Consider the following 144,179-nt stretch of genomic DNA (forward strand, 5'->3'; position numbering starts at 1 on the left):
CTATATACACCAGCCACGCCCCTTACCGTGAAATAACACTATATACACCAGCCACGCCCCTTACCGTGAAATAACACTATATACACCAGCCACGCCCCCTTACCGTAAAATAACACTATATACACCAGCCACGCCCCTTACCGTGAAATAACACTATATACACCAGCCACGCCCCCTTACCGTAAAATAACACTATATACACCAGCCACGCCCCCTTACCGTGAAATAACACGGGTCCTCGCTTAGCGATCAATTTGTTTAATGACCTGGTTGTAGGAACGGAGCTCGGTCGTTAAGTGAGGAGTACCTGTATATAGTGGTGGTGACGTTGAAGTTATGCGACCGTGGTGTGGTTTATTTATTGCCTAATGTTAACTTTTTACTTCTGGCGATGGCATTTACGCTTCAAAAATAATATAAATTGGTGTTCATTTGTGAAGATTATCCTGCTGGACAAAACGTTTAACTATTATAAACGTTTGTTTGCCACACACTTTCTGCAGTCATCCAAAATCCATTGGGAAAAATCTCATCGGCTTTTTCTCGAGGGAACGAGGACGACGCCAACCTCCGCGTTGCTATAACAACATTACAACGCGTGGTCCCCGCCGCGCTCTGAGCCCGCGAGGTGCCGTGACGTGGAAAACCCCCCACGTCCCCACGAACCGCTTTTCCCGCCAAATGAACCGTTCTCTCCGTGATTGGTTCTCGCTGCGCCGGGGAAATAAGACGCCAAACACGATTGGCTCCGTGCCTTTCACGGCGTACCCGGATGGAGAGGTGTTCTATATAGTCTCTGGCAAGTCGCGGCGGGTGTTGCGGTCCAAACAAATATCCCGGACGCGGAGCCCGCGGGGGGGTTGTGTAGCGGCAATAGACGCTTCCCATAAAAAAAAAATGGTGAGATTTTGCTGCTGTGTTGTTCTCCGTTGGGTACATGCACATGACACCTAGAGTATACACCCATATTTATACGAGTGAGCGTCGGCGAATGTTCGACGCTACCCTCTCGGAGCGAGCTAACGTATCGCATTCGCGTTCTAGCGACAATTCAGAACGTTGACCGTAAATGGTCGTGAGGCCGGTGCCGTTTGTGCTTGTACCAACGCGTCCTGCGTTCGCCTCCTGGGCTTTAACTGCGAGCAGATATGGCTGTTTGACTCGCTAGCCTGCTTTGGGAGCTAAGCTAGCATTTTGTGTGTCCAGGCTGGTGGAAAGGCTGGTAAAGACTCCGGGAAAACCAAGACCAAGGCTATTTCACGCTCCCAGAGAGCAGGACTGCAGGTTTGTCTTCGGAAACCGCGTTCAAAGGTTCAGGTCTGGACAAGAGGTTGAATCAAATGTAAATATTACAGGCTAAGTACATGCTTTTAATAACACATGCCGCACAAGGCAAGCAGATGGACAAAATATTCCTGAATAGTTGGAATTCCTTGGATTTAAATGGTAGCATTCTATTGGTTTATTCCTTAATGAAATTGGGATTCATTTTATATTTTAGTGAACTCTTCAAGATTTATTCAGTTTAAGTGAGACAAGAATTAAATGAAGAAAGACCTGCCAAATCAAACCCTGTCGTGTCTCCCTGGTTATGTTTAACTTTTATTCTTTTTTTCACCCTTTCAGTTCCCTGTGGGCCGCATCCACCGACACCTCAAGTCCAGAACTACGAGTCATGGCAGAGTCGGGGCCACTGCCGCAGTCTACAGTGCCGCCATCCTCGAATATCTCACTGCCGAGGTAACGAGTCGGGAGTCGTGCTGGGTAGCCTGAACTCAAAATGTTATACAGCTCACCTGTGGCTCGAACCCTATCCTCTCTGGAGCGCAGGTCCTGGAGCTGGCAGGCAATGCGTCTAAGGATCTCAAGGTGAAGCGCATCACCCCACGCCACTTGCAGCTCGCCATCAGAGGAGACGAGGAGCTGGATTCGCTCATCAAGGCGACAATCGCCGGTGGCGGTAAGTAGGACGGCGGAAGCCGGGCTATAAGCGCAACTTTCTCCAAACGACGTGTGCTCGCATGCTGATTTATTTTAATTTGCAGGCGTCATCCCCCACATCCACAAATCTCTGATTGGAAAGAAAGGACAACAGAAGACCGTATAACAGGTGCCATTGAAGTTCTGCCATCTCGGGACAACGTCTGCATCACATGTTTTAGCTTAGTACACGTCATTTGTATTGTTGGGCTTGCGTTTACTCACCAGGGTTATTTAAGTGGCTTCAGAGAAGCTTTGCTTTTTGCTTTTTTTTGGTACTTATGTTTTTGTGGCATCCCAGTGTTTAATGTGGTGTTTTAATAAACTTCAAAAGGGTATTTGCCTTGGGTCAGTCATTTAATTATTTTTGAAAGTCATCCTTTTCACACAAGCCTGCTCTAAACATTATCTGTACAATCAAGGCTTCAGTGAGTCAATGTGTTGGGTTTCCACACTTTATTTATTGTGGCACTGAAGTGTGAAAGCAAGGGCTACCAGATTCCTACTTAGTTTAATTTGAAGGATAAAGTACACACACGTTGCATGTTAGTGGGGAGTGCCAAAGTATCTGAAAGGGTAGTAGCACTATTGAGCTATGTTGCCAACACAGCATGTTTAAATACTTTAAACATGGCTTCAGCAACATAAGCCTGAGAAGTAGTAAGGTTCATTTAGGAGGATTTTAATGTAGATTTCATACAACACAGCCAATTAATTCTATTATAGAATTGTGATTGTGGCCACCTGCGCAAGCAACTCATGTCTATTACGCGCATGTTAATATTTTTAGAGTGTGTAATCACCGGGTGTCGTGACATTTCGCGGCATATACAGGTATGTATGTGACATAACCCCTTGAACGTGGTTTATGATAGTGACTGCATAGCATTTTCATGACATGGCGTCATCCACTAGGTTGCGCTATAACATCAGTGACGACACACCACATGTATTTCACCTCATGTTGGTCAGACCAGTTGCAGCTCGTTCACTATATCATATAAAGATGTAACTGCTAATTAAATCAAGTCAATGACTTTGGAATAAACAGAACATTTATCTAGAGCAGTTAGAGACGAGTCTTGCTGTCGCAGTTGCCCCGAAAGCTGGAGTAGAGGCTTCTAGTAATGACAATATCACATCCAAACGTCACATTTTAGAACTTGTAACTGTCTTATGTACCCCCCTTTTATTATGACGTTTGCCTTGCTGTGACTCTTATATATTTTTTTTTAATCTTGAATTTCCCTCTCGGGATTAAAGTGTCATTTTATTTCAGATTATTCTATATGCTATACATCAACACATGTTTATAAATAGCGATAATGGTTGATGGAACTATCACAAGTAAAAAAACAACTTAATGGTCACTGAATAAAAACTATCAAAGTATCCAGGTTATCACATTGTTGATATATGCACAATAATCATTATCAGGCGACCAATAATTCGTATTAATAAGCAAATAATCCCTATTTCTGCTTTGTTGTGATGTCTTATCACTCTCACTTTATTGTTCCTTATAATTCATGTATGTTTCATGATTGTGCCTTATGCCAAATAGAATACATATTTATATATTTATTGGGCAGTGTGTGCATTCATTTTTTCCTAACCCTATTAAAAATAAAAGGTTTATGACATCACCTGTTGGTTTTGAACAGACATTAAGAAGCCTCAAGTTAGGATTTATACTTGCACCAATCTCAAACCCATGCATGCTCCAACTTGAAAGAGAGACCTGTCAATTCAAGCAACCCTGCCCTCAAATATATCCCTCCTACATAATTAATATATACTGCGCCCCTATGTCGATCTGGTCGCGCTTCGCCTATCTCTCCTAGTGCCAAAACTCATACTCAGTACATACACCACACAATAGGCCTAGGGCTTGCGGGATGGGCAGGGTGCGAGCTATGTGGGTGGGGATGCGGCGGGCGGCTGCCATCTTGCCTGTCACGCCCCTGCCGCAGCGTGTTTCTAGTCAGTCCCTAAATTTTAATCCCACTCATATTCGCTTCGAACACGTACGCTCGCACACCAATCCTACTCCGAACAACACTCCACCAGACCAGGGTCTGCGGTACAGGAGGGGTGCGAGTGATTCGGGTTCGACTGGCCTGATGGACTCGCACTCACACACCCCGCAATTTTAACTGCAATTGCCAACAGCACACATTGAGCACTGGGGTTTTCTGGGTGGTGGGTGGCTCGGTGTGGGGGTGTTGTTGGAGTGCACCCCAGCACCCTCCTGGTTGCATTCCTCTCCTTTCCTCCCTCATTTACAATTACCAACAGCACACATTGAGCACTGGGGTTTTCTGGGTGGTGGGTGGCTCGGTGTGGGGGTGTTGTTGGAGTGCACCCCAGCACCCTCCTGGTTGCATTCCTCTCCTTTCCTCCCTCATTTACAATTGCCAACAGCACACATTGAGCACTGGGGTTTTCTGGGTGGTGGGTGGCTCGGTGTGGGGGTGTTGTTGGAGTGCACCCCAGCACCCTCCTGGTTGCATTCCTCTCCTTTCCTCCCTCATTTACAATTGCCAACAGCACACATTGAGCACTGGGGTTTTCTGGGTGGTGGGTGGCTCGGTGTGGGGGTGTTGTTGGAGTGCACCCCAGCACCCTCCTGGTTGCATTCCTCTCCTTTCCTCCCTCATTTACTGCCATAATTATGACAGGAAGAGGCCACGTGACCAGTTGTAGTTCCAGTTTTCCTGGACCTAATTCAGTTTTTCAATACATGTTGTCGTTCAATGTTTGTTTTTGTGTAAATGTTGTTTGGTTCTATGTTTATTTGTCTCACCATGGTGATTCTCCCCCTCTTGGAGTAGTGATCAGTTGTTTATAGACCCAAACATGATAAATAGTTCTCCAAAGATGGGGGTTGGTGGTGGCTCTCCATAACCAAAACTGTGCTCTTGTCATTCTACAGGGCGTCCACAGGACAGAGTTATTGTAGCAGTTCTTGATGATTTAAGAATTAATAAAGAGTTGCATTGCAGGTTGAAAACTTGAACTCCACTTGCAGACTAACTCTGTCCTGGATGCAAATGGCATTCAAATACTCTGTGTCGTATGCCCAGCATGCTGACAGCACAGGTTATATAAAAAAAAAAAAAAAAAAGAGAGACCTGTCAATCCAAGCAACCACGCCCTCAAATATATCCCTCTTACATAATTAATATAAACCAAAATCAAACCCAAGACACCCATTAGTCTTCACTAGAGTCTGGATTTTCTGGAGCTGAACTGCAGTTCCACATTGGCCCTCCACATCAAGTCGTAATGGCTCCCGCTTGGTTGAGAACCCTGGAAAAGCACAAGACGCAAACCAGGAGGGCTCTCTCTCTCTCTCTCTCTCTCTCTCTCTCTCTCTCTCTCTCTCTCTCTCTCTCTCTCTCTCTCTCTCTCTCTCTCTCTCTCTCTCTCTCTCTCTCTCTCTCTCTCTCTCTCTCTCTCTCTCTCTCTCTCTCTCTCTCTCTCTCTCTCTGGTCAAAATCAAACTTGGGCCCCTCTCAGTGGCTTTAGAGTAGCTGAATAGCCAGCAGGCCAGACTTCTCATACGGCCCCCTCATCACACATGGCTAACTTATCAGAACGGACACAATAAAAACCAAAGACAAGACTGACCGCGATTATAATCTGTGGAATGGGGACGAGGCTCTTCGATTCAGTCTGTTTCAAACACATTTGTCTACAACCCCCCCCACCCGCCTTTTTTCCACCCCGTCCCTTTTTGTCTCACCCTCCTTTCCCTGGCTCACACACAGGCAGGGTGGCCAGGCAGAGGTCACGCTTGGAAAAGCCGCCTAGATCCGTCAGTTGGAACAAAGCAGGGGGAGTACAGTGCCAAGCCCCCCACCCCCACCCCCCAAAAAAATCCAAGACCAGGTTTGGGATTGGGAAGTGCTTGAGGGTCTTGGTGAGACCCTGTGTATATATGTATGTGTATATACATATACACACACACACACACACACACACAACTGGTACAGACTCAGGATTTCTCATTAGTTATTACATCGCGAACAATTTAAGATTTTAACCATTCTAATTTATTTCACAAAATGCACAGTAATGTTACGTACAATGGTTTTGCACTGTTGAAAATAGTGCACAGTTAGCTTTGGAAAGCTTTAATGAACAATGTGGGACAATCTGATAAGATTTACTTTGATTCAATTGAACTTCATTTGTTCTGTTTGTATGTATTCATTCATTTGACTTAACAACAGCTGTATGATGGTGTGACCTGTCACAGAGATCCATACACCATAGTTGGAAACTGTGTTTACGTTAATAAATTGTATATATATATATATATATATATATACAGTGGGGCAAAAAAGTATTTAGTCAGCCACCAATTGTGCAAGTTCTCCCACTTAAAAAGATGAGAGAGGCCTGTAATTTTCATCATAGGTTCACTTCGACTATGAGAGACAGAATGGAGGGAAAGAATCCAGGAAATCACATTGTAGGATTTTTAATGAATTAATTGGAAATTCCTCAGTAAAATAAGTATTTGGTCACCTACAAACAAGCAAGATTTCTGGCTTTCACAGACCTGTAACTTTTTCTTTAAGAGGCTCCTCTGTCCTCCACTCGTTACCTGTATTAATGGCACCTGTTTGAACTCGTTGTCAGTATAAAAGACACCTGTCCACAACCTCAAACAGTCACACTCCAAACTCCACTATGGCCAAGACCAAAGAGCTGTCAAAGGACACCAGAAACAAAACTGTAGACCTGCACCAGGCTGGGAAGACTGAATCTGCAATAGGTAAGCAGCTTGTTGTGAAGAAATCAACTGTGGGAGCAATGATTAGAAAATGGAAGACATACAAGACCACTGATAATCTCCCTCGATCTGGGGCTCCACGCAAGATCTCACCCTGTGGGGTCAAAATGATCACAAGAATGGTGAGCAAACATCCCAGAAGCACACGGGGGGACCTAGTGAATGACCTGCAGAGAGCTGGGACCAAAGTAACAAAGGCTACCATCAGTAACACACTACGCCGCCAGGGACTCAAATCCTGCAGTGCCAGACGTGTCCCCCTGCTTAAGCCAGTGCATGTCCAGGCCCGTCTGAAGTTTGCTAGAGAGCATTTGGATGATCCAGAAGAGGATTGGGAGAATGTCATATGGTCCGATGCAACCAAAATAGAACTTTTTGGTCAAAACTCAACTTGAAGTGTTTGGAGGAAAAACGAAGCTGAGGTGCATCCAAAGAACACCATACCTACTGTGAAGCATGGGGATGGAAGCATCATGCTTTGGGGCTGTTTTTCTGCAAAGGGACCAGGACGACTGATCCGTGTAAAGGAAAGAATGAATGGGGCCATGTACCGTGAGATTTTGAGTGAAAACCTCCTTCCATCAGCAAGGGCATTGAAGATGAAACGTTGCTGGGTCTTTCAGCATGACAATGATCCCAAACACACCGCCCGGGCAACGAAGGAGCGGCTTCGTAAGAAGCATTTCAAGGTCCTGGAGTGGCCTAGCCAGTCTCCAGATCTCAACCCCATAGAAAATCTTTGGAGGGAGTTGAAAGTCTGTGTTGCCCAGCGACAGCCCCAAAACATCACCGCTCTAGAGGAGATCTGCATGGAGGAATGGGCCAAAATACCAGCAACAGTGTGTGAAAACCTTGTGAAGACTTACAGAAAACATTTGACCTCTGTCATTGCAAACAAAGAGTATATAACAAAGTATTGAGATGAACTTTTGTTATTGAGCAAATACTTATTTTACACCATAATTTGCAAATAAATTCTTTAAAAATCAGACAATGTGATTTTCTGGATTTTTTTTTTCTCATTCTGTCTCTCATAGTCGAAGTGTACCTATGATGAAAATAACAGGCCTCTCTCATCTTTTTAAGTGGGAGAACTTGCACAATTGGTGGCTGACTAAATACTTTTTTGCCCCACTGTATATATATATATATTTTTTTTTACATTTGGTATAGCGTATAGGTTTTTGCTTGCCTTTGTCCTTTGAATAACCCAATCTGATTTTCTATATAGTTGCGAGATACATCCTGCGGATGCGCTGGGACACATCCTCATTGATGTTACCTGGGGTCACTGGGTGTTTCAAGTATCACACACCCTCGCCCAGGCGACCCAACCAGGGTTGATCAGACCCCAGCCTGTGTCCCAGCAGCATTGGCACGGTTCTGCCTTCTTGATCCAAAGCCACCTGGTGGCTTTCTCCGCGGCTTCGGTTACAGATCTGATGGTCTTCCCCTTTGCCTTCCCCGTGATGCCCAGCAGCGTCAACACTTTGCGGAGTGAGCGCCCTGCGAATCCTCTGCAGCCCACCTCGCAGCGAGTTCGCCAGCCATGCCTTCTGAATTCTTCCACAAGCTCCTGGTACTTAGCCTGCTTCTTTTCATTGGCCTCTTCCATGCGTTCTTCCCAGGACACTGTGAGCTCCAGCATATGAGAGAGAGAGAGAGAGAGAGAGAGAGAGAGAGAGAGAGAGAGAGAGAGAGAGAGAGAGAGAGAGAGAGAGAGAGAGAGAGAGAGAGAGAGAATTTTATAATAAATATAATATTTACTCAAATAGAAAGAAAGAAGAAGAAACAGTCTTTATTCGTCACGCAACACACCACACTACAACACATGCTTGCACACACACACGCACATGCTTTGATGGTGGCCGGTGAAATGGCTCCTCTGCATTAATCCATCCTGTCTTGTCCTTCCTCCGGGGGCACAGCCAGGAGCAGTGGGCAGCATACGTGGACGTGCCCGGGGACCAGGTGATGAGTGTCCATTGCTGGTCAGACGACGATGTGTGCATGTTTTTGGTGGGGGTCCTTACTGACGTGAGGTGGAGGAAACCCCAAGTGAGCACGGGGAGAACATGCAAACTCCACACAGAAAGGCTCCTATTTGGGAGATAACCCGCCGGAGCACGGTGCCAACAGCGCCCCAGGGGGGAATCAAACCCAGGACCTTCTTGCTGTGAGGCAGCAGTGCAATGCACTGCGCCACCGTCACCAAATATTGCACGTAAGTACGGTGCAATTGCGGCTTGGTTTCACGTTGTCTGAAGTCATGTATTTAACGTGAAACCAAGCCGCAATTGCACCGTACTTACTTACTCCTATACTCCACTATATTTCAAAGCAAGTATCATGCTTTTCACTCTTTGCAATACCTACAAGTAACCTAACCCCTAACCATTTTAATTCAAGGCGACCAATACTGGACTAACACTAACCTGCGTAGAAGGACGAAATGTGTCATAGTACTGAAATTTGAGGTGATCATCTTGGACAACTTGGAGTACTGAGTAATTATTTCTGACACTCAGGTTTTTTCTATCATCAAGTACTTGAATACTTCCTTGAGGTGCTTTCTGGACTGCAACTGACAACTGGGGGGGGTGCTTTCTCTTACCAGCGCTGGCCTTGTGCCAGAGTGACGATCAATGTCTCTTCTACTTCTGAGCCCCTCCACACCACCCCCACCACCACCACCACCCACCTTTTATTGGAGGAAATGGTATTTGGGAGCTCAAACAGGATGTCCTGCTGACTGGCCCGGGGCATTGGCATTATCTTCCACTTTTTCCCCTCTGTTACCGTTCCACCGAATCCGGCCTTGCTCTGAACCCTCTCCTTAAGAAACCTCTTTTGGAGACAAAATAGAGACTCGACGAATTAAGGTGTAAGTACGCCCAAGACCATGGTAGCCTCAAATAGTAGGCAGCCACTTCCTTTCAGCACACTATGGGTTAATAACGACACTGCATAGAAACTTTTACCAGCTTACTCTGCGTCCAGTGCATACTGTGGATGTGGTATGTCATCCTGGTATCAACCGTTAGGGTCTAATTTGAATGTTATTGAACAAACCTCCCAATGATAACAGTATTTTATGCACTCTTCCAAAATATTATGCACAAGAGTTTCAAAACATTTTATAGGTTTTAAAGAACTGAAAATGGTCATTTGTTGAATTTGCAGCACGAGGAAGTCATATTTACTGAAATCAAAAGCTATTTCAATCAAAAACATCTTAACAGGCCAAGTTACATGTTAACATAGGACCCCTTCTTTGATATCACCTTCACAATTCTTGCATCCATTGAACCTGTGAGTTTTTGGAGAGTTTCTGCTTGAATTTCTTTGCAGGATGTCAGAATAGCCTCCCAGAGCTGCTGCTTTGATGCGAACTGCCTCCCACCCTCATAGATCTTTTGCTTGAGGATGCTCCAAAGGTTCTCAATAGGGTTGAGGTCAGGGGAGGATGGGGGCCACACCATGAGTTTCTCTCTTTTTATGCCCAGAGCAGCCAATGACACAGAGGTATTCTTTGCAGCATGAGATTGTCATGCATGAAGATGCTTTTGCTACGGAAGGCACGGTTCTTCTTTTTGTACCATGGAAGAAAGTGGTCAGTCAGAAACTCTATATACTTTGCCGAGCTCATTTTCACACCTTCAGGGACCCTAAAGGGGCCTAAGGCTCTCTCCCCATGATTCCGGCCCAAAACATGACTCCGCCACCACCTTGCTGACGTCGCAGCCTTGTTGGGACATGGTGGCCATCCACCAACCATCCATTACTCCACCCATCTGGACCATCCAGGGTTGCATAGCACTCATCAGTCAACAAGACTGTTTGAAAATGAGTCTTCATGTATTTCTGGGTCCACTGCAACCGTTTCTGCTTGTGAGCATTGGTTAGGGGTGGCCCAATAGTAGGTTTATGCACAACTGCAAGCCTCTGGAGGATCCTATACCTTGAGGTTCGCGGGACTCCAGAGGCACCAGCAGCTTCAAATACCTGTTTGCTGCTTTGTAATGGCATTTTAGCAGCTGCTCTCTTAATCCCATGAATTTGTTTGGCAGAAACCTTCCTCATTATGACTTTATCTGCACCAATCCGTCTGTGCTCTGAATCAGCCACTAATATCATCACAGTACGATGATCACGCTTAAGTTTTTGTGAAATATCTAATGTTTTCATACCTTGTCCAAGGCATTGCACTATTTGACGCTTTTCGGCAGCAGCGAGATCCTTTTTCTTTCCCATATTGCTTGAAACCTGTGGCCTGCTTAATAACGTGGAACGTCCTTCTTCAGTAGTTTTCCTTTAATTGGGCTCACCTGGCAAACTAATTATCACAGGTGTCTGAGATTGATTTCAGTGATCCAAAGCCCTGAGACACAAACCAATGCATGAGTTTAATTGAAAAACAAAAAATTTTGCAATTCCAATTTGCATAATAATTTGAAACGCATCTGTGAAGTGCAGAGATTAATATCTCTGGTGTGATAATGACGGGGGTGTGTGTGTGTGTGTGTGTGTGTGTGTGTGTGTGTGTGTGTGTATATATATATATATACACACACACAAACACACACATACACATACATACATACATACATACATACATACATATAGCCATGCAGGCTGTACCCTTAAATATAGCTGCAGGCAATACGCCAGGGCCCTTCGTTAATGTTCAATGGAGGAGTGTGCTTTGGCTCTCTGTTTCGGTGGGTTACATCACTGCAGAAGTTCATTCGTTCCAACCTGGCTACAGTGTAATTTTATGATCGGGTCCTTCGCTGCAACTAACGGTCGTTATCATTCTGAAGTAGGGCTGCATGATTATGGTTGAAATGAGAATCAGGATTATTTTACCGAATATTGTGATCACGATTATTTATCACACACAAAAAACTGCCTTCACAATAAAAATGTATTTTATTAATGAATAAACTAAAATGTACAAATCTTGAAATCAAAATACTGAATTTGGTGTTTGTAAGGCTATATATAAATTACATTCAAACAAGAAGGTCAGTTACATTACATCTGCAGATTTTTTGCAAGAAAAGGGTTAGGGTTACCCCCACTACTTATTTTAAGTTTTATCTTTATGTAAGACTGATCATTTGTAAAACAGGCAAGTATACAGCAGTGGTGTAAATGTGTAAATGAAGACACCAACATGCTTGTTTCCCATTTCTGCAAATGAAACAAACCAAATCAAGTGTGTTTTTATTATTTTCGATGTATTTACTTTTTCCCCTATTGAACGAAACAAAAAAAAGCCCTGTGTGTCCCCTGTCTACGGAGCGTGTGTGTTGGCGTTTTTCCACGGAGCCTGCAGGGGGCTCCCGCTGGTGCATGGATGCACAGATTATTTACTTTGCCACACATGGATAATTGCGATCAGACGAAAAACAAGGGCAAATTGCACTCAGCTGAAATGCCATGTTGTAACTGCACCAAATACAAATCTTATTCGGATTGTCTGTGGGTTCGTGGGATCCATGACATCCATAAAGTTCTGAGGTCATTACATCTGCGCGTGCCACCATCTTGCTGAGGTCCCGATTGTTGACCAATCACTGGACTGCAATGCTATCATATGACCTGTGCGCGCAGATAAAAACTATAGTTTTCTACTAAATTATTCCATAATAATGGAGTGATCATGATTAAACTTGGACGATGGCATCTCGGAACTGCCCCAAATACACATTTTATTCATTTTGTCTGTGAGTGCAGTGGATACATGATCCACACACCACTGACATAAATTTTTCCCTAACAAAGCAATCGGGCTCCCACCACTTTGGGGTGAGAAATGGTGCCCTGTCTGTTGATGGCTCTCTGTAGATCCAAGATAGGAATACTTAAGTCCACATAAATGTGAGAGGATGGCAAATCACCTGAAAATATTTTGGTACAGTGTGGTCATATATTCAGTCGGCCTATTCCAAAAGAACTTGAACATTAGGTAATGCAAATATCCCCTCTACACGCATGCACAAATTAGCACATTTTTAGAAAATGTTAGTTCATAGTTAATCACATAAACTGCAGTGATCAAAAAACAGTTTCTAAAATGTAATTTCAAAAATATTATTGAAATATTTTGATACCTCGTGGGCATAATGACAAACACACAACGACAGTTTGAACAATCACAGACGGGCTTGTAACGAGAATAAAGGTCCCCCCAATAATAAGTAATAACATTCAGCATTTAAATAGGTTGGACAGTGAGCAATTGGCGACACAATTTCAAAGTCAAGGTGTTTTATTTGTCAAATGCACAGTAAACCAAGGTCATTGTGAACATTGAAATTCTGAGACATGGCGAGCATCAACTACGTAGTAGCCATAAAACATATTGAATTATAAAAATAATCACAAATGAGAATAACAAAATAAATACATAACAGGAACACACTAGCAGCAGTTTCAGACACTGTTATGATGGGGAATATGAACAATAAGAATAGAGTATTATAATATTATAAATATAATATGAGCTAAATATTATATAATATTTTATTTAATATTATTTATTAAATACCGGTCTGCCACAACATCAAAACCACCCCTAATATTGTGTTGCTCCCCCGTTGAGGCATGGACTCCACATGACCTCTGAAGGTGTCCTGTGGTATCTGGCACCAAGACGTTAGCAGCAGATCCTTTAAGTCCTGGAAGTTGCGAGGTGGGGACCCCCTGGAACAACATCCAGCACATCACGCAGATGCCTGATCGGATCGGACCCTAACCCCAGCCATCCGCATGATGTAAAGACAATGTGATTCATCAGACCAGGCCAACTTCTTCCACTGCTCCATCGTCCAGTTCTGATGCTCGCGTGCCCATTGTAGGCACTATTGGTGGTGGACAGGGATCATGGGCACTCTGACCTGTCTGCACCTACGCAGCCTCATACACAGCAAGCTGCGCTGTGTGTTCTGACACCTTTCTATCATAGCAGCGTTAACTTTTTCAACAATTTCTGCTACGGTCGCTCTTCTGTGGGATCGGAACAGACAGGCTAGACTTCGCTCCCCACGTGCATCAATGAGCCTTGGGCATCCATGACTCTGGCTAACCAGTGTCCTTCCTTGGAGCACTTTTGGTAGGTACAAACCACTGCATACCTCGAACACCCCACAAGACCGGCAGTTTTGGAGATGCTCTGACCCAGTCGTCTAACCATCACAATTTGGCTCTTGTCAAAATGGCTCAGATCCTTACGCTTGCCCATTTTTCCTGCTTCCAACTCATCAACTTCACCAGTCAGTGGTTTTAATGTTGTGGCTGATTAGTTTATATTACAACATGCAGTAGTTTCAGAGAGTGTAAAGATGGGGAACATGGACAAGCAAAATAGAGTATTATATTATAAATATAATATGAGATAGATATTATATTATGAGAATAACAAAAATATACATAACAGTAAAACACTAGCACCAGTTGTTGCAATGTTTATTAGTAGTTGACTACATTTTAAGCTTGTGCAAGTTTCCGCACGTGAACGACTTTGTGCTCGTTCTCGACAAGACAAAATGTGCAACAGCAACCTCTGCGGTCGCACATTTCAATGGTCAAAGATTACGGTTCAACACCCAAAAGCAGGACCAAATTTGTGTCACAGATCACCAGATCACCCGGGCTGACTTCCAAATGAAAAAATGTAAAATAAAAACAGGTACTGTAGGTAACAAAAAATACCTGACTTTTCCATTACATAAGATGTGGGGTAATGCACGAGTTAGCTACTCACCAACGATAATGACGACTCTTAACTCCCAACTCACTAACTGAACTTGTTTTGATGTACTACAGTGTGAAAATCATTCCCCGTTCTCAAAAGGGAGATTTATAATGCTTTCTTAAAGGCCTAAAGGTTTGCCCAATTGAACTGCATCAAAGCACAGCGAGAAGCTGCAGCAGAGCGGTAAGCACGTAACTACATTTTGGAGAAATGAACCAAAATATAAGGATAATATCACCCACTTAAACTTTTGATGGGGCTTTGGCTATTTTGGTCTTAGGGCAAAACTAAGGTTTTATCATTTATGAGGAAAAAAACAAAATACCCTTTGTGTGGATTAACATACCCTAAAGAGGATCTCTACCAACTTTGGCACTTTTATCCACACTGCGATTCTTCATGGTCGGACTTGATGTGGACAACCAGAGTTTTTAATGACATCAGCAGCCATACTGTGGACAAAAGTGTTAGTGCAACTGATGACATCATCAGGTTCCATCGGGGTTTCCCCTCACTTTTTTTACCACAAGACCTCCTTGACAGACTAAGCTCTCGCTGTGGTTGGCAAACGTGTCTTCAGTCTACGTCATCATTGTGTTGCAGAGTAAGTCAGGTGTTGTTTTTTTTGAGCACCTGCCCTTCTCAACGTCTCTGCGCGGCCTGCTGGTTTATATTCACTTTGGCAATTTGCAAACGTTTAACTGAGGTCTTTGGGCGAAGGAATTTTTTGTTTCTCATTTGGATCCTTTGGTATATCAAACATTAAATAAAATAAAAATTAAAAAAAGAGTGCTAATAACTTCATCCACAGGTTGCACATCAACTCCTTATATCACACAGAAGGTTCTCATTTTAATTGTATGTCCTTTGGAATATAAAAGAACAAATGAGACAGGAGAGCAAAGACCCTTCCTCCGCTCCTTTGGAAAGTCATCTTTGATACAACCAAAAGACATGAGATGGGATGATTCGGTCCTTTTCCTCTTTCCGTAATATTAATGGAAGATCATGGATTTAACTAATAAAAAATAAAAACCTCGGAAATAAATAAAAGATTTAACGTCTTCACCCGTAATGCACCCTTCTGACATAAAAAGAAAATTCCCGGATACTTACCCTCGCTCCAGCCCTCTGCGCGCACGCACACGCACACACACACACACACACACACACACACACACACACACACACACACACACACACACACACACACACACACACACACTTTACCCAGCAGGCAAAATGGCACAAAAGACACCATCATAGGAGACAGCAGTGCCAAAACACAGGAGGTCTCCCTTGTTTTGGTTTTGTTTTAAGTACAAACACGTATACACAATAAGGCAATAAGATAGCGACTTCCTCTGAATGATTTCATAGTCCCAGCAAGTAGCTGTGTTGCACAAGAAACCGACCCCACTTGTGACTATTGAGACGCGAATGTTCAAGCCCACGCAAAAAACAAAGAGACAAAAGCTCCATTTAAAAAAGGCCACCTCCAGCTAATCTTCAAATCCGGCCTTATGCCTCGATGGTTCTCAACATGGAAAGAAAAATGAGTGCGGTTGGTAATTTAGCACCTATGGCAGCCAGTAATAAATGTTGCCGATGCTCACAAACACTAGGCTATGAGCTAGTGTCAAAAATGGAGATTGAAAAATGAACATTAAGGTAATTTCATTTTAAGTTTTTGAGGTGGATGATTTTAACAAAATGGATATCCGACTCTGTGAATAAATTTGTCAGTCAGTCGCAAAGAGTAGCGTGTAAAGAAATGGTTTTATTTCATGGTGAGAGGGCGCTCTGCATTTGATTGTATAATTGATTGTGTTATTCATGTAATGCAGCAGGGAGTGTCAGAAAAACATCACAAAAATGAAAGAATTTAAATAGAAATTCTGGAGGTGACCTTTAATCTAAGGGGAATCGCAGGTCGGTACCAACAGGAGCACAGTATCATCAAGTATCATCACACTCGACAGTCATAGCACGGAGTCAAAGAAAATGCCAATTTATGAAGTGCTTACAGAGTCTCTGTTGCGCTTTTTTTCCTCTCCTTTCTTTCCATGCACGCACGCACGCACGCACACACACACAAACACGCACACAAACACGCACACACACACGCGCACACACACACACACACACACACACACACACACACACAATAAATAAGACTCACGTCATAAGGCAGTGTTGACCATGAATTTGTCACAATTAACAAATCCTCCCGCTTAGGGAGATGCAACATGGACACAAGACACATTCATTAAGATTAACAAGGTCTCCACATTTACTCTCCATCATTTCTTTTTATTACGCCAACTGGAGTTTTCAAGGCCTTCTGGGTGATCTCCTGGTCCGCAGGGGAGGAGGGGGGGGGGGGGGGGGCAGGACTGTCCTCCAGCCGTTAACATGATTCTAGAGCTTCTAGTTCATTAATGCCATACGGAGAGTAACGGAGCCATCTGCGAGGGGTGGGTCCAGGTCTTTTTGCATTTCAGTTAAAGTTTGTCCCAAAATGGTTCCCCCCCCACAGCAAAAAAGAGAAGGCAAAAAAAAACAAAAAAAAAACGGGTCCAACGGCAGCCAGCTGCTCAAAGGTTCAGGACATTCCGGAGGTTTCCAGGTAACTCTGGAGCTTGCGTACCGTGCTTCTGTCCAGTGAGCAAAGGTCAAAGTCGAACGTAGTGTTTGTGATGTGAAAGTGTCCCGTCTCTTCAATGAGGTTCACTATCTGGAAGAGAGAGAGATGGAGGCTCATTTTGAATTTGAATTGCAATCCTCAGCCCCCCCGCACCCCCCAAAGATCTCCCCACATACAGCAAGACTGATGTAGGACATTTGCTTTGTGTCTGTTTGACCCAGATTTAGAGGGAAGATTGACACCGCTTTCATCTCAGTGTCCAGTACAGAGATAGCAAAGAGGTGCATGCCAACTGTGCTAGCGCAATGCATGGCCACGGAGGGAATCGACTAGCCTAGTGCCCGTGAAATTAGGGGAATATACACCTTCCAGCAGCTCAGAAGCGGTTATTTTAAATCCTTTACACGACATGTTTATGACGTAAAAAGGACACTGTAGTCGTTTCGAATGTGGCTACGGTGAGAACTACTTTTTGGACGGTGACATCACTGATGAGACAGCTTACATGTAAATCTGAACATTGCTGGGGTGTTCACACTGTCTGCACTATCTTCTGCTCTACTTTTTTTTTGTCTTAAGGACATAGCAATGTTCAGACTACACAATGGTCCAAGACAAGGGTTCACACTACATGATCCTACACAGGCACGGGATAACCACGGGATGCGGACTGCGTGGATCAGTTCTGCATAGAGTCGGAGGTAAATTACGGTACCTAAATAGCATTGTGAAAGTGCAGCGCAAATACCTAATATTCCTTTATTTTAGTATACATTACACACATTCCATTTGGGGCTCTTATTGGCTGCCGCTGTGCCTTTACATCATCTTGCATTGCCCATGTCCCCATTGACGACGGCTCTTTTTTTTCTTCTCTTTTTTCTTGTTTTTTTTATCTCTCAACGTATATTCAAAACCGAGTTTGATTTATAAATAGTAGAAAAATGTTAAGCCGTGGAGTTATCTATTCCCGTTAGATTACATGGGGAAACTCAGTTCACTTACCGAGGCGCTAAACAACGCTGAACAACGCCGTTCCCTACGATCGAACGATCGTTTCCTATAATCATTCATCAATATTCCATGTGATATGAAGACACAATGTGAAACCGTTTTGATAGAATTCAACCTTTAAATTGTACCACATTTACACACACACACATTGTTGTGAAACGGCGAAGAAGAAAAACCCTTCGCGCCACACACCTGCGTCACTCCCGTAAAAGGACGGTTAAAGCGCAGCACGGGGGTGTTTCAGTCTCACTTGTCTATGAAAACTTTCTTCTCTGCATCGTTATGGATTACGCGAATCGGGTGGCGGAAGCTCTGAATCATATTTCAGACCTTAATCTGACCAGTGCGATAGATCCAAGTCAGTGTTAGCAGCGCGTACTGGACTTCATTTGCCGCGATGATAGTTAGTTCTCCTACGGCGATGCGGAGAACGACAGCGATGCTGAATCTGATATTACTCGACTTGACTTGGAGAACATTTCAAAGAGCGGATTTCAAACTTAATGTGATGATGAAACTCAATATTTTCAAGAACCACCGGAGGAGACCGACGATAAGTCCGTTGTTGTTACAACGGAAGAAGTCAATGACATGATGAAGTCTGTTGAGGTTGGAGACTCATAATATTGATAGACTCTACATTTTGTTGTGTTGTCCGTACTTTTAAACTCCAGAATAATTCCACTTTTATAAAACATGTATATTCTTACTGTTAAATAAAAGCTTTTTTATAAAAACAAATTAGTTGTGTGTTGTTGAGCTGTTCGTGATTGGCCCATTGAGCAGTATGTTAATTAGCCATGAGGCTTTGTTTGTCCGCCAACCCCATTTGCATTCTGGGAGCTGGCTGAATGAACCTGGTGTGGGTAAAACTTTGGAGGTGATTATTTCAGAATCACAGTTTGCCACACCCTTGTCATTAACAAGTCATAGCTTTAAAAAATATTTGCTTGATTTGCACAAGTGACACCTTGGTTGGAAGCTCTGATTCTCCACATTCAAATGATGTGAGAAAAAGCCACCAAATGACCCTAAAGTATGCGTTGGGTCACAAATTGCGTCTTTCATATAACGGTTGGTCCCACAGTAAAAGTTGTAGCCAAACCGTTGCCTCTTTTTGGTTCAGGTCATGCTGAGATAACACCAGGAGGAACAGAAAAGCTGGTGCCACACCCGTAGAGAAGCTCACAGGTTACTATTATAGTACCCAACCCCTACGGCACTACACAGCTTACGTCGCCAATAGTTATGCCAGCTGCTCACCTGTTGTAGAATATGCCCCTCCCTTAGTGTCATCAGCCTTCTGTGCAGTTCCACTAGCTCATCCAGGTAAGCCTTGGGAAAGAAGACAAGACTTTTAAGTCTTCACACTAAAATGTTCAGCAGACGCTTAATGTCGACACATTTCCCAGAAGTAGCTAGATGATAATGTCCTTAGCGATGCAGAAACCTTTACGCACCTTGTCACAGTCGATATTCTTGTTCTTGTCCACCTTGCCCTGCTTGGCTGGGCTCTTCACTTCCAGTAGCTGGACAGTGGAGGAAAAACAAAAAAAACAACATTTTGAGTAAAATTTGACACATTCCTTGGTGTCAAGCAGTGAGCAATAAAATGTTGCCCATGTTTTTGAAACGTATGCATGTTGTGTGCTTGTGCCAGTTATTTGGCGAAAATAAGTGTTGACCATCATCATCAGTGGGACCAGGAGATCACTTCAAGGTAGGTGTCTCACAATATTGTTAAATTTTACCAAAAGCCGAAAATAGAAGAGACAACACTAAAAATCGAAAAACGCGACCCATCGGGAAAATGATTGTATGTTGTAACTGTGCCGACTGGCAAACTGGCTAAAACTTTATTTGACCCACCACAAATACGTGCACCGAGTTAGCAATGTGGCACTTACCTGACTGCTAGTGGTTTTTAATAAGGACGGGGCCTCGCTTTGGGACGTGGGGATGGGAGAGGAGCTGCTGTCGCTCTCGCTGCCGTCGCTCAAGCTGACCCTGCGTTGCGCATGGAGATGGGACAACTTCAATCAGAATCCCAGGGGGAAATTACTAATGGCGTGACATCTCCGTGAATTCTACACGACAGGCCAATTGGTACATAGGGATGTATGGCAACAGCGATATTAAATACACCATGTCAATGGTGACGCAGTTTCACAACAATAACAAAAACACTGGGGGAACGGAGACGGTCTTTTGTAACTATAATGCAAATTTCCCATTAACTATAAGGAGTGGTTTCAGTTTCAGTCTTAGTTGGCCGAAAATTCCTCACGATCACGATGCATCCACGATAATAATCATGCGATATTGGGGAGATGAATCGTGATCCTTCAATTATTCAAATTTGACCCGAAACAATGAGAAATCTATTTAAAAAGTAATAGATCGAGTGATAGCGATACTATGATTTCATTTTTGAGAACAAAAACAGAAAATAATCTTCATCAAAATGTATTTAATGGGATTTTTATAGTATTAATGCATTACTACCCTTGACAGCGCAAATGTTGAAGTGATGGTAGAGGTCGGTTGCGTTTCCCCTGGTCGTAGCCACCACTGCCTGGTACATTTTAACAGTTGTCACTTCATTAATATCCAGTACTATGATGTACTTCTCTTTTTACTACCAAATCTTCTCCAATGACATTTTTGCTTTGAGACGATTCATTGGTATTGCGTTTTCACGAGTGAGATTGCTGCAGACAGCAGCAGGGCTCCCTTTCGCACGACTGCCCAGATGCCTCGAGTCGACTGAATCGGCTGAATCGGCGCCCGTGCGGTGCTGATTGGTCCGATTTGGGGCGGGGAGCATATTATTTATACTCGTGGCCAGCGAGCCATTCCATTCAACTTAAAAAATAAAATATAAAAAATTAAAAAAAACTCTTGCCATTTTGGCGAACCACCACCAGAAAGACTCTGTGTACCTCACTAAACCCCTACGTGTGAGCAGACTTCCACAACCTTCTTTGGGACCTGATTTTTATTTCTATACTGAACACAAAACCTTGATGCAATTAACCCGAGTCGAATGCAGTTAAAAGTATATATATTATCTCAAAGACACATGTTTTCTCAACGCCAACACAGCCACCCCGTTCGAAGCGCTGTGAGCCAACCTGCGCTGGTGGTGCGTCATGTGCGTGTGCGGCAACCTCTCGGGGTCCGACTCCATGTCGTTGTCCTCCTCTTCCTCTGACTCCTCGTCGTCTTCAGAGTTCAAGTCCGGAATTATTGACTGCAGTGGACCCAGCACTGGATGTGTGTGTGTGTGTGTGTGTGTGTGTGGGTGTGTTTTCATCGATGAATGTGAGGGAGAGATGATATACAGGGGGAGGGTAGAGAGATAAAATCGTTAACATATGCATCAGAAATGGACAGATTTAATATGGTATGGTACCAAAACATAGCATGCACAGAGCAAGGGAAGCATGCTGCGCATGGAAAGGTGAGGGTGAGATGATCCATTGCGGCTGAGAAGCAGACAAACGTTAGAGCTTTAAAGGGAACCTATTATGCAAAAGTCACTTTATCAGTGCTTGTGCACATACATTTGGTCTCTGATGGGCCTACTAACACACAAACTGTAAAATAAGACAACCCAGTCAGTTTATTGTGAGCTGTCCGTTTCAGAAAACATGTCCTAAAATGAGACGTTCAGATTTGCAGCCCTTATCTACGTCATTTAGGGTCTCAGTAGAATTCCCCACCCCCCATCTGAGTAACTCCACCCATGGCTGGAGAATAACAAAGTACGCAGACTAAATACAATGGAATCTAGAAGTGAAGCTCAAACACCATTGGCTGACAGAACTAGGGCCTCAGGCCACCCACAAAAAGAGCTTGTTTACGAGGATCATTGCTTTGTTTAATGGTAGTCAAATCAACAAAAGCGTGGAAAAGGAGATGGTCTGTTCATCTGAGGGCGCTTGAACTAATGTCCTGCTCAGCATTTTATTAATTAACTGAACTTTGGAACCAAGTCACAATGTGTAATTATTCTCCCTCATTGCAAGATTCTTTAAAAAATAATCCGCACATAAACACAGATAAAATCAACAACCTCTTATTTGTAAATGGCACAAGAGCTTACCACCGACCCTGTTTATTTACTATAAAATCACCAAACCTGGGTGAGCTAGTTTGCATGTATAGTATTTTGGAATTGGTAGACGTTGAATTTCACGTCTGACCTGTGCTGCAGATCCATTTTGGCTAACATCAGAGAAATAACAGAAATAACAACAGCAAAAACATAATCTTCCACTGCAATTGTTCCATTCTGGACTGAAGCGCCTCTTGTGACAAGTCAGCACCCTAGTGACTGTGCCAAGCATTAACATAGCTTTAGAGACAACCTTGACATAAATAAATAAAAACTTAAAGCTGCCATAAGCAAAAGTCAATTGTACGTTCATGATTGTCAAGTAAGTTATGATTGACGTAGTCAATAGTCTCTTCCTCCCTTCCAAAAAATAAGATATTAAAAAAATAAGATATATACATATACACACAAAAATAGACACACACACACACACACACACACACACACACACACACACACACACACACACACACACACACACACACACACACACACACACACACACACACACACACACACACACACACACAGTCATTATCACACCAGAGATATTAATCTCTGCACTTCACAGACTGCAAGTGACAACTGTTGTCGTGCAAACAGGCAACATGGAAAGAAAAGTACCCTGCTAACGTGACGGTGCACAGCTAAAAAGATAAATCAAATTTCAAAATTTAATTACAAGCTAAAAAAAATGAAGAATAAAACACACTCGAAAATTGTGTGCATGCTTTTTAGGTAGATGTTAGATTTCTTTATGTTAAAAAATAGGATAAATAACAATTTCACAAAAACTTTTGCTAAACCACAGGATATTTTTTTTCTTCAAAATTACAAAAATCCGAAAATCTCATGAAGTAATTTTGCAATAGGTCCTTTTTTTATTTTATTTTTTAAATATATATATATATTTCACTTTTTTTGCAGTGTGTAGGGAAGGTGGTTGGGTGTGGCATTCCGCTAAAGGTTACCTGTGTGGGTGGTGGGGGGAATGGTCACCCTTTTCCTGACAATGAAGTCCACCACTGTTTTTCACATGAAAAAAAATAATAATAAATAAAAGAAAAAAAAAAAAACACACACACACAAGCACAAGTCATCCTCAAAGCAGGAAAACTCTTCCATCATCAAGGCATCTGAACTGAAATGCATTACTCGGTTGCTCGGCCTTCCCCTAGAAATACCCACGAAATTAGCATAGCTTTAGCTAACTGTAATCTGCTCCAGATTATCATGTTTTAAACATGATATTCCATGTTTCAATGGCTGGACAATATTCACTTCACATTGAGTCCAATTTATGAAGAACTGGCGATTTAAATTATTTCTTTCAGGCGGTATAGCAACATACAACCCGAGTCAAATTTGAACATTTATGTGCGTTTGTTTTTTTCAATAGAAGTCTGCATACTGTATACTGTCGCTTTGACAATAGCCTCTATGGTGTGAAGAATGGAGATTTTCTGTTTCCCCTCCCCAATTGCTTTGCATTGACCTTGAGGTTGAAATGTGGGTGTGGGTATAAAGTGTGTGGGTGTATTTAGAACACTTTTAAATTGTTCTTCTTTGATATAAACAGATGCAGAATGCCTGAAAGGAAGTTAAGTTATTACCGACTGTATAAAACACAAGAGCTACAATGACCCTGTTGAACTGCATTGAAGCAGAGCAGTAAGACACCATTCACACCCTATGTACGCAAACCAACGCAAGCTCCAGCTGCAGTACCGCGCGCAGCAGTGAGGGAGCACTATGGCAAACAAAGACAGGAAAAGGTCAGATCCAACGAGTGACGATGACTTATTTCATCATTTACACTTAAAGTCTCTTCTGCTCTTCGTGGCACTTCAATGCGACGAGTCTTTGACGAGAAGGCCAACTTGTACGTTAGAGCTTTCTCTGGTACAAATAAGTACAAGACGACACATTGGTCGACAGTTGACGTTTTTGTTCCCAATGGCTCTGGTTCTGTGTTGAACTTGAAGCACATTTTAGTATTTTTAGTGCTTATAGAGCTTATTGTGCCTAATCACCGGGTGTCACGACATTTCACTGCATATATGTAAGGCCGTATGAATATGTATATGCGGATTTCACTCTAACAACCAGATCCGATTTGTCCTGCCGCCCCCTGGTGGAACCAGGTGTAGTACCTCCACAGGAAGGCAGGAATGCACTACAGGGTGTTTGTGTACTTACATAGGGTCTGCTTTAACACTTAGTTTCTCAACATTAAGGCTTTTGTGGCCGATGTGAAAGGTGTGTGTGTGTGTGTGCGCGCGCGCTGATTACCTTGTCGTTTGTGATGCCTGTGCGCAAATCCTGAGCTGGAGCTGGAGCTGGAGCTGGGGCTGGCTGGACTGGGCTGTTCTGACTGTTGTTGTCCCCCCAGATCCCGATCCAAGGAGAAGGACACAGAGAGATGAACAAATAAGTGACTTCAACACCCTGCTCCAAAGTCAGCGCGAAGTCATACGCAAAAAGTCCAATCTTCCAAAGTGGGAATAAACAATCGATCTCATCTTTCTTATCTTTCGATATTAATTCACTAGACGCCTTCGGCAATGTCAGAAAAATAGGTAGTTCTATCGATTTTTTGGGGTGAAATAAGTAACTTTAAAATACAACTTCAAGAGTACAGCTGGGCAATGACTATAATTGGATGAGGTGCAGTAGTGTTGGTATGCTCTCATTCTTCACTATCATTTCATTACAAGGAAGCACGGACAGCACTGATATGAATACAAAAATGTACAGGTACCATAACAGTGTGATCATTGGTTTTCACTAATGTGAGCCAATCAGCAATTCCAAAACCCTGCTCTCGTCCCCCTTATAACATAAATAATATAAAAATAATAATATATAAATGAATAATAAGAAGGAATGAATAATAAAAAAATAAATAAATGTTACTAAATTATATGACTTCCACTCCTCGTTAATTTATTTTTTATTAAAAAAAAAAAGATACCGGTCAGAAATGTACCTGTATAGGTTAAGAGAAGATACGCTTCAATTAGCGAGAAAAAAAACCATAAAAACAAAAACACAGCAACATTTTTTTGTGGTTAGTCTTTAAGAAGTATGGGAGTGTGCGCCCGCGACGCCCACACCCATTAAAAGCGGTCAAGGTAGTTTTTCTTGTCAGCGTGTCTCTTCCAAATGCAGTTTGTCGTTAAAACGCAGCACAATGGAGGGGCAAACACAGAGCTCTTGAAGTGGGCCGAGCGGCTCTTCAAACACAGCAAACCAAAGGAACAGCACCGTTGGAGACCACTTATATATACCGGGCTGGACAGACAAAACGTGGATTTAGAAAGCTTTACTCAACTTTAACATTACCACTACAGGCCGGTTGTCAACAGATGGATCTGTCAATCTGACTGTTTATTCATTTGACCACAAAATGAGATTTAGTCTTTCAAGCTGCTGCTTCCCTCACTTAAAAAAAAACACAGAGACCACAACATGAAACCTGTCAAAGTCAGTTTTCTCCGAAGATCGCTTCATATTGCACACATTTCGACTGCGGAAAGAGACGACTCGTGATATAATTAGTTTGATGGTCATGCAGGAGAAACGCCTCACTCCTCCATGGCTGCACACAGGCTTCCAAGCACACCTGCAACCAGTGTTCCTTCCCAGAGTGTTGAGCCAGTGGGCACATTCTCACACCTCCACGAGCACAACGAAAGCCAGAAAAAGTGAACATGCTGACGCTTTTGCTCTTCAATCTCTCTTGAAAAAGACCAGGGTTCTGCACATCTCTCTAGGCCACAAGGCTAGCAGCACTGTTTGATGACAGAGTAGTGCCACAGTGTTGTTCATTTTGACTCTATGCCACAATGCCAGGTGGAATTTATTTAAAGAACAATCTCACACAATGTTGCTATTTATTTATGCAGGGAAACCTTACAATTGATGAATACCTTATTTCAGATTGGGTTTTTTTTTGATTCATTCTGCTGTCCTTTCTGTACCCCTGTCTGCATGATCTGAAAACACAAGTTACAGGTACTCCTCACTGAACAACCAACCCGTTTCAAGACCAGACTTACAACCAGCTCTCTGACCAGTCTGAATTGTACGCCGTGTACAATACTGCGGCGTGCGAGCGCTGCGTCTCAGGGTCAAGCATCTGATCGCGCATCACACTATATTCTATAAACACTATATATACTGTATACATCTCGTCATCACCGTTCTCAGTCCCGTTCCCGCAGTTTGTCAGTATTCACTACACTAGCGTTCACAATGGCCACGCCCCCTTAGAATGAAATAACACAGGTCCTCGTTTTTCAAGCAATTCCCTGAACGACCTGGTTGTAGGAATGGAACTTGGTTGTGAAGTGATGTGTACCTGTGCATTTACCAAACATAACTAATGGACCAATGTGAATGTTTGGATATCAGGTTGATAGGTAGATTTTTTTTTATTTTTATTGATTTATTTTCTCTCGTTGTGATTACCTGCTGGGTGTTGGCGAGAGTCTGAATTGGTTCTTGGTTCTTGTTTCTCACTAAAAAGGATATCCACAAAAAAAAAAAAAAAAAGAAATGATGTGTTCTATGATGCAATAGAAATATTTGTTTCTCAACAAAACTTAAGGTGAAGTGATTCCAGTATGTTTTAGTGCCATTTTAATACATATTGTGATGATTATTTGGATAAAATCGTTAATCACAATTAATTTGGCCACGAAAATTGTGACATCTCACACACACACACACACACACACACACACACACACACACACACACACACACACACACACACACACACACACACACACACACACACACACACACACACACACACACACACCAGCAGAAAAAGAGCCTGAGAAAGATGGACCAAGAAAGACAAACAACAGTAAGAAAAAGAGAAACAGAGAGAAGCAGACACAAGGAGAGAGAGAGAGAGTTTTTCTCTCTCTCTCTCCTTCTGTTTCTAAGAGAGATGGACAGAAAGGGGGAAACTGAAGCCCCCGTTTGCCACGGTCAGGCTGAAACGGTTCCCAGTGCGGTTGATAGGGTTACGGTTACGGTGGCACTTCCACTACGCACAGTTTGGCATGGAGCGGTTGTGAACGATCCTATTCCTAGGTTTTCAGCCCCGGTGTATTCACCGTACTGAACGGGGCCAAAATGTGCTGCGTGGAGGCCAAATTAGGTAAGTCATCCATGGTTGGTTTCCATCCCATACGTGGTTACATCCAACAGCACCATTGTTAAAAAATATTGAATAATATTGAAAAAAATACAACCTTTTTTTCCCCCTCCCAATGGTTGAACATGTTTATTGTGACATCAACAAACAAACAGTGGGTTCGTAGTAATGAAAAGTGTATTTGCTACGCAGCTGTGAGGGCTTCTTACAGACATTAATGAACAGAGCAGCAAGGGGAAAAAAGAAAAAATCAGAGAAACGCAAATGGAAATTCTCCATTGGGAAAGGGTGCGTCAATGGTGAACGTCTCATACGCACGACGCAAGACCAGTGTTGTCGTCACTATAGTTTTTCTTCGGGACTTCCTGGTGCCGATTCCAGCTCCGCCCGCGGTTGGGCGCGGCTCGGCGCGGCCGCCCCTCCACCCCAGAACGGTCGTGGAAATGAGGCTCATGTGAAAGAGACAGAGAGAGAGAGAGAGAGAGCATAAGAAAGGGAGAGAATCGAGGGTAAGGAAGAGACAGACATTAAGGAAGCGGAAAGAGAACACAGGGAAGTAGAAAGGTAGGGAGCCTGAGACGAGAACGGGGGTGCGAGAGAGAGAGAGAGAGAGAGAAAAGAAAGGCATGAATGAACAAGAGAGATCAAACGGGAGGAAGAGGGGAAAGCGCTGAGACCTGATGTGCTCCCAGCCAGCGATGGGAGGGCTAGATCCCAAGCTACAGCAAGTCTCTGCGGAAATCTGACAATATGTGTTCCAGAGGGGAAAAGGTTAAAAAAAATAATAATAATAATAATAATAAAAAAAATAAAAACAACCTTCTAGACAAGAAAGTGCTGAAGGATTTTATTTAGGGTGGAAAAAAGAATATTACAAAAGCCTGGCGTGGGCATACACACATTAAGGCAATTTAATACAAACTATTTTGAAAAATAGCAAAACCTATCCTTCAAGTTGACCTCAACTGCGTCTTTTCTTCACATCAAATTCTGTTCAAAGTGTGAGTTTCTGGATGGCCGCCATATTTTCAAGCTAATGTCTTGTTGGACCTCGGGGAGCAATGATGCTCCTTGTTACACCTGTTAATATAGGTCTGAGGTCCCCAAAACATGTTTTTGAAGTTTTTTGACAAAAATACCACTCAGATTACGCATTCGGGCCATTGTGACATGGCTCTAAACCCTGACTGTTCCAAAACGGGCTGTTTCAGTGTGTGCAACTCTAATTGTGAATGAGCAGCCAAGCCCCTATTTGTGATCCAATTAGGTTTGAGCTTTACTCTGTGCTCCGTTTTATTTACTCCGTAAACTTTCACTTATTTCATCTGATCATTACACTTAATCTGTTTCTGAACAAATTTGAGGTGAGAAATAAGCAACCCAGTTGTGGAATTTTCACTCATAATCGATCAGATAGATAGATAAAAGGCCTAATTTAAAAGTTAGTTCTGACTTTGGTTGCCATGCTCCAGGCTTGTGGGAGACACTGCACCTCTCGCATAAACGGAGCGTTCAGAGGGGTCAGAAGCCCGAGCGTTTTGTTCACAGCGATTACTTTATCATGAGTTCACCTCATTATTTGACACTTATATATATATGACAGGAAATAAGCAAAAGAATAACAGATCCCATTTAAAACCTAAAACTGCTAAACGTCAACGGATCTCATTCAGTGATTAGTGCAATGAATGATTAGGCACTGAATTGTCATTGACTCCTTGAGTCACCTTTGAGTGGTGGGATAGTTGTATAACTGAAGGTACCATAGCTAGTCTGATCTCCATCGTACTCCCAAGCACCGACACAGAAACATTGTTTCAACGTTGGGAGTTACCCCAGACCTTAAGGGGCATTTGCAGGGGTTTCGTCATAGCAACATGTATGGCAAGCCATTTTAACATCCAATAAGACGCATGTCTTCTCAAGTTGAGAGATCCATAAAACTAACTAGTCACTTTTCAAAGTTACTAGTACCTAGTACATAGTTACTAGTTGCTATTCCAATAGTTACTCGTAACTATTTTAGTTTTACCAGTCAAAATGTATTAGGTTATTGTACTTATTTATTAGATACTATTAACTATTCCAATTGTTACTATTAACTACTGCAAATGTTCTAGTATCTTTCTAGTATTTCAATTTTACTAGTTACTATTAATCGAGTACAAGTACTTATTCATTAGTGACTAGTTACTTTTCCCGTTGTTACTAGTAACATTTCTATTATTTTTATTTTATTTTAAATTAAATTATCAACAAGCAGTTTTGACTAGTAATTTCACGTGACGGGTAAGAAAATACATTGTTGCTGGTAAAAAAAAAAAGTGTTACTAGTCACAGAAAGAAAAGGCACTAGTCACTAATGAATAAGTACTAGTATTCAATTAATAGTGACTTGTAAAATTGGAATAGATACTAGTTGGAGGAAAATATAGCATTGAATAACAAATTGCCCAAAATGTTACTGGTGACATTGCAATAGTTACTAGTAGCAATTGGAATAGTAACTAGTATCAAAGGCTGGGTATTGTTTAAAATGACGATACCAGCACCTATAGCAGTACCCTTAAAGTGATACTGATACCAATAGATGACATTCGATACCCTTTTTCTACTATACCCATCATGTGAATTGAAGCATTTCAGCTGGGTAAAATGCCACCACTCCTCCCCATCCAATTGACTTTTACACAAATACATCTTGAAAGTGTTCAATTTACATTAATATATCTATTAAATAACTGTACAATGAAGTATTTGGGCAGTGTCATTTTAAACAAATACAAAAACAAGAGGAATGATTAAGGAGAGGAAAACCTCTCTCACTGTTCATATGGACACCTGGCTGTTGTTTAAAGACAGACTTGAAACGGTTTGAACCGATCCTTTAACATAAGGGTTCCCAACCACTGGGCCACGGGGCATTTGCCACCAGGCTGTGAGAAGGTCTGTACTTTTTTTTTTTTGGGCAAAGACGATCAGCGTGACCTGAAATCAAAAAGCTGTGTGCCGAACATTTTACTTTTTAGTGTAGATATATTTATCCATTTCCTTCCCCGTACTGTATACGCTGCCTAGGGGTTGTGTGCGGTGGGAGTAGCACGGCGCGCCTCGCTCTGCTGGTCCTGAAGTCGGCGGAGGAATTCCGTGTTTATTCTCGAAACTCAGAGTTTATTTTGCTTGACCCTAATACTCTTCTTGTAGATGTGTTTATTTTCTCTGTGCGTTGTAACGAGGAGACACTCAGACACCCCCGGTCCGTAAACATTTTGTGAGCTGCGGTCCAGCCCGTGATTGGCTGGCTTGTAGCTGCTGGGGTAGTGGGCCAATAATACGCCGCATTAAATTGAAGAACGCTTGCAGTGATTGGCTGTGAGCAAAACCCGACAAATAGTCTTTTTTTCTAGATGAGTAAAAAAAAATATCGAATGCAGGTATTGTTTGACTGGAGAAGTTTCGATACTACTTGGTATTGAGGTATTTTGGTCGATACCTTAAAAAGGTATTGAGTACCAATACCCAGCCCTACTAGTATCAAATACTAGTAACTAATACATTTTGACTAGTTAAACTAAAATTGCTACTAATAACTGTTGGAATAGCAACTAGTAACTAAAATTTAAGTACCATAAGTTTTAGGGACGAATGAATTAAATGTTAAAACGGGTTGCCATACAAGCGTGCGATTGTCTGTGTAAGACAAACAGTGACCGTGTCAGATAGAAAGAGCGATTGCTTATGTCAGTATTAAGAGCAGCTGTGGTGACTCAGAGTGTTAAACTGACATGGCACTAAAATGAGAGTCTGCAGTGGGGGGCAAAAAAATTTGGACCGATGGAAATCCTGTATAGTATTTCTGTGGTGTTATTATCGGGTTCCATGTTTATTTCTTCTCCCAAACTCACTCGGAACATGTAATACTATGACGTCACGATAATATGCCGACACTACGCATCATTATAATATGGCTCAACTATGATATCACTTTCATAAAATTGCCCTGTTCTGAGTAGATTTAAAAAAATAATAATAATTTTCAAGTACATTTTTCAAAGTGGAGCATTACATTGTGAAAACAGGTTTTTGTCTTTAATTTGCTCCTATACTTCCCTCCATTCTCCCTTGATGCTGGTTATATTTCCCTATTTAACAAATCAAGGGAAGTTACAAACTGACTGGGATCCAATGATGATGATGATGATGATTAATAATAATAATTATTACACTGAAAACTGCACCACAAATACACTAAATAGCTTGAATTTCTTGATTCGCTGAAAAAAATAAAATAAAATTGTTATGAAATTTCACAGAAGTCTTGAGAGTCGATACCATCAATGCAATTTGTCTCATGTCATAAAAGCACTGAAAATCAGAGAGAGAGAGAGAGAGAGAGAGCGAGCGAGCGAGAGAGAGCACGAGCGACCGAGAGCGAGAGAGACAAAAGGCAGAGTGACTTCAATGGCTATCGCCTTCCGACACCTAACAACATCCAGCTGGTCTTTGGTTTATGGGACAGGTCCTTCACAGGGCTGTAAATCGCACTTTGGGGCTCTTTGTCTCGCTCAGCTCAAAGCCACCAAAGCAGCCCCCTCTTCAGAGACGATAAACAGGCTTCTATCAATGGTGTGCCCTCCTTCATCTGGCCTCTGCTCTGAACTCCTTGGCACGGCTCAGGAGGGCTGGACAGGGAGTTATTAGCCTGGCAAAACTTGTGTTCGGCAGCGGTGCCCAAAACAAACAAAGTGCCATTAATGTGAATTAATACGTCTTTTGGTTCGACACAGTGGGTTAAACCAAACAAAGGCGACTCGATTGAACGGATACGTTGCGGTACACCAGCGCTATAAATTGGTGTTGCATGCCATAAATGTGTCGGCCCTTTAGGAACAACCTCCAAAGTACAGTGGCCTATGCAAACACGTCCACACATGCATTATCTTGAATTTATTTATGCCTTACCTAAAACAACCTTGGGAACCAAGATTTTCCAGCCATGAGACCTTGAAAAATAGTGAAAATATTCCTTAAGTACTTAGTATGCACTTAACCGTTAAACATTTAGTAATTGCCCCGCACAAAAACAAAGTCATTACCTGAAATTTCAATCAGCGCTGAAATTATTATTTTTGGTTGTTCGGGGTCAGACAAACATGGGGTCACGTGTCATAACAAGCAAGATCCCTCCCTCAATACATCCAGTACATGTACAAAGCACTCTTCTTTCCCTTTCCTGTTACATTATAGACATTTCCTCACCTATGTGCTGGTTCTGGCCAACCGCACTATGGAGATCAAACGAGCGGTAGCATGCGTGTGATGTGGAAGGATGTGGGGACGTGACAGTCCGGCTCGCCTCCAGCCGCCATGCGTGTGAGTGTGTCTGTGAGGAGGGGGAGGGTGAAACACCTGGCATTTGTCGTCGCCCCCAACCCCCAATAACCCCATTACTCTACACACTGACACACACACACACACGCACGCACAGTTTACAACCTGCCCCATTTCACCCTGCTTACAGCCCACCCTGGGAAGACAGACAGTCCCTGAAGCACACAACAGGAAGAAGAAAGTTGTGACCCTCAGAAAGAATCAAGCACAGGCAGCATTTTCTGCTTCAGGTGTGTGCGTGCGTGCGTGTGCATGGGTGCGTGTGTGTGTGTGAGAGAGACAGTGTGAATTTCTGTCTATCCCAAAGCGGTATGCTGCCCCTCATCTCGACAGATGTGTGTGTGTGCATATACACCAAAGAAATTTAGTCAAAGCACACAATTTAACTGCGGAGGTTTACGAAAAGAGTGCTCAAAGTGTGAGAATAGAGGTAATGAACCATTCTGTTCAAAATGCAGAATGTTGGCAACGTTTTTTTTTTTTGTTTTTTTTTGAGGGCGGGGGCTTGTTCTTAAAAGATTAAAAGGAGGAGTTCGCTCCTTTATTCATTGCCTCCTCTGTCCATTCTCCTCAGGTGTTGTAAAACCATAAATCTCTCTTGCCTGCTATTTGCCTTTAAAACTGCCTTTTTTATAGAGGGGCTCTCTGACAAATGTGTGAAGACCTGGAAACCCAGTGAAAAAGCCCTGTCACTTCACAAAGGGGTGCGCTGATGGGGCTGACTGCTTTTGCCCACCCCACTCCCACCACCCTGTCCAAATTCAATGCACTCAACAGCCAACTACACAAAGGAAAGTCATAGGGAGTTGTGGTACAGCCTAAAAATAAACATTCATCTTTTCCTCTGTTTTTCATCAGAATATAAATGTACACAAATCAAAATTAGCAACTCAATCATCATCTCAGATAGTTAAAAAAAAAAAAAAAAAAAAAAAAGGGGGCAAAGCACATTGTCCATTTCCTGTTTCACCACCCAGGGAAAATGCACCCACAGAGTTTATTGGTGCCTTCCCCTTCTGCCGCAACACCTCCCCACAGACCAAACCAGTCCCAATGAGCCCAGACATCAATAATAAAATAAAAAGCCTTTTTCATGCATAGTATGGATGGGTAGATCACCAACAACTACTCATCTCCCAAAAATATTTGAATATTCTCTTTAACACATTGCTGTTCAAGTTTAAGCACCCTTTCAGCTCACAACTCTAAAGTATGCAATACAATACCAACTAAGAAGGAACTTGATGAGAAAGAACAAGCCCCCGAACACCACTGGCACGATACTGACTACAGGGTGTATTCATCACGGTACATTGAGGGAATGAATTGCCTTGAAATCTGCGCCTCCCCTCTCAACTTGAGAAGTTCCTCAAATCCTTGTAGGGCTATCTAGTCCATCTATTAGTCTATCGACCTAGTCCACCAGAAAGCCCTTTTATCTTCCATGGTAACATGCTGACACAAATCAAATTAACAAAACAAAACACATCAAAAGTGGGTTTGGTCCAAAATACACCAAAACAACCTTAAATTTGGAATCAAGAAAAGTGGTTTAACTTACATCTGACTTGCCGTTCATGTCTTCTATGTCAGAGTCGTTGGGATCCACCAGTTCTTGGAACGGGGGTAGAGAATACGATTTCCTCTGCTCGCCCTCTTTACTACCAGCCTGCAATTTACCCATGCGTATCTGAGACTTGTCCTTCACCTGCTTTTTATCCAGGTTATGGGTGTCTGATGCTGAGACTGACCTCCCGACTAGATCAACAAGGCCCTTTTTGCGCTTTTTGGTCGCATGGTCACCATTGGGGGCTGATGGGCGTTTGCCAAGACCCAAAACCTGGGAGGGCCCCTCAGTACGCCGCTCCTTGGAGATGGACTTGGGCTCCTTGAAGCCCATCTTGGGGTTAATGTCTCGAAGTGGCTGGTTCTCTTTGGGTTTCCTGGAGGGTTCTTTGGGGGCCTTGCTGGGTTCCCAGCCACAGTCTCTGAAGGCACTTTTGGGTTCTTTCAAGTCTTTTGACAGCTTTTCCTTGTGGTCCTTGGAGGGTTTGTGGAGTTTGGAGAGGCTGCTGCTGTTAGTGCAGGTGGTTGTAGAGGCGGTGAGGAGGGCAGCGCTGCTTCCTTTGGAGCCGTCCTGTGGATCAACACAAACGCATTAATGAGAGGCTATACGGAAGAACCCCACTTATGAAAACTTCACTTATAAAGACTTATCCAGTCAAACAAACAAGCACCGAACAAAACACGTTTCATTTATTTATCAACCTTTTGTCATAAAATGTATATTTCAACGGAGAACCCATCAAATAGACTTGTGAGCCAAGCATTTTGGAAAGTGATCCCTAACACACACACACACACACACACACACACACACACACACACACACACACACACACACACACACACACACACACACACACACACACACACACACACACACACACACACACACACACACACACACACACACACAAAATGGAGGACCTCGAGGATTATATCGATTTTTTTTATAAAGCCTACGTGATGGAAGAAGACCAGGACCGCAATAATCCCGCGAAAAGAAAGAAGACCGACTCAGCAACAGACACTGATGATCTCAAACCGGGTGCCGTAGAGGTTAGTGTCTTGGATGAGATTAACAAGAAGCTGGACATGCTTGGTCCACTTCTCCGAGACGTTACCGAGATCAAAGCCAGTCTTGATTTCCTGCACCGCACGGTCAGCGAGATGCAAAAAGATAACGCGGATCTAAAAACCTTGGCGAAGTGTCTCACAGCGGAGAGGAAAATTGTAAAAAAATTAAATAAAATAATGAAAGAGACCATCCTAGAAATTCAATCCAGAAGTATGTGGGACAACCTCATCTTTTTTGGGATCCTAGAGAACAACACAGAGTCCCCAGAAAATATGGTGACCGCCCTGGAACTCCCGACGGACACAATGAAGCAGATCACCTTCCACCGAGTTCATCGACTGGGACACCACGTGGGGAACCGTCCCCGCTCCATCATTGCTCAGTTTGAACACTTCAAGCACAAGGAGCCGGTTTAAAGCAAAGGACGGGAGTTGAAAGGAACAGGGCTGGGCATGAGCGATCAATTCCCCCGGGAGATCAACGACCAAAGGAAGGTGCTGTATCCTGTCCTGAAGGAGAACCGGCAGAAGGGTAAATGTGTATTGATGGTTGGTGACAAATGATATGACGGTCTGTTACCGAGACTCCTCCACCACACCCTGGTTATTCTGATCATTATGTATGTATTCTTGTATTTCCGGTTATTATATACACTGCAAGATGTAGGAATAGGCATGCTATCTATGTCAGTATTTAAAATATCGCTCACTCTCATCTCACCTTCCTAATTCCCCCTCCATACTTCTCTCATCATCTCACCTCCCTAATCCCTCTCTCCTTACTTCTCCTATCACTCTCACTCTATACTGTCTTTCACTTTATGTATGTCTAATCCGGCAATGTTCTGTGTTTATCTTTGTCTACTTGTCATTTGTTTGTGTAGTTATGTATCCCTACAAACTTCCTACAATACTATGGCAGTGAAAGGGAATGTAAAGGAGGAAATCCCAGACTTATCTATGAGAAAGCATGGGAACGGTAGTATAGCTATTGCCTTGGATGCACTGTGCCATCACCCCCTAACTAGCTTCAATGACACCCATTACGTTTGTTAGTTGGAATGTGGGAGGCTTGGGCTCACCTGCTAAACATAGCAAAATCCTAACTCACTTCACCAAGATGAACCCCAGCTTCTGTCTACTGCAAGAAACCCACCTCACTGCATCTGAGCACCTCAAACTCAAAGCTTAATGGGTTAATCAGATGTTTTCTGCATCATACAACTCAAAAAAGGGGGTGTATCTATATTGATCAATAAAAGTATCCCATATCAAAATAAAACCACAATAACAGACCCAGAAAGGCGTTTCATAATGATTAATGGGATTTTAGGTAACATCAAATTAACCATAGCTAATTTTTATGGGCCCAATGAGGATGACCCAAATTTCTTTCACAATATATTTTCAAAACTTTTTGAATTTTCTGAATCAATTATCATATTGGAAGGAGACTTCAACACAATACTGGATTCAAATTTAGACTGCTCTCAAACCAGAAATATTTCCAAATCCTGGTGTTCGTCGGACACTATAAAACAATATGAGTGATCTTGCTCATAGGGATTGTTGGCGATCAAATAACCCACATTCTAGAGAATACACATATTATTCCCCACCCCACCAAAGTTTCTCTAGAATCGACCTTGTCTTGACAAGTAACTCCGCACTGTCCAAAATCGCTAATCCAGAAATCCACCCTATTGTAATTTCCGATCACGGGCCGATTAATTTCAACCTGATAAATGAAACAAACTGGAACCCTCCCGGCAGGTGGCGGTTTAACACCTCACTTCTGACAGATAAAGAATTTAACCATTTATTTTCAAGAGAATGGACTTCCTTCATTGAACTGAATGACTCCCTAGAAATATCACCATCCTTACTTTGGGAAACAGCTAAGGCAGTTCTAAGAGGTAGTATTATTTCATTCTCCACTCACAAGAAAAAGAAAGGACAAGAATGCCAAAATAAACTCAAAGAGCGACTAAAGGAGTTGCACTCCCAACAAGCCCACTCATCTTCTGAGCAAATCCGAAATGAGATCAGGACAATTACATCTCAACTAGAAAATATCATCCATCGAAAGACACAATTCCTTATGCAACGAACAAGAGCAAATTATTTTGAATTCAATGATAAATCAGGTACATTTCTTGCCAATCAATTGAAACGTGATAGAGAAAAATCACTTATTACAGCCATCAAAGATTCACAGGGTAGGATAGCATACAAGCAAGCAAGACATCAATTACATATTTAGAGACTTTTATAAGAACCCATGTCACTCAGACAATGAATCGAATATATCAAACATTCACTCATTCCTTGATGATATTGACCTTCCTAAACTTTTGACGGAGCAGGCTACCACCTTAGATCAACCACTTACTCTTAAGAACTCAGGAAAGCGCTCTTCTCTCTGCCCAACAATAAATCACCTGGATCAGATGGTTACCCAGTGGAATTTCATAAACACTTCTGGCCACTTCTCTCCCCATTATTCATCAGAATGGTTACAGAGGTCAAGTCAACCTCCACCATGCCTCCGCACATGAATACTGCTCTCATTTCGGTTTTGCTCAAAGCCAAAAAGGACCCAACCCTCACCTCCAGCTACAGACCCATAAGCCTTATTAATTGTGACCTTAAGATAAGTAAAACACTAACCAACAGAATTGAAAAAGTAATTCCATTTATAATTCACCCCGATCAAACAGGCTTTGTCAAGGCAGATACTCATCCAGCAATATGCGTTGTTTATTCAGTCTGATCAGCATATCTAAAAGGAACAACTTCAATACTATTATTGCCTCTTTGGACGCCGAAAAAGCATTTGATAGAGTGAATTGGACATATCTCTTTTCAATCCTCAACAAATTTGGCTTTGGAGAGTCCCTCATTCAATGGATCAGAATCCTCTACAACTCTCTATCTGCTTCTGTCATCACCAATGGTTACACCTCACAGCGTTTCACTCTACAACGCGGCACAAGACAAGGATGTCCGCTCTCCCCTTTACTATTCGTCATCTTTATTGAACCCCACGCGGCATTTATCTGTCAAAACAGTTATATTGTAGGCATACAAATAGGAAACTCTGTTCACAAAATCAGTTTGTACGCAGACAATATCCTTTTGTACATACAGAACCCAATATCATCCCTTCCGGAGATGTTCATTCTTATATCTAAATTCTCAGCTATCTCAGACTATTTAATAAATTGAACTAAAACCAGTCTTGCCACTCATTGGCGGGCACTGTAATGCTGCAACCCAGAAACTTCATTTAACCATCACAACGGGCAATACTAGATACGTTGGTATTGATATCTCCCCCAATCTATCAGGTTTGTTTACCCATAACTTCACTCCATTGCTCAAATCCATTGAAGACCTCGTTCGATGGAACAACCTACCCATCTCACTAATTGGTACGATAGCAGCAATGAAAATGAATATACTTCCAAAAATAAACTATATATTTTCAATGACCCCAGTGCAACCAACAGTACATTGGTTTAATACTCTCGACTCAATAGTCAACACATTTAATTGGAAATACAAGAAACCGAGAATTAAACTAGCAACACTACAGAAAAACAAAGATTGTGGAGGCCTAGCAGCCCCAAACTTTAGATACTACTATCTAGCGAACCATCTTCAATTTATAATTAAACGGTTACAACCAGAGCAACAATTGGCCCATGGATGGCGAGACATTGAACAATGAATGAATGCCCCCCCCCCCCACCCCTTCTGGCCTGGCTGAAGTCCTGATGGCTTGCGCCTGGTGGCTTGGGATGTGCTGCGACCTGGCAGGGCTGCGGAGAGCGCCGCCGGGTGCCTTCCGGGACCCCTGGGGGGACTGCTTGCCGTTGTGGGGGGCGGCTGTTGGCCTTTTGCTTCTGTGGTGCGGCTTCTCTGCTGCGGGCGCCCCGGGTGCTGGGGGTGGCAGAGGGCCACCCCTGGCGGCCTGCCGGCATCGCCGGGGGGTGGGGGGTAACATCGAGGTGCCCCGCGCTGGGCACTCGCTGCTATGTGTATGGGCACTTGGCACTCACTCACTCTGGGCGTCTGGTCAGCTGCGGTGGGGCGGGCTGCTCGGCGGGGTGTCAGTCTATCGCCGCGGGGCCGTGATCTGGGCCCGCAGTCCGTGCCTTGTGCCCGTGGCCCGGATTCTGTGCCCGCGGCTGCGTCTTGTGCCCGCACCTGGGGCTTGGTTGTATGTGTGCGTCCCTGGGGTGCGGGGTCTCCTCGTGCTCCCTGGGACTGGGTCATGCTCCTTGGGGCTGGGCGTGGGGATTGCTCCACAGCCCTCTGTGGCTGCAGGGCAGGGTACCCAGGGATTTCCTGCAGCCGAGGGGTGTCCACGGGGCTGTGGAGTTTGGGGGGGCTTCGGGGCCCCTTCCACTGCTTGGAGGCGCCGCGACATAATACCGATCTTCTACACCAGTACCAATGGGGCTAAGTCTCACACACACACACACACACACACACACACACACACACACACACACACACACACACACACACACACACACACACACACACACACACACACACACACACACACACACACACACACACACCTCAAGTGCACCCCAGCACCCTCCTAGTTGCATTCCTCTCCTTTCCTCCCTCATTTGCTTCCATAACTATGACAGGAAGAGACCACGGGACCAGTTGTAGTTCCAGTTTTCCTGGACCTAATTCAGTTTTTCAATACATGTTGTCGTCCAATGTTCATGTTTTTGTGTAAATGTTGTTTGTTTCTGTTAATTTGTCTCACTGTGGTGATTCTCCCCCTCTTGGAGTAGTGATCAGTTGTTTATAAACCCAAACATGATAAATTGTTCTCCAAAGGGGGAGGTTGTGGTGGCTCTCCATAACCAAAAACTGTGCTCTTGTCATCCCACTGGTCGTCCACAGGACAGAGTTATTGCTGCAGTTCTTGATGATTTAAGAATTAATAAAGAGTTGCATTGCAGGTTGAAAACTTGAACTCCACTTGCAGACTAACTCTGTCCTTGATGCAATGGCATACAAATACTCTTGTGTTGTATGCCCAGCATGCTGACAGCACAGGTAAAAACAAAAAAAACAAAAAAAACAAAGCAGACAAAATCCAAAAACCTTTGGCCATTCACTTTTTTCTACAATAGTTGGTGGGCTCATGGTAAAGGAGTTCCTTGTGCCCTCTGTGATACTGGCTAAAGGTGAGAGGCTTTCGTGACAGACACATGTGCCACCGCTGAGGCCACACAGCTGACACAAGGTAGAAGGGCAGTGGTGGAAATGCATCTGCATCGATTAGGTGGGGTGGGGGGGGCAGGTTGTATAGTTGTTGGAGCTACGCCTTTAGGCCTTCCCTGTCAATATTTCACCAATGCAGTAAAGCCATTAAGGCAGTCTAGACGGCGGGGCGGTGTTACGACTTGGCCCAGCCACCTTCAGAAACCTCTCATTTTGTCCATCAGCTCCTGACCCCGGGACCTTGGGATGTAAAGCTGCCGCTCCTACTCACACTTAAAGCCCAGGCCCCCTCCTCCTTCTCCACCAAAGTCTTTGCTTATGTTCCTCCTGAGGCAACGCAACATAAAAAGCGCTTCATCTGCGAGACTTTTAGTGCTGTGGAAATGTCATGCTGTGTCAATCCAGCCATCATTCAACTGATCATGAAAGAGACAGCTTTAATTTTGGTTTTAGGACCGCTGCAATTAGCGTACACAATTTTTTGTTTGAATATCCCTCGCCAGTATGCTTCATTATATTTTATTTGTCTGACCTTTTAGATCTGGTGGAAATAAAAGCCATTTTTAAACAATGCAGACACAACAGGCGCTTGTTGAACACAAAGCCTCTGTAAAATGTGCTGCAGTTCTCAAAGACCACAGTGGATGCAATAGTTACAGCGCTGACATTACAGCATGAGTTAGGAGTGGAACATTAAGAGTTATATACACAACATGTGGAGATATTTCTAATTACACAGAGCGGCAGTTTGTTCCCTTGTTTAGTCACTGGCCAATTATCCAGAGTAATTATTTACTTGGGTGAACGTTGACAAAGTTGCATCCTGATAATTCCTTGTTTGCCTGTCATGTTGTCACTGGCAGACCAAAAGTTAGTTTGTAACTTAGCTTTACTAATGGAGCCCACTCATATTTGATGCTCAGATTGCTAGGAGTAGACTATATACTAGAATCCTAGAAGAATGGTGTAGGTACAGTATATGGTAACTTCAATTTTGTTCGATTGAAAGTCTTGAAGGAATATATGGCAGTAAATGTGGAAGTAAATTCCAATGAACTCTCAAAGCAGTGAATACAAGTGCTCTGTATTGGTTGCACAATTCACAAATCAATCCAAAGCGATTAAGAATATAGACATGTTCAGATCACTCTTTGGTCACTATTAAAACACAATAAAGAATGCATTTGATGCGGGGTGTTGACAAATGCTGAAATTTGTAACTGTAATCCTATATCTGTAGGGCTCCAGACTAACTTTTTACATTGGTGGTACTGGTGCGACTAACTTTTTCGCTTAGGTGTAGCAGCACATCATTTAGGTGCACCCAAAAATTTGCACCGTACCTTTTGGCGCAATAATACATTTATAAGTATAACCTTTTTTGTCAGTTCCCATACACATTGGTAATTTCTTAACACATTATGTAAATGATTGTAAACAGGAATGAAGGTGCAGATAAATGTTTTTCTATATTTAAATCAGAGCACACTCAACAAGAAATCACAATAATCTCAATTGTTATTGAGAAAAAACATATTAAAAAAATGCTGATGTTTAAAGTTCTTGACAAACTGAAATAGCTCAGGTTGAATTTGCACATCCTATTTCTTTTCAAAGTGTCGGCAATCACCCCAATGAACTGGCACACTCACCTTTGGGTACTTGCCAATACCAAGTACCGATACGAGTAAGTGAAAATACTGCAATTTTCAGTTACCACAACAGTGAGATTGTGTTTATTATTGTTGATTATTCAATATGGAACAATAATAAGAACATGAAACTGTTCATGAATTCCAATAAAATCAAATACAACATGGAATGGTCACTGAGTTCCAGTAAAATAGAATATGGGACTGTCATCAAGTTTCAGTACAATGCAACCTGTAACTCTCACTGAGATTTAGTAAGACACAACATAACTACACAGAAATGTCCAGTTCAAACTTGATGAAATGAAAGTCTTTTTCACTTTTAACTGTGAATATACCTTTCTATTAGTGGCTATATACCTTTCTAGTGGCTCTTTTCCTGGACCTAATTCACTGTGTTTCAATACATGTTGTGGTTCAATGTTTATGTTTTTGTGTAAATGTTGTTTGGTTCTCTGTTTATTTGTCTCACCATGGTGATTGTCCCCCTCTTGGAGTAGTGATCAGTTGTTTATAGACCCAAACATGATAAATTGTTCTCCAAAGAGGGGGGTTGGTGGTGGCTCTCCATAACCAAAAACTGTGCTCTCATCATTCTACAAGTCATCCACAGGACAGAGTTATTGCAGCATGATCTTGATGAATTAAGAATTGCATTGCAGGTTGAGAACTTGAACTCCACTTGCAGACTAACTCTGTCCTGAATGCAATGGCATACAAATACTCTGTGTTGTATGCCCAGCATGCTGACAGCACAGGGGGGGGGGGGGGGGGGGGGGGGGAAGAACCACCAGCTATGCTACACTGTAGTGACAGCGATAGAAACGTAGTCTGCACAATTTTGGAAAATTTTCTTGGCTGAGAAGAGCTTGCATTCTGTTGCATTTTTATCCGCTTCTTTTACCTTGAGGTACCTCCAAGCGGACGACATCAACTATGCAACATTACGTTGGTATCAGGCTTAAGTATCTGAGCATTTTTACTAGTATGAGTACATGTGCACAGTATCGGGCCCGACAGCTCTAATAACTTATAGTTAATTTACACCTGCCACAATTATTTGAGAAGATCATGAAGACTCGTTGTTGTAGGTTGGGTTTACATTTAACCCGTTCATAAGGATGATCTGGGACTTCATTTTAGTAAAAGGGAGCTCTTCTTTGGCTATATTATAATCAGTGTTAAATTTTATTATCATTTTGAACTCCTCACTGCTTCGGTTTGCCGCTGCCTGGCACTGAAAGGTGTGGGGAGGGGGCTGCTCTGCCAGCCACATTAACTCGCAAGGAATGTGGGAGGAGAACAGGGTGAGGAAACACACACACACACACATCCCACTATACGCTGACGAAATAATCGACAGAAAATAGGCTGTGTTTTAAATATTTGTTCAAAGGCAAATGTCTGCACTCAATCCACTATCGGCAAAGCACAAATAGTGGATTTTCACGAATATGTATTTCTTTTAAATATATAAATAAATAACAATTTGGGAAGGAAAAAACTAAACTAAACTAAAAACAAAGATTCTGAGAAATGGCGAGTCTGATCCCAACCATGGTGCTTGGCTGCAAAGACAAGAAACTGAAACATGTCCAGTCTCTACGAAGACAGGTCTTTATATTATTACATTTTATTGTTTTACTTCTTAAAAATGCCACTCAGCCATTGTCATAGCCATAGCCATAGTTAGGTTAGCTATGATTGAAACATTCCAAATAATAATTATCATGAAATGATTTCTCAAGCATGCAGAGGCATATGGCTAATTATTATTCAGAACGAGTCATCGGACCTTCCCAGGTGCAATGGAAATTTTTTCCAACTATTGGGGTGTCGGAACAATGGGCAGTCCTCCTGCCCGTGCCGGAAAGAGAACGCGCGAACAAGGAGAGGTAGAACGGGTGGAGAACTCCGGAGGCAGAGCACGTAGGACAGGTTGAAAATGATCACACTGATTTAATACATTGGTTTAGGATTATTACGTCCAGGGACGGGGGCTCTGTTCCGGATCCATCAGCGGAGGGAAGAGTTTGTTAATAGTGGAAAATCATGCTGGAATCTATGAAGGGCTGCCCCCTGAATGTTGATGAGTCAAATCATCAGTCGGAAACCCGTCAGTCGACTGAAGCTGCTTTCACATACTCCGGACAATGTCCAGATAATCAGGTCCAGACATTGTGCCGGAGTTGTCCTTTCACACATGTAGCACACAACCGGAGATTGTCCGTGTCAGACCCGTTCACACTACCTGTAAATACTCTGGTTGGTTCAGACGAGGGGCGGAGCCTGGGTAGAGCATGCATGAGGTAAGACATGATGCAATGACACTGCAGAGTTTTAGCACACCCAAGATGGCGGACGAGGCTACCGACTTATCTTTTTATGGCGTTGATACTCTATGTATTTGGACGTAATATAAACCAAAGAGTGAAAAGGAATCTAAAGGAAAGCAGAAAGGAGTACGAAGCAGCTACGTTCCGTGCACGAAGATCCGCACAAAGGTAAATAACGGCCGCATGATAGAGACGTCATCAACACTTGACACGCCCACTCACTTGCTGTGAATGCTCCGGACAATTACCTGGATGGGTAAAGTCCGGGTAATGTCCGGGTCAAATGATTCAGTCATTTCCGTTCACACATACAGCTCCTCCGGATTATTTCAGGGTTGTAGTGCATGTGTGAAAGCAGCTTGAGATTCTTCAAGTCGAGCAATCATTTTTATTTTTAACCCCTTCAGTGTGCATTACAATAACAGGATAAAACCAATTAAGCTCCATATTTTCACTTGTTCCACAAGGAGATAACCTTATAACCTAATAAAATAATCGACATCTAAAATAAAAAGACACCATTTGGCACACCGATCGCGGGCACCCTGTCGCTGGTGATGCGTGTGCCAGTGGTGCCGTCAGAGAGGGAGACAGGTGCACAAAATGCACCTCTATCACTCCTTCTCTGCGCCCCTGCTGGGGATGACACTCTAGGTGGCCGCCTATCTCACCTATAGGAAGAGACGGTCCGGCTCTGCCCCCTACCCCCCGCTGAATAATCCAATATTGGCATTGAACAGCCGAATCCGATTAGACTGACAAAAAACTGAGTCGGGTACAGCCCTAAATCTGTGTGTGTGTGTGTGTGTGTGTGTGTGTGTGTGTGTGTGTGTGTGTGTGTGTGTGTGTGTGTGTGTGTGTGTGTGTGTGTGTGTGTGTGTGTGTGTGTGTGTGTGTGTGTGAGCATCAAGTTTGTGTGATCTCCTCCACAGACAGTAATTCATCACCCAGTCTGTTTTGATCTGTAACCATTTCCATGTACACTTGGGCCCCCAAAAAATGTTATTTAAAATGGTTCCATTCAAAAAGGGACTAAAAAACAAGACATAATGGGAGGAACATGCCAGTTCATTGGCATTTGTGATATAGTGCATCAACATCTCTCTCCCCTCTGAAATAACAACAAAGAACTCCAAATGTATGCAGATTCTCATTTTGGAGACACTAAAACCATATTAGTGGGGATCACCATTGATTTGGAATTTATATAATTCGCCAAGTACACTTGTGTTACCAAATTTAGATCTGTTCTTCCTGGTGTCAGAAAGTATGACTTTTTTTTCAAGCCAATTCATTCAATACCAACTTTTAATAATCATGGTATATAACAAATATTTTGGGAAACTATTCATTTGCAGTCATTTAGAAATTGTGAATTTTGAAACTCCAAGACAAAACGTCCTTTAGAAGGAATGCATGTTTAATTAATTCTTAATCTTTTAAAATATATATAAAAAATGTATATTCTTTGTCAACACAAGCTTGAAATTATTTGTTTCCCTCTCGCAACAGCGATGGCTGATGGACTTTGACCCTAAAAAGGTCATAAAGTTGTCGATTAACTATGAACTATGTTTTTCCCATGTTAAACACTCAATCTACAAATCTATACCTTCTCTCAAAATGACATTTCTGATAATGAGAAACCTGATCAATCAATTAACTCCAATAATTTGCCAGATCAGTCACCACAGAAACACACACACACACACACACACACACACACACACACACACACACACACACACACACACACACACACACACACACACACACACACACACACACACACACACACACACACACACACACACAGATTTGTGAACAGCGTGCACTGTTATTAAATATCAGTGTTGCATTTTTGCTTCTTGAATACCTCAGAAAGAAAATTATAGAAAATCTATGGGAATACCATAATGAACAATCTGCATCATTAACACTTGTACCATTTTTTGAAATCCTTTAAATCAACAGAAAGACCATTCATAGAAAAAAAAGCACAGAGCACCCACTAGGAGTCAAAAGATTAAGCGGACGGACGTTGCTGTGTGAGCAGCAGCCAAAATACAATGTCTAAGGCTGAAAACGATCACACTGATGAAGTTCTTGGCCTGCCTCATACGGAGGAATCAGGGACCTCTGAGGGAAAAGAAGCAGCTGTGAAGCAGCGCAGGGAAGGGGCACAAGCTCCGGGCTGTACCTGGACTCCAAACTTACCTTTGGCCCATGGAAGCCCTTGCTCTTCTTGGGGTCGGAGAGGCTGGACGTCAAGATGCTGTTTGGTAGTGAAGGCAGCTTCAGGTGCTGGCCGAAAAGGGAAGTGGAGCCCTCCTGCATTATCATCACCTGCCAGTTAGCGCAGCAGTGTTAGGCAGGGCAACATATGACAGTGACAGTGTGGGTGACACCGCACTTGGACATATTTACACAACACACCTACACATGCAGTCAGGCCTTGAGTTCAATTGTACAACGATGCTGAAGGAGCCGCTACAGATTGTGCACTTTGTATACTCAAACACAGGGGACTCAAGATTCAACACTGATTCAGGTGACTCAACTTTGGAGACTCAGACTTGGACTCTAACAACACTAGGGAGTTGGGGCTCGACATCAAGGTGTCCTGACTCGATGACTAACGCAGACAGTCAGGTACAGTGGTGGTAGTTGCATCACAATGTTGGATTAAAAATGTATTTAAAATAAAAAAAAATAAAAAATTAAAATAAAAAAAGGGGGGGGGGGGGTGCTGCAGGAACATCTGCAAAAACCCAGTAAAAGTGATAAGCTTTGGACAAAATTTGGTAGATCACAGTCTACAGGGTTGGTTAATAAGTACACTCAAGACCCAAAGCAGTGACAGGTCTACCAAGTCTACCAATAATTAATTGAATGTTCGAATATATCCCTTAAATCATCACTTGATATTTCTGCCATCAGAGTGAAGGTTGAGCATCTTACCCTCCAAGACAAGGTAAAGCTAAGAAGTCCCTTTTGTCTCCTTTTTTCAACCCAGTTCCTATCATTTATAATCGCAGAACAACGACGCTCAACGCTGCTGCAGTTTCTCACTGTACTTCAATGCAGTCCAGTGGGGCAAATATTTAAGCTTTTAAAAATATGAAATCTCCTTTTTGGAAACGGGAAGTTTACACCTTAGTCAAGTTGCAAACAGTACATTTTATCAGGTTTTTCAGGGTTTTACGCTACTGCAAATCAGTTCTTTGATCTTCATCCAATCTTGCATGAGAGACTAGAAACATGAAGATTCAGCACTTTATAATATCTCAAAATGTGATACTGTCAATCAAAACATGTAAAAATAAATAAAATACAAAATTAAAAAAACACATTCCGACACGTAATCAAAAATGTGACTTTCGAAAAAGGATTTTAACCCACTTGAGTGCATTTAAGCACAGTGTGAAGCTGCAGCAGAGTGGTAACTTTCTCAATAGTAAAACGTTCAGCGAGGTTGTACAATCACCAGTAGGGCTGTCAAATCATGGAGAAAAAAAAAAAATGATATTCGAATCTGGAAAAAAAACATTTGCGGGAGAAAAAAAAACAAAAAACAAAAAAAAAAAGCAGTGTTTCAGCACGGATGTATTATTTTAAGGGCTGTCAGAATTAAGGCGTTCATTTTGTAATTAATTTAAAATATTTAACGCCTGAAGAAAAATTAACGCAATTAACGCAGCTGTGTTTTGGTTACCCCAGGCTACACCAGAAGCAACACGTCAGTGACACATCAGAGGGCTGAAGGCACCGGGACGGCAGCGTTGTTTTCGTCCCATTAACCAGAGGAGGACGCAGGAGATTTTCATAATGTAAAAATGTCTATCTATTGAACTGGAGTTCCGTCAACACCACGACCCAAGCAGGCAAGAATGACCATTCTCATCGCGAGGATTACCAGCTGCCCAGCAAAGATATCCGGCCGATTCTCACATCTCACAGGCTTCTGGATTTAAAGATTTCATCCGCGAGCTTAAATACATCTAGAATAAGAAGACACTGTTTATTTTTTTGTTTTGTTGTTTTTTTTGCCTTGTTTGGCAAAAAGATGGCTCTGATTGGAGCTATGGAACTGTTCTGCAGTGGAACCGTGCGTAACACCCTTTTGACAAATAACAAATGTCGGCTTTGGAAGAGTACTGTTGAGACTGAGCATGCAAATTGTCATACAATTATTAGAAAATACCAATCAATACAATTAAAAAAGTAGAGAGGGATGCACCAACTTCTCAGTTCTTACTCTTGGTGCTTGCAGATATGGAACGCAAATGCATATTCTGAAATTTTCAGTTCACTTGGGTGAGCTCAAGTGAGGTCGCTGATTTTGATCTGACCTTTATTATTTTCTGTAATAAATGTATTGCTTTATGAGTTCCCAAAAGTAAAACATAAAACAGGAACTCAATGCAACAGCATGTTACATGATAGTGTATTTGGCTATTGGGCATTTCTACGATTACAGATTATTATGATCTCTACATTTATGTTTCAAGGGGTCAGAACTGATATTTATTGATTAGAAAGAACATTGAATGTCTTACTTTGGAGTCTTCTGAGCTTCGTTTATGAGGATCCCGTTGCTGTCAAGGACAAAGAGACTGTTAGTCAACCAAGACACATTTTTTACAGTCACAGCCCTTGACCTAATACATCACAATTGGCTCACAAATGACAAATGACATCTCCTGCCCCAGACAATCACATATTGTGAAAACATCTGTGCTGTACAGTGTTATTCAATTTTCACATATAATAAACCCAGAAAACATTTTATTGCCATCAAAAGGAACAGTATAAAAGGCTGCTTTTTAATAAAATAAATCAACACAACACAACAAATACATATTGTAGATAAGTTAAATATATTATTTTCTACCACAGTGAGAGCACCCCCCCAGCACTGCCTCCGGATGAATCTAGGGACATGCAGAGCAAGGTGTGGATACTCCATGAGGAATAGTACCTCAGTCTCTGTAACCTGCTACTCCAACCCGTCCTTACCCTTCACCTACCCCTCCGGCTTTGAGCAGCTTCCTGCGGAACTCCTCTGTGGGGTTGTTAAATGTGAGCTTCTCACAACGCAGGTGATTCACGGGCGGGTGGCCATCCAGGTGGAGAAACAGGTCGTAGTCAAAGCGCACCTTCTTAGGTTCTTCCTGAGAGACAAGGGGTGGTTTCACCCGTTAGAGGATTAAAGGACAGGTTAGAAATTTTTTCAATAAAAGGTTGGTTTATTTATGATAATAGGATGAGCTATTATCGTAGGGCATCCTGGTTTGAATTTTCCCGAAAGAGAATACTACACATACATATGAAACACACCAATCACCTTATTTCTGAAGTAAACTTCAATAGGCAATATGAAGCCTGCGTATCCAGATTCCTCCACTTTGTAGGGTGGGTCCTTGCACACTGCGGTGAAAGAGAAGGTTAGCCCATCCATCCATCATCAACATGTGGAAATTGACCGTTGTCTTCATTGAGTGTTGGCTGATTTGGAAGTTGGAGTACTTTTAATGGATATCAACACCACATAACAAAGGCATGTTTTTTTTGTTTTTAGTTTTTTTTCATATTGGAAAGGCTGAATTATACTGCTTTTGACCAAAACCAAAGAACCAATCTAAAAGAAAAAACTTTTACATCAAAAATAAAAGTTACATTCAGATACACAAAAATGGCATTAATTCTCAAGAGAATACGTTCGATGCAGTCAATACCATAGAAGTATTGAAGTGGAAATTCATGTTAGTGCATTATAGGGGAAAACATGCATCCACATAAAGTGAAAACAGCTTTTACATAGCGGCGATATTGATCAAATCAAATATCCCTATATTTTCATCTGAATACCTCAATATTGATAATGTGACGTTACTTTGGTAGATAATCGTTAACAAACAATACTCACTACACATTATGCATTGCTGTGACCAATCAAGTCAAGTCATGAAATGTTCATTTCACTCACACATGAGCCACTTTTCTGAAGCAGTCTGGAAAAGACGCAACCTAAGCCATATATAATGACATTATAATAACTGAAACCTCAGACGCTATTTGGCCTCCTATCCCAATGGTTATACCACTGCTCATATCAGTTTTTTGAACCACTAAATATCCATTGTCTCAGGGGATATCATTAATGAGAAAACTCCAGTTCTGTATCTGGGCACATCAATAATGACAACCGTGGCTTGGATCCCAGATGCTGCTCGTCTAACCAGCTGCTGGCAAGCAGCAAATGCCTCCCACTAGACCTTCTCGAGACAAACAACCAGTACCTGAGGTCAGGTGTTCTCCCATGGCCCTGTATACGTCCCCACAGGCTTTGTAGAGCAACACTACCAATTAGTGCATTAGCAGAGCCTCTGTAAGTGAAGCCTTGCATCCTTCTCGGGGCCAAATCCTATTTTTGATTTGTCTTTACGTGACTTGAATTAGTTGTAAATGAATGAAAATACAATTCTTATTATGTCTTTGAACATCACATTTTTAAGACTAGTTATTCCTAATCAGCTGTTTGTGTGATGTCCAATGTGATGCCACACCCCCATTTTCCATTTGGAGAAAAATTGAGGGGGAAAAACAGCATATCAAATTCACTAGAAGTGTCTTAAAGTAAAGAGCAAGCTCCTTTGAGCCACTCCTGAAACCAGGACCCTCATTTATCAATCTTGCTCACGAACAGAAATGTGCATAAAACATACCAAAGACCATCTGGGATTAGTGCTTCGACCCCAGACCCTGCATGTACAGAGCCTCGTAGAATAAAATAAGAATGACTAAGCACATGCCATCATTTCAAGAATGTTATTGATGGCTGCGGCAACTTGATAGAGGCATTTAGGCCATTCCATTCATAATCAATGTAGAGTCTTCTAATCTATAATTTATGCAAATATAATTGAAAGATTTAAAATTCTGTTAACTGAATGGGTGTGCTGGTTATTAAGGCTAGCGATCCAACTCTTTAAAACGGCGATAAGGCTGTTGATTGAAAGACATTTAATGTAAAGGTAATATCTTCCTTGACTTTAAGGTTGAGTACATGCTGAGGTTTCTTGCGCTAAAAATGATGACTGGCTGATCAGTCAGTTCCATTTTCCCAGGGCCATCTTATTGGATTTCTTTGGGCAACTGTCAAAGTTTATACAAATTGCACAAACATCATCATCATCATCATCATCATCATCATCAAAAACACCCAGGTCTTCTCCATTTCTTTTCATTTCTGGCCACCAGAACATTTCCAGAGGGAAATTGGAGATTAAACTAGTACTTGACAACCAACCCTCAGCCACATAATGCTGCCAGCCAGTGCAATAATTAAATTAATACATGATCATGTACAGTTCCAGTTAGTTAGATACTACGCTACAGGCGACAGTAAAAAATTGCTTGGACATCATCACTGGGCTTTCCAATGCGATTGGAGGTCTATTACAATAAAAGTATCATCATTACACATATTTATTTTTGTTAATAGGAAAGTGTTATCATATGTCACACAATTCTATTCTCTATATCAATTACTCTTTATTATACATTATTCATAATATTAATATCGGCCTGTCTCATCTGCAACTTGCTGCAGTACAACCCCCATTATACACTGCCCCGTACTGCCCCCACGGTCCACACACACAACCAAACATTTGCGACACAGTGGTTGCACGTCACAATTAGACAAGACTTTTGTTGTCACAGCAGCGCAGCTGCACTGAATTTCTTGCATCAAATTCTAATTAAATGACAATTTCACTGGAAGGAAATTCCACTTTCAGAGTAACTCTTGGATGCAATGGGATACAGATCGCTCGACTATCATTTTGGTGGTTGAGTTGACACCACTAGTGTACATAATTTGTGATACAAAGGTTTTACTAAGTGCTGTTACCAAATGGCTTAGTGGGACACAGGATTCCTTGTTGTACAGAACAGCACAATAGGAGCCCAACCTCCAAAATGGCCAAGCATGTGAGTGAATGTGTGGGATTTAAAGGGGGACTGGGGAACTGCTTACAGGTGTGTAAGCCCAAGCAGGATGAACCCCAATTTCTAACATTTCTGATTAAAAATGTGAGAAGTGGTTAACAGCACCAGCCATAGAGTTAGTGCATGGACACTGCACGGGAAACAATGAACTTGTTATATGAACTATCCAAAAAGACAAGTATTAAATGCATGCCATCTTCCATTTACTCCAGAGACCTTGGACACCTTCCAAGTACTCGTCATAGTCAGCGGAATAGTGGGGCGACGCTAAAAATCACCACAGGAAACTAGTGTCTCATATTACACTGGGGTCGACAGCCCCCCACCATGGGGCTGGGGCCAAGTTGTCCAAAAGTTAATAAAGCTGCATAAATATTATGGGCCACAATGAAGTGCACAAAGGTAAAGGCCTATTCACATTGGGACTGCATTATCCAATGAGTCCCAGTTTGAAGTAGGAGATGAGCTTATCCAACCACAAACTTGGGTGTATGTATAAAGCAGACATGAATTATCCCAGTTGCTATAATGCTGTGTTCCAGTATATATATTTCTTTTTTCAGTAAATGCACCCATTCGCTCGCTCACTCACTCCATATTAGGGATGCAAATTTAAAGTAATTTCCTTAATCGATAGTTGTTAACCTTAAACAATCGAAGATTAATTGACAACAAAATCGAATTACGTCACCAGAGGGTGACGCCATGGCCCGTGGGGTCCTACGCCACGTTGCGCACCTCAAACGTTTTTGTGACGGGGAGCAAGGAGCGTTTCCCCTCATTTCATTTAAGAATGGAGACGTTTGAGGCAAGACGTGCTGAGCTGGTTCGAACATACAGGAATATTTACTGGCCCGCCTTTCGTCAGTTAAATATTTAACTACTACTTTACTGTTTGTCTTCCTCTGCAACGGAATGAGCAGGATGTTACATAGCATATCAAGTCTGGTGCAGATATGGACAACAAGTGGTGAATAAAAGTATTAAACATTACTAAAATTCTTATATACGAACAGACACAAAATCATTTAGTTGAATATATTTTATTGGAGTCAACACAGCAACAAATCGCTTGTTTCATTTTGCAGACTCGTACCTCTCCCTCACTCCGGGTTTTCTTTCTCCCCCCGTGCCATTCAGAAAGTGCCGTTATCCCGCTCCAGTCTACAGTGTTCCATCTGAACGCAGCATTAATTGTTGAGGAACAATAAACAAATTTTCCTCCTCAGCATCAACGCGCGCAGCCATGTTTGTTGTTTGTCGTTCTTCCGGAAGCCTCCATCTACTTCTATTTCTTGCTCCCCTGGCCATTTTGTCTCCACTGCCCCCCGTCATTCCGGTGAGTACTACTACTTCCTGGCTTAGCATTTTTATTCTTGCGCCGCAAAGACTCCTGTTGATAGACGAACAACAAGACCCCAGATTGTTCAGTTCTTATCATGAAGACAAAATCTTAATCGATTCAATTCTTATTAGCAATGAATCAATAGTCGATCACTTGTTAACATCCCTACTCCATATCCTTTGAGAATAGACCCCACATTCCTATCCAGAGCACCCGGATGAAACCCACATGAACACATGCGCCACTCTAGTCTCTACCAAGTGAGCTGGGCCTTTCCAGGTACAAACGGCAATGCCTCATGTCAGAACATTAAAGTCATCAACAAAAAGCCAATTTCAGAACTGGAATATCCCTTTAAGACAGAACTGAAACAGACTAGTTCTGCCACCCAATGACAAGAACATTCACAATTACGATTCTACATTTATGACTTAACATTATTATCTCAAGCGCTACCAAGCCTTTGACCCATTCCAATCCAGCTGAATACCAATACATTTGTCTACCTTTAAATGTACCATGGGTCAATAGACACCAACCAACAAGACACACTCGCGTAAAATGATTATTGCCCAGGATGTCATTTTCAGTTCAAAGACATAAACAAATTGACTGTATCACTTGTAAAGATAGTGGCCTAACTAAAACACACGCTTCTGCATAGGTACACGTAAACGTATCTGCCAAGCTACACAGCGAAGTGTGTTATGATAGGTCGCAATGGACAAACTGTTGAAATATTTTCACATGCATATTTCTAAGTTCAAAAATTTTTCAAATAAAGTTTGGAAAAAAACATTTCAAACACGGATTTCTTCCATGTTTTCTGTACATTGTTGTTAGTAGTAGTCACCTAATGTTATTCACAAAATCCATACTATTAAAGCAAACAGCCATGTAAACCCGTGCACGTTTGCTTACGTGCAGACGGAGAAGCATGATCTAGCCTTCACACGGAGGAGGAGCTGGACTTGATGTCACGACAAAAAGTGAGCTAGGTAATATGGAACTGGTTTGGATGTGCCATGTCGTACATTTCTTGAAGAAATAGGTTGTACATCAGAGAGGTTACAACTGTGCCCATCTCACAGATAGCATTATAGCTTATAGCGAGTACAGTAATTGTTGGAAAGAGGTAATGGATGCTGTGACATTTTACCTGGACAAGGACATGTATCAGATAAAAACTGTTGAAAAACAAAGTTCCAGAAGGCTACTTCAAATAGACAAGAGACTGAATCGCAAATATAAAAAAACAAAAAACAAAGCTAATCCATGTCTGCACTCAGTTTCTAACGAGAAGGAAAGAAAGTTTAAAAAGTGTATTTTCGCTCGTGTCATACTTCAGAGTCCTATTTGAACTTGAACTTGAACTATTTGAGTTTCACTATTTATTTAAATGTTATAATGTTTCATTTCTTTCATTTCTGTTCAAGCCATTAGTCGCACATATATGATATTCATTTAATTATTTATGTTTTTGAGGCATCAGAAAATGGTTTGAGTTCCAGGGCTGAGAGAGTGTTATAACTAACATTTTTAACACCGTGCTACATTACAGGTAAATACAAAACCTAATAACCAGCCAGAATTGAAAATATAACATTTTTTTCAAGCACTGAGCACGAAGCAACTGCTTGTTAATATAGACCGGTTAAACTTACTAGGCCATATTATTATGTTATTAATGTACACATTTAAATGACATTGACATCATTTGCACGGAAATGTGGACTGCCTTACTCACTGCACCTTCCCCGTCCTCTCGGGGCTCAGGCACCACCAGACGGCCTCGGCTCGCGCCATCGGGACATTAAAAATACGATTTGGTTATTGCAGAATGTGATTAATGGTTTCAAATGCCTCCAATAACATATATATTTCTTTAATAATATATGCAATATTTTCCTCCAGACTTTCAGACTTGTCTAAGTTTAAACTTCCATTTAAATGTCAGGGAAATAAGTCATCAGGCACATACGTATTCTGAATGAGTCAGAACAACCAGCAAAGGGACTTAATTTGTTAATTTATCAGTAACACCAACACAATAACTTATAACCAGCCATTAAAATCAAAAAGGTAACAGCAAAAGCTCAATAAAAGCTGTTATTAGTCTTCTGGAAGTTTATTTCAAATCAAAAAGCCCTTTAGAGTTTCAAACCCAGGCCCAGTCTTATCCCGTAGGTTTTAAGGTTCATGTCGACCAGGTGCAGCTCCTAAATGGAGTTATTTTCCTGTGACCAACCCACCACTAAGACTCTTCTCGCCCAATAACATTTGGTCAACTATTTGGGGGCAGCCCTAAGCAGCATATTCTTAAAACTGCGTAAATGTATTTTATAATGACGAAGTTTGGTTGTACCGTTAAAAGTACAAACCGAAAGAGAAAACCCTTAAAGCCCCTGAAATGGCATCATGCATTTTTTTTCCAAAAGTATTTTTGGTGCGCACAAAAATGTATATTTGTATGTCATCATTGGGCACCACGGTTAAGACAGTTTGATATTTACCAGACATTCAAATTTCAATAATGCTTAATAATAACAATAATTTAGATGTTAAAGGTATACTTGAGTAGACACCTGTCGATTTGTGAATTTTGTACATATTGCACAACAAATTGAACTGTTTTAGATGTATACAAAAATTTAAACAGAAATACAGCGCAGTTTGATGGCTGGTATGTTTCAAGTGACCTCAGAAATCGGAAAAGCTAAATCTCCCAATTTCGAATGATACCAGATTAAATTAAAGAATGTACATTTTAGCTGCGAGTGCCGGGCGTGTAAAGGTTAAGGAGGGGTGGACAGCTTCAGGGATTACATTTAGTTGGACTTATTCCCAGAGCTTAAATAAATACAACTCACTGAACTCGCCATTGGCGTCAGTGATGAAAGATAAAATATTAACAGGAGTTACTGTTGATAACGCACACCCACAACATGGGACAAACTACAGATGGGAAGGTGGTGATTAGGGGGCTGCTGTGTTTAGATTTAGATTATGCTAACATTGAGCTTGAGTTCAAGCTGACTGTGCTCAATTCTTGTTCTTCTTTATTTTTAATTGTTACACATGTGCCCACTTGATGCTCATCACTCACCGAGAACGGATGGATGATCATGTCCTGCAACATTTATTCTTCTTCTGGGAGTTTTTCCTTCTGTCTGGGGGGGGTCGGGTGTATCCTTTAAACATGGGCCTGTACAGCCCTTTGAGACTATAATACCCCTTTCCCGTTGCACTAAAAACCCGGTAACACCTGCTAACATCTGGCATTTGTCATTAGTGGGAAAGGTAACACCCCAGTTTCAGTCCAGGGTCAAAGACCCTGCAATAGACACTTTTTTATCGGCTCCGGCTCTGATCGGTTCTGATGGAAACGGGACACCCGGGTCGACCCACACATTTTTGCCCCTTTACCGGCACGATGCAAAGTGTGTTGAAGCTACGTGCCAAGACGTTGGCATGTAAATAGACAGGAATATCAATGTATCATTCGATCATTTCATATGCGATTTAGAATCCAAAATCCAAATCAGAAGTTATTGACTTTTTCCCCCTAATGGGCGACCATGAAATGTTTTGAGTGTTGGGATCGCGCCACGGGGACCACAGCGGAGAACCCCCACGCTCCCTGCTGGGCTCTGAAGCCATTCCAGCACCGCCCCAAACTGGTCTCCGAACCGGAGGAGCGTCTCTGCTCCCCGCCACAGAAGGACCAGTGCGCGGGTGTCGGCATGGATACTCCATGCTACTTCTACTTTAGTGTTGTGTTGTTCCCGAACAATCCAAATCTTTTGAATGGCTCTTTTGTAAGAACAAAGGGAACCGCTTCTCGCTGGGTGATGAGCGGTATTTTTCTTTTGCCAAGTTTTACAATTTTATGTTTTTTTATGTAGTTAAAGTTGCTATCTCCTCCACTATTTTTCCACACTGTAACTACACTTAAATCACACTGTAACCATGACACCCCCTTTTCGGCGTGTTCATGGCATCGAGCGTGACACACCAGAAGAGACAGAGAAGAACGGTATTTCTCCTGGTAATGGGAAAGCCGTCAATCGCCTATTCTGAGCAGGTTTACCTGCGTTTAAAAAAATATTTTTTTAAATATTTTATTTATCTCATTTGGGTGTGAAAACGGTATAACTGTAATGAAGGGCTATACCTAAATGCTTGGCTTGATTCGCATACCGCTTCTGCAGGTTGTCCAAAACCATATGTTTGAAGTTCGTTTGATTAATTCATAAAAAATAGAAAAGGTTGGGGTGTCAGTCCTACCAAGAGACATTCCAGAAACTTTTTTTTTTTTCTTTTTATAAATGGCAGACGCAAGTGGGGAGAAGCCAGTGAAAGACCTGGCAACAGACAGCCCATATAAACTGTGCTTCAATAAACCATTTCCTCCGCCGTCCTTTCATTGACAAAACCAGAGGAGAGAGAGAGCACATTTACAGCTCAGTTCCTGTTTTTTTGGCAGCGGCGACCCACTCTACCCCCCTCTCTGTCTGCAAACTCCCCCCCTCTTCCAGAGTCCTTTCATGCCGCCACAGCAGCAGCAAAAGGCAGCAGCCTGCAGTTTCATGGGTCTGAGTTCTTTGTGTCCCACCTATACAATTAGGTACGATTTCTGTAGAATCGTAAAGCAATTACTGGCAAATTCCTGCAGGCCTGCAGGCCAGTGGGCCGGCAGGCCACCCCCATTTCTTGCCAGAGAGAGCAAAAGGAGAAAGAGTACCAGTGGTATATCAGTAGGTTGAAGAGTGCGTGCGTGTCCATCATAGACTTGACACATATCTCACAAACAAAGATGTTACTCCAAACAAATGTATTGTTGAAGGTCTTCTATTTGTCTGGAAGGTAACCGTTTCTGAATAAATTATTTTCTGGTTGATTTGTCAATGAACATCTTTTCCAAGTAGAGCGCACTGACTTCACACCAATCACCAATGAGGAGGCTTCTCCTCAAGGCTAATATCGAACTTCCCTCATTCCCTTGATACCCTGCGCTATTTCCAGACTTTAGATAGAATCTTCCAGATTTTGTGTTACCCTTCATCCTCTAAAATGCTACATAAATGCGCAAAGTCGTTGCACAAATGTGCAAAGTTGGCTTTGGAGCAGGAGATTTATCTGTTTATCAGTGAGAATTGTTCACAAAACATGCAAATATATTGACTTTTACCAATTGTTAGGCTGACGGTGGCCAGTAGGAATATTTTGACACATCACCCAACCCTAATTGGTGATGCCACATATTTATAACAACAATTTCTGTGCTCTTGACATTCCACAGGTTATGTAAAGGACAGCGTTGTTGCAAGTAGTTATTGATGCTTATTGAAGATTACCATTGCAAGTTTAGAATTTGAACCACACTCAGAGTAAACCTGTATTGGATACAATAGCATACACATACCCTCTGTTGTATGTCCTCTCAACCAAAGGCAAATAATCTCTTTGGCTATATCTGTGCTAATGTAAGAAACTAGAAACAGAAGTTGCACCACTTTTTATCTCTGTAGTCTATTGCGAAAGAGATCTAGTTCAGAAGTTTACCAATGCTTTGGATGTAGTGCAGCAATGAGACTATAGTTTGAATTTCCGGTTTTCAAAAAGGAGATAAAACATGTTTTTCAAAGCTTACCAATGTTTGCACCCATTGGACTGCATTTAAGCACAGTGAAAAGTCAAAAAGTAAAAGTGAAAAGTAACAGTAAAGCTTTCAGCAAGGTTGCATTTTAATAAGGTCTATCAAACCTATCCTTTAATATAGGATGTGGCTGTGTGGATTAGCCTACCAGAGGCTAATACATTATTAAATCTACCTGATTAAAAAACTCTGCTTGTACTGTATTATTTTTACTATGTTTTCTACACATGCACCAGTCTTTCCTATTTGTACCATCTTGGATTTGTCCATAAATGCGCCATTTCTGAAATATTTGTGTTGCTTTTTAAGCCTGACATTGAAAGTAAGGGATCAAAGTCGCAAACAGGGAATTAAGTGGCACAGGCAATTTCCAGAAATAGCACCCTTTCAGCGGTGGGAGTGGTGTTCGTCACAGGTATTCTCTGCAGTCTTTCGAGATGGCATTGCCGCGTGGCGTCTCCATGGCAACGCTCAAATGCTAGCCATGAGAAGCGGTGCAGTAATGAAGCACTGAAGCATTTTTCTTTACTGATTGACTGCTGCATCATTAATCACTGTGACAGAAAGGTTTCTTCTCCCCTTCATTTATAAAAACATTGCTCTTTCTTAAAAGGAATGATCAACAAAAACAATTACAAATCAAAACTATTTTAATAAATAATGGAAGAATATTATTTAAAATAATGTATTCAACCCTGCACACCCCCATACCATCGCTATCTCGCAAATCAGTGGCAGGACTGTTTTACGGCAATATTTTACAGCACGGTGCTTTACGTTATTATTTCAACATTTGCCCTTCTGCTACCATGCCACGACAACGTAAGGTGAGCAAGTCGAGAGCACGACTGAAATATGCAAATGCACGTGTCTATTTGAATCCACTATTCGATAGCCAACCCTTCCAAGAACCCTTAAATCTGAGTAAACGATGTCATATCAGACAGACTTCTTTTGTAGATTAGTCATGGAAAATGAGAACGGTGCAAGTTTTCCTTTTGTAATCAAGCAGCAAAATAGTTGCACCATGACATGTTTGAATTAATTTTCCTGTACTTGACATTGCACGTCCTGCGATGTGATTATTGTGCATGGGCGATGACGATGCTGAAACAATATATCGTGCAGCCCTATACAGCATACTTTTTTTATTGAAAGAAAGGAACACACAGCAGAACTTTTTTTTAAATACTTACATTTGCATCATCTGCATACAGTTTGTATTAATTCCTCTCTTTTAAAAGATTTGTGTTGTTCCCAGCGGAACTTGTTATTCTTCAACCAGGGGTGGAGTTACTCAGATGGGGAGTGGTTCTAATTCTACTGTGTCTCAAAGTGACATAGAATTGAGATTCAAATCTGAATGGCTTCAGAAACCACATTTTCAGAAATACACAGCACACAAAAGTGTGCACACAAAAACTGACTGGGCTGTCTTATTTCACATTTTGTGTGTTAGTAGGGCCATCAGAGACCCAAATGTCTGTGCACAAGCACTGAAAAGGTGATTTTTTCCATAATAGGTCCCCTTTAAAACCTACAAATGTGTCTGAGTTAGAGCTGTGACGGTATGAAAGCAAGCGTATAACTGTGCTATTGCAGGGGGGGGGATTTTCTTCTTTTTGTTATTCAGTATGCATTACAATAACACAATAAAACAGAAGCTTACAAATTCCTCCACAGCGATGCAAAACACAAATCAAATTATAGGAAGCTTTTGGTGGGTGGTGGAACCAGTTTTACGTATAAGTGTAACTATTTTTCACATTGTTGATGTGGGTGCATTTTTCATTTAAGAAACAAAATAATTCCAAATATTTATATTGCATTTACTGAGGTTCCCTTTGCCAAATATTATGTTTTGTTTACAGATCTTAAATCATTCGATGGGACAAATATGCAACAATAGAGGTAAGAGAAAAGTTGGGAAATACTGTATTTGTTGTCTGCATTTTCACAATAATTGATAATAACCACAAAAAAAATACTCATCACTGGAAACATCATTATGAAAACAAACTGGGACATCTGGTACAAATAACATCTTTTGAAAACACCTTTTCCTCTAAAAGCAACAATATCATGATTACTACGGCACATGCAACCGAGTCATTTATTAAGATGTTACTCCCAACTTCTAAGGTGGTGACAGTACAAGACACCTGGATGGAAGCAATTAAACCCCTTCCACTAACTACTTAGTTAGGCTACTTGAAGGTTTGACTGATAGGCCTGCCAGACTATTTTTGCTCTTTTGACAAAAAACTGAAAATGCACCCAACCATGCACCAACCCTGTGCAAACTGACCAAAACGGCATATAATGTAATATGGAGGCAATTATCCTGATGGCGGCTATAAAAACAAGTCCAAAGTTTAACGTCACATTTTGTTTAAAAAAAATCTGTCATACGTGCTAGTCCATCACTTAACTTCAAATCACCCAAAATTTCTCACAGGCACTTGGATAAGGGTTTTCAATATCTACAAAACTGAGCAATGATTGAGCAATTCATACAGTACATGTAAATGTCCGACTGTAAAGGCAACATAGTGCAGGCTCTCCTAATAAACAGAATTTTTCCCAATATGTACAATCTAGTTGTCATATACATGGATCATTTTTATTACTTCCACTTTCTTCAGACTAAAACTGCCTGTGACCATGCACGTAAATGTGCCAGACCTTGCAGGGAAGTCTTTTCCACTGTATATTTTTTTAACTATACTTTGGTGCCAATTTCCTGGATAGTGATGAAAAAGAAAATCATTTAAAAACATACTAATTATGAATCAGCTTGCTACAGTGTTTACTTTTGAGATTGTAGACCCAACCAAGTGTATCACTTTTTTTTTTGTGAAGCTAATTAAGTAATTTAACTTTTAGACCGCCCATTCAAATTTCACAGAAATTGCCCACAGACATCACATTGATAATTATTTTATTTTTTTGTCAATATCTGTAAAACTGAGCTTACAGTGCATGTAAATGTACGGCTGTAAAAGCACTGTGCTGAATTTTATTTTCTCAAAAGCATAATCTTTATGAAAATAAATGGACATATTAAGCAGGCATCGCATGTGACCTGTACCACATTTTTGCCTTTTAACTCAAAAATATATAGAATAGTATTTAGGATGCATTTGTCATGTACATAAGAGAAGAGGGGGAAATGGAGCATCGTCATTTCCTCTCCTTTCTTCGAAACACTTCTGCCTGCCCTGAAAAAACAGCTAAGCTTTTTCCTGGCCTTTTAATTGCTTCTTGCAGCTATATTTGATTCTAATTTCACACCACAGCCACCGTATGTGGGGAGAATTGTCAATAAGACACAAGGCATTTTCCCAAAAGATAAAATCAAGTCTGGGAAGATTGCAGCTCCCAAAATGAAATCCAACATGAGGATATCCAGCAGCATTTTAACCCTGATGCATTGCCAAAAGCTGCCCACAAAACTGGACAAGTGGGGGCTGGGTGGGTGGGGGTTGATGGCAATTTAAAATCACTGACATTTACCTCTGGCTCCAGAAATGTTCCTTCTACCTTAAAAACTTTGTGAGTAAAATTCCAGTAGCTAGGACATGGTCCGGTTCCAACCAGTGTAAATCTTCAGCGCTTCCGTCACTTTAAAATCTCTCACAGATTTCTTCAGGGACAGATATGGTGCTTAAACGACGCAAGATGTATTTTTTTGCAGCCATGTTAACAAAAGGCTTCCCTTTCAAGTGAGGAGAGCCTAATCCTCGCCAGCTGCAAAGTTGACTAAATTAAACAATATGGCCTCAACGGGAGGGGGAGATAAACTCAGAGAGAAATGAGGGCGATCGGGAGGGAGAGACAGACAGAATGAGAGCGAACAGGCGAGAGCTAGCCAGCTGTGCCCTTGTAAGACCACTCGGCGAGCACTTTTGGTAGCCACGGGGTCAAAGACATGTTGGTCTACGTGAGGGGCGAGGCTTGCCCTCCAAACTTGGCTTGCTTGAGTAATCAGGTGCAAAGCCGATCGATATTAGAAAAAAAAAAAGCTGCTTTCTCTGTCACAAAAAATTAGCCCCCCCTCATCCGCCAGGTGTGCATGTAATTGGCCACAAAAGATTTGCCAAACGTATTGGGCTTTCCATTGAGAAGCATACTCTATTACAATCATTATCATCGTCATCATCAATATCCCATTTAAAATTAAGCCCAAGGCAAAACATTTAACACAAGGAAGCATTCCTCGCTTTTGACATGCTGGAACAAGATCAGGCCAGTATGCAGGGCTACTCCAAGTGTGACATGGTGCTGCCCCCCGAGTAGCGAAAAAGGAAAATGATGAAGTTCTTTGTCACTGCCTCTGATGCACTAGAACAAGGTTTTAACCAGAAGCCCAGCTCTGCCAAATATGTTGGTCACCGTAAAAAAAAAGGCTAAGAAAACACACAGGCTCCGCAGACTTTGGAAGGATCTCATGGCATGTGTCATCCCTGAAAATTTACTGAAGGTTAAACTTCTTCCTGCCGGGCTTGGGGGCTGCACTCTGGGAGCCCCCGCATTACATTTATCAGCGCCGGATCAAAGTGAGAGCGGTAGAAGAGTGAGGCAAGACACGCAGGAACCAAAATGGATTTGGCCAAATCCGGTGTCATCAAAGGCTCTTTTTTGGGGGGAGAAGACTCTCGAGCGTTGACGGTCCCGGGTCGAAGGCTTGAGAGCCGCTTTGGGGCGATCCGGGGGGTGGGGCATTCAATTTGCCCACGGCCCGTCTCGAAAAACATTATTTTTGGGGACACATCATTTTGAAGAGTCTATACCCTGCATCTAAGTGGTAGGTGAAAATTGTCTTTGTCACACACAGAGAGCGAGAGAGAGAGAGAGAGAGAGAGAAATTTAAGGGTTAGGGCAATCAGGCATATGTAACTTTGACCAGCTAAAGCTTACACCCATTCAACTTTGAGACAATTTTCTAACACAATGGAATGAGACAACCAGCACGTGTCATCGAGCATGTGAGCGTGGATATCTACCAAAAACAGAAAATTTGCTGAAACAGATCCATATCGCCTAAGGAGGAAAGATTGCCTGCTTTTTAGTCAGTGAATATAGCCAACTATGTTGTACAGCAATCGTTGCACACCAGAAACCAAATGAAAGCCTCAAAACGTGACGCTTATGACTTTCTCCATGTGTGGTCGGGTGCACAAATTGGGAACCAGGGTTCTAAAGGAAAAGCGTCATCTTGTTTGTCGCTGAGGAGAGTGGCCACTGTCCCCTTCAAGACAAATCCTGTCATGTTCCTTTAAGTATATAGATCAAAACAAAACCCACAGACAAACTATTACAAGAAACCTTGACACAACCTTTCATAAAGTACTCGTGATGTTTCAGCTTCTTTTTGGCTCCTTTGGTTTGTTTCTCACTTAGATCGACTCGAGCAACCATAACCAAGCGCGAGCAACACAAGCATTCTGTCTGTGAACACAGCTCGACTCCCCTACTTATCTACCAATTCAATGTTTCCCTGACCACAAGCAAAGTGATGCAAGATCAACTCTTAAAGTTACACACTGGCTGATGGGGGCAAAATAATTCCTGTTGAACCAGAAGGAAACGGACCCGTTGCCAAAATCACAGTATCATCACCATCTGGCCAGGAGCTCTAAATTTCTTAAATTGGGTCGGATGAGTCATACAAACCAGGAACCAGCCCACGTACATTCAAACATGTAACAAATCACATTATTCAAGGCGCTTCTGTGCCATGCAAAGAGCTGAGTCGCAAAACAGCAAAAGGAAAGAGGGTTTGAATTCTCAAATCGTTAACATCTGCCATTGAGTAGAAAGCTTTACCCTCAAACGGAGAGTTCATAAATAAAAAGGTAATGACAGCTGCATTAGTTCTGATCCTCAAAGTCATTTCAAGTTAATCATTTATATATTGCAAGAGGTGCAGGGTTTCGAAAAATTCATTCAAATCCAACTGCGTAAAACTATCCAACTTGAGAGAAAAAACAGCAGAGCAATGTTACGACTGTTTTTAATAAACTGTGAACGTTGCCCTGCTAGCCGAGTCGCGTCTAATTACAATGAGACGGGGGTCTCTCCGGCGAGGAACCAGGCTTGGCTCGCTGCCCGGCCCTTGTCACGCCAAAGAACCCTCAAATGCACCAGAGGCAATTGGAAAAGTGGGGGTCAAAAATTCCAAAACCAGCAAATATTTTAATTGATTTCTTCCTTGCCAGACACCACACCAGTCCAGGACCCCATGCCTCGCATGCACACACAAGTTTGCAGTAGATTAACTAGTGTTCTAGATCGAGATGGGACCGATCCAATATCAGTATCGGGTGCCGATATTGACGTCATTCACTCATCGGATATCGGACTGACGTCACCGATCCAAATTCCATTCCATTCCAAATTGCTCTGCCTCCCCAAGAATTAAAATCAGCAAATAATTAACATGTAAAGCGCAATTCAATGTGTATACGAATAGGAACTGGCAGTTGGAGTTGGTCAAACCATCATGGATTGAAGCAGCCATTCAAGCTGTGTTTGTCCTTAAAATAAGACGTCACGATTCCGACATTCATAATATGCGCTGCCATAGAGCTACCGGGAGTTTTAGTTCTACTCGCACAGCACCACACTGAAACTGATCAACAGATGAGGATTAAAAACAACACAGATACATCCTTCGGCATGACGGTTGCATCCGGTTTAAAACCCGAAATAATCCCACATAGGGAATTTTGTATTTTTTTCGGAATGAGCCTTTCATCATTGCATTCGCTGAAAATCCTTGTTCCACCCATGAGGCCCCACCGCCCGCGTGCGCTGCAGGCCATGGACGCCGCATTGACTGCTTCGGCCCATTGCTGTGATACGTCAACGTCGCCGCCATATTGGAATGGACAAGACCAGCCTGTCAACCAGTACAAGTAAACAGGGGAGCTGCGTTTCTTCTCAAAAAGTTTTGAGAAGAAAAAAAAAAAAATTCTACTCCATGTAAAAAGAAAAAAGAGCTCTGGTATCGGAATCATTATCGGTACATATGCATTACAATCGGATCGGAACTGAAAAAACGTGGATCTGCCCATCTCTGGTTCTAGCCACATGACTACTACCTTTAGCATCAAAATGACCACATGCCTAATCTCTTCCTACCATCAGAATCTCAGAGGCCAAGTACAAGTTGCACAATTAATTGCTCTTGGTGCAGCTGCCAACATACAGAACAGAACATATTTAGAAACATGAAGATAAAAGGAATAAATAGAGAAAATATACAGATATACAAAAGAGACGTACAAACAACACACAAGAAGATGGCCAAACTGAAACGAGAATGCAAGAATTAAAAAAGACGTTTCAGTCAGCCAGTGAAACGGGGTAATCGGCACATCACTTAATCCACTCGGTGACGTTGGCCGTTTAAATCAAACTGTTCCTACGCACATGGTGTGATCTTTGCTCTAGAAACAACGAATAAATAAATATGCATACTCCACTGATTTCAGAATGGCGATTAGGAGGAATCACACCTCTGGTCCTGATCATGTTGCTCATTTAAAAAGGGATACTCCAGTTTTGGGGGGAAAATCTCACAGTAAGTTGTCTTGTAGTTGGCTGGTTGATCCCTTCTGCAGCCTTGCATTGAGCCAACAGTTAACACGCAGCCCGCCGCTATTTTTCTGCTGGACACACAGGGATGACATTTGTATTTGACCTTTCCGGATCTGGAAAAAGTGAATTTCCCCACCAAAAAAACGAGCATCCCCTAAAAACAACTTTCGGCAGAAGAGAGTGAGACTAATAGTGAAATCAGCTTTGTTCTCGGATGCCACCCTGTTCCTACACTATGCTCTGGTTGTCAGGGACGTCGCAGGACCGCGAGACCCCCGAATACCGGACGAAACATCGCCGTTACGAGACGCGGTGCATGTGACGTCGGCGTCCATCGTGACAATTCTGACATCAGCGACTTGCGCCCGGCTGTGGAGCGGAGAAGTTGCAGGATCAAGCAACCCGCGGAGCCCGGTAAGGGTCTTGCGTGCCTCGCTCGAACGACACGTCGTGTCACCCTTCACTTGCCAATGCAATAAAAACAAACAAAAAAAAAAAATGGGACTCACCTCTTTTTGGTTTGGGAAAGCTTTCGTGCAGGTGAAAGACAACTTTTTCCACGAAGTGCTGGATGTTACTGTGCTCCGGTCCGCGGACAAACACCGTCCAGTCGTGCGTAAATCCTTCTGCCGTGGGTTTTTTGCGGACCTGAGCGCGGTGGCCGAGTTCCAGTTTCACCTGAACTGCACCCTGTGGAATGTTGGGCTGGTGTAAAAAAAAAAAAAAAAAAATCGGAACGGTTTTTTTTTTCCCCTCTTATTTTTTTTTTTAAATCGTGCTGGATAAAATGGCCCCATGCACCGTAGGATAGTATCCGACATTGAAAAAAAAAAATGAATGACAACATCAACTGGACTCGGGGTGCGATCTCGGACGGGGATACCGCTTGGAACGCGAGGCAGAGACGCGCCGAAGGGGAAGGAACCGACGCGACGCGGACTCTACTCACCGAGTGGGCCATCGTCGAGGGCCACGCTCCGCCGCTATTTCATGGGGAGGTCGCTCTAAACGCGGGGACGGCGACGTCGCGTTTGCCGGCGGCGGCGGCGGCGGACGGCGGCGGCGGACGGCGACATGGTCTCTCTTCCCTGCGCTGGGGACTCAGCCTCGACTTTCTCGGGCTTCGGAGGAAAGCGGGGCGCATGCGCCGTTCGCCGCGCCTGCACGGGCGCACGGGGCAGGGGAGGGGAGCCAATGGGGGCGGCGCGCACGCACGCAGACGGCCAATGAGCTGCCCGCTGACTTTCCTGTAATTATATGCAAACGCTGGACGCGACACGAGCCCCGTGCGTGGATATCTGCGAAAGCGCCGCCGCTACAGAAACGCTGGAAGTGGTATACGTTAAAATATACGCCTGTTCCATTTAATGTGTTGGAAAGAAGAACTTTCTATACATTTGTCCACTTCATTTTTAATGTATGGAAAGTATGCACCAGCATGTCCTCAAACTATAAACCAAATTCCATTGCGTTTTTAAAGCCGCTTTTAATATTTAGTTGGATACACTAAACATTAAAGCGGTAATCCATGGGATTTTTTTTTGTAAAACATAATCTTATATTTGATGCTTTTTTAAGCTCGCACTTAAGGAAAGACACAGCCTTCATATGCTATTTCAATTGTTGGTGGCAGGTTCCACCTTCCCTGGAAAGAATGCACTGGTCGGCAACGTACAAGAAGTTTATGCAGCCGAGGCGATGTTGATAAACTTAGCCAGCGTAGCTAATCGTGGTCAGTAAACCGTGGATGTGAATGAACATTCACAGAAAAGAAAAAGCATCCTCAGTTGAAAAAATACAAAAAAAAAGTACAGTTTCGAATGAAATTCTCTGTCTTGTATGGATTCCAGCCAACATAGATGATCTTCAACAAGTTTACCGCATGCATTTACAGCTTGAATCGTTGTATTTGTGTTGTATCTTTATTTGTTCAATAAAAAGATCAATACAGTAGCATTGATTTCCTCAGGCTTGTTGTAATCAATGTTTTATTTTCTCCACAAATGAATTGCTATTATTTCTTCATTGTAGAATACATTTCAAATTAACCACTGTGACTTAATGTGTTAGAAAGAAGTGGGTATCTATTGTTCAGAATTTACAATCTATTAAAACTGTAAATTATTTTAAATAGGTTGCAATTGCCAGGCTAACATCACTTATTTTTTGTGTGTAGGGAATCCCCTCAAGACTAATATCAACTCTATCAAGGGTTTCACCAGGAAGGAATAGTTGTTTTCTTTTTTTCTACTATATTGCTTTTCGATGCAGGTGGAGATGGTGGGGACTGTTTTATATTTTTGATAGTTGTCCAAATGCATTCTTAAAACGTGTGTACCTTTGAAAAATATATTAAGTGTGTTACAAGTTAATATGAAAGAAAATTTTCAATATATTTGGAGTGATTCAGAAGCCCCTAGGAAACTGTGCAAAATGTGCCTCGAGGAGCGCGGTAACGTGGTACATTCGCACTGGGACTGAAGTATCCACAGGTACTCCTCACTTAACGACCTACCTATTCAATGACTATTCGGACTTACGACCAGCTCCCCAACCAGTATGTGTTGTGCACTGCGTACAATACAGCGGCGTCTCAGCGTAAAGCATCTCATCGCGCATCACCGTTCTCAGTCTCGTTCCTACGGTCTGTCAGTATTCACTACACTAGCGTTCGCGATCGCCACGCCCCCTTACCGTGAAATAACGGGTCCTCGCTTAGCAACCTGATTCTAGGAAGTTGTGAGGTGTGAGGAGTACCTGTATGACAAAGCTGTAAATTTGTCTGCACTGTTTTACTTAGCAGGATAGGTGTTATAATGGCAGCAGTTTGTCTTGTAATGTGTGACTTCTAAGTATCGCCCTTCTAAGTATATTTGTAGACAATATCTCACAAAACAATACCTCAATGTCAATAATTACACATGTTTTGAGGATGACCATTGATACTGTTTTTTTGTTGTTGTTGTTGTTGTTTTTTTGTTTTTTTTTTACAATTCTTAAAACTCACATGCAGTGAAGTTACTATACCTATTACGATAATACTATCGACCAAATACGACCAAAATCCCAGAATTTATTCTCATATCAGTCTCATACCACGATGTTGATATTATATCAATGTAATGCCCAGCCCATTCCCCAAAACTTTCATTTATTACTAGTGGCTAAAGATTTAATGATCATGTTCCACCATCATAAGTGGAGTTTAATAAATATATTTTTACTGTTATGTAAAAAATATATAAAATAAGAAATAGTCAAATAATAATACAGGCAAGTCATAAATACTCATTAAAGAATCATTTTGCAGCGGACCCCCTGCAATGCCTTCACGGAACCCTTGGGGGTCTCGGGATCCCAGTTTGGCGAAACCCTCGGGTGCTTAGGAAGGAACAGACGGTTTTTGGAATAACGTAACCGGGACAGGGATTTATTTGTGTTTTTGGTGGACGTCTTTAACGTATTATTGTTATTCATCTGTAACAAATCAACCGTCGCAGAATGTGTACCGCATGCGCTTCCCCCCCCCCCCCCCCCCCACAATCGTTCCCCTTGACCCTCGCCGTACGCCGTAGTTGCAGCATGAAGCGGTTAGCGAAGTCGCACAGCTTCGAAACTTCGACTGTGAATACGGAGGTATGGTTGGATCTAACAACATGACACTTTCATTTCACAAACATGATCATTTGACCCACTGCAACTTATATTGTAGGTACTTCCGCATCTCCCCCTAATGCATTGGATTGTTTCACGTGGGTGTTGTTAGCCGGTTTAATGGATACACTATGTTAAGTCGTATTTAACGTCATAATATTAACTATGCCGTTTGACGTCGGCATCGTGGTTTTTCGTTCTGTTATTGTTGACAATAGGGGCAAAACATGATTCTCTTTATACACAGCATATGTGTAGCTGTTTGCTGAACTGCCACGAACCAGCGTCAGGACCCCACGAGACGCGCCATAAAATGAATCATGGTCAAGTGATATATTCAAACGATAAGTGATGACGTCAAAGTAACAACATGACACCAGCACCTGTAAACTTGTGATATCTCTCTAATCTCCCAAGAAACGAAAAGCCAAGTTTAAATTTGCTGTGACGTGTCGGTCGAACGCAGTTTTGCAATAAAAAAAAAACAAACGTTTTTATTTATAGACCTCTTAATGAGTTTGCTCCAAAGGGCTTCTTTACAGGGGAAGAAATTCATGGAAATAAAAGAAAAAGGCGAATTCAAATAGAAAGCAGGCAGATTTAAAAAAAGAAAACACATGCATTCTTCCAAAGGGTACATGCATATTAAAACCAGAAAATGTACAAAGTGTCTACAGATAGGTAATGGCTATATATAAAATGTCATTCTAGAAGGGTGGCTTAATTACTCACACACAAGAGTGAAGGTGCGTTTTAAGACAAGTTTTAAAAGATTAAATGTATTCAGCTGATTAGACACTTTCATGAAGGCCATGCCAGAGTCTTGGGTTGGCAAAAGCCCCATCGCCAAAGATTTTCTGACGATAAATGAAGACCGGCCAATAAGCCGCAGCCATGCCATTTCTAAAGCATGGTTGGGTCAACAGTGTCCAATTCATTGTCTCCCTCCTCTATTGCTAATGCAGAGCTGGCATTTACCGGCCGGGCCTACATTGTTCAGGGAGAGGGGTGCATACGGGCTGGAAACCCCTGGAATAGTTTCCATCTGTATCCGTGGGGTTTTAGCCTTAACCAATGTTAAAATCAAACCGGGAAATGCGTATGTTCAGTAGATAAGCCTTTAAAATATCACAGAAAGGTGGCTACGTTTTTTCTGTCTTCGATGGGAACACACCTGTGCCACTCATAATTCAGAACCACATGCCAAATTATTATGGAGACTATAAGGGGGTTAAAAATTAGGCCTGGCAGCTGTCATGGTTATGACAAATAATAAATAATCACCAATCTCTCCACCTAACATCGGCATCGGGGTCGACTTTTACGCTTTTCAAAAACTGACTCAGTTAAAGTAAAATACAAAGTACGCCATGACTAATGTAGAGCTGACTCGGTTTCAGTAGTAAGTGTCGGCAGTTGCCTACCTGCTTATGTGTCCATTGCAGTCCCTGGCGATTAGGTAAGGGAGGAAATACTGAGAGTGGCGGAACTTGCGCTGTGGTCTTGTGTAAAACAGCATGCCGGATTATCGGTCAGATAGCAGCAAGGGGGTGGGGTTGGGTGTCTATGTTTTTGGGGTGGGGGGAGTGTATTGTCTCTTACAGGCGTATTTCCTGTGTTTATGGAGAGTAACCTGCCTGTAGCCATCTCCCTCTGGCTACCGGCCAGCTGCGGACATTACATGGATATTTGACAGCTGGTGGTCACTCCCTGCGACATGTTGCTTTGCTTGATAAGAACAATCTGAGATGACCCACTTCTCCTTTTGGCTGCCCACAGCCGGAGAGAGGTTGGGGTGTCTCCACTGATTACTTGGAAATTATTTATCAGAAAAAACTGTTTTAAAAGGACAGTCCTTGGAAGTGCTCCAGGCATTGTGTCTGCGAAAAGGGGCTAGTCCACTTATGGCGTGGATTAACCGGTGGTTGCTGTTTTTGCATCAATTTTTTATTGTTCCTCAAGTCAGGGCGATTTGATTACGTGATTTTCAAGGCCGATTTGGCAAGGATTTGAGATTAAGCTGAGTTATGGTAGTCCGAGGTAGTCACACTGTAGAATCGTAGCTGTCATAAGTGTGTGAGTGAGACTCAAACTTTATACAATCCTTATCGGCCAGGCCATGATTCAATCATACATGTTTGATTGAATCAAACATGTTTGATTGTTTGATTTTATTGGGGCTAGTCTTTCTGAAATCCTTTGGTGTTTGCGCATCAAAGCCTCAAATCATAACAGCAATTTTCAGCCAATACAATTGTGTGCCTGCACGATGGCGAAGCGAAAGAAAACAGCAAGTGGGCGAGTATGGACTTCTGAAATGAGGGAGAGACTTGTGGAATTGTGGCGATTCATGAGGGTCTGATTAATGTATAATGTCAACGCTTCAGAGCTTTATGGCATCCATGTTTGTTTTGGTGTCAAAATATCGCAAGATATTTTGCATCTCGTGGGAAGATGCATTCTCGTGAGGGTTGGAGTACCACAAAACTCAGTCTGTTCTCCCTCTTCAGATCTGTGCTCCTCAAAGACAGCAGTTGTAATGCAGTTGTGGGTGCAGAAGGGACTGAAAATCTGTAAATTTCAGTTGTTAAATGTGTGCTGCTCAAACTTTTCATTGTTTTTCACAATTGGAAAAAATACCGTAATGTGGACGAGGCTTAAGACACACTTGACCACTTGTTTTTATTTTATTTTATTTTTTTAAACTATATTCCTTCTATGAAAGATTGATACCCATTTCCCACTGCAACAAAAACCCGGTCACACCCGATAACAATCGGCATTTGTCACCAGTGGGAAAGGAGAAACCAGGGTCTCAGTCCCGGGTCAGATGACCCGGCAATAGACCCGGCAATAGACCCGGGTTTAATCTGCTCCACCTCCGATCCGCTCTTATGTGAACGGGACACCCGGGTTGACACGCTCATTGTGGCCCCTTTACCTGCGTGATGCGAAGCGCATTGAATTTCACTGACTCAAAGACACCGTATAAATAGACAGACTGGAATAACCATGTATCATTCAATCATTTCATATCCCATTTAGAATCCAAAATCAGAAGTTATTGATTTTCTGCATTGGGGCCGTGAAATGTTGTGAATGTGGGGATCGCACCCTGGGGAGCACAGCAGAGAACCCCCGTGCTCCCTGCAGGGATGAACAGATTGTGAAATTCTGGCCCAGTACTAATGTTTAAAATAACCATTTGGCTGATACTGAGGGTCTTTTTTTGTTGTTGTTATTATTCCATCTTTTGGCGGCGCAGCACTGGTCTCTCCTCCCCCGCCATCGGGGAGGTGGGACGGCTAAATTTTTTATAACATTATTACCGGAAATTTTGACCAGCAAGTTTATCATTTATTGTTTTTTAAACTACATTTTACTAGGCAAAAGAACAGTTATTACCGGAGCCAAACATCAATCAAGTGGCGTAAAACATACTTTACACATGGCTTCGTACCCAAAGACCAAAGTTACATATTGCAAGAACAGGCATTCGGGGGTTGTGGGTGGGAATGAATGAAGTGCCATTCTACATTATTACAAGTCAGTGTACCATCAAAATGATTCTGAAGCTGTTATTTAAAGGTTAAAAAGTTAGATAGTATTGCTTTAAAATAATCCAATCAATCATCAAAGTTTAACTTTTTGCCGCCCTCCGCAACGGATTTCAGCCGGATGTTACAGTACATAGCTACCTTACAGACATGGAGAAAGCGAGGAGCCGACTTTACTGCGCATGTCTGCTGTGGCTGCCGTAGTTTATGGAGCTGGTAGATGCTGTTTTCTCCCGAATATCCCACTTAAAAGGCTTAAATCAAAACCGTGGATTGATATAACAGTTGTTTATCTATTTATTAATTGCACGGAGGCTGTTTGTTGCTATAGTGAGGAAGCAGATGGAGGATTTGGGCATGTTGGTCTCGCATGGCACAGTTTGTACGGTGATAAAGTTGCAGCTCCATGTTATTGTATAAATACTATAAGTATAATAAAAAAAAACAAGTACTTGTATAAATTGTTATACAGGTACTCATAACTTAACAACCAAGTTCTGTTCTTACGACTAGGTTGTTAAGCAAATTGGTCAACAAGTGAGGACCCGCCCCCTTACCGTTATTTCAATCTTGGAGATTGCGAACGCTAGTCTAGTGAATACTGACAGACTTTGGGATTGAGACTGAGAAAGGGTGATGCGCGATGAGATGCTTGACGCTGAAATGCTGCTGCATACAATACTGACTGGTTGGAGAGCTGCTTGTAAGTCTGAACTGTCATTAAACAGGTAGGTCTTTAAGTGAGGAGTACTCTAAATAGTTTTGTTTAATATATTTTATTGCAGTTTTTGTGCATCACCATAGCAACATATCATGCTGTTATCCCGTTCCCGTGTCCCCATTACGCACGTTGCTTGTTTCTCCCATAAAGAAACAGTAAAATAAAAGAACCTACATCTAAAATAAAAACACTGTTTTGGCAAACCGATCACCCCTGGGTTGGCACAGTCGATACTCTCGGAGCGCAAGCACCCCATCACCGGCACGCCGTAGGCACCGTCGGTACAGTAGCCTATGTCACCTATAGTAAGAGCCAGCCCTGCCAACACAACATTTGGCCAGCGCAAAATTGATGGGACACAACAGATAAACATCGGCCACTGCCATCGGTGAATGTCATCTTATTTGCCAATAGGCCTAGGACACTCAATAAGGTGAATTTCAGCGGATACCGATACACGGTCGATAAATCGGTGTATCCCTAGTAACGATTGGTTGTAATTACACATCTAATTTTATAACAATGCTCTCCGTTTCCTTTTCTTCCGGTGCTGTCACACACGTGTCGATTGATTGAATATTATTCTTTTTTAAATCTTAATGCTATTTACCTTTAATATGCTGTTTTTCCCCTGACTCTTTGACTCTGTTCTCAGGTTTGACTGCGAAAAATGAGTGAGGGTCTGAAGGCACGGTTTGACTTCCCCAATCCCATCATACAAGCTCAGGTGCTGATACTCGGCTATGTTGACTATACAGTAGAAACTCATTTTCTGCCACCAGCCCATATTGGGCTCAATAGCAGTCATCTTTACTGATCTTATATTTTGGGCATGACTAGTGCTTTTAAGTGAAAGGCTCTTTTGACAAAAACATGAGCTTCTTCTGAGCCAAAGCATTCCATCACGGCTATAGAACAGGCCATAAACTGTTTTGAATTTGTCACAAAGAAACTATTTATCATGTTTAGGTTTATAAACAACTGATCACTACTCCAAGAGGCGGAGAATCACCACGGTGAGACAAATAAACATAGAAACAAACAACATTTACACAAAAACATGAACATTTGACAACAACATGTATTGAAAAACAGTTAATTAGGTCCAGGAAAACTGGAACTACAACTGGCCACGTGGCCTCTTCGTGTCATTATTATGGCAGCAAATGAGGGAGGAAAAGAGAGGAATGCAACCAGGAGGGTGCTGGGGTGCACTTGAAGCAGGTGTGTGTGTGTGTGTGTGTGTGTGTGTGTGTGTGTGTGTGTGTGTGTGTGTGTGTGTGTGTGTGTGTGTGTGTGTGTGTGTGTGTGTGTGTGTGTGTGTGTGTGTGTGTGTGTGAGAGAGATGTCCACTGGTGAGTGTCTACTGGTGTAGAAGGTCGGTATTAGGTCGCGGCACCTCCAAGTCGCGAAAGGAGCCCCGAAGACCCCCGAACTCCGCAGCCCCATGGACACCCTACGGCTGCAGGAATGCCCCGAGTACCCTGCCCTGCGGCCACAGAAGACCCCCGGGCCCCCAGAGAAGCCAGAGGGCCGTGGAGCAACCCCCACGCCCAGCCCCGAGGAGCATGATCCAGTCCCAGGGAGCACGAGGAGACCCCGCAGCCCAGGGGCGCACACATACAACCAACCCCCGGGTGCAGGCACAAGACGCAGCTGCCGGCACTGAACCTGGGTGCAAGGCACGGACCGCGGGCCCGGATCCCGGCCCCATGGCCCGGATCCCGGCCCCATGGCGACAGACCGACACCCCGCCCGAGCAGCCAGCCCCACAGGCGAGCCAGCAGGACCCCCATGCCCACCCACGCCCCGCATAAGGGGAAGGCCCACCACAGCCGACCAGACGCCCCGCCTGGTGTGAGGGCCAATTACCCATACATGTAGCAGTGTGTGCCCAACGCGGGGCACCTCGATGTTACACCCCCCCCAGGGCCCCCGCCACCCGGGCCCGCTGCAGACAAGCCGCACCGCAGAAGCAAAAGGCCAACAGCCACCCCCACACCCACAACGGCAAGCAGTCCCCCCAGGGGTCCCGGAAGGCACCCGGCGGCGCTCTCCGCAGCCCCGCCAGGTCGTAGCACATCCCAAGCCACCAGACGCAAGCCATCAGGACTTCAGCCAGGCCAGAAGGGGGGGCCTGCCAGGCCAGAAGGGGGGGCCTACCCGACCGCCCCCTGGACAACCTCGCCCCCACGCCGACCAATCAGTGACGGGCCACCCCGGGAAACCGCCCCCCCCCCCCCCAACCCCAGTGCTCAATGTGTGCTGTTGGTAATTGCAGTTAAAATTGCGGGGTTGGGGGTGCGAGTCCTTCAGGCAAGTCGAACCCGGATCACTTGCACCCCTCCTGTCCCACAGACCCTGGTCCGATGGACTGTTATCCAGAGTAGGATTGGTGTGCCAGTGTATGTGTTCTAAGCTAATGTGAGTGGGATTAAAACTTTGGGATGGACGAGAAGCACGCTTGGGCAGGAGCGTGACAGGCAAGATGGCAGCTGCCAGCCGCACCCCCACCCACATAGCTTGCACCCCGACATCCCGCAAGCCTTAGGCCTATTGTGATATAGGCAATAGGGAGAGATAGGCGAGTCGCGACCAGATCGATCCAGGGGCGCAGCAGGCCAGTGAGCAACCACGCAGACCCCCGTCCCCCGGACCGAGCCGCGCCCCAGTGCGCCCACCTCCCATACCTGGTGGCAGCCGACCTACAGTGATCAGCCAAGGGCGCAGAGCGTCCGCCATGCGCCTCCGCCATGTCGGGCAGCTCCACGCCCCCCTGGTCAGCCCCCAGCCGCCAAGCATGCAGACTACAGAACAGAGGGCGGCAGACGGTACCCCCACCCACAGCCTGACCCCCCAGCGACGAGCACCCCGTGCCCTGAGAGTGTCAGAGGGAAGGTACCTCGGCTGCCCGGTGTGGTGACAGGAGAATGACCCCCACGAAGGAGGCCACATGGTGAGCCCCGCGCTTAGCACAGCCAGCCAGGTTCAGGACTCAGGTTGACAGGACCAGACAGAACGCCTAACCAGCCCCGGCAGGATGCCCCCCCCACGGGACGCAGAAGGCCACACAGGCCCATCCATGGGGCGTCGCGCCGACCACGGGGCCGAGACCCGAAAGAACTGACTGACTGTTCACTTGCTGCTTAATATATCCCACCCCGTGATAGGTGCAATTGTATCATATATATCCAAACTTAAGCTTCTGTGTGAGTGGCATATCTTTTTACACTTTTACGCTATTGTTTTTAACAGACGGCAAGAAGTCTTATTGCCGCTGTGCTGATGGAAAAGGGGCAAAATGACAAGATTTCTCAGGCCTCCACCCAGGTACTACTCTGCAAAATGAATTTCCTCCACTGTAAGGAATCGTGACATATTTCCATGTTCGCCCAGTTGGACTGTCACTTTTAAAAGTTTCAGTGCAGTTGAATGACTTTGTTTCTCATTTGGATGATTAATACTAACTTTTAATAATATAACTATTATGCTGTAAGTCCTATTGAACAATCTTCTTTATTGGCTAGTTGCAGCTATGTGATCATGTTTTCATAGTAGCACACATTTCCAATTCATAAGACCATTAGAACACACACCGCATAGTATATTCTAAATGTGCTGCACCATTATAATTAAAATATAAAGATTAAAATCTTTATATTATAAAGATTTTAATCAGTTCAAGATGTCAAGTAAAGTGTTCATGTGTGAGATACTAAACAAGTGTTTAGAATCTCACATGAACACTTTATTTTGTTAAAATAAAGTGAAGTTATCAGTTACCTGATATAGATATAATGTGAACAGTTTGTTATATGCCCGCTTGCTAAATGAAACATGCAAAATGTAGTCCTAATCTCTGAGGGGTGTGGATGTTCTGCATTAGGGCCCAGCTTTGGAGGCCCTGTGGGAGAGGTGCTGCAGTGATAGTTCCCCAGTACGCTCCACCTGCTGCGATGCCCTGATACTGCTGGTGGACCAAGGGCACGCTGATCTCCACTATGTCCTTAACAGCATTCTCAACCTCCTGCCCTCTGCTAGGTACTATAGGAAAAAGCAGAAAACTGCTTCTCCCACTAACTTGGCTGTGCAGGCATGCACGCGCACATACACACACACGCACATGCACACGCACGCACACGCACACACACAGTGCACATGTAAGGTGTAGCAGTGGACTCAATATACAGTATAGAATACTGTATATATTGAATATATAGAATTTGAAAGGACGATTACCAGAGGATTGAAATTGCAAACTTAACTGGCTAATAATTTTATATGGCAGCTGCAATAAACTCATAATAATCTAAACTAATAATTACTTTATATACTATAGAGTTTTTATTCTGGAACTAGTGGTGAATATTTAAGTGGTGAGTATTTAAAATGAATGTTAACTCAAGAATGACAGATTTACACTGATACACTTTGGGGACATTAACAATTCAATATATTTCTGGGTAAATTGCAGTAGATGTCTGAAAACTGACCAAAGTTGCTAATTGTAATGTGATAACAGCAGTTGGCAGCCCACTTTGTCCTGTACTAATTAGCTAAAGCACCACAATGTGCATGATGGCAACCACAACTGTTTATTTGTGACTTGCAACGTCAGTGGAAAGTGAGTGCTTGCAAACTGTCATATCCTGCATGAGATGAGATAAGTTGGGAGTGTAACAAGCCTAAAACCACCTAAAAGTAGCCAAGTGGTGTTCAACTCCAGAGTTGAAATACCGCTGCGGTACTTGGATTGGATCCTTTTCAGGTGCCGCAGCGGATGAGACAGTGGTATTAACCTTGTGTGAAGAAATGGGTTTTATTTCAGAGTTATCGGGTGTGGCATCCATGATAACCGCACATTTGGATACTGTCACCACATTTTTTTGCCACACAGAGCTTGAAACTTTGAATCTTTGTGTATAAAAAACACTTAACAAGATAAACAAATATATAAAATACTGTGGCCAATATATGTATGTATATGCTAACGCTCCTCAGTGATAGCTAGATTCAAAATGTTTATTTGTCACATACATATACAGTACATACAAGCATACATATATGTAGTGAGATATCATTGCAACGCACAGGGTGATTATACACAATAAGTAACTAACTGGTCAATAACTAACTGGCACATTAACAAACTATTTAACTAACTAATTCAACTAACTGATTCCTAAAACGCAATTAAATTAGTAAATATAATACAATAAGAGTAAGAAGGGTAATATACAAAGTGGGAGCACAAAATAGAAACAAAAGGAATAGACTATTATGGTATAAACAGATTTGTACAGTTAAGTGGCATATGAATAAAGTGAGGTAGTGTGTGTGCAGATATACAATACAGTATACAACAGTACGGCACAGCAATACAGTACAGTGTGCAGTAAGCCAGTACAGTGATATAGTATGCAGTACAGTATGCAACGTACAGTACAGTGTATGGCTGAAAGTCATCCCTAATTGGAACAGGAAGCAGGAGCAACAGGAAGCTTAACGGCAGACAATTCAACAGCTTACTATAAACTATTCCTATGTTCTTAATAATTGTCAAATTAAGCTGTACGATAGGCAAGAATGTTAGAATGCTCCTCCAAAAATGAGAAATCTGCCTTGCATGTCTCATTTCTCACTCTCATTTGTATAATTTTTTATTTTTTTCAAGAATTTTATGCCTTTGTGAAACAGTTCTAAAAGATGTCTGTTATTCCTGAACGAGTGGCATTAAACAAGAATGTGGCAGATCTGCCTGCCACACATTGACGTTTTCAGGCGCCTCTGGCACAGAGATACAGACAATGGAGTAGAAACACACCAGTTTATTATAGCAAATGGGCCAGGTGGAACAAGCCCCGGAGCAGAGGTACAGCATGTCATGACAAGGGCTCCTCTCCTGTGTGTGGGGACGGGGGTTTTATCTGTGGCTCGTTGATTAGTCTCATGAGCAGGTACAGGTACAGCCACCCTGATCCTGGGCCCCAATTACCTAGACCTAGGACAGATGTGGCTGCTCAAACCACACCATCCCCACACCACAAAGGATTTGCAATCAACTTGGAGTTTTAATTTAACAGTGCATGATGCTCATGAACAACAGCATGCTCACTGCAACCCTCTTTCTTCCACGGTAAACAGAAATGTCCAGGGGCTGATCAAGGTAATCGGGAAACTCCTTCAGATGCAGGCGAGCCAGATGGGCAGCGCAGCACCCTTCACGTGCCCTTACTCCATCAGGTCAGTCCACTTCATGTACACTTGCTGGTTATATGGTATGAAAGGATTTTGTATTGCAGAATCAAATTCTTGATTTTCTCAAATGTCATGTTTTAATCTCAGATTCTTCTTCTGTATGTACTGTATAACTATGTGTGCAGTGAATTTATAAAAAGGAGAACCTCCAGAAGCTGTGCAAAACAATAAGGTATGAATGTTTTGAGTTGTTGTTGAGTACAAGAATGGCCAGGCTATGCTCAGATATACGTGGGAGGCACTGCTCCCCCTTCAGGCGGAAGTTGCTCCATTGGCTTACTTGCAGATGGAGCTTCGGAGACACCGCAGGGGAAAGAGCGCACTAGTGACGTCATCCACTCTACCGTTGTGGGTTTACAGACCCAACACCCCAGATCTCTCTTGGCAATCAACAGGGAATTCAACTATATACCACTCTTGAAAACACTAACTCCCCTCTTACAATTTGCAAGCTGTAAGATGAGTGAGCACCCTGGACATGCTGTATGCCAACATGAAGGAGGCATACAGCTCCACTGCCCTGCCCCCCCTTCGGTAAAGTAGACCACAACCTGATACACCTATGTAAAAACCTGTTGTTAAGCAGCGGCCCGCCACCACCAGGACTATAAAGGTGACAACACCTTCACTCTCCTGGTGAGGACGCAGAGGAAAGCCTACAGGAGCGCTTCCAGATCACAGGCTGGGACCTGTTCCTGGAGGACCATGATGAAGGAGCATTGAGGGCCTCTCCCACTGTGTTATAGACTACATCCATTTCTGCGAGTACAGCATTGTACCCTGCAAAAAGGTCTGCTGCTTCCCCAGAAATAAACTATGGATCAACAAGGACATTAAAGCCCTCCTCAACAAGAAAAAGAGGGCTTTCATGGCAGGAGACAGGGATGAGGCCTAATAAGTGCAGAGGGAACTTAACAGAAAACAGAGGGAAGCCAGAATTTGCTACATGAGATGACAGAAGACAAGCTACTGCAGGACAATGCCAAGGAGGTGTGGAATGGAGAATGAATGAATGAAAGAATGACTGGCTACAGGCAGTCAAGTCCATCTGTGGAAGAAACCAGGAATGTGCGAATAAACTGAACCTGTTTTTCAATAGGTTTGACACTCCATCCCCTGTGAGCTCAACAGGACAGTGGACCCTATCCACCACTGCCCCCATTCACACCTCTGCTGCTGCCCCCCTCCATCTGCTACTGAAGACAAAGACCCCCCCCCCCCCCTCCCACCCTGCCAACCACGCACCACAGCAACAACCACCTACAGGTCAGCATCGGGAAGATGATGGAGCTGGTGGTGGACTTCCGATGAAGCAGGAAGCCACCAACCCCTGTTACCATTTAGGAGGACAAGGTAGAGATATTGGACTCCTACAGGTTTTTGGGTGTGCAGATAAACTGGACTGTAGCCATGATACAGAGGTCCTCTACAGGAAAGTACAGAGCAGACTGTTCTTCCTCATGAGGCTCTGGTTACTGCAGATATTCTACCAGTCAGTGGTAGCTAGTGCACTCTTCTTAGCTATTGTGTGCTGTGGAGGTGGCATCAAGGCTGGTGATGCCAAAAGGTTTAACAAGATGGTGCAGAAGACCAGCTCTGTTGTGAGGCTGGAACTCCACAGTCTGGAGTTTTTAGCAGAGAGAAGGATGAGGACAAAGATCAATGCCATCCTTGAGAACCCCTCTGTATGGTGAAGCTGATGAAGAACACCTTCCAACACAGGCTTATCCGACCATGATGCTTGATGGAGCTTTTCAGGTGTTCCTTTGTGCCAGTGGCCAACAGACTGTTCAACGCCACCTATGGTACCCTAGCACCAGTTGGCTGTAACCCCCCCCCCCCCCCCCATCTCACTAGATGGAGAGGGCAAGAGATAGATATATTGATACAATATGGCTTTAAACATTTACTATACTAGCTTATTACTAGTACTGTCATTGCATATTATAAGAATAGAGAATTATCATTTAATATTCGTTTAGTATTTGTTTGTGATGTATTATGCATGCTGGGAGTGGTGATGATCTTGAACACACATACTTGGAGTGGTGGCTGGTGGTGTCGGCCCCTGGGAAACAATTCTAGGTGGCTATTCCATGTCGTGGTCAGGGACAGGACAGGAAAGTGTTCTGCATAAGGCTTGGGCGATCGTGCGAAATTCCAATCGCCGATCGCTGGGGGACAGCGATTGGCGATATACAATTTTATGGGGGGCACGCTCGCGGTGGGGTTCGCGCTAAATTAAGTCCCATTGCAAAGTAGAGCAAATGGGAGACATGCGTCCCAACAGTGGAGACGCACAGGTTTCTTTTTTTTTTTTTTTTTTTTCATTAAAAATTAAAAAATACATGTGTGAAACAAACGAAAATAAATAGATCTAAAATAAAAAGACAGGCACGGGAGCCTGTGCCCATAGCTGTCTGAAGGATAAACAAAAAAAAACCTGTGCTCTGATGCTCTAGTTAAGTGAGAGTAAGTGAGAAACTAAGGAAATAAAATAAATCAAAATCTTTCTCTATGAGATTATATTATGTATTGCTATATTACAATCACAAGATTTGCATATTGAGCGGCAGGTACGTGCAGGGGGCGGGGGGCGTCTGAGCACTGGACCCCACGGTGCCCTTCTTATCAGGCGCTCTTTTTATTAGGCGTTAATGAGTATCGAGGTAGCGGATTGTCTGGGCAAGATATATTCATGAGGAACTCCTCATGAACCTCGGCGCACCTGCGACGTGCGCACAGCAGCTCCACTGTGCTGCTCCATTTGCCAAGAGCGGCAAAATGCCTAGAACCCGAGCCATGTGCCTTTTCTTTTTTTGAGGACCTGCCCCTCGAAGTCTCTGTACGGGACTGTAAAGGGGAAGTGAGGTCCAATCACCAGTGGTTACTGGACAGCTCGGAGCAGAAAGGAGGAGAGCCTCTGCACCTACACTGTAAACTGCACCTACACTGTTTAAACTCTTATATTTTCCCTGGCGGATAAAAAAAAACGTCGGTCAATCGCGATCGATGGAGTCGATCGCAGATAGACTATTTAATGTCTATCTGCCCAAGCCTATTCTGCAGGTTTTTAATTGGGGTCCTTTTTTATGTTGGACTCCCATGTCGGCACGGATACAACATGCGAACTCCATACAGAAAGGCCCCTAATTAGGATATAACCCACCTGAGGTGGTGTCAACAGCCCTCCAGGCAGGAATCGAACCCAGGACCTTCTTGTTGTGAGGCAACAGTGCATGCACCATGCCACATTGCTTGTATATGTGTACATATATTTGATATTTATTTTGTTGTGTTTTTATTTTCATCTTTTATTTATATTGTTTTTTTTACTTGTACTGTTTGTCACGCTAACATCCGAATTTCCCCCCGGATTAATAAAGTTATCTTTATAAAGACTCAGTTTGGTGACATTCGCTTACAGAGCACCTTTGCTCTTATACGCAATTCTTACACAAATTTAGACTTTAATGCTGTTGAGTGGACAGGCATAATTTTGATATATTGACCAATAAGGTAATTCGTACCCAAATTCTCAATTGGGATCAAAATATATAGCTCCTGGTAAATCTCAATATAGGTGGTGCCTCACTTTCATTGCGCCACTGGGTTTGTTTCACCCTCTCACTCGCGTGTGCGAACTGATCTGCCAGGCCAAGCACATCTGGTACCTAGTACACTGGTAGCAGGGGGCCCAGTCCGTCCCCACGCCCTCTCTCCCCACAGCTCCGGGAAGTCCGTGCAAGGGCCGCTGTAATCTAGGTGTACATTATACTGTATCTACGTTTCTAACATAGAATGTTATTGAGATGGGACCGATAAGGTTTAAATTTGTCTGGTAAAATAAATTATTTTCCAACACCGGACTGAGTTTTATGACAATGGCGTAAAAGTGCAATTGTAATCAAACTGTAGGGGCGCCTAAGCATGGGGAAAAAAAGCATTTTCAAGCATTATCTGTTGACAATTCATAGGTTGTTTCTTAAGGGTAGCAGCAGCAGTTCAATCAGTAGAATCAGCAGTAAAGGCCTCCGTCAAATAGGGCTGAACAAAAGAGATGAATGCACCAAAGAAGAATGAACCATGAGAGATGTCATTGTTGCAACTATATGATTTTGTATGCAGCGGCTGACATTGCAGCAGATATCTGTTTAAATATTTCTGGGAAATTGGAATTTCAAACTCCTCTGTCTGTGATTACCCCCATTAACATAAAGCCCTGGACTATCACTTGTGAGAGAGCCTCCGTTCTCAACCCCCACCCCCATGCTCCAAACCCTTCCTTCTTCCCAGGGCTTTGATGTGCACCTCTGCCAGGATCCTGGGGCCTCCTTAATCAGTAACAGAGCAGGATAAAAGCCTAAGCAACCGATTCACCCACGCACCCCGATCCCCTTCCCCACATAATGGCTCCTCCATCCTCTTGCTCTCCCCATCTATCTCTAGCTCGAATCTCCTTGCTCATCCTGCCCCCCCCCCCCCTCTTTGTCTTTCTTTGTCTACATACCCCTATCTTTGTATCTAGTTTTTTTTTTCCTGCTCCTCCTTGCTGGATCCCAGCCTTGTGTCTCCTGCTCTGTGTGTCTGTCTGGCAGCTCTCTACCTCCCCGGTGAGAAGATGAATGTGTTGTAGGCAGCAGGGTTGCGCCGCTAGCCGCCAGAGAACTGGCCAGCTATTGGTTGGGCTGGCCCGGTGATTCTGGGCGACTGTAAATGCTGCGGGATTAATGGCGGGTGCCCACTGGCGCTCATTGTTGAGGGTCTGCCCACTGCTGTCCCCCGCAATCTGCCACAGAGGCACTAAGCCACTTAAACACCCAGCAGGAACAGACCAAGGTTCGGCGCTAGGAGCAGGCAGGGCTGACCGAGAACGTTTTGTTGTTGGGACGTGGGCCTTGTTGTCCATACCGACCACCCTGCATTCTAAATCTTATTCTCGGGACAGATTAACTCTGCTAAGGATCTTCCTGCTCTGTTCCTTGTTGTTTTCCTCTTCTTGGAAAATAGTCATGTTTCCTGTCTGTATGACTAAGACTTGCCTCAAGAGTCTATGTAATCTCCGGGGCCTCTCCGAGGTCAGACAGGCTTTCAAAATGGCCAAAGCCTGTTTTACCTTTCTCTTTCATCCTAATCCTCTATGTGAACTTGCATTTGAGCCAAATGGCTTCAGGAAGTGTTCTCCTTGCTCTCCTCACCCATTGTGCGCAGATAAAAAGTAGATACTGGTGCAAGTCTTTGTCCAGCTCGTGCACTGTCACAGTCAATGGCTTACAAATTCATTTGATTCTGTTCGCACACATGGCCGTGTGTGCTGATTGATGCAAGTTGTTGTTGTGAAGACACTGGGTGGCATTGTCTGTCTACCCCCCTTCCCCCTTTCCACCACCACTCCAATGTTGTTTTAACTTTTGCCCTCCCAGGGCTGGAACTTTGTTACAAAGACTTGACATTGGTTTTGACCCCATTGCTTCGTCTCAGACGGAAGAATCAAGGCTAATAGGAAAATAAAGGGGATTTAATCATGCGTTACTATTGCAAAAACAATAACAACAATAACATTTTATTGTCACAGGGGGAATTAACATTGCATTTGTATGAATGTTTGATACAAATTTAAGATGCAAGTTTTTGATTTTGATGCCCTGATGCCCTGTTTGATTGTTTCCTAAATAGTTATTTTCCAAAAAGAGTTTTTGTTTTAAGAGATGCCAAGAGTGTGCAAAGCTGTCATCAAGGCAATGGGGAGTACTTTGAATAATCTAAAATGTATTTTTTTAACCCTTTTTTGGTTACTACATAATTCCATGTGTGCTATTTCATAGTTCATAGTTTCATATAATTTCATAGTGTGTACATGTTTTCAGATGTGTAGTCATTTTGGTCAAAATCAACCTTACCAAAAAAAGGGAATCACTTTTCTCTTAGCTTTCTGCAATGACACCACCACCTTCATTGGCATTTTTCAGTAGGAGCTGATTTTGGTACAAACTGATGCTTTAGGTACTGATGACTTTATTGGTCAAGTATATTATATATATCAACCATTCAGATTATTTTATTTCTACATGGGAAAACATAAATAGTAGCCCTTAAATTACCTTGCTTCAACAGCATTATACTGGAGCCCAGAAGATTTGTGTCAACAAGGCCGTCTTGGACAACAATAGTAGTCTTTCAACTTTATTGTGTTATGTATGGCTTGGATATTTTGGGGGGACAATTTGACACCGGAGGCGGCGGGGGTGTGTGTGTGTGTGTGTGTGTGTGTGTGTGTGTGTGTGTGGGGCCTACACTTCAAGTGGACCATGATCATCAATCAGGGAGGGAAATATAGCGCCTTTGGTTCCGGCTGCAGGGGTTTTAACCGATTTAAAGGAAATAAAAACAATAAAGTGATGTCTATTGCCATGGACTGGGGGGCCTAGCGTAAATCATTAGCATTAGGCCAGGGAACGTATCTGACTGTCCATCAAACAAGTGATGGCAAACTGATGGACCCCCCCCCCACATTGGCTTGAGTTTAAATCCCACTTTTAACATACATCTGCAAAGAAAGTCTTTATGAAATATGAAAGCTGTCAGAATAACTTGGATATTGTATTGATTCATATTAATTAGTCATTAATAATATTTACATTGAAAGAGATTAACAATTTCACTTGGACTTAAATTGTTGTCTGTCCCTGCTGGAGAGAATCGACTTGTTGCCACTGAGCCTCTTGTGCTGATGCAGTTTGTCCATGTTTGGCATATGCTGTCATGATTTTAGAGCCCATTCCCCTTGACACATGAAATCATTTTGCAGGTTTTGTGACTGATGCACCTTCGGTCCATAAGTCGATTATTTGGCCACTTTGGAACCCCTGTTAGTTGGCTTGTGTTGCTTTGCTGTTTTCTTTTTTCCCCTCTTATAGTCCAGTGATCAAATTTAACATGGTTAAAGAGAGGTGACAACTCTATTCTTAAAATCAAACTAAAATGGATGAAATCTTTATGTAATAATGGCACACGTACAGAAGAATAATGAAACATTCATTAACTTGAGCACAGAACAAATACAATTCATCACAAATCACAACTTCCACTTTTGTGACACAGCTTATTCACAATGTATTCCCTTAAAGCCGTCATGGTCTTGGATATCTGCGATTGTCCTAACTGTTGGTAAAACTGCACTCTTTTCAATTCAGTTCTTCCCTGTGCGTTTCCTTTTCGTCCTGTCTGCAGGGGCAGCCCCCACCCATACATCACTGCCCTGGAGAACCGGCTGGATTGTTGGCCGGCTCTGCTGCTGGAGATTGACGACTTCATCCAGCAAGCGGCTGACAGGTAAGGGCTTCCCCTTTTCCGCAGCCTCATCAACAGAGGGGGACCTTGAAGCACCCGGAAAATTGCCCTCATCCCTCAACTGCACGCATGTCAAAACCCATCTGTGAAGAACGTCTAATGCCGGCCATTCCACGACCCTCCCCACCCTAGCCGATCCCCACATCCACCCCAGGCCTAACAACTTCACACACACACACACACACAATAAACTAGAATTGACAGAGCACACACAATAAACATGAATTATTTCTTTATTCGTTTTATTTTTCATTGTCTTTAAGAAAGATTATGGCATTTCCACCATCTTGAAAAGATTGGTGAGTTCATTTTAACGTTGATAAAATAATTGCTCTGAAAACAAAACTGTCCACAATGCACCAAACCCAGTGTTACTCCTGTTCTAATACAAATGTGTTGGTTACTCCTTCAGAGAATTTTTCAAGTTTACAAGAAGCCTACTGTTTCTGAATCCATCATTATTCATGAATTTCATTTTAATGATGAACAATGGTCTTCCTCCCAAACACAAGTTCTGTCCTTATAAATTACAACGGAAGCCATATTTTAAAGTTTTCCTTCCTTTTTCTACTTTCAAGTAACTAGCCAGTGCACTTGTTACCTGCAGAGTATTTGAAATGTCTGTGTGGCTTGTCAGATGTTCTTACTTTGTACGCAAAACATGTCCCCGACATAGAGACGAGCCAGCTTGCGTGGCCATGCTGATGCCGTTTCTTCGCTACCTGTACTGCCAGCCTCAGAGGCAAGCGGAGCACGCTTCCCTAAGGCACAGCCTTCTCCGCGTCCTGGTTTCCAGCTGCAACGGAGGCGCAGCTCCCAAGCAGGATAGGGACCGACTGCAGCGGAGCGCCAAGGTTTCCGACAGCCTGCTCAGTTGTCTCTGCCAGTTTGTTCCACTCATACAGGTGATATACTGATGATGCAGCTGGTTTGGGCGATCACCAAATTCATTCCTCCCTCCTACCCCAGATTTAGCCAGTGCTCTGCTCAAAAAGCATACGATAGTCAAGTTCTCAAGAGTTTAAATTACAATTAGAGTTTAAATTGGTTTAAATTAACCTGAAATTTTACTTAAAATGCACAAGTAATTATTGTAGTGTGATTATTATGTTAATGTATATTAAATCTTCTTTTAAAAAAACATTGTACTGTATTTCAGCACAGTGCGAATCTGCAGCTGTGGTGAGTTTCTCAATAGTAAAGCCCTGAGAGACGTTGTGCTATGTTTTAAATAAGGGCTGGGTTGAAAAATGGCAAATCTATTCCTTTGTGCAAATAAAAGGCACATTGAAGATGAAGTGAAGGGACACAACATCCTCAGAGCTTACTGCGCTCCTTTCTCTCTGACTGCAGGTCAACAGTATTGAGGCAGCGCTGGAATTGCACGGTTTTGTGGATGCCCTGTTGCCCTCCCTGCTCCAGGCCCCTGGAGAGTTCTGGTGCTCTGAAAGGGCCCGTCTGATCCTGCAAATGCTTGGTACCTGTAAGCTCAGTTTGCAGTTGAGTGGAGATTGCCGTCCATTCCTTCGCTTGATTCAGAAACTCCTGCCCACCTGCCGGGAGGTAAGGCGCAAATTCAACTTTTACTCTCATTTCGATAATAACGCTTTACAAAGGAATTGGGAGTTCATGCGCATGTTTGGAGAGCCTGTAAATATCTTGGGAAACGATTTATTCAGGAGAGCAGGAAGACTGACTATTGCTGTTGTGCCCTGCAGGTGTTGCCGGTGGAGGAGCTGCTGATGGCTTTGGCCCTGCTGCTGCTGGAGGCGTCAGCTGCTCAGCAGACTGGTCTGCTCAGTCTGGGTAACAACCACGGGACCTCCATCCTTCCCCACCCACCCACCTCTCTCTCTCCACACATTCACTCATTTTGGTCATCATCTTACCTTTAGCACATCTCTCTTGTACAAATACTATAACTTTTCTTTGACTGTTTTTTGGAAAGTATGTTTTCATGTTTTTTGTCCCTCCCTCATTTCATTTCCTCACTTTCTCCATCCGTCTATGCAGCGCTCAGTCTCGTGCCCGAGCAGGCAGAGACATCCCCATGGGGAATGCCTGTGCTGGTTCTGCCCCTGCTGCAGCTCCTGTCCTGTGCTACCCTCACGGAGCCCCTGGCAGACCCCCGCACCCACAGCTGCAACCTCCGTCTGGTTCACAGCCTTCTGCGTAGCATTGAAAAGACTACACTCCGGACTGTGAAGGTAGCACACTAACACATGTTAGCATGAAGTCACTGACAGTCATAGATCACACTCCATTTTTGCAGAAATTTTGTGAGAATATATGCAGAGCATTTACGTTTATTGCAATAGTTGCTTTATGCATATGTACATAAACAATATAAAAGTAAAATCCAGATAATAGGAATTGTTATCCGATTAACTGAAATCACTGCCCAAGTACTCTATAATGAACTCAAGTAAACTCATCCAATAAACTTTAATTGATTCAAGTTCCCTAACCCCAATATGATAGAATTGTGGGTTTTGGGAACTTTTGCACCTATAGTGTGCCATGTAAAGATAAAGATAGATAAAGATAAAGATTCTTTATTAATCCCCAAAGGGAAATTCCAGTGTTGCAGCAGCATTGACATGCATGACAAAACACACATAATGTACAAAAACACACAGTGTTAGTAAAAATGTGGCTTGTGCATTGCCGTTCAGAGAAGGAGTTTCCTATCTTGGCACAGAGGGGAGTCATTGTAGGTGGCTATAACGGTGGCCAGGAATGACCTCCTGTAATGATCCTTATTGCAGCGGAGCTGAAGGAGCCTCTGGCTGAACTCTGTTGTCTGACCAGTCCGTTGTGTAGGGGCTGTGCGGTGTTGTCCATTATGCTGAGCAGCTTGTGCAACATCCTTCTCTCCACAACCAGCTCTAGGGGCTCCAGAGCAGTCCCCAGCACAGAGCCAGCCTTCTTTATCAGTTTGTTCAAATGGAATGTGGGTGTTTGTTTACAAACACTGACTGCATGCTGTTTCTGGTGCATTTTACAGATTAGTCATTTAACAACCCCCTTGTTCTGGCAACACAAGTCAGATAATCTAACACTATTTTGGTTCAACATGTTTGTTCTGCTTTTCTTGGAAATAGTAGCCTTGCAAGGCTCATAAGAGGGTAAAGTTGTCGTTTTGTGGGCAACAGGGAACTTTTTATCCACTATATATTTCTCCATCCATGCAATCCGTTGGTGTGCTTCTCCCTCCCAGTTGGAACCCTGGCTGGCTCTGCCCGTCTGCCCCTGGCATAGTGAGCTGCAGGTGGCGCTGGGTGTTCTGCAGACAGTGGCAGACAAGCCGGCAGCGGCCTGCGAGTGGCTCACGGCACTCACCTCGTCCTTGACGGTCAACCAGCAACTCCACTGGTCTTTAGTCCTCATCGTGGCCTACCTCATCATTACCGGAGAGGAGGAGGTCTGCCGGCTAGCGCTAAATGTCTCAGAGGCCGTCGCTGAAGTGGATCCTACCAAGGTACGGGTAGAATATCACCTAATTTGATATCTGAAAGATGGTGACCCTCAGTTGAAAAATGCCACCCTTGGTGATATTCACACAAATGAAAAATAGACAGCATCATATGTTTGGATCATGGTGGATTATGTTGTGTGAGTTTCAACCAGGGAATATGACCCTACCAAATGCATTTTAAGGATCACCCAGGCCTTATTAAAATGTTGGTTCCCACCATTTACAACCGTTCATAGCACAACCTCGCAGAATGCTTTGCTATTGAGAAACTTACCACTCTGCGGCAACTTCTCACTGTGCTTACATGCATTAAATGTTTAAGCCTTAAGCATGTTATGTTGAGAAAAAAAAAATTCTGTTCCTTTGTAACAGGTTGATGGAGTAAATAGGGGTCTGCTTGTGCCTGTCATATGAAATTCACATTAGAAATTCATTTTTTTCCATAAATACATTATTGTTATATTCTAAAGATGCGAACGTAGTTGGCCGTATCTCAATTAATAATTTGCAAAACAAAATTATTTCTTAGTAGTTACTTTTTTTGTGAGTTGTTTTACTTTTACCTTAATATTTTGATTAAATATAAATACATACATATAAAATGTTATATAATAGTTCATACTTGTGTATGACCTGCTATGGTATATGTACATATCAAGCCCCAAACAGCTTGGAGGAGGTGCTATGAGTTATCCTTTTCTCAATTCAATCAAGAAACTGCTTGCTTTGCAGTCACAGTGAATGTAGGTGCCAGGCTGAGAGAGTCACACAATCAAGCAGGGATTTATGCTAGAACACAAGACGAACAGAAGAACAATCTTTATTTGTCAGACAGCACACCGCACTACAACACATGCTTGCACACACACACATGCACATGCTTTTGGATGGTGGCCGGTGAAATGGCTCCTCTGCATTTAACCCATCCTGGCTTGTCCTTCCTCCGGGGCCACAGCCAGGAGCAGTGGGCATACGTGGACGCGCCCGGGGACCAGGTGATAAGTGTCCATCGCTGGTCAGACGATGATGTGTGCATGTTTTTTTTTTGAGGGGGGCCCTTACTGACGTGAGGTGGAGGAAACCCCCTTTGTGAGCACAGGGAGTACATGCAAAACTCCACACAGAAAGGCTCCTATTTGGGAGATAACCCGCCGGAGCACGGTGCCAACAGCGCCCCAGGCGGGAATCGAACCCAGGACCTTCTTGCTGTGAGGCAGCCGTGCAATGCACGGCGGCGTGAAATGTTGTGGTATAAAAACGTGCCCATATGCATTGTGGACTGCAATATCACAAGTTTTTCCATTTCCATACTTCCACACCAGAGGGCAGAATCACCAGTCCCACTTGATTTCCTTTGACACCATAGATGTGGAAGCTGAAAGCATAGGCTAACATCACCAACCACTCAGGGCCTGGATGAGTAGCGGAATAGCAGCCACAGAGTTACTGTATAGTAGTAGTAATATTAGTCCATTGTAATGCAACAATATAAGAAATGGTTTTATGTGAATAGTTATTATTTAATTCATTGTTTTTGCACATTTAATGCCGAAGAGGTCAGGAAGGAATCAAAAAATCAACAGAAACAGGGGGAGAGGATAACTGACAGACATTACTCGTGACCCTCGGGGACTGTAAATGGAGTCACTTACCCCCTCGAAGATAATGTGAATCATCCCAATCTGTTATAGGGGCCTCATTACTAGGGCTTGTTAGATGCCTCGGTGTAATCCCATGCCTTTCTAATTGCTCCCAGAGTGCTACTTGCCCCGGCCGCTTGACGCACCAGCGCCCGGTTATTGGCACATTAACTCCCATCGGGCTTCCCTCTCGTCTGGCCCGTCACCATGCATCTGCCCGTCAAGCATCCATTTTAACGCCCTGCTATTTATGGGGGCAGGCTCATTTCCAGCAATGTTGATGCCTGCCTTCTGAGTCCCTGTGAACATCATGTAATGGGAAACAAAACCTCATCAGCTCCTGCATTGCATTTTCTCAATTCAAACGACTTTCAGGCAGACATTGTTCAAGATTCAAGAGGTGTATTTGTCACATACATATACATACTTTCATACATACACTGCGTTCCAAATTATTATGCAAATTGGATTTAAATGTCGTATACATTTAATTTTTTGTTTTTCAATTAAACTCATGTATTGGTTTGTGTCTCAGGGCTTTGGATCACTGAAATCAATCTCAGACACCTGTGATAATTAGTTTGCCAGGTGAGCCCAATTAAAGGAAAACTACTTAAGAAGGACGTTCCACGTTATTAAGCAGGCCACAGGTTTCAAGCAATATGGGAAAGAAAAAGGATCTCGCTGCTGCCGAAAAGCGTCAAATAGTGCAATGCCTTGGACAAGGTATGAAAACATTAGATATTTCACAAAAACGTAACCGTAATCATCGTACTGTGAAGAGAGTTGTGGCTGATTCAGAGCACAGACTGGTTGGTGCAGATAAAGGCATAATGAGGAAGGTTCCTGCCAGACAAATTCATCGGATTAAGAGAGCAGCTGCTAAAATGCATCTCTGTTCATCTCATAAAATAGATGATAGATAGAAGAAGAAGAATCTAGGTGGAGGAAACCCCATGTGAGCACGGGGAGAACACGCAAACTCCACACAGAAAGGCAAATGCTTGCTGTGAGGCAGCAGTGCAGTGCACTGCGCCACCGTGCCACACAGATAGATGTTTCGAAAGTACCGCTGACTCCCCAGGCGTCGTCTCCACGGGCTTCCTTCTGGTCTAAACAAAAACCACAGAGAGGAGGTTTGTGGGCGAGATCACCACTGGCAATGCAGAGATTGTAATCATAATTTTATGCAGGATTTTATTAATTCTATTGCGTTCCCCTTCTTCCCAGCTTCAGGAAGTGGTAGTTAATAACTGTCCTGTTGAAGGATACCTTTCAACACAGGCAGCTAGGACTCAGGCCCTGTGGTTGCCAACCGGGCTGCATCCAATGTCCAGGTGGTGTTTTTAACCTCTGTTGGCAGTCTTCATTTCTTACACTCATACCTCAAATTTGACCATTGCACATGCAAACTCTTAATATTTGCCATTAAATGCCAAACTAAACTTAAAATTAGATTTAAAGCGCCGCTCTAAGCTATAAATACTGCAAATAACAAATTTCGTTCATGGAAGTTGTCTGTAGTGTTTAGTTGATAGTTTTCGGGTCATCCGAACGGATCATCTGCATCAAACTGCAATATTTTTCAGTTGAAATGGATTTCTATTTGTTTTAGAATGTCCATGCTCTGTTGGCTGTCAATTAAATTGAAGGCAAAGCCTTTTTTGCCAAAACGGCCAGTGCAGCTGATCGGGTGAAGGTATATAGCGACAAAAAATGATAAATAGAAATTATGATGACTGATGATGACTCATAAGCATGGAGTAGAGTTAATGAAAAAAACAACGGAGTACAATTTGATACAGGAGTCATCACAGCAGTGCTCTTCTCTCTACAGGTTCCGTCACTTCTTACCGTTCTGCTGTATAAATTGGGAAACGAGAAGAACCCAGCTTTGTCCCATGCTGTTTTGTACTCCTTGCCAAAATTTGGAACCCACAAGGTACCGTTAATATCTGCCCTAAATATACTGTAATTGTTCTAATTATTATTATTATTGAGCTTTTACTCCACTAGAAGGATATGGACCTCAGATACGGTAAGGTGATGCAGTTTGGTCAGATGGTATCACAAGCAAAGTTTTGCCCCTTAACTCCTCAACCGTATGTGATGGAAATAAACTTTTCACTGGATTACTTGGGTCACGCTGAGTTAAATGCATATGACCCTGCCCACTTACACTTACACTTCTGCCTGATTACATTTTTTGTTCATTGTCCATTAAATTTTTTTTGCTATTCCTCCAGATTTAGTCCAATCCGCACGAAATGTAATTGTAGTATATATGTACTGAGTCGGAAAAAAGTCATGCATTGATTTCCTTTAATATTCAGTACAGTTTCGCCCCAATTGGCCAAAGGCTGTGGGCGGGGACTATTTTACAAAAACTGTAATAAGTCATGCACGCATTTCTCAATCTTTACCAAATATGGTAAGACTGAGGTACCAAGCAAAATGTGGTATCCATTGACCAAAAGGGGGTACTATAGCGATATTAACTTTCTACATCTCCTTCAGCGTCTTCCAGATTCCGTTGAAATGTTGCACACCAATGTGATAATATGCAACAATGTACTTTGAAAATGCTATGTGTATACTATTGAGTGCCAACTAAAATATCTGACCATTCAAATATCAAACGATGGAATATCCTTCATCCGAATCATAGTTCATCCAAAGCTATTCTACTTGGAAACCTGCCAATGCTCCTTGCAACTACAGTGGGGCAAAAAAGTATTTAGTCAGCCACCAATTGTGCAAGTTCTCCCACTTAAAAAGATGAGAGAGGCCTGTAATTTTCATCATAGGTACACTTCGACTATGAGAGACAGAATGGGGGAAATAATCCAGGAAATCACATTGTAGGATTTTTAATGAATTAATTGGTAAATTCCTCGGTAAAAGAAGTATTTGGTCACCTACAAACAAGCAAGATTTCTGGCTTTCACAGACCTGTTACTTTTTCTTTAAGAGGCTCCTCTGTCCTCCACTCGTTACCTGTATTAATGGCACCCGTTTGAACTCGTTATCAGTATAAAAGACACCTGTCCACAACCTCAAACAGTCACACTCCAAACTCCACTATGGCCAAGACCAAAGAGCTGTCAAAGGACACCAGAAACAAAATTGTAGACCTGCACCAGGCTGGGAAGACTGAATCTGCAATAGGTAAGCAGCTTGTTGTGAAGAAATCAACTGTGGGAGCAATTATTAGAAAATGGAAGACATACAAGACCACTGATAATCTCCCTCGATCTGGGGCTCCACGCAAGATCTCACCCCGTGGGGTCAAAATGATCACAAGAACGGTGAGCAAACATCCCAGAAGCACACGGGGGGACCTAGTGAATGACCTGCAGAGAGCTGGGAGCAAAGTAACAAAGGCTACCATCAGTAACACACTACGCCGCCAGGGACTCAAATCCTGCAGTGCCAGACGTGTCCCCCTGCTTAAGCCAGTACATGTCCAGGCCCGTCTGAAGTTTGCTAGAGAGCATTTGGATGATCCAGAAGAGGATTGGGAGAATGTCATATGGTCAGATGAAACCAAAATAGAACCTCTTTGGTAAAAACTCAACTTGTCGTGTTTGGAGGAGAAAGAAAGCTGAGTTGCATCCAAAGAACACCATACCTACTGTGAAGCATGGGGATGGAAACATCATGCTTTGGGGCTGTTTTTCTGCAAAGGGACCAGGACGACTGATCCGTGTAAAGGAAAGAATGAATGGGGCCATGTACCGTGAGATTTTGAGTGAAAACCTCCTTCCATCAGCAAGGGCATTGAAGATGAAACGTTGCTGGGTCTTTCAGCATGACAATGATCCCAAACACACCGCCCGGGCAACGAAGGAGTGGCTTCGTAAGAAGCATTTCAAGGTCCTGGAGTGGCCTAGCCAGTCTCCAGATCTCAACCCCATAGAAAATCTTTGGAGGGAGTTGAAAGTCCGTGTTGCCCAGCGACAGCCCCAAAACATCACTGCTCTAGAGGAGATCTGCATGGAGGAATGGACCAAAATACCAGCAACAGTGTGTGAAAACCTTGTGAAGACTTACAGAAAACGTTTGACCTCTGTCATTGCAAACAAAGAGTATATAACAAAGTATTGAGATGAGCTTTTGTTATTGACCAAATACTTATTTTCCACCATCATTTGCAAATAAATTCTTTAAAAATCAGACAATGTGATTTTCTGGATTTTTTTTTCCTCATTTTGTCTCTCATAGTTGAGGTATACCTATGATGAAAATAACAGGTCTCTCTCATCTTTTTAAGTGGCAGAACTTGCACAATTGGTGGCTGACTAAATACTTTTTTGCACTACTGTATATGTTCCACATCACATTTTAAATGTGAACCATCTATCTGGATATAGCGGAAGTTTTAATTTTTTATGTATATTAATTTATGTTTCTCTCAAAAACTATAAATACTATTACAGATAGTACATATACACAGATTATGCAGTCCCAGTCATCAGCCCCAACCCCCCTTTCACATAAATGATGGTCACAATCATCAGGTTTTGATCAATTTGACTGGGAGTTATATGTGAATCACACACTCTCTCATAGTGCAGAGCCCCCCAAAAGAAAGAAAATAATAAACCATTGTAAAATAAAAATTCAAAAACTGAAATTCATATCCAAACCCTTCAGTACTTGTTGTTCAGTACTTGGTTGACATTTCAACAACTGAAATGAAACAAACGGGTTGAATACTTATTTTGATTTTAACCCATCTGCTCTTAAAAGCTGACTTCATTAAATAAATGACTTAAAATTAAATAAGAAAGCAGAGTGCGCAGAGTGTATTCTGTATGTTCCACTGGTAGGTGCCTGACATGCAGTGTGGCTGTAGTTTTATATTTTCTTCCTTATTTATAATGGACTTCATGCTAACTCAGACTCTTTTTGTTGTTGTTTCATTGTACTTTTATTGTACTCCTACTCCAATTACTAATTAACTAATATTATTTGTATTATTTGATTACTAATATTCATTCATATCCACATCCTTAGATACTTATTGAGCTTGGGTTGAGAATACTTAGTTAAATTCCATACCGTGAAGGTGTAATAATAATACAAATGGAGTCTTCAGCCATCCCTAACCTGACTCATCACATGTTCATTGGCTGTGCCAGTTATGTGTTCCCCAGGTGCTCCATGTTCTCCAGATGCTGGCTAACACTTCCAAGCTGAGAGCCATGGCGATGCGTCTAATGACAGCCCTCTGGGAGAAGCAGGTCAGCGTTCCCTACCTTGTCTGAAACCAGATCATCCTTTTGTTTTCTTTTAAACACCAATAAAACACAGCTTGGAACACAGTTTATGGTATATTAGTTTGGAAAGTAAGTAAAGGTAAAAGAACTAAAAGAAACCTACAACAGCTTGTACCCTTTTAATGGGGTATAAACATGTGCAAATAGCCCATGCATTTAGCTATAAAATAGGACCCCCACACACACTCACAAATTAAGCACTTCTAAATCCTAATAACACAATACATAGGTCACCATCTTTTTTTTTATTTTCATTTTTAGATGGATACTTTATTTGTCCAAGAAGTGGAAAAAAATTGCTATTTCCATTGTGGCAGTTTTGCCACCACCCAAGTGGCGTTTTCAGGGACCTCAGGCACGGAGACCCTTGTCACTGAGGAGGGCCTTAAGGTCGCTAGTAATCAAAGTCACCAAACAGAAGCTAGTGTAGTCCCTTATGCAATGTGTCCCAGACCCCCGATGTCCTCCCTATATACTGTAGCTCACAAAGTCCCTCCCAATCCAGTAGCCCGATGCAGGCTTGGGCCTGATGATGCAGGTCTGTCTAAACTGTTGTCGCCATGTCAGGAGCGCGTGTACCCGGAACTGCAGCGACTGCTAGGCCAGCAGGAGAAGTGGGGCACGGTGTCGGGGAGAGAGGCCCAGTGGGAGCAGGTTCTGGCCCGGGCTGCTTGCCTCAAGTCCATCTGCAGCCAGAGGTCAGCCCCCCTAACAATCACTAGTATTTTATTTGCTCATTCTGCAAATTTACCATGATACTGTATCGTTGTCATTGCCTGTTACCTCAAAAAGCTGCTCTGATTTGGAGCTTTCAAAATACAATTTGACACCAGAGTGGGGGGGGGTGTGTGTGTGTGTGTGTGTCTGTGTGTGTGTGTGTGTGTGTGTGTGTGTGTGTGTGTGTGTCCCAGACCATACCAGCATGGTGGTGACATGTTGGCGGCCATTACACACACTCTGAAACAGTGCTCTAAACCAGACCTGGCCACCCCTGCAGCTCTCGCCCTGCAAGGACTACAGGAACTGTGTCGAGCCGAGGAGAGTCCTTTCACTCGCACACACACACACACACACACACACACACACACACACACACACGCACACACACACACACACGCACACACATACTTTCTTGGTAGTTACCCATGGGCAGAAAATAGGAGATTTTATGTGGATTGCAGATTTTCTTCCTTAGTCTCTTGATATTATTTTGCCATATCTACCAAAAAAGATGTAGGCCTAGGCGACATCAAACACCACTTGAATGCCATCATTCATGAACACACGCGTATAGGTAATGCCTAAATACCGTCTTCAATAAAACATTCAAAAATAAACCTATTTTTGAATATTTTTGCAGGCTACAATGTACACGTTTAATCCAGAAATGGCTGTGAATAAATATAGAAATGTTAATTTATATATAAATAAGGCCCATCCCCCATCGAATACCTCAAATGAACCCTCTTGGCTTTAGTAATATAAAACCTCTAGAATGAAAGCAGGATGAAGTTGGCATGAATGTGGTCTTTACTTTGTGTGTGTGTGTGTGTGTGTGTGTGTGTGTGTGTGTGTGTGTGTGTGTGTGTGTGTGTGTGTGTGTGTGTGTGTGTGTGTGTGTGTGTGTGTGTGTGTGGTACAGGTAGTGGACATAATCTCCACCTGGAGGGCCCTGGGGCCGAAGCTGTGCTGCGATTCCCGGCCCCAAATGGTGAAAGCTACAGCTGAGCTGCTTCAACTAGTGCCCAGACTGACAGTCAAGTCAGAGGAGTATGAGGTAGATGCAGCGACAGGAAAGGAACGATGTTGTGTGCGTTTTGTGTTTTTATATTCTGAACTTTGATTGAAGCTCCTTTGTTACAGTCTGTTACAATTTTATTTAAAACTGTGTGTGGATATTTGAAGAAATGTCTTTATGGTAAGGCCCCCTTGGTAGACTGAGCCCTCAGAGTTGGATAACCCCTGACCTATCCAATCATGCGGTTGCAGTTTATCAGAACGACTGAATGCTGTGATGCTCTGATTGTCACAGGCTGTGTTGTCCTAGAATGACGTAGAAATAATCTCCAGTAGGTAAGTCCGGTTAGCCTCTCAATGTATTAGTCTTTTGATGCAGGTTTTTTTTTGTTTTTTTGTTTTTTTTCACAGCAACTGAAAGGGGAAGTGGTGAGCTTTCTCTGGAGCTACGCTTTAAGCAAGGTGTGTGTTGACATCTGCTGCATTCTTTGAGCGGGCGTCTAGATCGTTGCACATCACCACTCATTGATATGCTACCTTTACACTTGATGAAATGTTTTTGTTTAAGATCAATCGTAGCAAAGTGTAGAAGTGTCGATTGTTGGTATTGTGACATTTTCCTCCATGTTTCGATTCATTTTATTCTTTTGTAGGATTCCAATCGTTTATTTGTCTTTTATGTACACGCGTGTTTAAAGAGATTGCTGCATATCTGAGTCCTCGATCGGCATTGGCGGGTTGTGTGACGGACAGAAACTTGACATGTGTGTTTATGCAGGAGCCGGATGTATCCAGGTGTGGCTACAGAGCGCTTTCAGAGTTCCCTGAAGCTGCTCATACAATCTTCCACCTCCCTGAGCCAGTAAGGAGCTTTCCTACCACTTGGCTAAACAGCCTTTGATTTACACCTTTTCACCACTCTGTCCAGTAATTTTACTCAGAGAAGATGGGTAGACAGACAGCATGGTTCAAATTCATTGAACCATGAAATAGCGTGATGAGGATAATGATCATCGAGCAACCTGATCGGTTGACTCCTGGCTCTCTATTTACATTATATTTGATATAGCAAACCTTAAAATGCATGAAGGAGAGGCATCATTTCCCACGGCCTGGTAATTAAAAGAGTAAACCAACTCTTTCCTTTTTCTGTGGCTCGTGCTAGGCACGACCGGTTCCCAAGCTTCCCAAGAGTGAGGAGGAAGGGGAAGAGGACGAGGAGCAGGATCTAAGCGTCCCTGGGTCATCTTACGTGAAGCTCCTGGCCCTCACCCAGCACTCCGTCCTCTCCGGTGGGTCATGTTGAGCGTCATCTTGAATAGTGTTGTTTTTACCTTTTGACAAACTGATGAAATTACACATTAATGAGCAAGTCTTTTTTGAGTCTTGATTAGTGAAACTTTGAGTTTCACTAATCAAGTCTGAGTCGCCTTGTTCCGTTTAACGGTCAAATTTTTTGGAACATAAGTAACATATTCTCCTGTTCTTATCGTGACCACTGAAGGAGCAACCACAATCAATGAAATTGTCTTGTGTCATTTATAATACTGTTCTGTGATGGATAGTGCTAAACTTGTGTCATTTTATTTGTATTTTAATTCTGTTGTGTGGCAGTATCTCCTACCATGCGCCACCCAAGTGGTGTGTTCAGGGACCTCCGGCACAGAGACACAGACGACGGGGTTGTTTATTGTACAGAGTGGCATAGTTGGAATTAGCCCAGGAGCAGATAGACATACACTACTCACAAAAAGTTAGGGATATTTGGCTTTCGGGTGAAATTTATGGAAAATGTAAAAAGTTCACATGACAGTGATATTATATCATGAAAGTAGGGCATTTAAGTAGAAGCATACAATGGTGATTTCCTCATCTCAAACAATTGATTGAAACAAAAGCCAACAACAGCAGTGGCTATACCACAACAAAAAATGTCAATGTCTCAATAACTTGACATGTGCCCTTGAGCATCAATTACAGCTTGACAACGACGTTTCATGCTGTTCACAAGTCAACTTATTGTCTGCTGAGGCCTGGCACCCCACTCTTCTGGAAGGGCGGCCCTCAGGTCATTGAGGTTCTTGGGTACAGAGTTACGAGCCTCTAAACGGCGACTCAGCTGATCCCATAGATTTTCTATGGGATTCAGGTCTGGAGAAAGTGCAGGCCACTCCATTTGAGGTACCCCAGTCTCCAGCAGCCATTCCCTAATGATGCAACCTCCATGAGCTGGAGCATTGTAGTCCATGAAGATGAAATTAGGCCTGTGTTGTTCATGCAGGGGCACAATTACTGTATTAATGAGGTTATTCAGGTAGTATGGGCTTGTCACTGTACCATTCACAAAGTGTAGGGAAGTTCTGCATTGACTAGACACACCTGCCCACACTGTAACACCACCACCACCAAAGGCTCGTCTGGTGACAACAGTAGCTGATGCATTGCACTCTCCTTGACGTCTCCAACATCGTTTGCGGCCATCATTTCTACTCAACGTGAATTGACTTTCACCAGAGAACAGCACTGAGGCCCACTGGTCCCTCGTCCAGCCTAAATGCTCCCTGGCCCATGCAAGACGATGATGCCTGTGCCTGGTGGTGTGTCAGGTACCCTTGCAGGTCGTCTAGCACGCAGACCACGCTGATGTCAACGGTTTGGAATGGTCTGACGTGACACTTGGATGCCTCTCACCTCCCTTAAATGTGCCTGGAGTTGAGAGGCATTCATCATCCGGTTCGGTTGTCGTTGTTGATCGAAATGGCCACTAAAATGGGAAAAAAAGAAGGAAATGTGTTGATTAAAATGTAAATGAATGAATGGATGGATGTTCAAGGTAGGATGGGTCAGGACTAAAGACCAAATGAATAAAGTTTCTTAACCACTATAGATATAAAACGCTATGCTCATGGATGAATACAGCATGAGAGTGCAGCTGGAATATTAGGAGGCAGAGAGCGCGAGAGTCAATGAATACAGCGAGTGGCAGTGTGAATGTCACTAATCAGCATATCCTAGCAAACTTTTTAACACAGTTTAAACAACTGAAAACAAGACAATCTGTGAAAGAGAATTGGACTTCACTCAAGTTATTGATTTTCCTGAAAGCAACACAAACTGTTAAAATCGAAGTAAAAATTCATTTCTGTTTTTCCCCTTTGTTAATATCACGTTCTTAATATTGAAATAATGTATCATAATTACATAGGACCATTATCACTCAATAAAAAAAAATAATAATTTGGTAACCATTTTGCCTGCTAGTCAACCGAAAGTTTGAAATGCTGGTAAAATGGACTGACATGAAAATAACATTGTCTCCCCTTCCAGCTTACGAGCTCTTCCTGAGCTCGCTGGTGAAGCAGGAGATGAGCCACATGCCCCGGGGGGTGTACCACTCGGCTCTGAGAGGTGGCACGCTACGCTCTGACCAGGGCAAAACAGTGGCCGGCATCCCGGCCTTCATGCTGAAGAGCTACGAGAAAAACAAGCAGCCCGGCTTGAAACCCGGACTGGCAGGTGCGCCATGATTGGCCAAGTGCTCCGAGCAAATGAAAGCACGCGGGTCCTATTCAACTTTGTAAATATGAATATCATCGATGGCTTATTAGGTCTCCTTTGACTTTTCACAAAAAGTAGGACGTCTAAGCAGAATCTACATTGGTGTAACTTCTTGTTTCCAAAAACGCAGAAATAATTCCAATCATACCAAACAAGAAATTCAAAGAAGAAAACATAAGACCAATACCAGGAACATTTCTGAAAGCACTTCATGATGCGCTACGATATGGCACCAGTGGTAATTTAGGACGATGGTGCTATTTAGGAACGCCCTTGAGTGAGCGTGCGTGTCTTCCTGTCCCTGTAGCTGGACTGCTCCTCTCCTACGAGCTGCCCGTGCAGACCGACCGGGAAGGCCGGCCCATCACACGCTTCCTCATCAGCCGCGGTCGCAGCTATCAGCAGACGCTAGTCGCCCTCATCCATGAGGTACTCTAGATCTCCAACTTCTACTGTACTTATGGCACATCTCGGTCGATTGGACCAAGATCGAATAGCAATGTGCGACATAAGAAATCAAGGGCTGTCGATCACTTTTTTTTTTTCTCCCTGTATAAAATAAACCCTGTTCCAAGCAGCGGGAGAAGATTAGAGGTAATTTAGCTTGCCAATGCCAAAGCAGGAACAGGCAGGAGATTGGTTCTGTTAATGCGTTTTTAAAAATAGAATCAAAACAAATCTGTTAACCTTTTTATTTTTTATTTTTTTATTCACAGAAAGTCTTGCTGATATTTTCTACCATAACATTAGTCAGTTGCCGCGATTTCTCTCCAGGTGAACATTCAGCCATCTGAGTGGCACCGCGCACTCCTGCTACCACAGGCCTGGGGGGACTTCATGAGTCGAGCCTTTCATGCTGTCCTACAGGTGTGTGTGTGTGTGTGTGTGTGTGTGTGTGTGTGTGTGTGTGTGTGTGTGTGTGTGTGTGTGTGTGTGTGTGTGTGTGTGTGTGTGTGTGTGTGTGTGTGTGTGTGTGTGTGTAATAATTTCCTAGCACAATAATGTTGGTATCTGCTAAGTCCCTAATTTGTCTTTTCATTTGTTCTTTTCTGTGATCTGGTCATCAGGCTCAAGTTGCCGAGTTGGAGATGCAGCAGAAGCAAGGCAGGGAAAGCCCCGAGGTACTGCAGTACAAGCAGCACTGCGCCTGGCTCTGGTGAGGATAGCGCATTATCACACACACTGTGCCCCTCACATACCTGCACGCCTTAAATAACGTGGAAGGTTTTGCTCTAAACGCAGCAGTAAGGCTTCCTGGGCCACACAAAATCCATCCCATTCGGGGATGAAATGCATTGGGCGTTGTGGTAATCCGACAAGAGCTTCTAGTTTTTCCATCCTTCCTTTTTCTCTCTCAACCCCTTTTGATCTCATGTTCCTCCTTTCCTCTTCCTGACAGGACAAGAGACCAGCTGGTAGACGTCATTAAATCTGCTGCCAAGTGAGTCTCTTGCTACACTTCGCCCACACATTGCAATGCTAACATTGGCAAACAGTTTAGGATCTAAACAGTCTGTTACTAATATGCTTTGTTTTAAAAATACTGAATCAGTAAAATGAGCTAAGCACCTCCTCATAAACATATTAATAATAATAATCAAAAGCCAAAATTTGGTGTAAAACTTGTGATACTCGCCAATTCTTTTCTATCAAAGCTTTTCAGTATGTGGCAAAATCATGCAACAAATGTTTAATTAAAATATTCAACATATTCGTGTGAAGTACATAATGCAGGATTATAGTTTTAAGATGACTCAGGGGGGTTGTCAATTGAGAGTCGACAGGCACACACTTCTTTTGTTTCGTTCAATTAGGAAAAGGAGTAAAATGAGAACATCTAAAATAATAAAAGCACACTGCTTTTATTTGTTTTATTTGGAGAAACGGCCACGCGCAGAAGAGCCTAAATGCGTGATGGAGAGTCTCCATTACGCATTTACTTCGCCACTTCTCTACACTTGCCTGTTTTACAAATTATCAGTCTTAAATAAACATAAAACTTTAAATAATTGTCAGACATTAGTTCTTGTGATCTAAAGTGTTTAATAAAAATGTAAAATTGTGAGGAAATCCTTGGGGGTGCTGTGCCAGTGCGATGCAAAATCCTGACTGTGCAAACCCCCCCTTAGTGCCACCACTAGGGGATTTCTCCCCCTTTACGCAGGGGGAGACCCCAACGGGGTTTTATCGCGCACGGAGTGGAGGCACTGAAGATGCTGCCTTTTTTTCCCCCCGCGCAGTTACTATCAGCTTTCTGCAGACGGTAATAATTTCACTCTAACTGCGTCTGGCTATTAGCGCCAGTGTTTGTGAATTGGATATTTTTTGCAACGAGGCTCATTTGCATAGAAAGGGCTAAATTTTGTGCCAAAAGTATGCATGATACCTAATTTATAAATGTGCAAAAAGCACCGGTGCACCCAGACGCTATTTGCGTGGCAGCACAGTTAGCAGTGCATCTCACTGTTTGCCTGTGCTTTGAGAATTATGCGGTTGTTTTTTGTGTTATTTGCGCAGGTTCAGCGTCACTAAAGCCTTTTGCCCCATAGCCTCAACACACATAAAACACTAGGGATAGGGGACATCTTGCTACTGTATGTAAGGCTCATTAAAAGAAGGCATGTGATCAGAAGAATCAAATCAAAGAATCAATACATAAATGGTCATATGGATGAAAGCATAAATTATTGGATTATTCCCATCACACCCCACACTTAAGTTGTGGATGCTGCAAACAGCTGTTTGCAAGATGTGCAGCAATGAGATAATGTTTTTGTAATTAGTGTTGTGTAATTGTTGCTGCTTCTGGTCTGGATGTGGTATATTACTTGGCACACAGTAAAAACAGACAAAATCTTTGTCTTGAAATTGACTTTCCGCAAATCTTCCCCTTAATGGCCAGATTTGCTCATGGCAGTTATGCAGTGTACATTATGGTCTTGATACCAAAAATTGGTTGTTATCAAAGTTTTCTTATATTCAAGGATGAGGTTTTCAGAATGGATGGAAATCAAAATGTAGTATTAAACTGCGAAATATCAAATTGTTTCCAAAAATCAAACGTTTCCTCCATTGATTTTGACAACTTTGGTCTTTCAACAACTCTGTTGTTTCAATCAATGTAGTGTGTGTAGCGTGGCTGCAGCTCATGTTCTACTTTGGCAACAATGTAGAACATTGTTCTGAGTGCTGGAAAATATATTCCTGTGCCATATTACGGCAAACTATACATTTTCTAAGAATTGAGTTGAGTAGGTAAAATTCCTTGTTGGACAAGATAGGTGCTCCAACTTCTTTCCACCATGCTCTCCCTTTGACAGCGTGTCCTCTTTTTGTGTTTCAGGGATAGTCCGGTGGTCCAGGGTAATTGCATCCTGGCCTTGAGCGGGCTAGCTGCCGCTCTGGCCAAATACGAGAGCAGCCTGCCCATAGATGACAATCTCACCGTAAGTTGGACGCTCTGGGAACTCCATAGCAACGACTGGGTTAATCATTTCTGCTAATACTGCTCGTCTCGGCTCTTAATGTTCACCTAGAAGCATCTTGTGATCCTGTGTGACGGGGCCTCAAAGCCACCTCCAGTGTTATTTATTAAAAATGATTGAGCTATTATCGTTCACGCTGCTGCAATATCCACTTTTGCATCAAGGTACAGGAACCATTATGGAAAATGTGACATTTAATTGCTGGTCGATTGGTTCTTGTGCTTTGACTTCCTATTTAGGCAGGACCAGAGTGCGTTCCAACAGATACGTGGTTGGCCATGGTGCTGGACACTCTCCTCAGCGTTATCAGCAGCAGTTACAAGGCCCGCGGACACATCTTCCCCTGGTTTCTTCATGTACAGTACCTTTCTTTCTTCAAGTTGTTTCCAGAATATCTTGTCTCTTTTCAGTAAACAATACAGCCACAGTTGTAACTGTAACACAGTATGAAGTATTAACATGATATCAAATCAATGTATTAATGACCTGAAAGTCTAAGTGAAATTGGTGCTCTTGCCACTTTAAATGTAAAAAAATAATGATCAAAATCAATGGTCAACCGGGGGTCCGCGGAAGTATGGTCACTCAGCCATTATTCTCATGGCTGAGTGACTTAAGGTCTACCTGTTACAGAAGTGCGGGATTTATTATTTAGAAGTAAAGGGCATTTACACTAAAATCAGTTTTTACAAAATGAAGTCCCATACCAACAGAGAACAATGGAAAGAAATAGAGAGAATGGAGAGACAGCTTTTGTTTTGTTTCGTTCGAGTCAAAAACGAAGGAAACCAAACAAACAAACAAATAAATAAATAAAAAACAATGTGTTTTTCTAGTTGGCACCGGAGACAGAGTGCGTAACGGCTCTGTTTCTCCAAGACGGAATCATTGAATCATTGAATCTCTTTGTTTTGTTCGCATTTTCATTTCATACAAGCAGGAAACTTACATAAATAAATTGAAATCAAAAATAAAAAGACAGCTGGTGGACATTGGGGGTTAGTTATGTTTTTGTTTTTAGGAAATGAATGGCAATAAATCAATTAAAATCTAAAGCATCATAACAGAGTATATTAAAAAAGGTTAATAAGGCATTATAAATATGTTATTAAAGGTCAGGCTAAAAATGCAAAAAAAAAAAAAAATGACAATTAGAGGGTTCCTGCCTGTAGATATTGCATGTAAATATTGCACTTCATATTTCAAAAAAGCTTAAATTGTGTTTGACCTTGACATTAAATGAGCCACTTTATTTAACGGGGATGGTAGCTCAGGCGGTAGAGCTGGTGGTCTAGTGATCTAAAGGTTGCTGGTTCCATCCCAGGCTCCTCCTGCTAGCATGCTGTAGTGTCCTTGAGCAAGACACTTAACCCCTAATTGCTCCTGATGGCTGCGTCCGTCGGTGTTTGAATAATTGTAAGTCGCTTTCGATAAAAGCGTCTGCTAAATGACTAAATGTAAATTTATATAAAACACTTTTCATCCATATTAATTCGTATTTTAATTCCCATGGGGTTTGGATGAACGAGGCTCTCCTGAAAATGTAATATTATGGTTTTAGCAAAATTAAGATAATTGAAAGTATATTTCTACACCTTAGCGTTCCTACTCAGGGGAGAACACGGCCAGTGCGATTGCCCGTTCCTGCGCCTCCCTGGCTTTGTCTCTTCTGGCGTCCGTGCTGGCTCGCCGGCACGGGGACAGGGTGTCTGAAGTGCTGTCCATCCTGCAGGCAGGCCTGCCCTGCTCCTCCAGCGCAGATGACTCCCAGGCCGTCCAGTTCCACTCGGGCCTTGCCCTGGGCATGGTCCTGTCCTCTCTACACACTGAACACCTCAGGTAGTGACAGCTGCGACAGCCCAGTCCAGCAGGGCAAACTTTTAAGCCAACTTAAAATCTTGGAGTGTAAATGCACAGTATATTGTGGCACAAAATGTCCTGACACAAAAAAACATGATAAGTGCGAGTACAATATTGAAATATACCATATTGACCCGAATATAAGAGTTTTTTTTTTCCTGGAAATAGGTCTGAAAAAGTAGGGTTGTCTTATGTTCAGGGTCTACAATTTTAAATGTCACTATACGGTACAATAATAAAAAAATGTACGTGTGCATTAGGAGGAGTGTTGCCATTTGTTTCTGCAGACATACCCGACAACTGTCGGGCAACTCCAACACACCGTCCTCATCCAATCCACCACTTGCTCATCTCCATTGCTATCGTAGTTCACTGGGAACCCAAAGGGAAAACCCCACATGGCTTATTTAAAAGAAGCATGCAGCTCCTGTGTGATTGACTCAGTCAGACGCCAGTCAAGATTGACTTGCCAGTCAATCTTGGCAAGTTACTAACTTGCTAACAACTTCTGGATAAAGTTTAGTTCTGCAGCTTGACGTTTCACAGTGCATTGCACTGTTGCCTCACAGCAAGAAGGTCCTGGGTTTGATTCCCTCCTGGGGCGCTGTTGGCACCGTGCTCCGGTGGGTTATCTCCCATTAGGGGCCTTTCTGTGTGGAGTTTGCATGTTCTCCCTGTGCTCACATGGGGTTTCCTCCATCTAACATCAGTAAGGACCCCCACCAAAAAACATGCACATCATCGTCTGACCAGCGATGGACATCCTGTATGGAACCAGGTCCCTGGGCACGGCGTCGAATGCTGCCCACTGCTCCTGGCTGCCCCCCGAAGGAAGGACAAGCCGGGATGGGTCAAATGCAGAGGACCCATTTCACTGGCTACCATCCAAAGCATGCGTTATAGTGTGGTGTGACGAATAAAGGTTCTTCTTCTTACAGATTTTCTTTATAAAAAGTAGATTTGGTCTTTTCTAGTCTTTTTTCCAAAAAGAAGTGTTGAAAAAGGGGGGGGTCGTCTTATAATCAGGGTCTAGAGGCCTATATTCGGGTCAGTACGGTACATCATTTTTAATTTCTTCTCTGCCTCACTCTCTCACTCAGCGATGCCCCTACCACTCAGAAAGACTCTGACCTCCCGCTGAAAGCTCTGACAACCCTCGAGAGCTGCTGCTTTGACCCCAACCTGGAGTACAAGTTAGTGCAATTTGTGTCTTATCTGAGATGCAAAGGCATGCAAATGCAGCAGTATGGTTTCCTGTCACACTATCCACTATAAAAAAAAAAAATCAGCAAATCCAGCAAGTGTCGATGGCTTTATGAGAGTCGTTTTAATCATTAATAGCAATTTGAGCAATTTAAAGGTAATACTTAACTGGATAAAAAGTCATCACATGTCGCTTAGCAAAGCTGAAACGTGTGAAAGCAGAATATTTCTTTGTCCCACAGCACAGGGTGCGTGCTCGGTCTGGGACTGGTCCTGTCGGCCCTGTGCCGTGGTGGAAAGGCTGAGCACGGCCCCCACGTGGCCCAGACCCTGGACAAACTGCTGCACAAGCTCCAAGACAGTACCGGCCAGGGACGCATGCTTCAGGAGGTGAGCAGCGCCAGCCGACGCAGCTTCAATGCCAAACAAAATGAGGTTCTACTGTACTAAACATGCAACAACTCAATTAATGAATATGTCTGTCTGTCAAATCCATGTTGAAAACTTCATGGCTCCTGGGTTATATGAATGACGGGGTCTCTTACACATCCTGGTTGTGGTTATAGTTACAGGTGTAGGTTTTATCCAATTTGAGTGGTTTGTGTAATGCATTTATTATGTTTATGGATCCCTCTGAATGAATAGTGTTAGATATTCGAATTGATATTTCAATTTTAAATTTAATTTCACTTGTCCCTCATGTGCCTGACAGAGCTCGTCAGCAAATCTCAAGTCATGCGCACAGGCTGCGTTTAAAAAGTGGCAAGAATGCTTTAATGAGAGAACGTACCCCCTCTTTCCCACACCAATCTTTTCCCATGCTTTTTTCCAATGCAGGTCCTGGCCTACTGCGTGGCCTGTACCGGCGTTTCAGCCTTTGGTGTGGGCCTCATCAATGCCACTCAGGCCTATGAGGTCATGAGCAGCCTCCGCACCCTGACCGAGGAGAGCCAGCAGGTGTGTGAGGGTGCAACTGGAGTTCAAAGCGTCCATACGATGTGACTCCTTGTGTGTTATTAATTGACTGTGTATAAACAGGAACATGGCAATGTCACTGAATTGTATGGCCCTTTTAAACCAATTTGTGTGGGTTATATACAGTATATAGGTCTCTGAGGTCCCCAAAACATGTCTTTGAATTTTTTTGCTGAAAATACCACTCAAGACACACCAGATTATGCATTCTAGCATGCCTCTAAACCGCTGTGATTGAGTCCTTTTCTCCACGGGCTGTTTCTGGGTCTGTAGCTTTAAATGCAAATAAGCTCCCCCGGCTACATGCTGGACGGGGGAGCAGGTCAAATTCCATGATTCACAGCAAATCAGTAAACTTCTTGTGCATCTCTATCAAATCAGCAGCAAGAAACACTCTGGGGACAACACCACCCATTCTTTCATTTTGCTGTCACGTTATTTAAGAGCGTTGATGAGACGGAGACGGAGTTCATCTTAGTCATTCAAATAACAAACTAGTACCGTAAACATTATTGTGGATCCTGCAACAATTAACGGCAGTAACTTTCTAGAAAATTACATCTAATATATCACCTCAGCTATTAGCATTAGCTACTGCTAAACTGCAAAAGAAATGCGCAGCACAATTTTTTTTATTTTTTTTATTTCTTTAATACAATTTCCCTCGTCTGCAGTTTTTTCACGGTTTGGGCGTTGCCATCAAAAAACTACTTTATCCACTCAGCTATTCTGTCCTCTGAGGCTGGGGGCCCATTTGTGGTGGTCTGCGCAGCCAACAACAGAGCAGTTCCTATGTTTAGCTATTATCTTCAACATAATGCTCGTGGGTCCAGCGCATGAAAGAAAAATATGCCGCACCTTTGCAAAGGTAGTTCTCAAGTACTCAGATGGGGGGCGATATTATTCTAATAAGCCCCCACTTGACATAGGAGGGGGAGGAAAATCTGAATAGCTTGTTGAATCACATGTTTTCTGACAAAGGTAGCCCACAAAAATGGCTGTTGTCTTTTTTCACAGTTTGTGTTAGTAGGCCCATCAGAGACCATTTCCATACATTTCTCTTTGGAGCAAACAATGGTATATTTTCAACTCTGCAAAACCTCAAGTAGTGGGTAGGTGAGGATGCGACTTGTCCCTTGTGTGCAGCCACAGCTATACTAAAGTCAAGTCACACTTTATTTATAAAGAGCATTTCATACCAGGGCAACACAGTGGGAAAATATATGAAATGTTTGTGCAACCGTAAGAACAGTCAGGGCAGAATAAACAAATCTCACAGCATACAGAGCCCGCGCGCGCGCACACACACACACACACACACACACACACACACACACACACACACACACACACACACACACACACACACACACACACACACACACACACACACACACACACAACTTTCTTTCCAGCCTTGGTGAGGAAGTCCACTACAGAGCAGAGGAGTCAGTCATAGACTGTAATGAATAGCAAGGTTTTTAACCTGCTTTTAAAAGTGTTTAGTGCGGGGGCCTCTCTCAGGTCCTCCATCTACTTGGGGCATAGATACAGAAGGCAGCCTCCTCTGCTTTAGAATTAGTACGAGGGATGGTTAAAAGACCACTGCCTGTCGACCTGAGAGTTCTTGTTGGTTCGTGTGTAATGAGCATTTATTTTATATACTGATATGCAAGGCCATTTATAGCTTTATATCCAAGTAGCAGAATCTTAAAATCAATCCTAGTTTTAACAGGGAGCCAATGTAGAGATCTAAGAAAAGGTGGGATGTGTTCAAACTTTTTTGTCTTTTTTGTAGCCATCTGATCCAGTGGATTTATTGTTAGGCATAGGAAAGAGCGCTTTCCTGAGTTCTTCTAGAGTAAGTGTAGTAGGGTAAGTGTAGTAGGGTAAGTGCTTTCTGTCGAAAGTTTCGGAAGGTCAATATCATCAAGGAATGAGTTATGTTTGATATATTAGATTAATTATCCGAGTGATATAGCTTATTATAAAAGTCTCTAAATATGTTATTGATGTCTTGTTATGGAGTATGTTATTCTACCCTGTGGATCTTTGATGGCTGTAATAATTGTAATAACTGATGCTCATTGGTTCGGCTTACAAGCAGTAGGTTTAAAACCCCATCCACACACTCACTCAGGATAGGAGCCTGTGTCATGACATGTTTAATCTGCTCCTGGCTAATTCCACCTAGCCTTCTCTCAACTATATTGGTTTTGCTCAAACCCAATAAGGACCCAACCCTTACCTCCAGTTATAGACCCATAAGCCTTATTAATTGCGACCTTAAGATTACAAGTAAAACACTAACCAACAGAATTGTAAAAGTAATTCCATTTATAATTCACCCAGATCAAACAGTCTTTGTCAAAGGCAGACACTCATCCAGCTATATGTGTCGTTTATTCAGTCTGATCAGCATATCTAAAAGGAACAACTTTAATACTATTATTGCCTCTTTAGATGCCGAAAAAGGATTTGACAGAGTTAATTGGACATATCTCTTTTCAATCCTCAACAAATTTGGCTTTGGAGAGTCACTCATTCATTGGATCAGAATCCTCCACAACTCTCCATCTGCTTCTGTCATCACCAATGGTTACACCTCACAGCGTTTCACTCTACAACGCGGCACAAGACCAGGGGACAGCAATGCTGCAACCCAGAAACTTCCTTTAACCATCACAACAGGCAATATTAGATACCTTGGTATTGCTATCTCCACCAATCTGTCAGATTTGTTAACCCTTAACTTCACTCCATTGCTCAAATCCATTGAAGAAGACCTCATTCGATGGAACAACCTACTTATCTCACTAATTGGTACGATAGCAGCAGTGAAGATGAATATACTTCCAGAAATAAACTATATATTTTCAATGACCCCAGTGCAACCAACAGTACATTGGTTTAATACTCTGGACTCAATAGTCAACACATTTAATTGGAAATACAAGAAACCGAGAATTAAACTAGCAACACTACAGAAAAACAAAGACTGTGGAGGCCTAGCAGCCCCAAACTTTAGATACTACTATCTAGCAAACCATCTTCAATTTATAAATGAATAGTAACAACCCTGGTAACATCTCCCATTCCTTACTGAATCAATAAGGAAACATAATTGCTTTAAAAACCCATTTATCGCAAAAACTCTGTAAGCCTGGTGGAAATTCCTCAAAGTCAGTGGTCACACTGTCACCAAACAAATTCACTCCAATCTGGCACAACCCAGATTTTCGGGTTAAAAACAGACCAATAATCTTAAATTACTCATCTGGAACACGTGTTTGAAAACAATTCTCTTATATCTTTCCAAACCTTCCCAACCCAAAGGTATAATATCGGTGGCCATGGCTTCCTTTTTTCCTTTACAGCAGTCTCTAAAAGTTCAAATCAAATTGACGAACAACATCTTACAACCACCTCCAATGATTGAACATCTCCCTCATATCGGTCACTTAAACAATCCCTTTTCCATAATATACAAACTTTTGTTAAACACAGGTGACACTTTATCTTTACCTACAATGGAATGGGCAAGAGACCTTGCTGCTCCCACCGATATCAACATGTAGAAGCTTACACCCGCAACTCCAAAATGCAACTTATCCAATATAAGATTCTGCACAGAGTTCATATCACGGAACACAAAATGTTCAAAATGGGTTTTGTGGATGAAGACATTTGTTCTCACTGTTCCCTTAATACCAGAGATGACTACTTTCATGCCTTCTGGCTATACCCACCTATCTTTGCATGCTGGACCAACATCACCAAGGAGCTATCACCCTTCTGGGTCGCAGCATTCCAGTTTCCCCGTCTTTTCCGTGACCTCTCCTCAGTCAACCCACCGCTTAAACATCACCAACCCATTTTTATCGCCTTAACAATTGCCAAGAAAACAATATTACTCAATTGGAAAAAGAGAGATAATCTCACCACATCCCAATGGTTGCAGTAATTAATAGATTACATCTCAGCGTCCGTGTGTTGGTTTGGGGCGTTGTTGTGGGTTTTGGAACTCGGGTTGGGGGCGAGGGGTGCGAGTCCCGGGTTCAGGTCTCGGCCCCGTAGTCGGTGGGTCGGCGCGCCGCTGTGGCCTCCTTCGGTGGGGGGCAGTCTCCTGTCGTCACACCGGGCTGCCAGGGTACCTGTCCTCTGGTGGTCTCGGTGCATAGGGCGCTTCTTGCTGGGGGGTCGGGCTGTGGGTGGGGGTGCCGTCTGCCGCCCTCTGTTCTGTGGTCCGCATGGCCCCTGTGGTGCGGGGTCTCCTCGTGCTCCCTGGGACTAGGTAATGCTCCTTGGGGCTGGGCTAGGGGTTGCTCCACGGCCCTCTGGCTTCTCTGGGGGTCCGGGGGTCTTCTGTGGCCGCAGGACAGGGTGCTCGGGGCTTTGCTGTAGCCGTAGGGTGTCTACAAGGCAGCGGAGTTTGGCAGGCTTCAATGCCCTTTCCACTGCTTGGAGGGGCCATGACATAATATCGACCTTCTACACCTGTACCAGTGGGGATAAGTCATGTACACTCACCGGTGGACATCTTACACACACACACATACAGGCGGTCCCATCACACACGCCCACACACCACCACACCTGCTTCGAGTGCACCCCAGCACCCTCCTGGTTGCATTCCTCTCCTTTCCTCCCTCATTTACTGCCATAATTATGACAGGAAGAGGCCACATGACCAGTTGTAGTTCCACTTTTCCTGGACCTAATTAACTGTTTTTCAATACATGTTGTCGTCCAATGTTTGTTTTTGTGTAAATGTTGTTTGTTTCTATGTTTATTCTTCGTATTGGAGTAGTGATCAGTTGTTTATAGATCCAAACATAATAAATAGTTCTCCAAAGAGGGGGGTTGATGCTGGTTCTCTATCACCAAAAATGGTGTTCTTGTCATTCTACAGGTCATCCATAGGACAGAGTTATTGCAGCAGTTCTTGATGATTTCAGAATTAATAAAGAGTTGCATTGCAGGTTGAAAACTTGAACTCCACTTGCAGACTAACTTTGTCCTAGATGCAATGGCATACAAATACAAATAAGTGTTGTATGCCCAGCATGCTGACAGCACAGGTTAAAAAAAAAAATCAGACTATTCTGATTCTGAAATGCTGCAGGAAATATACTTGACTGAAGAGAGCCGTTTATAATTTCTAATACCTCATGTGCTAGGCAGTTAAAAACAGTTTTGAAAAATGTGGTGGGAGGGGGGCCATCGGCAGGTGGAAGACCTGAGCTGGCCCACAATACCGTCCATTTTTTTTGTCTAAAGGGGCAAAACGAGAAATGGCAGCAGTCTTATTACTGGAGAACTGGAGGGTAGGTTCATTTCTGGATGTTAAGGCACTAATATTATGTCTGATACCTATAATTTTGTTATTGAAAAATGTAGCGAATTCCTCACATTTTTCAGTGAAGAGCCTCTCTGACCGGGTTGTAGATGGTGGATTAATAAGTTGATCAACAGTGGAGAAGACTACTTTACTATTGTTGATATTTTCATTAATGGTTTTTGAGAAGAAGGACTGTCTGGCCTAAATTCTTTATTGTACTGATTGAGTCTATCCTTGTAAATTTCTTGGTGAACCTGAAGTTTGGTCTTTCTCCATTATCATTCTGCTTGGCGACACTCTCTCTTAAGCTTCCTAACAACTGCTCCATTTCTCCTGGGAGCTTTTTGTTTTGTTTTGGTTTTTTTAACAGGTGCAATGTAATCAATGATATTTTGTATTTTTGAGTTGAAGTTGTTCACAAAATCCTCAGTTGATGATGTCATGAACAGCGATCATTCATTTACAATTCTCTTAAAGGTTTCAATGGTATTATTGTTAATGATACATTTTTTAAATTGTTTCCCTCTGTGGTACAGGAAAGCAGACACGTCAAAAAATATGCAATAGTGATCTGAAATAGCAACATCTATGACACAGCGTACAGTGATATTTAGTCCTTTTGATATGACCAAGTCCAGAGGATGCCCCTTATTGTGGGTGGGTCCAGAAACATGCTGCGTGAGGTCAAATGCATCCAACAGGCCAATGAAGTGCATCTGGGCCTGTTTGATTGTCAACATGAATATTAAAATCACCTGAGAAAATTATACAAATCATTATCAGTGGAGACCTTGAACACTAGCTCAGAAAATTAAAAAAAAAAGCCACATTTCAATTTTGGTGGCTGGTAGAACAGTCATGATTAAAATCGGAGCACTGCAGTTTATGGATAAAGCAAGGTGTGCAAAAAACGTGAATTCCCCAAGGGGGATTTCCTTGCAGCTGTAACTATCAGAGAAGACAGCAGCTATTCCACCACCTCTCTTATCAGTTCTAGTGGTTTGGATGAATTTGAAATTAGGAGGTCTTGTCTCAATGAGTGAGACTTTGCCATTTCTGTCGAGCCAGTCCCAGTCAGTAGAGTGAAATCCAGGTTATGGGTACTTCTCAGAACATTAACTAAAAATGATTTATTTGTTACGATCTGACGTTTAATAAAGCCATTTTTATTGTTCTAGGTGCATGGCTTTGTGGGGGACTGATAGTTGAAGTCCAAACTGGTAATAAATTGTTTAGATTCCTGTATGTTACAGGGAAGTTACGTGATTTGGGTCTAGGGTTTATAATTGCGGAAATTTGTAAAGCAGATTGACAGTCAGGAATGTTCGTAGAGTGGATCGGACTCACAAAACATCAGTAGTGAAGAGAGGATTTCAATGTAACTTCCATGTTCACGGCGAGGAGCCGTGATCCATGAAAGTTTGGATGAATCCATCACGTCTGAAGACGTTTGGACGGTTTAAGAAGATGCCAAAGTTGTCCACAAACGGTACATTGAGGGAGCAGCAGTATCCTTTGAGCCATGTGTGTAGCAGAAGGACACGCATGAATTCTACATCTCCAAAGCTAGGACACGGCAGCGGGCTGGAGATGATGAACCGGCGGTCTGACTGTAGAAGACTGTCAATAAGTTTCGTAAAGTCCTCTTTTAGTGTCTCCGATTGTTTGTTCCTGAGATCGTTGGTTCCAACGTAGATGAAAACAGTGGAGACGGGTTTTGATCCAGCAGCCGTAGGATTCTGGAGTCTATATCCTGGATGCGGGCACCCGGGTAGCAGAGGCTTTTTGTTGCAGGCAGGTGATGTGTCGAATCATGGAGGAGCCAACAACAGTCACGGATGGAGGTCCAGCAGCAGAGGAGTCCCAGCAGCAGCCAAGCCAGGAGAGCACCGTCCACCCAGAAGAGGCGCAGGTATGCGGTCCAAATCAGTGGCCTCAGGGCAGCTCCGACGAGCAGAGATCCCGCTGCGGGAGCCGAGGCAGCGGGAGCCACGGCAGCCAAGGCAGCGTTCCGTGGCGTTGAAAACAGACAGCAGAGGCGGCAGAGGAACTGACTTTGTCTTACCACCAACTGGCTCGGGAGCGGAGGCCTGGACAGACGGACAGATGGTCAGACGCACAAACAGCCGAAACATCACTGGATTTCCATCAACACCGCGACCAAAGCAGGCACAAATGACTGCTTTCATCGCAAGGATTACCAGCTGCCCGCTAAATGGCAATTAAAGATAAATTGACCTGTTTTATCTGCAAAGATATGCAGCCGATTAACAGGTCTCGCAGGTTTCTGTATATAAAGATTTCATCCGCAAGCTTGAACCGAGGTACATGGTCCCAAGCCGCCCGACAATCAACGACAGAGTTGGAATGTCCTCTAGTGCAGAGGTGTCTAACCACCAGGCCGCGGACCATGCTGGGCTCCATTGCATTTGCCCATGAGAGCACGGGTGTACATTTTTTCCGGAAGCAATCTGCTTCGCACTGGAGCAGCAGCAGGAAACGGCGTAAAAATTTATGTTTTTATATGCTTTGATAGGAGAAAAGATAACTCTGATTGAGATCGTCCCACAGCAGAACTGCGTAACGGCCGCGCCACATTTTAAAATTGTAATAGATATTAGTATTAGATATTATTAGTATGTATTCAAACTTATGTTTTTTCAGAAGAAATATTCAAACAGGAATTTTGTTAACTGTTGACAGCCCTAGTTGTCTACATTAAAATTAAGCCCCTTTCCCACTTGCACTGAAAGCCGTAAATCTACCGGCAATGTCCCGTATTGGCGTCATGTGGGAATGGGAGCCGGTGTCAAGGTTCCGTAAAAGTCGTTCCGTAAATCTCCCCACTCTCGAAGTAGTATCATTTCCGGCAAATTGCCGGTATGTAAGTATGTGGGTATGGAAGCAGTAACGTTTCCGTAAAATAGGGGTGGAGCCAAATGCAAATAAAGCACAAATAGGGTTCTTTTATGAATATTTATTTTGTACAAATATTTAAAAAATATTTGTTTTCGGGAAGAAAAGAGAAAAAAAGAGTCTGAACCGTGAAGCTCGGCTGTAAAGACGAGAAACTGAAACTCGTCCAGTCTCTAAGGAGACAGGTCTTTATATTCTTACATTTTATTATTTGTCTTCTTAAAAATGCCACTCCGACCCTTACCATGCCACCACAGAGTTCTCATTAGAATTAAGAGTTCACATTAGGGCAGGGGTCGGGAACCTTTTTGGCTGGGAGAGCCATAATAGCCAAAGTCTGGTTCATACGTAGTGAGGTTAAGCTTCTTGCAGGTGTTAACTCAGTTAAACGTGAGTGTAGAGTGGTCTTAATGTTTCTCAGATGCGAGAAAGACTGCTGACATGGGTATGTAGAGCCAGCACGGTCAATACGGCAATACTCACACGCTGCATTGTGTGGTATGCGACGGTCTTAAGTTTTAAGAATCAGCTGGTCTTGAGGTTCAAGTTGAAGATATATTTGTCACATTCATATTGAAGTTTTTTCCATTTCCGTCCACTTGTGTTCACTTGCCAGCTCGGCTCGCTGTCACGCAAGTCTTTCCAACTCTCCATTCAGTGACTTACTTACCCACATGTCGGAAGCCTTCAGGTCAGCAACTTCCAGCTCAAAGTCTCTGATGCAGACCCCGGGGATGCATGTCAGCTCGGCTTTGTCCACTGCACACTCACTGCTCACCACATTTATATTTTCAATTTTATTTTCAAAATTGTAATTTCTCTTACCCGTTTAACTGTGAAATGACACAGAATAATTATTTATTACTTGTTAATTGTGATGAAAAATTTTGGCTCAAAATTGTCTGCGAGCCATATACCGTCATCGAAAGAGCTATTTTTGGCTCGGGAGCCATAGGTTCCTGACCCCTGCATTAGGGCATTGCTTTCAACCCTCCTGTTTTTCCTGGGAATCTACTGTATTTTCCCCTTCTTTACCGCTTTACCTCCTGGTTCTTTATTTTCCTGTAAATACCCTGTATTTTTAACCTTTCAAAAAAAAAAAAAAAAGGTTGGCAGCACTGCCCATCTCCGCTCCCTGTTTCTCCAAACAAAACCAATAACAGTATCTTTTTTTATAGTCCATAGTATATTTTTTATTTATATTTATTGTAATTGAATGAAACCAAAGAAAACAACGCGTGTAACCGGGCATAATGGCGGCACTTTATCAGTCACTTTCTATCATCCCTATATAGTCTCTATAGTCCTTGGTCTATAAGAGTGCCATCAGTTTTCAAAGGGAAAATCAAAAAACAAAAAAATGGCGGCACTAGCCACCACAACTGGTAAATTGCTTTGTGTTCAAAACATCGAACATTTAACACTCGTAAACAATGTGTTGTCGATGCATTGACGCAACTAAAAATAGCACCGGACATTTATGTAGAATTTAATTCTTAAATTGTTTCCCCTCCCTAATCTCCTACTTGCTCCTGGCCCTTCACTTGCATGGATGTGTCTAGACCCCAGGCTTCTCACTGGCTTTGGGCTTCCTGGTCCATGGCCTGGCAAGCAGTGGCCACGGCATGGCAGAAGACCTCCTCCCACGTCTGCTGGCGGCGTGGATCAAAATCCTACTGGCTGAGGTAGAAGCACTTTCTCCTTGAAATCACGACTTGCGCAAGTCGAGATTGTTCACCCATCTCTTCATATTGTTACTTAAGTTGGTGTTTATAATATTGAATGTCCCTGCCAAAAACCAACTCACGAGTCCTAAAGTTTTAAGTATCAGCCAATACAGACACAATTCCACTTTTTACTGAACAGTATAGACTTAGACAAAGTCAGTTCTTCCCCGTTAGGTGACATCTTACATGTTTCCATTTTTTAAGAAATGCAGACGAGCAGAAAAAGTGACCTTTAACATTGGACGTATCTCAGTAGACTGTTGGAATCAGATTTTTGTATTTGGGACCTTCCCAAATCCGATGATCCAAATCCAAATTTTCTTTTAGGGTTGTCCCACAATGCAGCGATTGGCTGCGGTCAACGGTCTCGTGGCTCTTGTGGGATCTGAGAGTTACCTCATACAGGTAAGACCAGTACACCTCAATTTCAATGCAAGAATTTATAGCCAAAGAGAAAACTATCTAGTAGATTTGAAGAGCACACATCCTTAAACATAGCCTTGATCGGGCCATAATCGGCAGAAAAAAAACGTTCTAGCTATAATATTTGGTTTTCCTCTGTATCCTCTATCTGGTAATAACTACGACTTTTTTGCGTCGGCAAGATAATCTGAACATATTTGTAAACGTCGTGGAGCATCGAGAAAGGCAAGTTCATTTGTACAACTCATTGCATGCACAAGGGCAATTCAAATACATTGATAGATTCTTGCTCAGGAAGTGAACTCGACTAAAGTGATAGTGAAGCTGTTTCCGTTGCTGCCAGATTGTCATTAGTTGCAGATCAGATTTGACGGTGATTTCTACACCTGAGTTGGGCCACGTAGTTTAACACTATGTGTGCCCCTCCCTGTCTTAGCTGAAGAGTGAATTGGTGCAGTCCTCACAACGGCAGAGTCAAGTCAATGAGGTGATTAAGGCCATCACGCAGGTGAGTACATGAAATGTTTTGTTTATATGTAGTATATAAATAAATACATTTTATATATATATATATATATATATATATATATATATATATATATATATATATATATATATATATGTTTTTTACCATGTTTAATAAAAAAGCAATGTGTTAGCGGTGTAATGTCTTATTGTCATTCACCCCTCTAAGTAATTATCTGTGTTGTCATCTTTTCCATAAGATCATGACCTTCTCTGGAGCTATCGGGCTGCAGTCGAACAGTGCCTGTTTGGTGGGCCATCTGTACTTGGCCCATATCTCCACCAATCACACTCACACAGCAGGTACCGTAGCACCTACAGAGTCCACATTTCAATAGCAATACTCTGCTTCTGTCCAGTACTGAACGTACTTCACTCATTTGTGAAGTACATGTTCCCACACCCTCTACCTTTATCTCCTCAGTGCCTCTGGACTTCAGTTACCTCCCAGAGAAAAGTGTCCTCCGCTCTGTAGTGGACTTCCTCACCAAGGCTGGAAAGAAAGGTGTGTGTGTGTGTGTGTGTGTGTGTGTGTGTGTGTGTGTGTGTGTGTGTGTGTGTGTGTGTGTGTGTGTGTGTGTGTGTGTGTGTGTGTGTGTGTGTGTGTGTGTGTGTGTGTGTGTGTGTTTAATCCTTCTCTAACTATGGTCAATCCATCACCATTTGTAGTAGAGAAATCCAGCAAAAAGTAACAATTCAGGGCTCCAGACTAACTTTTTCCACTACCACTGGTGCGCCCTAACTGAAAATTTAAGGAGCACCAGCACAAAAAATTTAAAAAAATGTATCAAACCAACACATTCATATTTTTTTCCATCCTAACTGTATTACTGATAAACGCTTTGGTAATAAATAGACAATTTACAGAAATAACAATGCGCAGTTTTATTTTAGAGGAAAAAGTCACAAAGGGGATAAGTGCTTTAACAGAAAAAAATCATTAAATTAAATTTTCCTTTTTAAAACATAGACACAAAATAAAAAATGAACAAATGTAAACATAAGGTATTTGGTCCAGAGTTTCCATTAGAAAAAATTGGTGCTGGTCAACATACCCTGGAATATTTCCCAGACAAATGGGAGAAATTCTGGTCAAAATTGATCTGTTTATTGAGCTTAAAAACAATTGATAAGCAGTCTTTATAGAGAATGACATCATCAGGGCATGTAGATGTATAATATTTTTTGACTGAATATTCAAAATAAAATAAGTCCCATCAGTAAACGCCATTTTAAAAATAAATAAATAAAAATTACTAATAATACTACTTAAAATCTAATAATTTCAGTTCATGAACAATAAGTAACAAGACAATTGCAGCTGCTTTAATTACTAAATTCATTAATTATTTAAATAGTAATTAATTTAATTACAACTTTGATCAAATCAAAAGCAAAATAAATATGGTAAGTAGGTCTAAAAGAATAATAAAGTTTGAGGTGTTGTCTGTCTTCTTCGGGTCGTCCCGTCGACATATTTTACACAATTAATATTTGTCGTCTGCTTTGGGACGGAACTTAAATATTAAAAAAAAAAAAAAAAATCTCTGGATGGGAAAACTGGATGTATGATGCATCATCTTCCTGTTTCTACTCAGAGTTCTAGACTCTGCGGCTCTGTCTCCGCTCCACGTGTGTGTCTACTGTGTTTAAAAGCGCAACCTGGCTAATGAGGCTAATAGTGGCTAATAGTTCTAAATCGACAAACGTGATTGGTCGGGGGTGAAGCTTTCAGATCGCCTTTGATCGTCCTAACTGATTGGCCATCCGTTGCAACTTTCTGAAATTAACAGATCTGCAGACTATTTTTATTGAAATGATCCACCCAGTACTAATTCAAATTGTGCTTGGAGGGAATTATTTTCGCCACACATTATGACTCGAGAGATTTTGCATATGTTGGAATTCTACTGATTTTCCTGGTCAAAATCTGACAATTACCGGATAACGGAAATGGTGATTTGGTCAGTACATTAGTGTCATTGCCAACCATGACGAGAGACTGAGCTCTCTATCGCTCTCTAACTCACACATACACACACACACACACACACTAGGGCTGCGAAACGATGGTTAGATATTCAAATGCTATTTGAAATGTAAAAAAAGATAAGACGTTTGAATCTGAAAATTTATATTCAAAACAATATGCACTGTTTCAGCAGAAATTAGTTGTTTTTCATTAAAATGTTGCACACATATGTACGTCCACGTACACCTTCTTTGTGCATGCAAGTGAAGGAGCTTTGTCCATGCACCACTCTGTTCTATTTTTTTTTGTCCTCCAGGTGAGCAGGTGCAGGGACAGCTTTATGCTCATTAAATTAAAAGAAGGTAAAAAAAAACAACCCACTCAAAAAACAGACAGTGTTCATGAAGAGGCTCGATCCGTTACAGGTGTTCCAGCAGCACACGGCCCGCACCGAGTCTCACCAGGGGAGCCGCAAGGAGGTTCTGTTAAAACAATTGCTTAATTAGGTGGTTTTCTTGTCTCTTCTTCTTTTGGGGGGTACTTTCTAAAATCTCACAACAATCGATAAAGAGCGTAGGAGCAAAATAAAAGGACTAAATTGTGTAAATATCCCAGAGAGAGGAGCCGTCCCACCCCACCCCTGGGTCTCTGCTACCCAGAGGGGGAGAAGGAGGAGGAGGAAGAGGCGGCAGCGGCTGGGGGCCGCGATTGGACGGTTTTGCACAATCGCCAATTTTCCCTCCCTCCTAGTGTTGCACACAATATACAATGATTATTAAAAAAGGAAAAAGGTCAACATATTTGCATGTCTTGTTGGCGCTCCTGGTTGTAAAGTTTTGTAGCACTGTCTCCAAAAATGGTTGAAAAATGCACCTAAATGGTCGCAGTCTGGACTCTGCAATTGGGCCCCTGAAAATGATTAATGATTATCCCCAACTTACCCCCCCCCCCCCCCCCCTACATATTTATCCAGTACTTTTGGATATTGAATAAATATAGTTCATAGCACAACCATGGGCTTTATGGGCTTTATCTCTTCAAATGACCCCCTTGACCTTTCATTTTTTTATTTTTATCATGAGTCTCTTTTTTTACCGTTAAATTCTGGATGTTCGATCCCTTTAATTGAGGCCCAGATGTTCATCAGCATCTCCTGCTCTCTGGTGTCAATTGGTTCTTTTGACTCTTTGAAATCTCTAGTTTGTTTTTCAACGGTGAAGCCCCAGTGCTATGTGTCCTGGTGTGTCGACCTCTCAAGGAAACCAAAACCTCCATATCAGATTTTTCTGAGTTCCTGTTCCTTATCACGCCAAAATATGATATCAATACCTGGTGATTTTAACATTCACCCCCTCATACTCCAGCTCCTGCATAACTGCGCCTCCAATGATTCTTCTAACCTTGTCCAGTCCGTAAAAGTCAAAAAACACACTCTGGATTGATTATTTTCCAAAAAATGTTGGAAGACATCCGTGTCTCAGATCACAAAGCAATCCGGTCTTTGATCCCTCCCCTCCAAGTAACCTCAGACCTATTTCAAAACTTTCATTTCTGAGTAAACTATTAGTATTAGTAAGCCATTTTCCAGCAGCTGCTTTCGTTTTTTTGAAACAGAATAATTTATATGAAATATTTTCGATCCGGCATTTGCCCAAGTCTTAATTCCTGCCCTCTGTAATGCAGCTTGGGACAGACTTGTTTTTTCTGTTTTTAGCCCCGATCTTTAGCAAGAATTTTCTGGTACATTCCAAACCTGCCTCAATGTATTGCAGCCGTATAGTACCAAATTGCATAAAGTGATAATATTATTGTATCTTTATTCTAAATTATTATTATATTACTACTGACATCAAAGGAAATATAAATATCACTTACTGCAGGGAACAAATTACATTCCTAAATTTCTTAATTCATGGCTATGGGAAAGGAACTAATAACAACTAAGCTAACTAAACAGAAAATACGGCAACTTGGGAACTAGTACACAAACACATCACTGGATTGTTTACAAGACAATGGTGTAATTGTTTTTGTTTGTGAGTGTACCAATATATACAATATACAGATATTTCCAGCTAAACACTGTTGTGCCAAGGAATTACTTTAAATGTTGCAAGGCCAAGCTGATGGCATGGTTTTAAGTATGTTATTCAGTCATTCATCATGAACAAAATCTGAAAAGCAATATACTATGTCAATCACTGTGCTTGGTTGTGAAACAGCCTGTGTTGTATTGGGACTACAGTGGTGCGAGAACGTTTGTGAACCATGAAGAGTTTTCTGAATTTATGCATATAAACTAACAATGTGATCAGATCATCACCTCAGTCATAAAAATAGATGAAGAGAACCCAATTAAACAATTTATTTTATTTTTATTGAGCAAAATGACCCCATGTCTTTGTCGCGAAAAAGCATACGAACCTCGAGGATTATCAAATCACTGAAGATACATGTTTCAATTAATGGGATGACAATCAGGAGTAAGTTCGGGTGGCCCCTGCCCTATTACATTTATTTTTTACTTAAACGTGCAGTGTGTAGAATACAGTGGCATCTAGCGGTAAGGTTGTAAATCGCAATCAACTGAATACCCCTCCCCAAGGCAGTGCATCATGGCGGCCACCGTGGAAGAGACAGTGGCCGCAAAAATCGTGGAAGGCCCTCTCTAGAGCCAGAGTTTAGTTTGTCTGTTCTGGGCTGCTGTAGAAACATGGCACCGCAAGGTGGCGGCCTCCATGGAAGGGGACCCGCTCCGCAGGAACATTTTCATGGTTCTAACAACTTTCGAGAGGAACCGTCCCTTTTTTGTGTCTGCACTACTGGAACTAGGAATAAGCGTAGTTCCTAGAACGTTTTGAGGACCTTTTTTATTTCCCACTCCAGGGCAGAGACTCACTGCCACAGGAGGAACCATCAGTGACATAAGTCCACGGTCCCTCGCCAGTCCCTTAGACTGTGCATAGTCCATCCGGTCAAGTCGCATCGCTCTAGGTAGGGACCAGCCCACGTATGCTCAGCAGTAATAAATGAATAAATAAATAACTGTTGTAGATGTATTTATTTCATTTATTTTATTTTCCAACGTTAATTGAATGAATTAACGTGCGCCCGGTAGTCCCTGTGCGGTGTACCGATGCGAGCCCGTGCCTTACGAAAGTTGTAACTCGCCTTTAAATAACCTCTTGTAGATCAAATTTGAGTGAAGATCCAGCAACTCGGCTGCTTATTTCTCATTTCTAAGATGAAATGAGTGAAAATTACTGAGTAAAACATGGAACTCCTGCTCAGACCCTGTTGTCTTACAGTGCAGTGCGAATACAACCAGAAAAAAAGCCTTTGACGGTATCTAGTTCTCGGGGGACCTCCCCACTTCCTAGTTCCCCTCAAGGAGTCCCCAGAACTGTTCAGTGTGAAAAGGCCTTATGTAGATCAGACCTTATGTATGATTTTTATTTTAAACGCTCGACAGTAAACAGGATTCTTTTTTCGAAAGGTTTTGTTTTTTTTCTTGATAAAAATTTTGGAAGGTTTTTTCTTTTTGTTGTTGATGAGATTTCCTCACTTCTTCCTCTGCCCAGGTCCAGATTCTTTGCATCCTGAGCTGGTGAAGACTGCATTGGCGGCCCTGGCATCAGTCGGGGCAGGTTTCCAATACCCTCCTGTCAACTGGAGTGCTATTCTGTCACCTCTTATGAGGCTAAATTTCGGTAAGGGCACGCGCAAATCATACGCTCATGAATTATGAGTCATCATAATACAATGCTTTTGATATTCTCTTTTTACCTTAAATTCTCTGTCCAAAACTGACTGATTTAAAGGTTCAAAAGTTGGGTTTAGACATCTCTTTACAACATAAATAATTCACTCAAATTAACTTTATTTATAGAGCACCTTTCATACAAACATGCAGCCCAAAGTGGTGAAACACTTTGGGCTGCATGTTTGTATGAAAGGTGCTTTTCTAAAATGCTGTCTCATATTTATATCTTTCAACTGCTCCCTTGTAATTGCAGCCTCCTTTCTCTGTCTCTGTCTTTTCTCTGACACAGACTGTGCTTTTAGATGAGCATGATGGCAGACTGTTATGTACTGCAGGGAGCAATTGCCATGAAAGTCAGCGAACTAGAATAAACCTTGGACTAGCTTACGCAAGGTGGACAGCCCTCGGGAAGGCTTAGGAGTCTAGTGGCATTCTTGGTTTGATTGTATAATTATTTTTTTTGATGGTGCTCCTTCTAGTGGTCAAAAAGTACAGGTAGTGACTTTCCAGAGCTTCCCCGTTGTTTTGCAGAGGAGGAGATCCGGCATCAATGTGTCATGCTGGCAGCATCCCAAGCTCAGTCTTCCCAAAGCGCTTCCTTCTTTTTGGGCTTGTGGCTGTCTCCTCCCCTTGTCCACAGCCTCTGTGTGAGTAGTGCACTTCAGCAGCGTGTCAAACAGCATTCACATACGGGGCTGGAGAAAAAAGTATGGTTTCACTTGCGTATTGTGTTTTTTAGGGTTTGTTTGTTTTTTTTGGGGGGGGGGGGGTTGTAACCTTTTTTGGGGGGGTTCCCACAGTCATACAAGTTGTATTGTGTTTTTTATAACTTGGTGCATTACTAAATAGTGTAACTTATTACACTTACTTTTTAACTTTTTTTTTCCACTGAATAATATCTTACAAAATAGCAAAATAATCTTATATAAAACACAATGGGAATTTTGTGAATTGGAGTAATTACAGAATCAAATTCATACAATTTTTCAACATGTTTCCTTTCAAGTGAATGATATCAATGCACCTATGACAGTTCCATGAAGATATAACTCCTCAAAAGTAGTCCCGTGGCTCAGCTTGGCCTAGATATAAGAGCAGGTTGAGGTAAGCAGGCAAAAAAATTGCCAAGATCGGGGTGAATTCAGATGAATTGGCAGTAGACTGTGTGTCTTTTATGATACAACTCCGTATTCCCTGCTGTTTAAAATTTCTAGCCACTATCCAATAACTATCCAAGCTTTACTGTCCCGACCCTCCGCCCGCTCAGGATCACACACAAGGCCACCTGTACGAGACTCTGGGCACGTGGATGAAGCACGTCACAGAGGACAAGCTGCAGGTGTATGTGGGTAGCCTGGGCGAGCGGGCCTTTCGGGACGGGATTGGAGCAAACGGCGCAGCCCTCCGTCTGTCGGTGGTGCGAGGACTGGCCGGGGCTATGGCCCTCCCAAACCCGCCCAACCACTGCTGGTCCATCCTCCGCTCTACCGCCGAGGAGATCTTCACCCTCCTGCCTGGCTGCATACAAGTAAGGACACGAGAGAACCTTGTGAGCCCGATGCACAGAGTGAGAGGAACAATGGCTCTCAAAACTTTTGTTGTCCTCTATACAAGTGTGAACGATACTAAAGTTGACACACCTGGGTATTAAAATGGTAAAGTAAAGTAAAGATGGAAGTAAGGAGACCTGAGTGGCACAAGATAGTCCTGCAGAATGAATGAATGAATAATGAATATATCATTAATTCGAAGAATTATTCAAAATAATATTTAACAGTGGTATATGGTGGCGTGACAAGTACCATATACAGTTGTGGGAGAAAATATTGGCACAAACCATTTCTTAAAAAAAAAATTGTGAAATGAAAACATATTTTGGTATCCATTAGGGGTGTCACGATTACGATTCAAACTCGAAAATCGATCGAAATGAGTGTTCAATTTGAAAGCACTTGACTAGTTATTTTCTCCAAAGGCTGTGCTACTAAATATTAGATCTAGGGTGTCAATTCTGTCTATGGCATTTCTGTTCATTTCATGATTTAAAATAATACGTTTTTGTATTATTAAAAGTGAAATAAAGAATTGTGGATACTTTTTTCAATTTCACCCTATTTTTTACATTACATTACATTACATTTAGCAGACGCTTTTATCCAAAGCGACTTACAATTGTTCAAACACCGCAGACGCAGCCATCAGGAGCAATTAGGGGTTAAGTGTCTTGCTCAAGGACACTACAGCATGCTAGCAGGAGGAGCCTGGGATGGAACCAGCAACCTTTAGAGCACTAGACCACCAGCTCTACCTCCTGAGCTACCATCCCACCATTAGAGAGAATTGTGAGTTTGGTTTTTTTATGTGCAAGGGTGCCAATATTTTCGCCTACGGCTGTATACTGTGATGCAGTTCAAAACCATAAATGCCCATATCTGGATTTGATTTGAGGTGGATTTTGACTACTTGGGACGTGATTTAAAAGAAAACATTGCAGCAGCGCATGGATCCTTTCTATACGTGTTTAACAAACGTATCCCAATGTTGAATTTCAAATTTTATTATGTAAAAAAGAAAGTTGAGCATATTGTCTTTTCAGCGGTAAACGCAACTGGTTCTATATGTTGCATTGCCTGGAGTGTCTTCTTTTTCAGTATAACGAAGTGGAGCTGTACGTGGGAGTCGCCAAGTGTCTGTCTGAATTGTCCGATTCCGAAATTGACCGGATAGTTCGAGTGACAGAGGTGTGTGGTAAATTTGTTTGTTTCATTGGAACTGTTGAAACAAAACATTAGGTTTCCTAACAAAGTTTTGATACTGTACTCGATTTTAAAATGTTGTTAACTTGAGCTGATAAGAGCTTAATGATTGCCATGTAATCCATTTGTCTACATTAGGAACTGTACAATATCTGACATTTTTGATATGGATCTCAATAGTAAAATGAGTTTAATATCTATATCCTCTATGTATCAAGTTGTAGGTCCCACTGAGTAATATGAAATGAAGCACCTCTTGCAGTTCATATTTTTTGTAAGAAACAACACATTCCATGTCTTATTCTGTGTCTGCAGGCAAACATGGAGAAGACCTGCTTCGTCCTGGCCTACCTCACCTCCCAAGGCCGCGTGCCCCTGCTGGGCCTCAACGATGTCATCTCCGCTGTTCTCCGCGGCTGGCCGGGCCGCAGAGTCGGCTGGCTTCTCCTCCAGACCTTCTACCAGTGTCGCCTGGCGGGCAGCCCCAACACAGGTCCCAGCCTCCCATTTCTTGAATGGAAATTAGCTCTTGTGTTGCAAGATCAAAATTGCAAGGTTGACTCCTGGGTCATCTAAAAGATTTGTTCACTAAGAACAACTAATTTGTGAATCGTGCAGAAGAGAAAGAAGGTTGACATATCCAGAAGATTTAAAGGGAGGCTGTATGACCTTTGACTCAGTATTTATAATATAAAAACGTATTCTACTGTAGCAGCCATTCAGCGGCCGGTACTAAGTACAAATGAGCTGTTTGGCAACTATGTGTGAGTTCTGAAATGCTTGAACTTTTAAATTCGGAACGAAGCTGCAGTTTTGGAACAAAGGCATTGGTGCAGATGTCTGAGCAATTTTGGTGAAATTGAAATTCAAGGAAAAATAAGTTGATTATACTTAATTTGTTTTATAGTAGCAAATACAGCCAATTTTTTTAATGCTGTATTTTTTTTTACAAAGTTTTGTGCATTTTCTTTCATGTGCGTGTAGTCAGAAGAAATTAGCAGCCCCAGACACCACCCACTCACCCCACCCACACACACTCTCCCATGCTTTTGTCCCTGTGCTTAGGTGTTGCCAGTCGGATGGAGTGGCTCCTGGAGTTGATGGGACACCTCAGAAACGTTGCTTATGGTGCCACTGCTGTTGAATGCAGCGACACCAAACAGGTATGTTCCCAGGAACCAAATCAAATGGACAACACAACATGGGTTTACAGCCAAAGCCGCCAGAGCTTCCACATTTCATCATGCTGGTGAAAGAGTGAATGTCAGGTTTGGGCATGTGCACCCGTGATGGTGGTTATGTGCAGAGACATAATTAAGTATGGAACAGGGACGGTTTTCCTGGATATTGCTTCGTATTTTGGTTTGCAGAACAGTGGGGTTCCACTTGTAAACTACTTGGCGGGCGCCCTCTTTCTGCAGGCCACAGACTTCCTGCTCTGGGTGTTTGCCGGCGCTGTGGTTTCCTGGGGCGATCACTCCATGCCTCTCCTGCTTGGCATCAGGGCCCAGTGGCTCTCCCAGCAGCCCGGCTGCGAGCCCCCGCCCCACTGCCTCTACGGCAAAGAGGCCTTCACCGAGCTCTGCCTGCCGCTGTGTCTAAAGGCGCTGCCGCACAGTCTGACGCAGCTGCTGGCTAAAGAACCCTGGTGTAGCCAGTCGCAAAAGGTGGGTGCAGTTCCTGCCAAGGATATCATCGGTAAAGAAAACTGAAACAGCAAAAGATAGACAGATATATATACAGGTTCTCCTCACTTAACGACCGAGTTCCGTTCCTAGGACCCGGTCGTTAAGTGAATTGGTCGATAAGCGAGGACCCGTGTTATTTCACAGTAAGGGGGCGTGGCTGGTGTATATAGTATATACAATGTATATAGTATATATACAGTGTGTATAGTATATATTGTGTATATAGTGTATATAGTGTATACAGTGTATATAGTATATATACAGTGTGTATAGTATATATTGTGTATACAGTGTATATAGTGTATATAGTGTATACAGTGTATATAGTATATATACAGTGTATAAAGTGTATATAGTGTTATTTCATGCTAAGGGGGCGTGGCCATTGCGAACGCTAGTGTAGTGAATACTGACAAACTGCGGGAACGAGACTGAGAACGGTGATGACGATGAGATGTATTCAGTATATATACTGTTTATAGTATAGTGTGTATATATAGTGTATATATAGTGTATATAGTATGTATAGTGTATGTGTGTGTATATATAGTGTATACAGTATATAGTATATAAAGGGTTATGAGATGCTTGACGCTGAGAGTATGGGCAAGTCCAGGCTAACTTTGTTCCCTTCTGGAATGGACAAGCGCAACAAAGAAGTATACAATTATTAAAATTTTTCCGATTCCGTTTTGAGATGAAGTGACGTGCGGTTCAATTGCTTTTACTAAAACTTACAAATGAAAAATTGGGCCACTCAAATCTATTTGCTGTTCAAATTGACTTGAAGAAAATGTCCATTATCATTGCCACTTCTCCATTTCACTATCTATTTTTCCGATAATTACCATTGAAATCAGACGCACCTCTATGAACCACCAGAACTCCCAATACTGTTGAAACTTTGTTGCATTAAATAACAAATGTACTGTAGAAAGAAATTCCTTTCAATTTCATACTGCTACCATGTCTGGTTCCTTTTAAACAACACCCGGCCCAACTGGTAGGACTATTTGGGTGTGGTCACATGACGTTGGCAGGATGTAACGTGTGCTTTTCACCTCAGTTCATCGACTGGCTGCTCTGCATCATGGAGGGTCCAGAACAGGGTCTGTCCACAACATCCATCGTCACGGCCAAAGGTGAGAGGCAATCTGTGCAGATCCACTGTCGCATAGTCAAAATATTGTCTTCAAGCATCGTCAAAGAGCTTATATAATAGCTGTATCTACAGCCAACAACAGGGGTGCAGTGAAATCAATATACCAGTATCAATCATTGGCTTGTTTACTCGTAGAAAAATAGGTAATACCGAGCGGAGAGGGAGTGAGTATTGCTACTTGTCTGAAACAAGGTATGACATTTATTTATGGAGATGGTTCTACATTCATTTAGAATTATATTAAAGCATTGCTGAGAAATTGTTGCGAAAAAGTTGAAAGAAAAGTGACAGTCAATAAAAGGTTGTTTCCAAACACATTTTTATAGAAATGTATTCATCCTCCGGGTTGGAAAAGGTTGGTGTTGCAGCAGCTCAATGGGGAACACCAAGTGAATAGAGCCTATGCATACAAAATGAAAATAACTAATAAACCACTTAATAAATATGTGGTGTAGTTATTTTCAGTGAAACGCAAAATATATGGAAATGTATAATAACAATGATAATGACGGCAACAATAATAGTAGGATTGGTATAAAATGGTTTAAAATGGTATATGGTTGTCGCTTCATGGTTTAAACCAACATGTCCTCACATTGACGTTCTACCTGTTCTTCTGCCTCCATGGGTCCAGCTGTGTTACTGGCCCTGAAATCCTCCACAGAGTTCAGAAAGAAAGCAGTTTGGACGAGGGCTTACGGCTGGTAGGACGGGGGGACCAGCAGGTGGAGCTCCTCCAACCGTGATCCAAGCTTCACCCCCCTCTCTCCACGCCTGGAACCGCTCTCTGCCGCCGTTGTTTAAGTACATCAACAACATCTGTATGTTGCTGTACATTGGGATGAACTCCTGAGTAATTCTGTCATGCATGATGAATGTATTGCTACCGTGTTTACTTTTTTAGCGTTAAAGCTTTGAGACAGAAATAGGATTGCCATTAAATCTTGCTTTAAATAAGCAATTTATTCATATTGTGAAGAGGAATGTATTTTGTGGAAAAAGTCACATACATACATTTTTTTTTAAGTTTCCCCAGCAAAATCTGATTAAGAAAAATATATAAAAAAAAAAAAAAAGAATTTGCCGTTTTTAATTTGAATTTGGGGTTGTATCGGTAAGACTTTCCATACTTCAAACCTGATGAAGGTTTGGTCTGCTTCAGGTTGGAAGTATGGAAAGTCTTGCCTGGCTGGGAAATTAACTAAAACAAACTGCTTTTATTAGACTTCCTTTAAGTCCAAATGAAATTGAAATGCATTTTTGTAAAAAGAAAAAAGTAACACAAAAAAATATTCACCCGTCAGCCACAACATTAAAACCACCTGCCTAATATTGTGTTGCTCCCCCCCGTCCCAGCAAAACAGCTCTGTGTCCTGTGGTATCTGGCACCAAGATGTTAGCAGCAGATCCTTTAAGTCCTGGAAGTTGCAAGGTGGGGTCTCCATACATCAGGCTTGTTGTTCCAGTGCATCCCACAGATGCTCCATCAAATTGGGATCTGGCAATTGAGATATTACATTAATGAGCCCATGGGCGCCATGACCCTGTCGCTTATTCACTGGTTGCCCTTCCTTGGAGCACTTTTGGCAGGTACTAACCACTGCATACCGGGAACACCCCACAAGATCTGTCCTTTTGGAAATGCTCTGACCCAGTCGTCTAAGCATCATAATTAAGCCCTTGTCATAGTCGCTCAGATCCTTACGCTTGCCCATTTTTCCTGCTTCCAACACATCAACTCCAAGAACTGACTGTTCACTTGCTGCCTAATATATCCCACCCCTTGAGAGGTGCCATTGGAACAACATGATCAATGTTATTCACTTAATCGGTCAGTGGTTTAAATGTTGTGGTTCATCTGTGTATGTGTGTGTGTGTGTGTGTGTGTGTGTGTGTGTATAGATAGATAGATACATCTGCTCTGAATATGGTCTGAGCTGTGTAGTCATTTTGGTCAAAATCTAGATAACGGAAAGGAAGAATTTACCTAAATGTACCTAATTTACCTAAATTTATCTTTCTTCAATCATACTGTAGTGCTAGCTATGTTGGTATTTATCCTGATTTGTTGGTACAAATACTTTCGGTACTCATGACTTTATTGGTAAAATATGCCCAGAGGCAGGCATAGACACTAGTAAATGATTACACTTTAAAGCTAGGTTAAAAACTAAGAACAAAATAAGCTTGATTGATTATATATTGATTATAAGACCAAATCATTCAGTAACTGAATAATAATTAAATGGACCATAATAATCAATAAGATGCAGCACTATTATAGGATGTTTGGATATATGTTTTGATGGAATATTAAGAGAAAAACTATTTTATTTTGAGTTACTATCATTAATAATAGTTATAATGATTTTTTTTTTCTTTTTTGTACTAATTAACATTTTTTTCAGTTTATCATTGAGGGCCTAATGCTCCTCCCTGTGAATCTGACAGGGGCAATTCTCTACCGTAACAGAAACCCTGGATCAAGTCAAGTTTTTTTTTGCCACGTACCATTTCAACAAGTGCTTGAAACTTGAACATCGGCTGCTTTTATAAGCCGCAGCGTGGTAGTGCCATGGAAAACAGTTCAAACATTACTTAAAAAATGAACAAAACACCATGGAGGTGGCCTTTGAGCACTTAAAGGCAGCGGCAAGATTCCAAAGCAGCATTCCTTCCTTCCACTGCCCTAACCTTTGGTTCACACCCTTTTCCGACCCGTCCCAACGTGTTGAAGTCACTTTTTGTGCTTCTTGATCCATTTCTCCAGCTGGTGTTTCCTCTCTTTCAACAGCTGCCACACTGTGACCGACGCACCTGTAAACACAAGAGGTGACTGTGGGGGATGACAGGGATCCTAGATCAACATACTCTATACAATATCTGCCTCTACACAATATCTGTAAACTAGCCATTTGAAAAGTAATTCAAAAAGGTTACTGATTGTGATTCAATGAAAGGACGAAGAAAATGGTATTACCAACTGCAAGGATAGGTAGGTAAACCTTGAGGATGATGGGAAGGTTGGTGGAAACAGGGAGACTGTGTTGGAGCGAGGCCGTGTTTACCATTTCAAAATGAGGCAAAGCCTGGTACACAATAATGCCTAGAAGAAAAATTGGCAAAATGAATACCGTTGTGCCACGGCCAGTGTCATTTATATACATTTTGAGTACAGACAAGTCATCGTCGATGGTTCTGAAAAGCAATACGAGAGTTTCTTCTGTTTATTAGTGGGCCGGCTGTCTCTGTTGCACACAGAACGGATGTTGGAATGGTCTCTCACACACTTCCTGGCGTTTTATCACTATTGCTGTGCCAACACATTTCCGTTAAACCTCACCCTAGGTTACAAAAAAAAAAAAAGTTCTTCCTGTTCTATGTAGTCTATTTCAAGCAACTTTTCATGGTATATTTCGTAATGATGGGGCTGTAACAGGTTCATCTTGTCTTTACTATGGTTTATGATGTGTGCTCTGTGTCGGCGTGTTGACCCTGCAGCCTTCAATTGTCACTGGTTATACTGTCACTTCAGTCCGTTTTCAAATCAAATCTCTAATAATCGCAGCTTGTGTTGCCATTTCCGGAAAACCAGAAATATAGCAGATATCTCCTGAAGGAGGCTGTAGGTCAATATGGAGAAACAGTTGCGGTGTCTGACTACTTTTCTTAAATGTAGCGAGATCGATTCCAGACAGTAAAAAAAACCTTGAATCAAGCAAAATCCCAATTGGGTGGGGAATTTTTTTTCTTCGGATTTATATATATATATATATATATATATATATATATATATATACACACACACAGTGGGGCAAAAAAGTATTTAGTCAGCCACCAATTGTGCAAGTTCTCCCACATAAAAAGATGAGAGGCCTGTTATTTTCATCATATGTAAACCTCAACTATGAGAGACAAAATGAGAAAAAAATAATCCAGAAAATCACATTGTCTGATTTTTAAAGAATTTATTTGCAAATTATGGTGGAAAATAAGTATTTGGTCAATAACAAAAGTTCATCTCAATACTTTGTTATAAATCCTTTGTTTGCAATGACAGAGGTCAAACGTTTTCTGTAAGTCTTCACAAGGTTTTCACACACTGTTGCTGGTATTTTGGCCCATTCCTCCATGCACATCTCTAGAGCAGTGAGGTTTTGGGGCTGTCGCTGGGCAACACGGACTTTCAACTCCCTCCAAAGATTTTCTATGGGGTTGAGATCTGAAGACCGGCTAGGCCACTCCAGGACCTTGAAATGCTTCTTACGAAGCCACTCCTTCGTTGCCCGGGCGGTGTGTTTGGGATCATTGTCATGCTGAAAGACCCAGCCACGTTTCATCTTCAATGCCCTTGCTGATGGAAGGAGGTTTTCACTCAAAATATCACGATACATGGCCCCATTCATTCTTTCCTTTACACGGATCAGTCGTCCTGGTCCCTTTGCAGAAAAACAGCCCCAAAGCATGATGTTTCCACCCCCATGCTTCACAGTAGGTATGGTGTTCTTTGGATGCAACTCAGCTTTCTTTCTCCTCCAAACACGACAAGTTGAGTTTTTACCAAAAAGTTCTATTTTGGTTTCATCTGACCATATGACATTCTCCCAATCCTCTTCTGGATCACCCAAATGCTCTCTAGCAAACTTCAGACGGGCCTGGACATGTACTGGCTTAAGCAGGGGGACACGTCTGGCACTGCAGGATTTGAGTCCCTGGCGGCGTAGTGTGTTACTGATGGTAGCCTTTGTTACTTTGGTCCCAGCTCTCTGCAGGTCATTCACTAGGTCGCCCCGTGTGGTTCTGGGATGTTTGCTCACCCTTCTTGTGATCATTTTGACCCCACGGGGTGAGATCTTGCGTGGAGCCCCAGATCGAGGGAGATTAACAGTGGTCTTGTATGTCTTCCATTTTCTAATAATTGCTCCCACAGTTGATTTCTTCACAACAAGCTGCTTACCTATTGCAGATTCAGTCTTCCCAGCCTGGTGCAGGTCTACAATTTTGTTTCTGGTGTCCTTTGACAGCTCTTTGGTCTTGGCCATAGTGGAGTTTGGAGTGTGACTGTTTGAGGTTGTGGACAGGTGTCTTTTATACTGATAACGAGTTCAAACAGGTGCCATTAATACAGGTAACGAGTGGAGGACAGAGGAGCCTCTTAAAGAAAAAGTTACAGGTCTGTGAAAGCCAGAAATCTTGCTTGTTTGTAGGTGACCAAATACTTATTTTACCGAGGAATTTACCAATTAATTCATTAAAAATCCTACAATGTGATTTCCTGGATTCTTTCCCCCCATTCTATCTCTCATAGTCGAAGTGTACCTATGATGAAAATTACAGGCCTCTCTCATCTTTTTAAGTGGGAGAACTTGTACAATTGGTGGCTGACTAAATACTTTTTTGCCCCACTGTATATATATATGTATATGTATATGTATATGTATATGTATATGTATACACACACACACACCAATCAGCCACAACATTAAACCAAGACACTAGCAGCAGATCCTTTAAGTCCTGGAAGTTGCAAGGCAGGGACCCCCTTGTTGTTCCAGCACATCCCACAGATGCTCGATCAGATCGGACCCTAACCCCAGCAATCCACATGATGTAGAAGAATGTGATTCATCAGAGCAGGCCACCTTCTTCCACTGCTCCATCGTCCAGTTCTGATGCTCATGTGCCCATTGTGGGAAATATCTATATACACTGATCATCCACAGCATCAAAACCACTGACAGGTGAAGTGAATAACATTGATCATGTTGTTCCAATGGCACCTATCAAGGGATGGGACATATTAGGCAGCAAGTGAACAGTCAGTTCTTGAAGTTGATGTGTTGGAAGCAGGAAAAATGGGCAAGCGTAAGGATCTGAGCCACTTTGACAAGGGCCAAATTATGATGGCTAGACAATTGGGTCAGAGCATCTCCAAAAGGACAGGTCTTGTGGGGTGTTCCCGGTATGCAGTGGTTAGTACCTACCTAAAGTGCTCCAAGGAAGGACAACCGGTGAACCGTCGACAGGGTCACATGCGCCCATGGGCTCATTGTTGCGCGTGGGGAGCGAAGGCTAGCCCATCTGGTCCGATCCCACAGAAGAGCTACTGTGACACAAATTGCTGAAAAAGTTAATGCTGGTTATGATAGAAAGGTGTCAGAACACACAGCTTGCTGCGTATGAGGCTACAGAGCCGCAGGCGGGTCAGAGTGCCCATGATCCCTGTCCACCACGGGAAGCGGCTACAGTACAATAGCCACATGAGCGTCAGAACTGGGCCATGGAGTAATGAAATAAGAATCACGTTTTCTCTTACATGTGGATGGCCACGGTTTGGGTCTGATCGAGCGTCTGTGGGATATGCTGGAACAAAAAGACCGATCCATGGGGGCCCCACCTCACAACTTACAGTATCTGCTGCTAACATCTTGGTGCCAGATACCAGAGGACACCTTCAGAGGACTTGTGGAGTCCATGCCTTGACAGGTCAGAGCTGTTTTGGTGGCATGGGGGGAACTTACACAATATCAGTGGTTATTAGTGGTGGTTTTAATGTTGTGGCTCATCAGTCTATATACTGTATATACACACTGACTATTAGAAACACCTATACATCAACTTATTCATGCAATTATCTAATCAGCCAATCGTGTGGCAGCAGTGCAATGCATAAAATCATGCTGATACGGGTCAGCAGCTTCAGTTAATGTTCACATCAACCATCAGAATTAGGGAAAAAATGTGATCTCAATGTTTGACCATGGCATAATTGTTGACGCCAGACGGGCTGCTTTGAGTATTTCTGTAACTGCTGAACTCCTGGGATTTTCACATACAACAGTTACTAGAGTTTACTCAGAATGGTACAAAAAACATCCACTGAGTGACAGTTCTGCAGATGGAAACACCTAGTTGATGAGAGAGGTCAACAGAGAATGGCCAGACTGGTTCAAGCTGACAGAAAGGCGACAGTACTTTGTACAATTGTGGTGAGCAGAAAAACATCTCTGAGTGCACAACACGCTGAACGTTGAGGCGGATGGGCTACAACAGCAGAAGACCATGTCGCGTTCCACTTCTGTCAGTCAAGAACAGAAAGCTGAGGATGAGGTGGGCACAGGCTCACCAAAACTGGACGGACTGGAACAATGTAGCCTGGTCTGATGAATATCGATTTCTGCTGAGGCACACACATAGTAGGTCCAGAATTTGGCACCAACAGCATAAATCCATGGACCCAACCTGCCTTGTGTAAACAGTCCAGGCTGGTGGCAATGGTGTAATGAGGGGAATTTTTTCTTGGCACACTTTGGGCCCGTTAATACCAGTCAATCAATGCTTCTATGCCATAGCCTATTTGAGTATTGATGCTGACCATGTGCAATTGTCCATCCTTTCATGGCCACAATTTACCCATCTTCCAATGTCTACTTTCAGCATGATAATGCACTTTGGCGGACCAAGGAGCGCGGTTAAGCCACCGCTGCAGACAGCAGCATGGCTTCCTTCCCCGCGACTGCACAGCCGACCCGAGTCAGCAGAATCAATGCCCGCGAGGCGCTAATCGGTCCGATCCCGGGCAGGGAGCTTTCTTAATCTTGGTCTGTCTTGCAGAGGAGATCAGCGCACAGGCTCGTCAGCTGACCAGGAGCCAGACCAGAACGCCATTCCTCTTGCACCGACCTCATTATTCTTTATTATTTATCCTTTCGGCAAGCGAGCCTTTTTATTCCGTTTGTTTAATAAAAACTCACACCATGTCTGCAACCCACGACACGAAAGACTCCGTCTCCCTCCCCAAACCCATACCTGTGGGAAGAGACTCCCACAAGTGGCTCCTGAACAGGGACCTAGAAAGGGCAGGGTGTCGAGTGAAAGGCACCCTGGAGCCGATCTGCTGACTGCGGAAGCTCCTCGTGGACTTGACTTGTGGGAGTCTCTGCACACAGGTACGGGTTTGGGGAGGGAGTCTTTCATGCCGTGGGTTGCAGACATGGCAAGGTTTTTAATAAACAAACTGAATAAAAAAGCCTGCTGGCCAAAAGGATAAATTATACAGAATTATGAGTTCTGGCGCAGGAGGAATGGCATTCCGCTCTGGCTCCTGGTCAGCTGACAATGTCCTCTCCAAGACAGACAAACATTAAGAGAGCTCCCTGCCCCGGATCGGACCAATCGGCACCGTGCGGGCATTGATTCAGCTGACTCGGGTAAGCTGTGCGGTCGCCGGGAAGGAAGCCATGCTGCAGCTGCAGGTTAACCGCGCCCCTTGGTCCACCACATTCACCACGCCCTCTCAAAAAAGTAATCTCAAACTGGTTTCATAAACATGACAATGAGTTCAATATTCTGAAGTGGCCTTCCTAGTCACCGGATCTGAATTCGATAGAACACCTTTGGAGTGTGATAGAATGGGAGATTCACATCATGAATGTGCATCTGATAAATCTGCACAAATTGCGAGATGCAATCATGTCAACATGGACCAGAACCTCAAAGGAATGTTTCCAAAATCTTGTGGAATCCATGCCAAGAACAATTGAGGCTGTTATGAGAGGAAAGGGAGGCCCTACCCAGTATTAGTATATATTTTTATTATTTTTTTATTTTTAAATTTATTTATTATTTTTATTATTAAAAAAAAGTTATTTAACTTTGACAAATTACTTGAATCGGCCATTTTTCCTGGGTAAGAGACCTAAGACACTATTATTTTCTCACAGCACACTGAATTCCAGAAACCCAGATCGATAATTTCAAAGCAGTTTTCAATGTGCAGCCTGAAGCCTGGCCCACTTCACCATTTTTCAGATCTTGACAGATGTTGAAAATGTGAGCGAGCCCACACAACATATCATGATCAATTTTGTTCCTGTTGGGTGTGGAGAGCAACAGTTTTCCCAAACAGCACACCACACACTTTGTTTCACCAACAACCAGAGTCCTTATCTCACATAGCCACAAAAGATTTGACGCGGAGGTGTGGCTTCGTGGGATAACCAGAGTCCCGACTCTCAAAAACACAAATCTTGCTCAATCAAAAGGAAGTTAGAGTAAACAAACATAGCGGGCCACGGGCTAGAACTAGCGATGCTATTTTTTGCACTATATTTTACAGAAAATCTAAAAGAAAAAAACAGTGGATGAAGTCATGGAGACGGCGTGAACATTGACTCCACATGTTACTTTATGCTTCGCAGCGTTCGCATTTGCCACCATGGCTGCTGTTGTGCTTCACTTCTTCCGTTGGCTTGGCTCGGCTCCAAATCAGCTACTGGTCTTTCCCACATGACAATCCACAGACCGAGTCCTCAGGGTTCCCCCTACACTACAGGATACCAGATTGTAAATTTTGAATTTGTTTAATACTTGCGATTTGCGCTCGGTTCCGCCAGGACGGACTTCCGAGCAGATCAGGGAAGTAAGAAACACTTGTAACATACCTCACACCACAGGATAATCTGGCACAATAATCTTTAGAACCATCAAAAGGTCGGGATTTTGCTCACGATTGTCGGAAGCGGGGGAATCTGGCCCAAATTCTGCTTTGTTATCTGGTAGTGTGTGCCCCACTTCGGACCAGAAAGAAGCAGCCGTCTTATGGACTCAAAAGTTCTACGTGGCTTTCAACGTTGAAACTACATTTCCTTCACCTTCTGTGGCAACCGACAGGATGTATATGGGGATCCACAGCGTGTAGCGGCTCCAGAGCATGTTGAATGACAGCATGCCCATAATGCACAGCAGT

General features: G+C 42.7%; 4 protein-coding genes across 6 annotated transcripts in view; 2 read left to right on the forward strand and 2 right to left on the reverse strand.

The window, feature by feature from the left end:
* The first annotated feature begins 789 nt into the window (after positions 1 to 789).
* LOC307247553 (histone H2A.Z) lies at positions 790 to 2,316 on the forward strand. Of its 2 annotated transcripts, XM_080023720.1 has the most exons (5): positions 796 to 900; positions 1,207 to 1,284; positions 1,627 to 1,740; positions 1,831 to 1,960; positions 2,046 to 2,316. In XM_080023720.1, the coding sequence occupies exons 1-5, from the start codon at positions 898 to 900 to the stop codon at positions 2,105 to 2,107; spliced, it is 387 nt and encodes a 128-aa protein (XP_079879846.1). In that variant the 5' UTR covers positions 796 to 897; the 3' UTR covers positions 2,108 to 2,316. The 2 variants fall into 2 exon arrangements, with proteins under 2 accessions (XP_079879847.1, XP_079879846.1); XM_080023721.1 differs by lacking the exon at positions 1,207 to 1,284 and having other exon boundaries at positions 790 to 900.
* Positions 2,317 to 17,126: 14,810 nt separating this feature from the next.
* mllt3 (MLLT3 super elongation complex subunit) lies at positions 17,127 to 68,487 on the reverse strand. 2 transcript variants are annotated; one of them, XM_080023736.1, is made up of 14 exons: positions 68,350 to 68,487; positions 67,910 to 68,105; positions 50,123 to 50,205; positions 49,806 to 49,949; positions 49,335 to 49,373; positions 46,993 to 47,121; positions 34,453 to 35,028; positions 24,620 to 24,701; positions 23,299 to 23,352; positions 21,342 to 21,477; positions 20,115 to 20,214; positions 19,668 to 19,736; positions 19,471 to 19,542; positions 17,127 to 17,283 (listed from the first exon to the last, which is right to left on the reverse strand). In XM_080023736.1, exons 1-14 carry the CDS (start codon positions 68,359 to 68,361, stop codon positions 17,152 to 17,154), a joined length of 1,824 nt encoding a protein of 607 aa, XP_079879862.1. In that variant the 5' UTR covers positions 68,362 to 68,487; the 3' UTR covers positions 17,127 to 17,151. The 2 variants fall into 2 exon arrangements, with proteins under 2 accessions (XP_079879862.1, XP_079879863.1); XM_080023737.1 differs by lacking the exon at positions 23,299 to 23,352.
* Positions 68,488 to 70,970: 2,483 nt separating this feature from the next.
* On the forward strand, positions 70,971 to 135,203 carry focad (focadhesin). The gene is made up of 44 exons (XM_080023127.1): positions 70,971 to 71,036; positions 75,988 to 76,059; positions 78,588 to 78,662; positions 79,219 to 79,373; positions 81,477 to 81,575; positions 88,821 to 88,922; positions 89,617 to 89,845; positions 90,294 to 90,503; positions 90,659 to 90,746; positions 90,954 to 91,147; positions 92,161 to 92,421; positions 95,896 to 96,000; positions 99,203 to 99,304; positions 99,908 to 100,038; positions 100,252 to 100,382; positions 100,987 to 101,117; positions 101,489 to 101,539; positions 101,856 to 101,939; positions 102,243 to 102,369; positions 104,405 to 104,593; positions 104,943 to 105,064; positions 105,410 to 105,502; positions 105,703 to 105,791; positions 106,035 to 106,076; positions 107,979 to 108,081; positions 108,360 to 108,476; positions 109,721 to 109,959; positions 111,081 to 111,173; positions 111,426 to 111,573; positions 112,021 to 112,140; positions 121,978 to 122,100; positions 122,470 to 122,547; positions 123,002 to 123,073; positions 123,291 to 123,393; positions 123,515 to 123,595; positions 128,644 to 128,772; positions 129,357 to 129,472; positions 130,093 to 130,353; positions 131,477 to 131,566; positions 131,897 to 132,074; positions 132,647 to 132,744; positions 133,003 to 133,248; positions 134,336 to 134,411; positions 135,066 to 135,203. Exons 2-44 carry the CDS (start codon positions 76,003 to 76,005, stop codon positions 135,137 to 135,139), a joined length of 5,412 nt encoding a protein of 1,803 aa, XP_079879253.1. The 5' UTR covers positions 70,971 to 71,036; positions 75,988 to 76,002; the 3' UTR covers positions 135,140 to 135,203.
* A 587-nt stretch (positions 135,204 to 135,790) lies between these two features.
* The window catches only part of hacd4 (3-hydroxyacyl-CoA dehydratase 4), a 15,148-nt gene continuing 6,759 nt past the window's right edge, over positions 135,791 to 144,179 (reverse strand). The window contains exons 5-8 of the mRNA XM_080023407.1: positions 144,085 to 144,179; positions 137,412 to 137,537; positions 137,126 to 137,248; positions 135,791 to 135,929 (exon numbers count right to left, since the gene is read on the reverse strand). The exon at positions 144,085 to 144,179 is cut by the window's right edge and continues 12 nt beyond it. Of these exons, the coding sequence (XP_079879533.1) occupies positions 137,169 to 137,248; positions 137,412 to 137,537; positions 144,085 to 144,179 (301 nt within the window). The 3' untranslated portion in view covers positions 135,791 to 135,929; positions 137,126 to 137,168. The remainder of the gene's footprint in view (positions 135,930 to 137,125; positions 137,249 to 137,411; positions 137,538 to 144,084) is intronic.

Source organism: Zeus faber (genome assembly GCF_960531495.2).
Source record: "Zeus faber genome assembly, chromosome: 22".
Taxonomy (NCBI): domain Eukaryota; kingdom Metazoa; phylum Chordata; class Actinopteri; order Zeiformes; family Zeidae; genus Zeus; species Zeus faber.

What these genes read in the sequence shown, in the direction of transcription:
- LOC307247553 (XM_080023720.1), top strand. An exon ending in TCGAATATCTCACTGCCGAG is followed by an intron (nt 1,741 to 1,830) that starts GTAACGAGTCGG and finishes TCTGGAGCGCAG; the next exon opens with GTCCTGGAGCTGGCAGGCAA. An exon ending in GGCGACAATCGCCGGTGGCG is followed by an intron (nt 1,961 to 2,045) that starts GTAAGTAGGACG and finishes TTTAATTTGCAG; the next exon opens with GCGTCATCCCCCACATCCAC.
- mllt3 (XM_080023736.1), bottom strand. An exon ending in CAGGCATCACAAACGACAAG is followed by an intron (nt 23,353 to 24,619) that starts GTAATCAGCGCG and finishes TGTGAAAAACAG; the next exon opens with TGGTGGACTTCATTGTCAGG. An exon ending in ATGACGCACCACCAGCGCAG is followed by an intron (nt 20,215 to 21,341) that starts GTTGGCTCACAG and finishes TGCGCAACGCAG; the next exon opens with GGTCAGCTTGAGCGACGGCA.
- focad (XM_080023127.1), top strand. Translation starts at nt 76,003, where the DNA reads ATGAGTGAGGGTCTGAAGGCACGGTTTGACTTCCCCAATCCCATCATA. An exon ending in ATCCAGCAAGCGGCTGACAG is followed by an intron (nt 88,923 to 89,616) that starts GTAAGGGCTTCC and finishes TCCCCGACATAG; the next exon opens with AGACGAGCCAGCTTGCGTGG. An exon ending in TCAAGTCAGAGGAGTATGAG is followed by an intron (nt 101,118 to 101,488) that starts GTAGATGCAGCG and finishes TTTTTTTCACAG; the next exon opens with CAACTGAAAGGGGAAGTGGT.